We start from the raw sequence: 144,179 nt of genomic DNA, 5'->3' as shown, positions 1-144,179 counted from the left end.
ATTCATTCATCAATTCCCCAAATATGTGTCACCAGGCACTGTTCTAGGTGAGACAGCAAAGCCTCTACCTCACAGAGCTGACACTCTAGAAGCAGAGATGGAGCCTAAACAAGGAAACAAAAATATTTCAGAGCACGAGGAGAACTATGAAGAAATGAAGCAGAGTCGGAGGGCGAGGAGGGGTGGAGAGAGAAGCAGCTGTTTTAGGAGTGGTGGTCGAAGATCTCATTGAGGAGATAACTCTTGAGCAGACACAGGGATGATGGGACCAGGCCAGCCGTGAGTAAATCTGGGTTCATGTATGTTTCTTCTATCACATGGAGCACCCCAAGGGGGTGGGGGTAGGGCCTGTGTTCTCAGTTGCTAGAACAGTGTCTGACATAGAGCAGGTGACCAGTAAGCATTTGTTGACTAAATCAATGAATAAAGGGATCAAAATTGGTGCGAGATCATTTATTCAGCTTGCATTATAAGAGCCACCACTTTTGCAGCAGGACCCTGTGTATATAATGATCAATAGTGAGAGTCTTGCCTTCAAACAGCTTCCGTTCTAGCCGAGGGAGTGACTGCAAAAGCATTTTCTAAACTAAAAAGGGGAGACCGATAGGTGCCCGCCAGGCCCTCCATATTCATACCCTTATGTTGTGTCTAGAAGCAAGAGGCACCATTATTGCTGTTTTCTGATCAGCCCTTTGTGCTGTTCTGTTCTGTCCTGTCCCTTCCAGATAAAACAAATGCATTTTCTAATAGGAACCTCCAATGTTTTAAAAAGGGAACTAGCATTTATTGAGTGCGTACTATATGCCAGGTGCTGTGCTAGTGCTTTACATAAATCGTCATCTCTTCAATTCTTTCTGAGAGTTCTCTGAGACATTCATGCAGGAGGGAGAAACAGGCTCAGCGCGGTTGGGTACTTGGCCCAGTGAGTAAGTGGCTGCACTAGGATATGAGAGCAGTTTTGTGCCCTTAAAAGCTCCCATCCCGGGCTTCCCTGGTGGCGCAGTGGTTGAGAGTCCGCCTGCCGATGCAGGGGACGTGGGTTCGTGCCCCGGTCCGGGAAGATCCCACGTGCCACGGAGCGTCTGGGCCCGTGAGCCATGGCCGCTGAGCCTGCGTGTCCGGAGCCTGTGCTCTGTAACGGGAGAGGCCACAACAGTGAGAGGCCCCTGTACTGCAAAAAAAAAACAAACAAAAAAAAAACAAACAAAAAACTCCCATCCATGGTGGTGGAGAAGGGCTTTCCTGAGGTTTGGGTTTTCTTTTTCTCGCCACTCTTCTGTCTCTTGCCTCTGCTCTCTGATTTACTCAAACCCTTCTTATCCTGGATATCAGTGGCAGCTCCAGAATTTCCCCATGGGAAGGGCATAGTGAGAGCAATCTGGTGGAAAGGGGGAGCCCGGGCTTGTCTTGAAGCTGTGTTTGCATAGCAGATGTCCTGCTTTCACTGGGGTTGTATGTTTATTTGGGGAAGGCGCTCTGGAGATTGTGAGGGGGCTGAGCCTGCTCCTTAAGCCGTCTCCTGGCAGAACTGCTGAGCATCCAGACAGGACAGAACTGGGAGAAGGGGAAGGGATGAGAGAACAGCACCGATTTCTCGAAGGCTTTCTATGTGTGTGGCATCTCATGTATTTTGATATTCTAGACTGTGAGGCGGAAGGTTGTTGCCAGCATCTGTAGTATGCTCTGAGAACTTGGCCAAATTCAGGGTGACCATATAATTTACCATCCAAATTGGGGCACTTTTTGGGAGAGAAGGGGTCAGTATCAATAATTATGCCAGACAAAAGGTGTAAATGGGGACTGTTCCTCGCAAACTGGGAGGTATGGTCACCCTAGGCAGAAAGGAAATAAAATTGGCCTCTGTTCTGGTCATCTGTTGCTGTGTAACATCTCTCCAGAACTTGGTGGTTTACAACAATCTGTTTATTCTCTCTCTTGGTTTCTGTGGGTCAGGAATTTGGGAAGGGCTTGGCTGGGTGGTTCTGGCCTGGGGTCTCTCAGCCAATGGTAGTTAGATGTGGGGAGAGCTGGAGTAGCTGGGGGCTGGCCAGACCATTCTCTCTTTCTCTCTCTCCATTTCGTCTCAGGGTCTCTCTGTGTGGCGAGTCCACATGGAGAGTTTGGGCTTCCTCACCACGTGGTGGTCTCAGGACAGTCAGACTACTTATATGGGGGCTGAAGGCTTCCAGAGGAAGTGTTCTGACCAGTAATCTGGGAGCTACATGGCCTTCTACGGTCTGGCCTCAGAGGTAACACAGCATCAATTCCGCCCCTTCCCTGGGTTACCAGCGAGTCACAAGCCTGCCCATAGTCAAGGCACAAGGTTCTAGAAGAGAACGTGGAGTGGGAGATGCTATCGTGGCCTTGGTGGGAGCAGAAAATCTGCCGCGGATGTAAACTGGCCTTTCGTAAGAGTCACCAGTTGGTGGCTGCAGAGTTGGGGGCACACCAAATGCCAGCGTTTCTGAGCGAGTCTGGCTGGAAGGCGTCCTGGAATGGTTTATCAAGGGAACCCGATCACAGGGATGGAGGAGCGACTGGAGATGCAGAAGGGGGAGGGTCCTGGAGCCAGAGCTGGCCCTGTCGAGGGGGCTGGAGTGTCACCCCCATTTCCTGGGCAAGAAGGTCCCCTCAAGCTCCCTCTGCTGATGAATGCTTCTTCAGAATAACACTGCCACTTGTTCTGACTCCCTCCTATCACGACCGTGAATCCTCACAGAGCTTTTACTGAAGGGGGGTATGTGCTGGGCAGGCCAACAAAAGCGTCGGGTCCTGCTGGCGGCTGTATTTCTTGTGCTCTCTATTAATAGATGGAGCATCTGTTTATGCGTCAGCCTTGCAAGCCCCTGCCTTGTGTGCAGACTTACCCCAAACTGCAATGGACTCACCAAGGCCTCCTCTGGGGACCTGTCAGTGTGGCCACCCCCTTCCAGTGCAGCAACCTTGTGTGCCTTCTAGGAACCAACACAGGGATTACCACCCCATTTCATAGATTTGAAAACAGAGGGGCAGTCAAGAGGAAGGTCTTGCTCAAGGTCAGCCAGCTGCTAAAGGTGCAATTGGAATGGAAAGCCAGGTGTGCCTGAAACCAAGGCTGGCGCTCGTATGCAGTTCCGAGGTCCGAGAGAGCTCTGAGAACCGAAAGCTTTCTCATGAGGTTGGGGCAAGCATTTGATAACAAACCCGATGTGAATTGGACGTGAGGTTATTTATAGTCTTTCTTTTATCCCACTTAGCATGAATATGTGTACATTTTGCTGTATAGGAATATTGAAGAGTTTACACTGTGTATGCAAGGGTTTATGGAGCACTGCCCCAGAGATTGCTGGGCATGTTGTGTAATATACAGTAGGCCCACCATAAAACCTTTCTGAAATCCAAAGAATTCCGTTAGCAAACACACTGAGCCCCAAGTGTTTCAGATAAGGAATCGTGGACTTGTACCAAACTTTTCTGTCTCAGCGATGCAAAGGGCACTACCTCCGTTTTACAGACGAGAAAGACTGATTATGGGGGAAGTGGTGCCCAGGCCAACTCTGTGGAACCGCAGCATTTTATCATCCTGTAGGAGGGTGCGCCGGGAGGAAGGGAAGCCTTTGAATCACCAGCCCACTCCAGCCTCCTAAGAGCCTTGTTGCCCCAGCAAAATTTTAAAAATAGAAAACCTGGAAGGATTAAAGCATCCCAAAGGATGCTTTAAGTCCCATGGAAGAAAGGGAGGCTTGCTGTAGGTTCCGATGTTTGGCATTCAAATTTATTTTTTATCTCAGCTGGATGTACACTCACCCATCACAGGATCAGTTCTCAGAATAGAGAGGTACCTGTTGAATCATCCACCCCACTTCCTGTCTGGTGCGGGCATCTCTCCAAATGCTGAGCCATCCACTTCTCTGCTGTGGCCTGAGATATATCAGGATTTGCAGCCCTGGTGACAGGAGACAAAATAGACTCCCATTTCCTTCGGAACCATTTAGCTAGTTTAGAGAGTGCTTGACTGTTTCAATGGGATGAGCGAGAACCAGGCTTCTCCTGGCCCCTCCTCTCTGCCCTATACATTTTCCTTTGTTAGAAGCTGGGGTTTGTTGCTCTGGGGTAAACGGTAAACACTGACTTTGGCTTGATCTAGCTGTATAGTCTTGGACTAGTACATACCCCTCTCTGAATCTCAGGTCCACTTTCTGCAGTGCGTGCGTTGTTCTCTGTTTCTGCCACATGCCCTGGCTCCCACTGTCCTTAAGACTGGAAACCGTACCTGGCAGCTTCCCAGAGAGCTTTATCGGGGCTAAGTGACGGCAGGTGATATTTAAGGGGGGGGGGGCGTCTCATGGGGCAGTATGGTATCACAGCAATGCAAGCAGAAATTTGTGGAGACAGACTGCCTGAATTTGCGTCCTAGGTTATCACTAGCCACGTGACCTTGGGCAAGTTGTGCAACTGAGCCTCGGCATCCTCATCTGTAAAATGGACAGAATCATAGTAGGTAGGTAATGGGAATTAAGTCAGATAATATGTAAAGTGCTTAAACAGTGTTTGGTGTGCAGTAAACCCTTAATCCGTGCCAGCTGGATTGGCATGGTCACCAGAAACCTGTAGGGTTTTGACTGGGGCAAGATTCTGCAGCATTTCAAAAGCAATCTCTTGTCGCTTGTAGGGAGCCAGTTCCTGGGCTGCTCACTCAGAGTTCAGAGAGAGAGACCCAGTTGTGCTCTCAGGTAGCCCAAAGTCTAGTGGGAAAGTAGGTGTGACTAATCCAGGGGCTGCAATACCTATGAAGTACCTAATGAAATAGATTTTGAACTACCTTTAAAAAGCAGATTTCACATAAAAATCCAGAATTTTGGCTTCTCTTAAGATTGAACAACACTGGGTTGGCTTTTCTGCCTGAGGATAAGAAGCTGGCACTGCATACGGGCTGCCCACAGACCAGGGGCTCTCTACCACAGTCCCCACTATTCCTTATTGCATCGTATTTGACCCACTTCATGTTCATGAATGTGTGCTGCCTGGCCCCCTGGGAATTTGCAGATAAATTACAATGCAATGCTGTGAGTGCTGTGGGAACAGGATGAGGGATAATAATTCAGCCTTGGGCAGTCAGGAAGAGCTCCTCAAGGGAGGCGAAGTCACAGCTGCTTCTCTCTAAAACCTGCAGAAGCCGCTGAACACCCTCATCTTTATGGCTCAAGGACACTAATAGAGGACACAAAGGCTGAGCTGGCAGGGATCTCTGACATAACCAAAGCTAAGTGGCCTGGCTGAGGACGGCACGGCCAGGGCTAGAACCAGGACTGTCAACCAGAAATAGCTGGGGGCCTTGGGTGTCAGGAGAATTTGTACTCTGGAATCTTTTTTTTTTTTTTTTTTACATTTGTTTATAGTAGGCCCTGAACTGATACAGTAGTTAATAGAAAAATTTAAACAATTGTGTGTTTTCAGGTTGTTTCTGTTCTTTGGTTCTTATGAAAAATGCTACTATGAACATTCACGTACAGGCTTTTGTGTGGACATACGGTTTCTTAGTTATATGCCTAGGAATGGAATTGCTGGGTCGTATGGTAACTCTATGTTTAAGTTTTTGAGAAACTGCCGACGTTTTCCAAAGTGGCTGCATTATTTAAAAAATCTCCCTACCAGTGTAGAAGTTTCACCCTTCTCTCATGCCTTGCCAGCGTTTTGATATTGTCCATTATGTACTCTGGAGTCTTGAATTTGAGGCCTGTCTCTGCCACTTACTTGCAGCATGACCTTGGATAAGTTGTTTTACCTCCTGAAACCTCGTTTTCTTCATCTGTAAAAAGCTCTAAGGAGGGCTTCCCTGGTGGCCCAGCGGTTGGGAGTCTGCCTGCTGATGCAGGGGACACGGGTTCGTGCCCCGGTCTGGGAAGATCCCACGTACCGCGGAGCGGCTGGGCCCGTGAACCATGGCCGCTGAGCCTGCGCGTCCGGAGCCTGTGCTCCGCAATGGGAGAGGCCCCAACAGTGAGAGGCCCGCATACCGCAAAAAAAAAAAAAAAAAAAGCTCTAAGGATTCTGACCTCAAAGGAGCATCCTGAGGGCCAAATAATGAGAAAATGGATAGGGGGACACTCATAAACTCAAGAGGGCTCTCGACACGTGAGGGTCATTATAATTGTTGCAAATTAGCCACCTTCCCCTGACAGATTTGTCACCATCTCTTCGACAGAGACCTTGAAGGGGACCTGCCCCCCATCTGCCTTTGCCAGTGCCTTGTGGCAGCAGGCATGGCCTTTTTCCCGGTGTGGACCCAGGAAGGGGATGTTTTGGGATTCTCTTACCTTGGCTGTGAGCAGGACTCTGGGTGCAGAGCCCAAGGGCTCCCCTCTTCCAAGGTCAAAAGAGGTGCTGAGCTAGAGATGGGAAGGAAGCAGAATTTCCTGGGAAAAAGAGGAGAAATATAAATAATTCCTTAATTTTCTTCAAGACCCCTACCCCTGCATCTCAGGGGCTACCTTGAAACCCCTTGTCAGTGGCTGAATCTATTGAGGTAGTATAGCGTTGTGGTTGACTATCTCGATTTGGGGGTCACCTTGTCCTGAGGTCAAATCTTGGCTTTCCTCCTTACTAGTTGAGTGTGTGTTTTGGCAAAATTGTAAACATGTCTAAACCTCAGTGTTCTCACCTGCAAAATGGGATTCTTTTTATTTTTATTGAAGTATAGTTGATTTATAATGTGTTAATTTCTAGTGTACAGCAAAGTGATTCAGTTATACATATATATACATTCTTTTTAAAATATCCTTTTCCATTATGGTTTATCATAGGATATTGAATATAGTTCCCTGTGCTATACAGTAGGACCTTGTTTATCCATTCTCTGTATAAAAGCTTACATCTGCTAACCCCAGCCTCCCACTCCAGCCCTCCCCCAACCCCCTCCACCTTAGCAACCACCAGTCTGTTCTCTCTGTCTGTAAGTCTGTTTCTGTTTCGTGGATAGATTCATGTGTGTCATATTTTAGATTCCACATATAAGTGATATCATATGGTATTTGTCTTTCTCTTCCTGACTTACTTCACTTAGTATGATAATCTCTCGTTGCATCCCAAAATGGGATTTGTAAAAGTACCTATCTTATAGAGTTTTGTGGAATTAAATGAGATTATACCATAAAGGGTTAAGCACAATGAGAAGTTCAATAAGTGCCAATATTATTGGAAATAATAATAACTATCATGTTTGTACATGATTTTACCATTTATGAACTAGTTATGCCTTTCTTATCCCATTTGATCTTCACAAGAACTCTTTGAGGTGGCCAGTGTAGGGATTATGACCTCACTGCACAGATGAGAAAACTGGAGCTCAGAGAGGGCAGCAGTCTGCTCAAGGTCACACAGCTTATGAGTGACAGAGCCAAGTTCAAGTCTTCTCAGATGAAGGAATGACAGTGTTGTTCACAGCGCCAAGCCAGTCCACCTGCAAAGGTGGCCGGGCTGCTCCTTGGGCACACCAATTTTCCCAATGACCTCTTCATAGAGAAATAATCCAGTGTTGCTTCAGACCCTCGTTGCCCCTGTTTATACTCTGAGCCTGTACCACTTCTGAGGGTGAAGAAATTTCTCCTTGTTCTGTGTTGTCAGACTGATTTTTCCTTGCATTTGTCCTAAAACGACCTCCATGGGTTCCCAGCCATCCCTACCCAGCCTGATCCCTGTTGACCACCGGGAGGTCCATGTGTTCTGAGTTCTGGCCACACGATGGCGCTGCTCCCCAAGGCATGAAGAGTCCTAACCAGCGCTTGGACTGCATTTCAATGCCTTGACTATCAATTAAACACCTACTACGTGCAAATCACTGTGGCTGCTGAGGAGAGGGCTTCAGTTATTTATTAATGTCATCATAAGCTATATAAATAACAACGACAGTAATAATAACATTGGTACAGATTTTCATTGTTCATTGAGCAATTCTCATACGTTCCTTTTGCCAAATAATCCTGATATTTTAGGTGAGGTAGGTCTCCTCACCCCCACTTGGGGAAGAGACTGAGGCACAGAGAGGTGACAGGCCTTGCATAAAGGCACAGAGTGACACTGGCAGGCACTCGATGAATCATAGGTGGTGGATTGAATGGGGTGGACCCGGCAACCATCTTTTCCATGCCATTATTTGTCTGGGCGGGCAGGGACTGTCTTATCTGCCTTTTGGCCCCAATCCTAGGACGGTGCCTGGTCGAGGGCTTCAGAAGAACTCTGCAGCAGGGAGAGGGGAAGCAGGGGGCTCCCTGCAGGTTGCTCAGTCTCCCTGAAGCCGCAGTGCTGAACAGTCAGCCAACTGCAGCTCCCAGGCCAGGCCTGGAAGGCTCTCTGGGTGCACTCAGGCTGAGAGATGCAGCCTCTGGCTTGGAGCTGGTGGAAGACACTGCAAAGAGAGGTCACTGCTTTCACCACAAGGCATGGGCAGGGCATGAGTGACTCACCATAATTTGACCCCTGACGGCTGCCAGGTGGCCGAGGGGACAGGAATTGCTCATTCGTTCATTCACTCATTTATTCATTCAACAAACATTTCCTAAGACCCTGCTAAACACGAGGGATACAGAAAATGTATCCATACATTTGAAGTGAAAAACACAGCCCCTGTCCTCTTGGAGCTTTCAGAGCAGCAGGGGAGACAGAGGGTAAATAGTGAACAATACAGATTGATAGGTGTTGCTCAGAGGTCTGTTCTAAGTGCCATGGGGGTGACTGAGTCCACCAGGGGCAGGAGGACAGGCTACACAGAGGAGGGAACTTTTGCAAGATCCTGAAGGATGAGATGAGTTTGCAGATTACCAGGCAAAGGGAGTGCAAAGGTGGAGGGAAGGAAAGAGTCAGGGGTGATGGCAAGTGCACGGAAACAAGCGTTGTCAAAGGCCATTGGGCATTTGAGGATGGGTAAGAGGTGCAGCCGAAAGACGGGGGGGCAGCCAGAGAGGGGCCATGAAAGCCATCCTCAGGACAGTGAAATGTGTCTCGTCAACGTCAGGGAATGTTTCAAGAGTTTTAATTATCATGCCAGGAGCTGTGCTAAACGCTGGGATCCAAAGTGGAACATTGTGGTTCTCACCGTCTCCCTGGTCGGGGAACTAAGATCCCACAAGCTGCGCTGTGCAGCCAGAAAAAAAAGGAGCTCAGCGTTTCATGGAGAAGGTGGACAAAGAGAAAACCATCACTCATGTTTCCCGAGCCCTGACTGTTTGCCATGCATGGCGCTAAGTGCTTCCTGAGCACTGGTTTATCACCTACCTTGCAAGGTAGATACTGTGATCACCCCCGTTTTACAGATGAGTAAACTGAGGCTTGGAGTACTTAAGTACAGTTGTCCAAGGTCAGAGAACTAGTCATGGTGGAGTCAAGGCTTGTCATTTTGGCCTTTGAATGGTCACCTTTACTAAAGTTAATTCATTCATGTTATATAGATTTTTTTTATGTATATGGTTCCAAATTCAAAAGATGCCCAGTGAAGTTGCTTTCGCTTACATCCCTGCTTCCGGCTCTCCCTCCCCAGAGGTGACCACTCTTACTAGATTCTGGTGTTTCCTTCTAGAGATGTTCTATCCAGACTCAAGCACAAAAGGTAAGAAAAGACAAGTGCATGTGAGTCACAAGCGTGGGCTTTGGGAACAGCCTGCAGGGGGCTGAATCCTGACTTTCTTGTCTGAGCTTTAAGAGTGTTATCATTATTTGAGCAGGGGGACAGGAGGGCTTGGAGGGTGGGCAGGGGGTGCCAGGTTGTTTGTGTGTGTGACGGTGCCGGGCTGGACTTGGGGGGACGGTGTGGTGATGGGATGGAGATGAGGGAGGGAGGACCGTGGGACCTGGAGAGAGACGGAATGGGGGCCGAGCAGGGAACAGAGGCTGCAGAGGGGTTGTCATGCCAGGCAGGTGTCTGGCAGGGCTGGAGGTACGCTAAGAGGGACAGAGATGGCCCCTGGGGCCGGGACAGTCCATGTCTGAGGCCTCATGTGAACTCCTGGAACAGTTCGAGCTCATCAGGCCACGCACCAGAGCTGAGATGCTGGCAGTGGACTGACAGGGAGGCCGTGGGCTCTGGAGCCTGGAGGTCTGGCCCAAGTGGCCCACGGGGGAATCTGGACAAATCCTTTCCCTCCCCAGGAGTCAGTGCCAGTGAGCGCCTCACAGAAGTTTATCTCCCCTACTGTTTTTCACTATGGAGGGAAAGGTGGGCTCGGGGATGGGGAGTAGAAGAGTTTGGGAGAGGCTCAGCCTGGGATAGGCTGTGGGCTCAGGATCCTGTTCTGGAAGTTTCCAGGCTGCATCTGAATGAGTGTCCACAGTGCCTAGAGCTCTCCTAGGCAGGGTAGGAAGCCTACCTATAGCTAGAATATTACACGTTATGCTACTGTGTATGTAATATGTTAATAACGTGTAATGCACGTGGATTTTGTTTTGTTTGATCATCACCTCTCCTCTTCTGGAGCCCCGTCTAGTTGGATACTGAGCCTTGTGACCCAGCCCTCAGGAGTCTCTGGTAACTCGCTGGCTTTCTGGAAGAACAAGATGTTCCCGACTCATCTTGTGCTTTCCCTTCCCCAGTCCTGGAATCAGCCTTTTCTCCAAGGAGCCCTGGTTCCCTCCCGTGAGGAGTACTCTTTGGGGGCAACGGCCCCGGGGGGAGAGACGGAGGGAAGTGGCAAGTTCTGGGGGGAAGAGCCTCAGATCTGGGCAGCCCCTTAGCTCTGAACAAGTCCCTCCCGCTCCCCCTGGGGTGGGGGATTAGAAGACCAGTTAAGTCCTTTCCCAGACTCGACTGAGGCCGAGAACAAGACGTGGGAAATATTCACACTGCGTGCCTTTGGGCGGCAGTGGCACTGTGGAAGCCCACGGACCTAGATTCAAGCCCTAGCTCTGCTGCCATGTGTCTGAGTGACTCTGCATGCATTACTTAACCTCTCTGAACCTCGGGGTCCTCGTCTGTGACATGGGGATAATAGCACCTACCTCGCAGGACGTCCAGGGGGATTACATGGGACGACACGTGTAGATTTCTGACTTATCTCGCCTAGAGCACGTGCTCAGTGAATGCAGATTCCCTTCCTTAATCACGTGACTTCAGCAGCCCAGGAAATGAGGACTGGATTACTGGACGGTCTGGGAGAGGGGAAGAGGGGAGGCTAGGGAAGAGGAGGAGATGGGAAATAGAAGTCCATGGACAAATAAAGAGGAGGGAAGGTTAGCTCAGAATAGGGAAGATGATTCATTGTCAAATCTGTCCAACAAAGAAGGCTCTCATTGCTTGGGGGAGGTGGAGAGCCTCCTGTCACCAGAGGTGTGCAAATAGAGGCTGAGCGACCGTGCGCCATAGAGATATTTCTGTGAGGACTCCTGCATTGGCCAGGAGGTTGATTCATCCACTCAGCAAACTTCTGGAGAGGGCTGTCCTTGTCCGGCCCTATAATGGGACAGGGGATGCCAAGGTGAATGGGACATCAGCCCTGGCCCAAGGAGTGCCCAGTCCAGGGAATGAGCTGGACTTGAGGGTCCCTCCTACTCTGCAGTTCAGTCCTTTAAAGCATCCATGCCTTGGAGGGAGCTGGCTGAGGATTTTCAATACGTGCCTTTTGGTATTGATCCACTGGGGCTGAAGCTGGCCGGGGAGCGGCAGGAGAACGCCGCAGTGTTATTAGTGCGGAGGACACGCTGTAATCTGTCAGTGTCACCCTGGTCGCAGCTGGCTGGGGAGCCATCCTGCTGTTAACTCCTCCTTTCCCAGCAGCCACCAAGCACGCAACCTGCACAGCACCCTCGTCAGTGCCTCCATCTGTCCCTGTAGGAGGCGGAATGTGGGTGTTTACTCTTTTTCTATTTTCTCTGGCATGAGCCCTCTGCCCCAGTCACAATGATTTATTCAGTGTTTTCCAAACATACCTGGGACATTCCTACCTCTGTACCTTCAGTTACCAGCTTTCCCTACCAGCTATGGTCACTGAGTTTACTTTCCATCCATCCATCCATCCATCATTTTAATATCTAAAAAAATCTATCCATTTTTCCACTTCTCAAACCAGCTCTCCATCATCCAACAATCCATTCAATCATCCATCTTTCCACCTATCCACGAATCTATCCATCCAGCCAGCCAGCTATCCACCCACCACCCACCCTCCATCCATTCAGCCTTGCAATTTAGTTCAGTCCAGTTCAGTTCAACTCAGCTCAGTTCAATTCGGCTCACCTTTATTCAGTTCATAAGATTCCTAGGTCTTGCCATGTGCCAAGCAAGTGAAAAGTGAGTCATGTCTCTGCTGTCAAGGAGCCCAGGGCAGAGGCCTCCTCATCCGTCATGGCCAGCTTTGTGTCTCACTTCTGTTAACACTTTGCCAGTCCCCTAAGCGGAAGCAATTGACTCTAAAGGGCTGTTCTGTGGAAGAAAGTTTAGTCTGGTTTTCACAAACTCCACAGGACAGAGCTAAGGCAAGGAGAGAGGCAAAGTGTGGGAAGGAGGTAAGAGTGTGGTGAGCCAGTGGGGCAGGGATTTTGGCTCCGTGGAGGGAGGAGCTTCCATTCAGTAGTGAACAATCTAGCAGACAGAGTGGTTGTGTACTGGGGGATGGAGGTAAAGAGAAGGGGGCGAGGAGATCACTATTGGAGAAGTAAGTTCATGTAGGGGTGAAGACATGAGCTCTGGAGTCGACGGACTGCTGGGCTTGCTGTCTAGACTCTACCGTATTGTTGCTGTGTGTCCTAGGGCACATATCTTAATCTCTCTGAGCTTCAATGTCCTCATTTATAAAATGGAGATAATAATAGGATCTAGCTTATCATGTGGCTGTTATGGTTATCATGGAAAATGCTTAAATTAAAGCCTGGCACAAAGGGAAAGCTTAACAGATTCTAGCTATGACTATTATCACTCTTTGTTGAGTACCAGCTACATCAGGGCACTGTACTAGGAGCTTTCACATTCAGTGCCTCATCCGAGCATCCCAGCCACTAATCCTACATGGAAATCATTGAACCCATTTTTCAGATGAGGAAATGAAGGTTCAGGGAGGCTGTTTATTTTTAACTTTTTTAATTTTAATTTTTTTATTTTCTGGTTGTGCTGCTCGGCATGGGGGGTCTTAGTTCCCCGACCAGGGATTGAACGTGCATCCCCCGCGTTGGAAGCGCGGAGTCTTAACCACTGGACAGCCAGGGAAGTCCAAGGCTGTTTCTTGTTCACGTCACACAGCTGGTTAAGGATGGAGCTGGGCTTCAAATATAGGCTTTTGTAGCTCTACTAATGCTCTCCTGCCGGCCCTTTTCTGCTGCCTTTCAAGGGGTGCGTGCTCTCAGATGCCAGGATTCAAAGACTTTCATCTCAGTTTCTGTTTGGGACACTCTTTTGGCCTTCCGTACTTTTAGCCTTGATTGTTAATTATTGTTTCATGTGTGTTTTCTCTCTTTTCCAGAGAGTGTGAGATCAAGAAAAAATTTTTCTTTTCTACAGCAACTGAAGTGTTGACTTCGACCATGAAAGCTGCGGAATTTATGATGTTTCTCTTTTTGCCTTGCTTGCCAGGAAGCTTGTACTTTTGTCACATTGCTTCCTTCTCCTTTCCATGGTTGGGGTTTCTACTTTTAACATCCTTTTTCTTTACGTGTCTTTTGCTGTAAGCTCTTTCACCCTTGGGAGGAGCTTTTCTTAAATAGACGTTAATTGAATGGAAGAGGGCAGATTACAAATCACAAGTAAATAACTCAAACAAAACGATGAACTTCAGGAAAGGGATGTGTTTTACTTATATCTGTCCCTCCCACTGTGTCTAGCCATGGCTCTGGCTTGGTGAATTTTGCATGGAAACCTCAGTGGTGATTTTTCATGTCATTTCTGGGTCAGGGGCTGTCTTTGTACTTGGAATAAAATTCAAAGGCCTGCCCCATGAGAACCAACCCCTGCCCGCTTCTTGCACCTCCTCCTGTGTCACTTGTCCCTTGCTCACCTAGGATAAAGATTGGATCATCTTTTAGATCTACTCACAGGCCAAGTTCTTTCCTGCCTTAAGAAACGAGTATTTGCACATGCTGTTCCCTCTGCCTGGAACCTCCCGCTCTCTTCCATCCCGTTTTCCTGGTCCTCCCTCTTTACCCTTCAAATTTCAGCTGAAAGCCAGTGTCTCAGAGAGATTTGTGATTATATAATTATTTGATTCTTAACTTGCTAATTTTTCCTCTTCCCTGCTTGAACATGAGTTGCAGGAGGCTGGGACCGTGTCTTTCTTTTTTTTTTGGCGGTACGCGGGCCTCTCACCGCCGCGGCCTCTCCCATTGCGGAGCACAGGCTCCGGACGCGCAGGCTCAGCGGCCATGGCTCACGGGCCCAGCCACTCCGCGGCATGTGGGATCCTCCCGGACCGGGCGGACTCCCAACCACTGTGCCACCAGGGAAGCCGTGTTCTAATGCTTTTTATTCATTAACTTCCTAACATAACTTAACCTTAACATAATTTAACCTTATGTGTTAGGTGCTATTATTGTTTCCCTTTTGCAGATGAGGAAACTGAGGCATAGATACCTTGCCCAAGGTTGTGCTGCTAGTAAGTGGCTAGAGCCTGGTTTGAACCTGGGCAATGTGACTCCAGAGCCCACCCGCTTAACCCCCAGAACTTTCCGCCTCTCTGAGCCTCAGTTTCCACATCTGTGAAGGGGGTGACAATACTTGCTTGCTAACCTATAATAGTATGTGGTTTGGTAGTGCCTGGCACATTGTAGGCTCCCCCAAATTCCAGTTTGCTGTGGCAAGACAGATAACCAGGGGTCTGGCCAGGGAGGGCATTAAAGCCTTTACTGTGAGGGCACTGGGGAGCCACTGAAGGTTTTCGAGTGAGGGAGTGACATAAAGAAGCAGTGGTTTAGCTCAAGTCCTACCCTTTCCCTCCCCTGGCTTCCTCCCTCCTCTCCCCCAGGAATCACCCTCTGACAGCTAACTACATCCTGCCTGGCGTTGCTGTCTGAATTTCACATCCTTATGTCTTATCACCCCCATGAGATCTTGAACTGTTTAAGGGCCATGACAGGTCATCCCAGACTTCCTGACTTGAATTGGATGGGAAGGGCTACTCCCCTCCCTCTCATGACAGACATTCTTGCTCCTGTTGGGCTCATCTCAGAGGGCTGCCTCAGAGAGCACATCTGTGGGCCTCTTTCCTTCTCCTCTTTGAGTAGTAGAGGCGGAGAGAGGTGCCTGGGGGTGATCTTACCATTTGCTTCTTATTCCCTTGGGATCCTTTGCATAACAGTGTGGGTGAGGTGAGACAGACGGGTAACTCAGTGGGAGAGGAAGGAGGGAGAGAAAGCAAGGGAGACTTGGGGAAGGAGAGCCAGAGCAAGAGAGAGAGGGAGGCTGAAAGAGAGAGGAGGAGGAAGGCTGGGCTTATTGCTTCAGGGCTGGGTACTCCTGGTGACAAAAATGGGCCATCTCACCTAGTGTGGCGTTCCTTTGTTCTGACCGATGTTTTGAGCACGTATAGACACACGGACATACACACATGCTACATGTGTCCATATAGATGCGAGTGCTTACCTGTACCTGTAAATGCACAGACGGGTCTACAGGCGCATGTAGATTAAGTACGTAGAGAACTACGTGCGGCGGGCAGCACGCCATGCCGAGGCACAGCCTGCTCTGTGCCCACCCATGGCAGTTCACCCTTCTCGCCACGCCTTTGTGCAGCTTGTCACATTTCTCAGCAAGCCTCTGTTTCCCTGTCCATGGTCCCGTCTCTACTGAGTGCTTCCTGCAGGAAAGTCTGTGTCCTTGTCACGTCTGCACACTTGGGACCAAGATCAAGACCTGGTGGAGGGGACGTGGTCAAGAAAATGTGACAGACTGAATGGATGTGTTTGTGTGAGTGGATCTAATTCCATAAGTGCGTGTTCGTGCACACACAGGCATGCAGGCATGTAAGAATATGTACATGCACACATGCTCACAGGCACACCCACTTTAGGGGCTATGAATGTGCCTCAGAGGCGTGCATGAGCGAACATATATGCACACACCGTAGCTACAGCCTTATGCAGTGATATGTTGGTGTTTGACAATCAGCTCTCTATTAAAAAAGAATCGCCTGATTTGTAGCATTCGCCCATTTCTGTGGTGTAAACACTCCCATCACAGCCACTTTCAGGGCGCCAGTGTGTTGTCACTGAACTCAGAGTGGAGAAGAGATGCACGTGGTGGGTTCGTGTGAGCCTGTAAGAGGCAGCCCTTGCACACGCTGGATTTCTGTCTGTGACAGAGTGGCGGAGAGGGCAGGCAGGACCAAGTTCCTCTGGCCTGGCCTGGGGGAAGCTGCAAGCTGGCCCACAGACAGTTCTTTCCAGAGCCTGTGCACCAGGGGAGCGGGGCAGTCGTTGGCTACCAGCCAGCTTTCTCAGCATCGGCTTGGAAGCCGGTCCAAACTGATGCTCCTTGTTAGGCAGGTCTAGACACTCAACAAAACATCAGGCTTCTCTCACCCCCGGCAGACACGCTCAGAGGTTTTGGAGTTTGGTGAGGTCAGCACTCCTGCGAGGAGCTTGGAGCATGAACGGAGGAGGGGGAAGGAAAGCTTCAAACCTTCATCAGACGGGGTGGCTGGGGATGCTGGAGGCCAGGTTCTGGGACCAGCAGCCTGCTTGAAGCCAATTCATTTTGCAAGTCTGGTTTGCAAGTTGCTTGACTTTTCTGGGCTCTAAATAGTACCTTTTTCCCATGAAGGGATAGGTCTTCCGAGCTCTATATCCCCTTATCTGACCCTCCGGGAGTAGAAGCCCTTGGATTGTCTATTGAGATCTATATTCAAAAGCGAGAGAGAGGATAAGCTGCCCCCAGACATGGACGAGAGGGGCCCTGGGCTTTAGGGGACCTTGCTCTGGCCCTCCTCCCACCATGCCCCTCCCTGTGGGGGGAAGAGTCCACAGGCCAACGCGACGTGCTCACCCTGAGCCCACACCTCTCTTGTAGCCCTTTCTCTCTGGCGCCTGCTTTTCAGAATTTCTGCCCAAAGTCTCCTGAGCCAGCTTCCAGGGCTGGCCACCATCTGTCTTGAGGTTGGACTGGCCTGAACAGTGGCTGAGGAGTCGCTGTTTCAGGCGGCTGTAGCTGGAACTTGGATGTGCAGGCTGGGATGGGCATCCCCTTTGCAGGAGAGGCCCCGCATGTGCTGGGTGGAGCTGGAGATGGGAAGGGAAGGGGGCTGGGCGGTGGGCTCCAAGCCAGGGTGGGCTTGCCCTGTGCCACTTTTGGGAGCAGAATTCAGAGGGGGGTGAGAATTCTAAATTCAAACCTTGTATTTTAGGTCATAAGGAGATAGATTTGTCAGGATAGAACATATTTTAAAGTCAGTTAGTTTGATTTGTAGCTGTTAAATATTTAGATTGATGGTATGGGGGGCCCCATTTGACTCTTGCTCTTGGACCAGCAAATTAAAAAAAAAAAAAATTATTTATTTATTTATGGCCTCTCCATGTGGCATGCGGGATCCTAGTTCCGTGACCAGGGATCGAACCCACACCTCCTGCATTGGAAGCATAGAGTCTTAATCACTGGACTGCCAGGGAAGTCCTGGGACCAGCACATGTTAGGGGTGAGCTTGGAGGAAGAGATGCTTGAGATTGATGGGAAGCTTGGCAGTGCGGCCCAAAGGCTGAATTGAGCAGGGAGTTGTGAATGTTGGCCAATTCTAGAGGGGAGTCTTCTGGGGGCTCCGGGGTGTAGGGCTGGCCTTCTCTTGGGTCTGTGTCACTCAGGTCCGCTCTGTGTGCCATCTCTTCTACAGCCTTCCTTCAAATAACTGACCCTGGCAGTTTGCCCAGAACAGGGCCGGATATTGGTGGGTTAGTCCTTTAGCTGCCGTCAAATGGGGACTTTCTCTCATGTCAAGGGTCAGATCCTCCTGAGAGGTTAGCCGCCTTTAAAGGCTGAATGTTTGTGTCCCCCCAAAATACATATATTGAAACCCTAGCCCACAATGTGATGGTATCTGGAGGCAGGGCTTTGGGGAGGTAATTAGGTTTCAGATGAGGTCATGAGGGTGGGGCTTCCACGGTGGGATTAGTGTCTTTATAATAAAAGAAGAAAGACCAGAGCTCGCTCTCTGCTGTGTGAGGAGAACACAGTGAGAAAGTGGCCGTCTGCAAGCAGGAAGATTGTTTTCACCAGGAATGGAATCTGCCGACACCTTGATCTTAGACTTTCCAGTCTAAGAAAGTCTAAGAAATAAATGAGAAGTAAGTGTCTGTTGTTTAAACCACCCCATCTGTGGTACTTTGTTACAGCAGCTTGAGCAGACTAAGACACGTTTCATCTTGCCTTTCACATTAGGAGAGTCCCAAGGCCCCCTGCTAGACCCTCCCCATTTGTCTCCCAATGCACAGTCCCCTCCAAGGAGCACCTCTGTACGGGGGCCCTCTAAGTACAGCGGCAGGGTCATGTCCATTACAGGCTGCACACTTTCACGGGGAAAACTGAAACCCTGGAGTGTCACCGGAATGTTGATGGGGGCTGATTTATTCTAAAACTGAAAACTCAAGGATGTCATGCTCATGGCTTTCAAATATCGGAGGGACTGCTGTGCTAAAAAGGGAAGGGATTCATTCATTGTTGCTGGAGTCAAAGGAAGAGGTGGATTGAAATTCATTGAGGGGAGGAGACTTTTACCAATGAGCACTACCCTGCACGGGCTGGGGCTGCCTAAGGAGGGAGTGAGCCCCCTGTCACTGGAGGTGTGCAAATATCAGTAAGGGATATTTAAGAGGAAACTCATGACCTGGGGACTAGGGTTATTCTACTGCCTGGCTTCTAAGCCTCCCATCCCTCAACTGAAATCTGAGAATGTGAGTTCTCAGATTTCGGCTTTAGGATGGTTCTAAATGAGATGTCAGAAGTTGGGAAAGCAATGAAAGCAATCCACCAAAGTGAGGACCAAGCTATAAAAAAAATCTTTATTTCATGTACCAGGATTTTTTTCTTTTTTTTTTCTTTTTTTAGTTTTCAGCTTTTTAAAATTTTTTTCTGTTAACAGTTTGAAAAAAAAAGGACCCACCAACAAAATAAAATGGAGGTTGGTTTCTTGGACTGGTTTGAGCTGGACATGAGCAATCGTCCACCCTGGAGAACGGCGCCTTTGCAGTCCTGAACACAGCTCCTTCCCTCCAGGCCCCCTAGCCCTTTCACCCCACACCTGGTTGGCCTTCTTCAAGGGTACCCAGGCCCCGGGTCTCATGGCCTGGGAAGAAGCGCTGATTGCCATCCCAGACACTCTGCCGGAACTCAGAGAACTGGGACCAATTTTCCTCTTTGGACCATGCCCGTGCGTTTGCTGTTTTCCTTCGTTCTCCCTTCTCTCTAGTCCTTGATCCTTTCAGGTTTGGGATCTGATGGGGGCAGTGGGCAAGGTTGAAGTGGGGAGGGAGAGATTGTGATTTCTGCCCAGACTGAGAAATACTGGGTGGCCACCACACCTGGCATTGGCCGCCATGGCTCTGTCCTGGGGCTCCCGGGGCCCCCGTGCACTTCTGGGCTGGCAGACAGATGTTCTGTCTTGTGGCTCAGGCTGGATTTAGGGTCCCAGCTGCTACTGACCTGAGAAAAGAGCTTTCCTTTCCCAGACAAGAGATGGAAAGGGCAGCTGAGAGTGGGCAAGCCCCCCAAACTTTTCCAGCCACTCCCCCCGACTCCCCAGACCTCAACCTAAGAAGCTTCAGGACAGGCCAGTGTTAAGAAAGAGACCAACCAAGCCGTGCTGTTGGGGACAGCAGGGGCCCCACCTTCGGCAGAGTGACCGGCAGGCTGGGCTGAACCCTGAGCTTGGGAAAGTGATTGGCTTTCTTTCATTCTGAAGTGGCCTTGCTGCTCTGGGAAGAAAGAGGAGCAACATGGGATGCCCCCAAACTTGAGTCCGTGGTCTAAGTTTAACTTTGGGGGTTGGTCCTCATGCTGGGACCAAACTTTGTGAATCTCTGCTCTCCATCCCTCAGCCTTCACCCCTCCCAGCAAACCTTGGAGGACCCTCCTTTTCCCTGACCTCTAAAGACAGTGGGGGAAGCCTGGTGGCTCATCTTCTCCCAAGGAAGTCCCCTCTGCTCCCTGTGACCGGGTTATGGCATTCAAGGAAGGGGACACAAAGTCAAGAGTGGCTTTGGGGACTTCTGGTACCTTTCCCTCTCTGAATGGCAGAAGACGTTTGCTCACATGTGTGTATTTTTGCTTTGACACTGGATGCGGGGGTAGAGGGTTGGGAGCACAGTGAGGAGGCATATGGTGTGTGTATGTGTGTGTGTGGTGTGTGTGGTGTGTGTGTGTGTGTGTGGTGTGTTTGTGTGGTGTGTGTGTGTGGTGTGTGTGGTGTGTGTGTGTGGTGTGTGTGGTATGTGTGTGTGGTGTGTGTGTGTGGTGTGTTTGTGGTGTGTGTGGTGTGTGTGTGTGGTGTGCGTGGTGTGTGTGTGTGTGTGGTGTGTGTGGTGTGTGTGTGTGTGGTGTGCGTGGTGTGTGTGTGTTGTGTGTGTGGTGTGTTTGTAGTGTGTGTGGTGTGTGTGGTATGTGTGTGTGGTGTGCGTGGTGTGTGTGTGTTGTGTGTGTTGTGTGTGTTGTGTTTGTAGTGTGTGTGTTGTGTGTGTTGTGTGTGTGGTGTGTTTGTAGTGTGTGTGTGTGTTTGTAGTGTGTGGTGTGTGCGTGGTGTGTGTGTGTGGTGTGTGTGGTGTGTGTGTTGTGTGTGTGTGTTGTGTGTGGTGTGTTTGTAGTGTGTGTGGTGTGTGTGGTGTGTTTGTAGTGTGTGTGGTGTGTGTGGTGTGTGTGTGGTGTGTGTGTGTGGTGTGTTTGTAGTGTGTGTGTGCGTGGTGTGTGTGTGTGTGGTGTGTGTGTTTGTAGTGTGTGTGGTGTGTGTGGTATGTGTGTGTGGTGTGCGTGGTGTGTGTGTGTGGTGTGTGTGTTGTGTGTGTGGTGTGTTTGTAGTGTGTGTGTTATGTGTTGTGTGTGTGGTGTGTTTGTAGTGTGTGTGTGTGTGTGTGTGTGTGTGTGTGTGTGTCTGAGTGGCTGACTGATGTTTTGGGAATGTTCTCAATGTCTGGGGGCTGGATGGCAGCCATTTTGGTCATCCCTTGGCATCTTCCTCTGGGCAGGTGGCAGATCTTAAGAGTCATCGACACCAAGAAGAAGAATGGGCCTTTGGAGTTTCATCTGGGTCAATCCACATGCTTACACGGGGGGAAACTGAGGCCCAGGGAAGCCACACAGCCAGGGATTCCAGAATCCAGAGCTGGATTCTAGACTGGTGCCCTTTCCTTGCATGCGAGCGGTGTGTGTGTGTTTGTGTGCGCGCGCGTGCGCACGTGTGCATGTGTGACCGTGGTGTGGTGGGAGTGCGCACGTAAGCATAAAGGCCAATATAGAGCTTTGTTGTCAATGGCTTTGGTGGGCATGAGTCAGTCTTCTCTGAATCCTGCCTCTGGTTGGGGAAGGGGATGGAAGGATATGGACTGAGTGTGTGTCCCATGAGTGATTCCAGCGCTGGGCTTCGAGGACTGTGCATGCGTGTGTGTGTGTGCGTGTGTGTGTGTGTGTGTGTGTGTGAGAGAGTGGGGTGTGCGATCTCACTTGTGTAGACCGATTCTCTCTCTTTCACTTTAGTAGCACTTTCCTGGAGTAAGGAGGAGATCTTTTCTATCAGCCCCATGCAGCTCCCTGGGGCCTTTCTCCTCTCCCTCCTGCTTGAAGCCCAGCTCTCATCTCTCACAGCAGCTTGTTTGTTTCTTAAAATGGATTTGTATATTTGTTTTCTGTTTTCTCTTTACAAGTTCCCTGCTAAATTTTAAGTCCCCCACCCCACCCCATTTTTTTGTTTGTTTTCACAGTTTAAAGCTGGAAAAGAATTAAAAGAAAAATACTATCTGATTTTCTTGCAAGTAAATCCACTTATTATATATTTACATTTATTTATAGTCTGTGGTTTTTTTATTAAAAAAAATCACCACTTGTTTTTCCTTTTTCTTTTGTAAAAAGAAACCTTTTTGCAGTGTCATTGTTGGACCCGCTGGGCCCTGAGGGGGCTTCAGTGAGTCCAAGGACCCCCAAAGGGTCTGTGAACCCCCCTCCCAAGGGGCTGGGGGCTTATGAGTCTGGGGGTCCACCATCGCCCCAGGGTCATCGCATGGCCCTGAGGTGAGGGGTGAGGAGGGAGAGATGCTTTATATCCCCCGGGGGGTGGGCATCTCCTGCCCCCAAGACAGGAGCTTGGGGCAATGACCCCAAGAGGCTCACCCTGAGGATTCCGGGGTTTTCCAGGCATCTCTGCAAGCCACCAGCAGCCATCTCCTCTCCTTCCCTTCCCTCAAGGCCTAGGAAGTCATCACAGTGGGTTAAGGACCATTAAGGACTGGGAACCCTGGGGCCGGAGAAGCCCCAGGTGCACCCCCCTCCAGGCACCTTTCGGACAGGAGGGACCAGGGACTCTTGGGTCACCTGGAGGCTTACAATTGCCCCATCAATGCTGGGTGGAGCCGGCTTGCAAGCCACCTAGCGTTCCTAGGGCACCCATGCAGAAGCTCCAGGGACCTGGCAGTGACCGGGAGGCTCACCTGGCCCCGGGGCCCCTGAGTCTCCACCCCCCCACTCACCCAGGGAGGCAGAGCCAGCTTGGGGTTAAAGGGAACAGAAAAGTAACTCTTCCGCATGAAAAAAAAGTAACATAAACCCCTGATAAATGCAAAGAACATTTCCCTTCCTTTCTGTTCCTTCTCCTTTTTTTTGCTTTAATATTATCTTGGTTCCCTTGTATGTTTTCATTTAAATTGGTTTTTATTAAACGTTAAAATAATGGTACATGGGAAATCATGCATTTTCTTTTAGATTTATTTTCTATTTTTAATTTTTATCCTCTCTTGCTTTTTTAAAGTTTGTTTTTCCTTCCCTCGTTTATAGCTTTGCACATTTTCTATTGTTTTGCTTCTTTGTTCCTCTTATATGTTGTTCTTTTTTTTTTTAAATTTACTTATGTTTTTCTCTTTTTTTGTTGTTTTTGCTTTTGGAAGGTTTGTCCCCCGTGGATGGTTTCGCTTCCTCCCCCTCACCCCCCCACCCCATGGCCCACCCCGCAGGCCGCGCCCCGCCTCCCGGCTCTGTCCGGGACCCTGGCGGCGGCGGCGGCGACGGCGACGGCGACGGCGGCGGCGGCGGCGGCGGCGGCGCAGGCGAGGCCCGCGGGAGCTTCATACGGGGGTGGTCCGGCGGTTGGCTGCGTTGGAGTGGAGAGAGTCTTTGTTCTCCTTCTGGATACAGTTGTGAACTTGGAGGAAGCTGTTATCCCTGTCGGAATTGTAGGTGGCGGTGGGCGTGGTGGCGGCCTTCAGGGGGTCCCTGCTGAGGGTGTACATGGAGATCTCCGTGGACGGCAGGGTGTTGAAGCCCTTGATGCCCGCGGGGGAGGCGTCCCTGGAGTGAGAGGGCTCGCTGGAGCGGGAGCTGGAGCGGCTGCGGCGCTGGTAGCGGTAGCGGTAACTGGGGATGCGGGTGATGGCGGAGGCCTGGAGGTAGTCCGTGGCGCGGGCCGTGGCCCGCAGCTGTTTGTGCCGGTCGATAAACATGTGCACGGCCAGCACCCCGACCATCTCGGCGATGATGAAGGACAGGGCTCCGAAATAGAAGGACCAGCCGTACGAGTAGCTATTCTTTTTGGAGTCGCTCTTGGAAGGGTCTCCGGCATTGGCAGATATGTACACTATGATGCCAATGATGTTACTCAGACCTGCGGGCAGAGGGTGGGCGCGGGCGGAGAGGGAAGCAGAGGGAAGGATCGTTAGTTTCCAAGGAGGATGCCAGGCCCCCGGGCAGGATGAGGGGACGGGGAATTGCTGGAGGGTCTTTTCCTGGTCCAGCGTTTTCATGGAGAACGGATGCGCCGGTCTAGAAGGGTGTTGCAAGCAAGCACCACCTTACTATCCTATTATTCCATTTGGAGAGAGCTGCAAAGGGAAGAGCTAATGGAAACAGAGCTATGGGAAGAAGGGAAAGAAGCAAGGGGCATCCTACAATGTATTGAGTAGTAATAATAATAATATAGTTTATTGAGCACTTACTACCTGCCTTCACTGCTGAGTGCTTTTCAAGGGGTTTGCAGATGAGGAAACAGATTGCAGAGAGGTTAAGTAACTTGCTCAAGGCTGCACAGGGATTTGAAGCTGGTGTAGCAGGGGGTTAAGACTGGCTCCTAGAGCCAGACTGCCTGGATGCAAAGCCTCTGGCAAAGGAACCTGGGTCTGAGTTTCCATATCTGTACTGACGAACCTAGTTGCAGGGCAGGAATAAAGAGGTAGACATAGAGAATGGACTTGAGGACACGGGTTGGGAGGGCGAAGCTGGGGCGAGGTGAGAGTAGCATCGACATATATACACTACCGAATGTAGAATAGTTGGCTGGTGGGAAGCAGCAGCATAGCACAGGGAAATCGGCTCGGTGCTTTGCGATGACCTAGAGGGGTGGGAGAGGGAGGATGGCAGGGAGGCTCAAGAGGGAGGGGATATGGGAACATGTGTGTGCATATGACTGATTTGCTTTGTTGTGCAATAGAAATTAATGCAGTACTGTGAAGCAATTATACTCCAATAAAGATCTATTAAAAAAATAATAGGACTTACTCCTGTCGGGTCACGGGGAGGATTAATACATGTGAATACATGTAAGTTGATGCATGTGAGTTAATAGACATGAAAGCTGTTAAGTCTGCACGTGGTAGGTGCTGCTTAAACGTTAGTCGTTCTTATTAAATGGCTCATACTACAGCCCATGTTCTTTTTCTGGCATCTGAAGCCAATGTGACTTGTCACATAACTAGGTTGAGAAATGTGGTTTTGGGTGCCTGCCTGCTCCCACCTGGGTAGGACAGTGAGGGGAGAGGGCAAGTGAGGATAGGCCTAGTGTCCTGAGAGGATCCTGGGATTGGGGCCTTTTTCCAGGAGGTGGGAGAAAGATGCATCGTTGGGCTAAAGGACAGGGTCTGGGGATGGTCCTAGAGGACTCAGTGGGGGGGCTCGGCATTGCATTGGGGCGGGAGCCCCAGCACAACCTGTCTTCCTTGCGACTCAGCCTGTTGCAAGGCCCGGAAATTCCTCTCTGCTCTCCCCTCCTCTCTCTGCCAGGTCCTCCCAGCCACTGGGCACCCAACCTCAACCTTCTCCCCACCGGTGGGCCTGGACTCTGGCCCACCTGGCTCAGCAGCTGTTACCTGCAGACACAAAGAAGATGCCGGCACTCAGGATGATGTTGTGTCGAGTCTTGTAGAACTCGCTGGCTGCGATGCAGAGTCCACCCATGAAGAGCAGAATCACACTCAGGATGGGGAAGATGCTCGAGGCCCTCACAGCCCCTGGAGAACACGGAGGGTTGGGGAGAGAGAACGGCAAGGCTATGACACAGGGGTTGGGGGGAGGACACAGGAGGGAGGAGAGAGAGCAGTCCACAGGAGTCGGCTGGGGGGTGGGTTATGGACACAGGACCAGAGTGGAGGTTGTTTCGCAGTCCTAGAGAAGGAGGGAGAGGGAGCAATACACTGTCTAGCTCACAGCCCTTCAGGGATGCTCCACTTCCTCAAGGATCAAACCCCAGCGCTTCATGAGCCCCACAGGGCCCCATGGGACTTGGTCTCTGCCCATCCCCACATTCCCTCTCATCCAGCCATGGCAAACTTCCCATGACTCATTAATGCACGTTTCTTACTTTTGACATACTGAGCTTTCTTCCTAGAATGTCTTTCCTGCTCTTTTTCACTCAGCAAACTTCTATTCATCCATCAAAACCCAGCTCAAAAGTACCCCCCCCCCACACACAAAGCATTTCCTGACTTCCTTAGGCAAAGTTATTAGCTCTCTCCGCTGCACGTTGGGGCACTTGGGGCACATGGAAAGGCAGTGTGTTTTAGTGGTTGGATGCTGGCTTTAGCGTTTATTAGCTGGATAAGTTTGGGTAAGTCATCTCACCTTTGTGCCTTAATTTCCTCACCTGTAAAATAGGGATGGTGATAGTGCCTGCCTCCTAAGATTGCTGTGAGGATTAACTGAGTTAATTCTGATAAGGTACTTAGATAAGTCTCTGAAGGCACATAGTAAACATTTGATATATGATAGTTATTATAGTAAATATTTGCTTATATATATATGTGTCCACCATAGATCGTGGGTTCCCATGAGAGCCAGGTTGTAGCTGTTTTTTCAGTTCTCTCTCTTCATTCGTTCTGTCCCCACCACCTAGTTCAAAGCCAAAGACACAGTAAGCCTCTGATACAAGCTCGCCTTGTGAATAAACATGGAGAGGTGGTCCAGGAAGAGGAAGAAGCTGACACATTGCAAAGAAAAAAGAAAAGCAAAAGCAAATTAAAAAACCCTTCCGGATAAGTTAAGAAGGAAGGGCTAACAGGCAGGAGAAGAAAATATTTTAATGAATATTTTACTCCTGCGTGTGGGAGGATGAGAGTGCAGAGGGGCACAGATGGCTGAGGGCAAAGGGAAGGCGGCAGGGGGTGTATAGTGGGGGGACAGTGTCTGAAAGATGACCCAGAGGGGTGGAGTCCTCTACAAAGTGTGTCTGGAAAGTAAAATATTTTTTTCTATCCAGATTCAAATAGGCAGAGAGTGATCTCAGGGCTCCTGACTCCCTGTCCTAGGAGCTATGGACAGGCAGGAGACAGAGGTGTCTGGAGGCTAGTGTAAGGAAAGGGATGCTTTCTTGACATGTTTGGGTGGCTTGAATGGTAACCTAGGAAGTTGAGTCCTTTTAGACAGGGCCCTTTGGCTCGGCCCAGAGGTTGGCTGAGGGTCTGTGTTTTGGAGGGGAAGTGCCCCCCCAGTGCCCCACCCCTGTTCCTTTTGGTGGCAGTGTGGCCACGAAGGATATGTGAAGAAGAGAATTTTTCTATATAGCACTTGAAGAATTTTTCTAAGAGTTTCAGGCAGTTTGCTGTGACGTGTGATGTAAAACCCTTCTCTCCCCCCTGGATCTTCTTCAGTAAGGCTACCCTGCAAGTGATGCTCCTGGATGAGTGGATTGCTTTGGGGGGCCTTGCAGAAGGGTGGAGTTCTGTATCCGGCGGGGGGGACCTGAGCTGCCCATATAGAAGCAGTGGCGAGAGGGTGGAGGACAGCTGTGTTACTTGGCAATCTAGTACCCCTCTCCCACTGCAGGCGAGGACGGTGCTGCCTCCTTCCCAGACCCGAGTGGATGTTCTCTTCCTGCAAGTCATTTCTGAGATGACAAGCTGTATCCCCAACCTGATCCCCCAGCCCACACACCCCCGCACAGACACGCATGCCCAGACGTGCACACTCATAGCTACCTGGATGTCATAAGCACGCGGAGACGGTAAGAACGTATTGAAGACCCAGAGGACAAGAGATAGTATTGGTGAAGCACCCACACCATGTTGGGTCTGATGTGCACGTTATAATTTAATCCTTGTAACACCCCTGCAGGGTATACTTTTTGCCACAATTTACAGATGAGAAAACCGAGTTTCAGAGAGGTGAAGTAACTTGCTCAAAGCCACCCAGCTAGTAAGTCAGGATTCAAGCCCAGATCAGCCCAACTCTTGGACTACCCTGGACTCTCCCTCTGGGACTTTCAAAGAGCCTGGGAAGCATGCAGGGTCCAGAAATTGGGGTTCTGGTCTCAGCTCTGCCACTCACTTGCTGTGTGGCTGAGATAAGTACCTTGCCCTCTCTGGTTTCCCCATGTGTAAAATGGGTGTGGACTGTTAGCCCATTTCTAATGCTTTTGCCCTCTCCACGTGGATATGATTTCTGACTGAACCAGAAAGGGGGACGACAGCATAAAGAAAGAAAGAGAGACTGGTGTGACTTCCAAGGGGCAGTGGTGGCCGCTCAGATGAGCGAGGCAGATGAAGTTCTCTGACCTTCTGCCTCCAAGAAAGCAGGTTCTTCCTGCCCACAGTATGCTGCATTTGGCAGACTGGGACTGCATCCTCAGAACTCATGCCTCACAGCAGCCCTGGGCCTGACGTTTCCAGTTCAGTCTGGTCTGCTGTGGGAGCCTGGATGTCCCAACTCAGCCTTCCTGCTGGCAGAGAAAGGGAGCACCAGCTGTGGAGGGAGATGAGAAACTGTGTGTGTGTGTGTGTGTGTGTGTGTGTGTGTGTGTGTGTGTGTGTGTGTGTGTGTGTGTGTGTGTGTGTGTGTGTGTGTGTGTGTGTGTGTGTGAGATAAAGAGCGGGGAGGCTGGAGGGAGAGGTCTGTTGTATTTCAGCCAGCAGAGAGCAATGTGGAGAAAACAGGACCACTTCACAAGGTAGCAAAGCAGCTTATGATATGACGACAAGCAGGCAACACAAACAGAAGCCTCTTCACTCCGGCACAGCCAACCCAGACACTAGCCTCCCTTGGAAGAGGCCTCTTTGCCCAGAAAAAAGGTGACAGGGGAAGCCGGTAAACAGTGCCAAGCCTAGGAAGGCCGAAGTCCGCAGGACCCAGATTCAGCCTGGCAGGAAGCTGGTTTGGAGCAGGCAGGGACCCCTCCACTGAAACAATCTCTCGAAAGAGGTCTTTCTGGCTGGGCAATGTCACAGACAGAATGGGGATTTTGGAGTTAAGTCACACCTAACATGAGATCCTGGCTTTGTCACTTACTAACTGTGTGACCTTGGTCAAGAAATTAACACAACGTTGTAAATCAACTATACTTCAATAAAATTGAAAAAAGAAGAATCTGCATTTTAACAAGATCCTGGTAACAAGACTTGTATGTGTCTGAAAGTTTGAGATGCACTATTGTAAGGATTAAATTGGATAATTTCTGTATTGTTTCTGATGCTAGGCGGGCAGTAAAAGGTAGCAAGTTTTGTTATTTCTAATGTCCTTTCCCCTTCATGCCAGACACAACTTCGCCATGAATTGTCCTGACTTCCCGCTAAGGCTGGGGTGGTCTTACCGCTAAAAATCTATCGTGAGGGGCAGAAAATATCTCATTTATTCAATGCACAAATATTTATCGATCCCCTATGAGCAAGCGTATGGAACCACGTAACACCTACTGACATTTCTGGGGCTTCCTATGTGCCAGGCCCTGTGCTAAGTGCCTTCCGTGGATGAACCCACTTAAACCTCCTACCAACCCCATGAGCCATGGGCCTTGGCTCAAAGGAGGTTACAAACACCTAAAGCAGGCACTTTTTCCGTAAAGGGACACATCGTCAATGTTTCTGGCTTTGCTGGCCGTATGGTCTCTGTTGCAATTCCTCAACTCTGCCCTTGTAGCCTGAGAATAGCCATGGGCAATATGTGAACAAATGAGTGTGGATGTGTTCCAATAAAGCTTTATTTATAGAAGCAGTTGGTAGGCCAGAGTTGGCCTAACCATTGCAATTTGGCCACCCCGGGCCGAAAGCATAATACACTGTCCTGGGGAAAAGCTGTGCGGTTCAGAGTGGGGAGAAGCTTTGCTCTTGACTGAGTGGCCGTCACCATGCCTTGTTCCAGGCTGGGCACAGGAGGCATAGGGGTGCAAAACCAGGCCTGGCCCATATGCCTTTATAGGGCTTACATTCTCATGAAGGAGTTACAGCACAGATGAACACGTAATTACCAGCCAGGATGAAGTGCTGAGGAAGAAAGGGACCCATTTGGCACTGTGCAGGCAAGTGACAGGCTAATGTCACCTGTCGATGGCCGATGTTGCCTGAGGCATCAGGGTGTGGCGGGACTGTGTACATATAGGAACCCATTGCTTTCATTTACAACTCCACGCAGTAAGTGCTGTAATTACCCCCATCACACACAGGCTAAAGCTGAGGCCCAGAGAGGTTAAGCCTTCGCTCAAGGCCACACAGCAAGGAAATGGAGGAGCTGGGTTTGTGAACCCAGGGATTCTGACTCTAGGCTCTGTGTGCCTAACCACTGCACCCCCGGCTCTCAGAGCATCCTCTGAACTCACGTGGGCAACAGGGAGGGTTTCCCCGAGAGGGTGATGTTGGTGCTGAGATGGATGGATAAGAGCAGCTAACTGGGCAGAATAGAGGCAGGGTGTTCTAGGGAGGATGTGCCATGAGCAAGGGCTGGGGGAAGCATGGCTCGTCTGGGGACTTGAAAGGGCTGATCACAAAGAGTTACTGCGGGGCCTTGGGGAGCTCTAAGGAAGATGAGGCAGGCTGGGGCCAGGCCACACAGGAACTCACGGGTTGTCTTTAAAGGATCCGCCTGCCAATGCAGGAGACACGGGTTTGAGCCCTGGTCCGGGAAGCAACTAAGCCTGCGCCCCACAACTACTGACCCTGCGCTCTAGAGCCCATGAGCCACAACTACTGAGCCCACGTGCCACAACTACTGAAGCCCGCATGCCTAGAGCCCGTGCTCCGCAACAAGAGAAGCCACTGCAGTGAGAAGCCCGCGCACTGCAACGAAGAGTAGCCCCCGCTCGCTGCAACTAGAGAAAAGCCCGCACACAGCAACAAAGACCCAGTGCAGCTATAAATGAATAAATAAATAAATACATACATACATTTATAAAGGCCTTAAAGCCGACAGGGCTGTCATGACCTGATGTGCATTTTAATAAGCAAATGAATATGTCAATCCCAATCTCTCAATTTATCCACCTTCCTTACCCCCTGGAAACCATAAGTTTGTTCTCTACATCTGTAACTCTATTTCTGTTTTGTAGATAAGTTCATCTGTACCCTTTTTTTAGATTCCACATATAAGCGATATCATATGAGGTTTGTCTTTCTCTGACTTACTTCACTCAGTATTAGAATAGATAACTAATAAGGACCTACTGTATAGAACAGGGAACTCTACTCAATACTCTGTAATGGCCTATCTGGGAAAAGGATCTGAAAAAGAGTGGACATATGTATATATATAACAGGTTCACTTTGCTGTACATCTGACACTAACACAACATTGTAAATCAACTCTACTCCAATAAAAACTAAAAAAAACAAAGCAAATGAATTAAGAAGTGGTCCAGGCTAGCCACAGGGCACCAGGAGGAGGTTATTGCTGCTGACCAGGCAATGGTGGTACTTGGACCAGGTGGGTACAAAGAGTGTGGGCAGAGGTGGCTGGACTTGAGCGATGTTTAGGAGTGATGAGTGGATATGGGTGGAGAAGAGGGTGGCGTTGAGGATAACTTCTGGGTCTCAGGTCTGCTGGCTGGCTGGATACAAACTTATGCAACTGGGAGAGGATCAAGCCTAAGGGGTGAGGGGAGGGAAATCAAGGTGTGGTTTGGGGCACGCGGAGTCTGAGGTGTTTGGGGGACGCACACGTGGAGTGTGGAGGGACAGTCGAATGTGTAAGATTGGGAAGTGGAGGTGCACTCTGGGCTGAAGCTGTAATCAGGGGCGTCACAGACACAGACGTGAGCTTGAGCTTGGAAGGGTACAAGGGTTCACCGTGAGGCTTGGGGAGCCCCAGTGTTTAGTGGTGACACAAGTCATCCCACCCACTGCTCACACACTACAGCCAAATTCTGTAGACAAATAATTTCGTGATCCAGTGCCCTGTGGGCCTGGCCCCTATGGTGCCCTGCTGTGGTGGGCACAGCTGGAGGACAGGCAGACAGCTGCACACGGGGGCCCCGCTTCCTCACTCAGTCTGGCGGGGGTGGAGAGAGGTGGGCAGACCACTTCCTGGGGCCCACTCTTTGCCTGGCCCGTCCTGGGGCCTGAGTGTGGGCTTTCCCTTCTCTGGATCTCAGGTCTGGCTCAGATGAGGTTGGACCAGATGACGCCTAAGGTTGCATCCATCCCTCGTGGTCCTGTGCCCCCCAGACCTCTGCTTAAGAACCACTCAGCCAGGCTGGCCAGGTGCTGGTCATGCCTTTGATCAAAATAGTTGCCATGATCAGGTATACAGAAGGCAGGCTCCTTATTTTCTGGGCACATTTAACTTTATGCCTGTTATTCCATTTGGAATTTGATCCATTCTAATGGGGTAGAATCGCAGATGTGCTGGGGTTGGGAGGAGCTTCTGGGCTCCGGGGCATCTCTCGCCCTCTCCTCCTGAATGCTGTGAAAAGGGATAGACTGCCGTAAATGCATGCGAGAGAGAGTGTGAGAAAGTGTGAGTGTGAGAGAGAGTGATGGGAGAGAGAGGAGGAGAGGAGGGGAAAGGCAGGGGGAGGGAGAGAGGGAGGGAGGCAGAGCTGTCCAGAGTGGTGGTTAGGAGCGTGGGCTCCTGATGTGGACCGCTTACGGTCCCATGCTGGTCCCCGCACCGGCTGTGTGGCCTCTGTGCCTCTCCTTTCTCATCTGTATAATGGGGACACCAACAATAGCCACCTCCTAGGGCTGTTGTGAGATGAATGAAGGTGACGTAACAAGTGTCAGGCCAGGTGCACACATAGTCAAGTGTCCCATGAACGTTTGTGATATCTATTGACACAGGAAAGGGATTTTGGAGTCCAGCAAGCTTCCTCTGGGAGCACCGCCTGTGCAGGTGCCGGATGCTTTCCCACTTCCTGTGGTCTCTGGGGTGGGTGATCCGCTGCATGAGCTCGGGAGACACGGCCTGAGCGCATCTCACTTGCTGCATTGCCCGCCACGCCCCTGAGCCTCAGTGCTCTCCTCTGCTGCAGGGCAGCTCCCAGGGCAGCAATGAGGGGTGTTGAGTCAATGCATTTGAGGCTATTAGAACAGTGCCTGGTACCCACTAGCAACAGGAGAAGTTAGTTCTCACACAGCAGAGCATATTATTGCTGCTTCTCATGGGCCTGGGGTTACCTCCACTGAGGTTTACTAAAGTGCAGCTTGCGGAGCCAGCGTGGCGGCAGCTGCATCCAGCGCTTAGATAAATGGACCAGGACAGAAGAGAGACTGTCTCTGCGGGCGGAGGGCGCGAAGGGGAGGCGCCGTCCAGAAGCGTTCGCTCTGGCTGCATGGATGTGAGTTAATACGATTTATAGCTTAGATGTTCCCTGACTGCAGGATGTGGTCGCACCCACTGTGGTGATCTCTGGAAGGAATGTCCCTCACGACAGTTTTGCTGGAAGGGGCTTCAGGTCCGGGGCACAGGACAGGAGCACGCAGCCTGGAAAACCATCACGGAGGCAGATGGCATCCCAGAAAGTGTGCTGGGCTGGGGTAAGTCACTTTCCCTCTCTGGATCTCGGTTTTTTCCTCATCTGTAAAATGGGAGGATGGGGCTGGGTGACCCTCGGGGCGTGTCTATCTCCAGTATTTCCGGAGCTGCAAGGATGTCTCCCTGAACTTCTAAACTCTAGTGGGAAGGAGGGGGTGGTGGACTTCCTTCAGTGCTCCCCTGGGGCAGCTGGGGGGCCCTAACAAAGCACCTCCCTAACCCTTGTCTCAGTGTGTCCTCAGAGCCCCCTGGGGGACTGGTATTCATCGAGGCTCAGAGAAGTTGAGTAACTGATCCAAGACCACAGAACAGAGCTCACCTTGGATTCAGGACCTTTCACTCCAAGTCCCAAGCTCAGACCTTGACTCCTGGTATCCCTCTCACCTCCCACCTAGGAACCCGCTGTGTGCCTGGTGGTACTGGCAGAGGGGAGTGGAGAAGGGGGAACAGGGAGGAGGGGGTTCTCTGAGGCTGGGAAGGGTGGCTTTGGCTCAGCTTGAGACCCTCCCTCCGCCTCAGTCCTCATTCTGGGGAGAGGGTGAACATTCCAGGTGGCTCTAGCGAGGGTGGTCCCTCACTCATTCACTCAGCAAACATCTTCCGGGCCGACTAGGGGCAGGCCCTGTGCTGGCTGGGGTGGGAGCAGACTCCCTATCTGCAGCTACTCCCTGCAGTGTCCTCAAGCTGTTCACCACCCAGTGGGAAAGAAGAGTCTGTAACAGAAGTCGTAACACGCAGGCTGGAAAACAGAGCGGTCACCTCCCTGCGACCCAGCCTTCTTGACATTCCCAGCCTCAGAGAAGGGTAGCACTGCCCACTGTCTCCCAGGCAGGATGCCTAGATGTCATCTTTTTTTTTTTTTTTTTTTTGGTACACGGGCCTCTCACTGTTATGGCCTCTCCCGTTGCAGAGCACAGGCTCCGGACACGCAGGCTCAGCGGCCATGGCTCACGGGCCCAGCCGCTCCGCGGCACGTGGGATCCTCCCAGACTGGGGCACGAATCCGTGTCCCCTGCATCGGTAGGCGGACTCTCAACCACTGCGCCACCAGGGAAGCCCCCCTAGATGTCATCTTGCGTCCTCTTTCTCTCACCTCCCCCCACGCAGGCTGTCAGTAACACCTGCTGGCCTCACAACCCGCCCCCTTCTCATCTACCTCCCCGACTTCCACCCTGGTCTGAGCACCTGTGTTTCGAGCCTGGATTCTGGCCGTCACCTCCTACTGGTCTCTCTGTTTCTGCTGGGACCCCATAGTCAGTTCTACGGCAGAAGCAGAGCGGTGCTGTTAGCATGGATGTCAGTCCTCGCCTCTCTGCTCAGAACCTTTTCGTGCTCCAGTCTCAGAGTAAAGCCGACACCCACAAGTCCTGGCCTGGCTTCCCACCCACTGCTCACACCCTCTGCCTCGCCGCATGCCAGCCTCAGACACTTTGTACTGGCTGTTCCCTCTGCCTGGAACCCTCTTCTCAGGGCATCTGCAGGACCAGACATGCTCCCTCACTGCCTTCAGGTCTCTGTTCAAACGTTACCTCCCCAGTGGACCTCTCTGACCATTGTACTGAAAACTCTCGCACTCCCTCTCTCCTTAATCTTTATCCTTCCTACTTTTCACTGTGTAACATACCGACAATAATGGCTAATGCCTCCTGAATGCTTACTGTGCTCTGGGCTGGAGGGAAGAGCTGTCTTACACTGACTCACTCAAGCCTCATTACAACCCTGCGGATGAACATACGTATGATGAACGTATGATGTTCATCATACGGATGAACATCCCATCGGGAGGAGTCTGGGTACCGGGGGAGTTAATTGAGAAGTGGCAGAGCTGGATTTGAACCCAGGCAGTGTGTGCTAAAGCCCGCCGTCACATTCTCCTGTCTCCTCCTGGTGGTAAAGTTCTGTAAATTTACCCCCAAATAATCCTTAGGGTCCTACCTGCCTGGGCTGCTTTCCACCTCCCTTACAGATGGCCCCTCTGTCTCCCGTACAGGTGTCCGTTCCTGACCCATGGCTGCCCCCAGGGAACTCTCCTCCTGCCTGTTCTTGATCTCAGGGGGTCAGTGACTCTGGGAAGATGTCAGCTCCCAGTTCAAGCATAATCAGGTGAGATGTCTCCTGAGGGGGAGGAATAGGCCCTGTCCAGAGCCCTCCCTCCCTTCCCCCTTCTGTCCACTTCTGGCTTTGGAAAAAGAGTAGTTGGCATGGCAAGGCCCTGATACTACAGCTCTGGTGTGTGTGTGTGTGTGTGTGTACATGAACGTGCGACCTATGGGGGCCAACCCCTCCCCTCCCCCTGGGCAGAGTGTGTCAGGGACAGTAGCCGTTGCTGGGAGAGCTTCACCCCACCCTGCAGTTAGGGGCCACACTACAGTGGTTTGAGGTCTTGCACACAGTAGGTGCTTAAGACATGATTGTGGAAGGAAACTAAATTCTTCTGAACCTTCTTCCCCACTCTAAGCCACATTGGGACAGCTGGGAAATACCACACACACACACACACACACACACACACACACACACACACACACACACACACACACACACACACACACACACACACACACACACACACACACACACACACACCACGAAGAGACCCATGCGCACACAAGTAGGCACAGGCAACCACACAGGTGCTTACATTTAGATTGATAGCCACTCACACGCATGGACATGCAGGCATCAAAAAACACGGAACACAGTACAGACTCATGCCCTTGTGCACAAGACACAGACACACCAACACACCCTGAGCGTCATAGGAAGTCACACCCTGGTCACCACTGCCTCTGCGCTTCACCAGCTTGAGGTAAGGAGCTTTGGTAAGGAGGGAGGGGGCTAGGGAGGAACCACACACCGCAGACCCAGCCGCTGGCCCCGCAGAGCTGCCTGGGAAAAACAGGCTGGTCACCTTTCCTTTGTGGGTAAGGTAGCAATAGGTGGGCAAGGCTTGTATCGGCCACATCTTCTTGGGGCCAGAGGTCCAGTGGCCCAGAGTGATGATTGGAACCGGCTACAGCTGTTCCTCCCTGGACACTGCAGCTCAGGAGAAGCTGTGGACCTCCTCAGATACTCATGGAGACTGGGGAGTAAGAGCACGCATGCGTTCATTCAGTCTTTCATTTGTCCCATCAGATGTTAATTCGGCGCCTTCCTTCTGCCCCATCCTCCAAGAGGCACTGGACTTGCCTGAAGCTTGGCCTGCTGGCTTGAGAGCAAGTGAGCCCCACTTTCTCTGCCAGCCCAGGAGATAAGCTCTGCGCTCCTGGCCAGCCACGCCCTCCTAGCATTCTCCCTCCTCCCTCTCTGCTCCAGATCCCGCATCCAGCTGGTGGATCATGGAGGGCAGGGGTTAACCAGGCCCCCTCGCTGGCCACCCCTCCTCATCTTCCTCCCTGGGGCCTCCTCCTCTGCCTCTAAGCCTTGGAGTCTGAGGCTCAGTTCCTGCACCTCTTCTCTCTCTGCACCACTCCCTTGGGGCCTTCATCGAGTCTCACGGCTCGAAATATCATCCCCATGCTGACAGCTCTTAGACTCCTGTCTCGGGCCAGGACACCTCCCCGTGGGCCTCTGTAACTTAATGTGGCCGGTCCTGAGCTTCCATCCTTCCCCATCCCAACCTGCCCCCTCCACGGACACACACCTTGGAGTCATCCTTGATTCCTTCCTGTCCCTGGAAATCCACATGCCGCCTTTCAGAAAATCCTGTATGCATACCCTTGGGAATACTTTCAGGCTCTGACCCCTTCCCACCTCCTTCACTGCCACCACCTTGGTTCAACCTGCTGTCGTCTCTTGTCTGGATGATTGTAACAGGTTCCTTGCTTTTTGCTTCTTTCCTTCACCAGAATGTAACCCTCACAAAGGCTCTGACTTTCTTTGTTTTGTTCACCTTTGGGTCCCCATACCATCAACAGTGTCCTGTACATGGTGAGTGGTAGTGAATGTCTCCTGAGTGAACGAATGAAAGAAGGAATGCTTCTAGAATCCAAGTCTCTGCATTGGTGCCACCTTCCTTAGGGAACCCTTCTGGAATGATCGCCTCCAGTCTGGGTTGGGGCCAGGCTCCCTCAGCACCCCACACTGCCTTCTATCCCTGCCTGAGGCGTCTCTGTTAGGTTCATGGGTCTGTCCAGCCTTCGTAGCAGGTGTGCTGTAGGTTTAACAGACCAGAACCGGAAGCTGACTCAGGCCCCGCCCACCCGGGTGCAGCTCCACCCACCTCCCTGGGCCAAAGGCACGCCCATCTCCAGGAGAAGCTCCGCCCACCTCATTGGGCCAGGGATCCTCCTAGAAGAACGACCTCTGTCTTCTAGCTTCTCTAGCCAATCAGGTTAGAGCTTAATGGAGGATGATGGGAACTCACATCTTCCGGCTTTAAAAAGTCACTTTTGTTGTCTAGCCCCAGACTGGCATATTACAGATCAAGTCAGCAAACTCTGCCAGGTGAGGCCTGCTGCCTGTTTTTGTAAATGAAGTTAAGTTTCAATGGAGCAAGCACAGCCGCGCTCGTGTGCTCCTGTATTTGCTTTTGTGCTGCAAGGTCAGCTATGAGTAGTTGGGACAGAGACTGTATGGCCCACAAAGCCTGGCATATTTACTATCTGTCCCTTTACAGAAAAAGTGTGCCAATCTCTGTTACAGATGCTCAAAAAATATGGTTGGATTAAGTCAATTCAAGTCAGACCCTCGGAAACCTGTGCTGCTAATGTACGTTCAAGTCTTCTGTCCAGAGACACCAAAATGAACCAAACACCCTAAGCAATTCTCTCTTTAAAATTAGGGAAATGGAGGTATAGGATAGGTAGGAATAGCCACTGAAGAATCCTATATCTTTCTTTTGTTTAACAAATAGCATTTATTGAGAACCTACTATATTCCAAGAGCTGTTCTAGACAGAGCAAAGAATGAGACAAGGGTCCTGTCCCAACAAGCGCTTGGCATCTGGATGGTAAAGCATCACACCCTCACTGTGTTCAGCCAGTGCAGCTTGGGTGCTGGCTCTGCTGTGCCCCTCCTTCCACCTCTGCCCTCGGGTGTGTCTCTGCCGGCCCCCGCATCCCAAGTCCAGCTGTTCTCAGAGGGTCCTCCCGCCAGGCTGTGCTCTACCTGCAGCCACGGACTGTGTCTTACTCATTCCTCTGGACCGCCACAGCGCTGAGTACGGCCTCTGGCATACAGAAGGTGCTCAGTCTGCCTTAATGCCACCACCAGGCTCCTTTGAGAGCCCCAGACCTGGTAATGGGGATGACGCCCAAATGACCCTTTAGGAATTCCATCTAAGAGCAGCATCTATGCAGGAATTCATAAAGGGAAAGGATGAGCTTTGTAAGATATTTCCCCCCTTTAAAAAGAAAGCTATAAATGACGTGATGTTTCTTTCCCTTCTCTTCCCAGCCGCCTGGCTGGCTTCGTGCTCCATGGGCTTGCAGTGAAACCCAGATTTCAGGCTGATCTGAGAGTTGGGTTTTGTGTGAGGGGTAATTATTGAAAGCGACAGGGGTGATCCATATAATAAAATTCCCTCTACATTTTTCATAAAAGTGATCCAGGGGTAATACTAACCGATGCTGTGGGGGGATGGGAGGGAGGCTTTGGCCCGGGAAGGGCACCTGGGAGCAGAAGGGGACGGGCAATGCTCCTGGGAGGAGAGTAAACTCCCTCAGGAAGTGCTGCCTGAGAGCCTGGAGCAGAGCTTTCAACCATTTCTGCTCGGGGCGGCTTTGCTGTACCAGGTATCAAGGACCCTTAGCCCATCTCCTGGAAATCCTTTTCTCCCAGAACATTTTGCCTTGTTAGTTTTTGCTGATTCTTGAGAGATTTCCTTTGGGTCTCAAAATACTTTCTCTTGATAATATGTCTCAGGTGGATTTAAGATCACAGCTATTACATCAGGATTTAACTTTGACTTGACTTGTGGGGAAGGAAAAAAATCTCATTGTTTCAGTAGAAGTTCCAGTCTGGCACCGCCTGATAAGTTTCTTCATTGGGTTATTCAAGAAATAGCTACTGAGTGCTTTTTACATGCTGGGCCCTGGGCTGGGAATACAATCATGAACGAGATAGGTAGAGTCTATCAGAGTCCTAGTGGAGTTGGCAGCACTGCGAGGGAGCTGGTTGCTCAAATAGACAAGGATCCCACAGCGTGATAAAGGTGCTAGGCTCTGGGAACCCCTTCAAGGGCATGGAGGACTTCTTGGAGGAGGTGATGTTTCAGCTGAAACCTGGAAGATGAGTAGGAACTTTCCGACAAAGAGGGGAGAGAAGGGCGTTGCAGGCAGAGGGAAACGGCATGCATGAAGGTTTGGCCACTGGGCAGGAGGGGAGGAGGGAGGCTTAGCTTTTTCCTGCCCTCTGTGGTGACAGGGACCTCTAGATAGTCCTGGCCTTTGACTCTCGAAGGATGGAAGGGCAGGACCCACCACGAGGAAGGAGATAAAAAAAAATTGCATGCACTCACGGAGGAAATATTCTGCTGTGTCAGCTTCGTAATCTGCATCCTCTGGGAAGTGATCAATTTGCTTGCAGAGACCTTTGAAGTTCCCTGGAAAACAAGGGAAGAAAGAGCTCGTAAGACATCCTAGGCTCCGGGGATTCAGAGCCCACCGGCCTCTTCCAGACTTCTCGCTCTTCTGAAACTGGCTCAGCCCTCTCCCTCATCCCCGGAGGAAGGTATCGCTTTGTCTGTTTGGACATCTGTCTGGTGAATCAAAACACACACACCCGCGGTGCTGTGGAGAGGATCTAAGGCTTAAGACTTCAAAACCCAGCCTTCCATCTCTGCATCGAGGCTTCTGAGGATTAGCTGAGGCGTGGCGGGCAGTGGAGGTTTGAATCTGTGCTGGGGACTGCCACGGAGGAAGCTGGTGAATGTCAATACACCTGCCTCTGCGCCCCAGCCCGGCTGGGAGTCACCTCGCATCTTACAGGCGAGAAAGCAGATCGCTTTCCAAAGAAGGCCGACCCCAGACGGGGCTGGAGAACATTCCCACAGACCTTTAGATGAGATTGCAAAGCATTTTCTCACTGGCAGTTACATAGAATTCACTATATGGAGCCCCTGAAAGTTCTGAAATACCCTTAGGGTTGAGCCCCCCCAAGGGGGCTGGGCCCTCTACCAGGCTGTTGGACTAGGACCCAACCTGTGAGAGGGGTATTAGCATCCCCATTTCACAGATGAAGAAACTGAATCTCAGGGAGGCTAAACGACTGAATAAGTACTCATGGCCAGGAAATGATGGAATAAGGGCTCAAACAAAGACCTTTCGGTTCTAAACATCTCCTTGGTGATTGCTGAGAAAGTGAGAGCTGGCTCAGGTGAAAACCCCTAGCCCAGTGTCCAGCGGGCCCCCAGCAGTGATCCCTAAACGAATGAGTGAACTATTGAATGCGATCTTCATAAAAACTCATGTGGAGACTAGAATTACAAGCACGGCTGCTTCATGACACCAGAGACTTTGTCTGTTTTATTTGCGTTGTATCCCCAATACCAGCATAGACACTTAAATTTCTCTGAATGACTGAGCCCTCGAACCTGTGCAGGGAGATATGGCAACCGCGGGTGAGAGGCAGGCTTTGCGGCTGGACTGCCCTGGCCTTGGGTCTGACTCAGCTTCACGGAGACGCCACACCTCAGTTTTCTCAGAGGAAAGTGGAGATCAGAGCAATTCTTCCTTCACAATTGTCATGGGGATTACACGAGTTGACATGTCGAAAGCGCTCAGGGCGGTACCTGGCACGTTAGTAAATGTGCTGGGGGTATTGACGTGAGAGAGATATGAACCTTGACTACATTTAGCCCCTGACATTCAGGATTTTCCTGTGATGGTAGCTAATGTAACCTAATTAATACAGTCCCCAATACGTGTTAGCAATTTCTTTTCTTATTACAGGATATTGAATATAGTTCCATGTGCTATACAGACCTTGTTGTCCATCCATTCTATATATAATTGTTTGCATCTGCTAATTCCATCCCTCCCCCATACACCCTCCCCCTTGGCAACCACAAATCTGTTCTCTATGTCTGTGAGTCTGTTTCTACTTTGTGGATAAGTTCATTTATGTGATATTTTAGATTCCACATATAAGTGATATCATATGGTATTTGGCTTTCTTTTTGACTTCCTTCACTTAGTATGATAATCTCTCGGTCCATCCATGTTGCTGCAAATGGCATTATTTCATTCTTTTTTATGGCTGAGTAGTATTCCATTGTATAAAGAAGTTTTATTATTATTATTTTCAATTTTATTTATTTATTTATTTTTGGCTGCGTTGGGTCTTCGTTGCTGCGTGCAGGCTTTCTCTAGTTGCGGCGAGCGGGGGCTACTCTTCGTTGCAGTGCGTGGGCTTCTCCTTGTGGTGGCTTCTCTTGTTGCGGAGCATGGGCTCTAGGCGCGCGGGCTTCAGTAGCTGTGGCTCGCGGGCTCAGTAGTTGTGGCTCACGGGCTTAGTTGCTCCGCGGCATGTGGGATCTTCCTGGACCAGGGCTCGAACCCATGTTCCCTGCATTGGCAGGCAGGATGCTTAACCACTGCGCCTCCAGGGAAGTTCCTCTCCGGAGTGCCCGAAAGCCACAGACCTCTCATTTTCAGGAACGACTTCCAGCCCGCTCGCACGGATCTTAACGCTCCCGCCCTCACCCGAAGGAGCAATTTCTTTTCTTATAGGATCCTGAGCCTTTGTAGCCCATGGAGTAGGTTTTATCATGTACTATAGAAATTATTTAGGAATTTTAAGGCATTAGTACACAGACCTGTGCATACCACGTATAGCTGTATACATAGGATACAGGTGTGCTTATATAACTAAGTACTTCAGGTATTTCTTGCTGTTATCATGTTATGTAGGTAATTCTATACTACATATTACAGAGAAGATGGTTGATCCTTACTCTCCAACCCCACCCCCCCTTAACTGTCTCTGTACCAAATTCGCTTCCTTTCCCAACTTTTGCAAGAAAAACAATTCCCCAGAGCATAACGGAACTTCGGGTAGCTTCACTGCAGCTTTTTAGGATCCGAAGAGCACAGCGTTTCACTCCAGATGCTCCCATCAGGGCAGCCGTCTTCTCAGTGTGGTGGGCAGTCTCTTCTCTTGCTCAGCACCCTCCCCACCCCATACCTTGCTGTCTCCCCCTCCTCTGTTGTCCTGACCACGTCCCACGCTGCTCTCGGCATCTTGAGGCATTAACCGGAGGCCTCCCGCGCCCCCTACTAGCTCATCCTCCATCCAGCCACACACTCTTCTCTCCTGAGAAGAGTCTTTGTACCCGCTGCTAAGAGGATAACATAGCCTCCCCATTGTTAAAAGTACAAATCGGTGTATTTACAAAGCGCTTTGCAGAGCACTTTCATTTTCTCTCAATTCAGTCTGGCAAATATTTCGTCAGTGCCAACTTGGTGCCAGGCGTCTTTACGAGGAATCCGTACGGGAGGGGAGGTGCGGAGAACGGTACTGACGTGACCCGAGGCTCCTAAAAAGTTGGGGGCAGTGTTCAACCCCCAACCAAGGGATCACAGGTGGAGCCCCCACGTCTGTCTTCTAAGGGCCCCACCCTTCAGGCTGGGGGACCGCACCTGCACCTTCTCCCCACTGTCCTGGCTGTCCCGCCGCCCCAGCCCGTGCCTCCATCAGCCTTGGACCGTTGGGTCCCAGCATGATGCCTAGCGCAGGAGACGCACTCCAGAGATGCTTGTCGAGAGGCTGTGTCACATAATCAGCAGCCAGACCTCTCCGGACCTGGGAATCCAGCTGCTTGTTTGATGTCTCCTGGTGGATGTTTTAAAAGCACCGTACACTCAGCAGGTCCAGACTGGAGCTCATGATCTGTCCCTCAAGCCTGGTCCTCTGGAGGCACCAGCTAGGTCAGCCAATGCCTCTTCATCGCTCCCTTGTGAAAACTGAGCCTAGCCATCATCGCCGACATCTCCTCCTATTCCCTGCAGGCTCCATTCATCACGACGTCCTGTCTGTATTTGCTCTCAGTATCTCTCAAACCCATCGATTCCTTTCCAACAATAGTGACACCCACTGCCAGGTGGGTGCTTGCTTCCCTGGATGACTGCGGTAGCCTCCCCACTGGTCATTTTGTACCCACTGTTATCTGTCTCTACAGAGTAATCATAGTGAACCTTTGAAAATGCAAATCTGTTCAAGCCACATCCAGTTTGAAACACTCAACAGCTTCTCGATGCTCTTAGGGAAAAGCTCAACATCTTTAACAGGGTCTGACCCGGACTTCTGTCTGGTCTCACCTCCCTCTTGGTGCATGTGTCATCTCTGCTGTTCTTCCTGCCATGCTTGCTCCTACCACAGGGCCTTTGCACACGCTGGTCTACCTTCCTGTGCCCCCATCATATCCTTTGCTGTCCCTCTCTCAACCTTCTTTGGCCCTCCTGCACTGTGCTAGTGGGGTGTCTGCCACTATGCTGGCTGCTCTGTGTTGGGGGGAGGTGTTAAGGCATGAATGATGCTGGTGGGAATGTTCTGGTAGAGAGGGAAGAATTGATAACCAAGGGAGGGGATGGGACAACGCAGGAGCAATGTGAGAGAGGATGAGGTCTGGGACACAAGTGCAAGGTTGGCCTTATATGGACGATGGTGTGTCCACCGCACCGGGAGGGAAGGGGCATCTGTGGGTACAGATGCAGGGGATGAGTAGGCATGGTGGGAGCTTGTGACACTTCTCTTCTGGTTGCTTTTCTTGATGAAATGGGAAGCATGCTCATCAACTGAGGATGATGAAGGGGAGGAAGGGTTGGAGATTTGAGGGAAGTGGAAAGTGAAATTTTTCTCCATGAGAGTGGGAGAGGGAATGGGCCAGGCTTGAGACATGAAGTGTGGGTGTTGGTGGCTTGAAGGTCCCTCTTGAGATTCTGTGGTTTTCTCTGAACACATTTAGTATGCGGCTGCAGTCTAGCTGGAGAGTTGCCTTTAACCAGGATGAGAGTCAGTGAGATGAACACAAGAAGGTGAGGGGAGAAAGGCAGTGATTCTGAAGATGGATCAGGCCCTAAGCTGGTAAAGGGGACAGTGAAAAGGTGGTGGTTTCAATGTACTGGAAACGTAAGGTGAGGGTCAAGGGATGGTGGCGGGAGTGAGCTGGAAGGGTGGGGCCTGGGAGTCAGAGAGCAGATGCAAAAGACTGAGATTGTGGAAGGGGCGTGGTTATTGGTAACGTCAGGGTCAATGATAAGACCATGAACCGGGTGGCTCAAGTCGGGTGGAGGTAGGGATGCCATTCAAAGTATTTAGCAAAGCTCATACAAATTAATATAGAAGACAAAACGAAATAACTTTTGTACATAAAACAAAACTAAATGTTTGCTTTTCTTTCCTACATACATCAATTACATATTATAAAACTGCTTACCAAGTTAAATGTTGACATGCAAATGATTCATCAAATTATTCTAATGAACCCCAAATCAGTGGTTGGTTTTTAGAAATTATTGGTGTGATCTTTTGATGATGAGGCTCTTACAAGCTAAATGATGGCCTTGTCTGGACCGAGATTTGACACAGGGAACCATACCAGATGCTTCTGGCCCTTCTCTGTTAGAGGAAGAGTCATCCTGTCTCTGTGATATAGAATTTTCTCCTAACCTGCCTGATGCAGTTCAGTTGGGGACTTCTCTGAGAAAATAGCCCTCTGTCCTGGAAAGTGGCAGAGCTGGGAGTGGTAGAGTGGGCGTGGTGGTGGAGGTGAGAAGGACGGAAACCTCAAGAGGCAGTGCTCTTGTGGGCAGTGGGGTGAGCACAGCCCGGTCCTGCCACTCAGGATCCTTCGAAGGTTCTGTGGTTCTTGAGTCCTTGCATACCCCCTGCAGAGCCAGATGTACCGGGGCCTGTAGAGGCACAGAGCTCACCCTCCATCCATCCTTGGGGAGTGGGGAGAGGCCATGGGCCTCAGTCCCAGCCCCTTCCTTCTCTGCCTGTCACAACCTGCTCAGCCCTCTTCCCCATACTTGGTGGGGCTGATTGACGCTATGGGGTTTCAGTATTAAACAAGCAATGATGCAGGACTTGTAAGGGCTGGCTGAGCGAGGGGGAGAGGCCAGGTACTGCGAGGACTCTCTGCCTGCTTGTGAAATCTCCCAGAGGACCACAGAAGTAGCACTAGGGAATGAGGTAGCAAGTGGTAAACGTCTCAAAGAATGGGTGGGGGAAATGCCCGGGAGGCAAAGAATAGAGGCGAGGGGGAGTCAGGATAGAGAAGGCTGGGATGAATTTCAGGGAGAAAGGATTTTAGGAGAGAGGCCGGGAGATGGAAACAGCAGGGAGGGTCCCACCACCCTCAGGCCCAGGGCTGTGGGTGATAAAACACCCCCGTGTGGGGGATGGCAGGGGGTGGTGTCCTCAGGGGAGGACAGGTTTCCATCAGAGCAAGAAGAGAAGAGATTGAGAACATGGGGGATTTTTGCTGACATCAGGACAAAATTCCAGAAATCCCAGAGCAAGGATTTGTGGGGCTGGGGGAGTTGGAGATTGGGTTAGAACTCTGAGGGATGAATGGTTGGTAGTGAGGAAAGACCCAGATAACCTGGAACTCAGGCTGTGGCAGGATTGGTCCCAATGGTCTCTAGGTTGACGGTGATGATGAGGCTGTGAGTGTCAGCTGGACGCATAAGGGGTCTCCAGGAGCACTCGGGGCTCTGTGGCCCAGGACTCAGTCTGACTAAGGTGGTGCTACCAGTAGCACCCCATCACTTTTGGTGGAATTTAAGTTCGGTAGAACATCTGTGTCGGCAGACATTACTACCGACAGCGAAGAGGGGTGTCATCCTGTTTTCCTGATGCCAGCCTAGAGTTCTGTTGTATTTCTTTCTGGTTGGTGGTCATCAAGCCCAGGAGTTGACACATCTTCAGGCATAGATGGATCCAGGTGCTCAAAAATCTGGTGTCTCTCACCATCTCTGATCATCCTTCCTCTCTCCCCAGGGTAGAGACTAAGGGCTGACTAAGTGCTTGGGCCTGGTGTGGTGGAGGGAAATCTGACCTGATTCTTGCTCTTCAGGGGCATGGAGTCTTGGGGGAAAGACAGAAAGCACAGAATTTATTAGAATGTAATGTCTCATGTCATTAGAGGGATGTATAAGGCCTTATGGGAGCATAGTTTTTCAGCTGACATTTGTGTAGCACCAACTTTATGCCATGCTTGTGCGATCTGCTGAGGACACAAAGGAAAAAAATATACTTTCTCCCACAGAGCATGCCATCTATGGGAGACAGAGAACAGAGGCTGTGGGGTAGCAGGATGTGTGTTGTGACAAAGCAGGGCGTGTCTGGGAGCACACAGAGGGCTGCAGATCCAGGTGTGTGAGTGTGCAGGTGTTGACACAGGCCTCCTGACTTGGAAGGTGGAGGAGTTAGCCAGGTGAAGCAGGTAGGTAGGGATGTGTGTGTGTGTGTGTGTGTGTGTGTGTGTGTGTGTGTGTGTGGGTGTGTTGGGGCATGTGAGGAAGTGGTGGAGGATGAGAAGGGATTCTAGGAAGAAGGGCCGGCAAGAGCAAAGTCAGGGACCTGCTGGGCACACAGGAGGGAGCAGAGTGTCTCAGGGGTCAGGCAGGTCCTCCAGGGCAGAGCCGTGGGTAACAGGGAAGCCTGGAAGCAGTGGTGTGCTGGGGCCGGCTTACATCAGGGGAGCTGATTGTTAGTGTCTCTTCCTAACTCACATGAGTAGCTTGAAATCAGCCATGGTGGTAGTGTTTGCACCACGGGAATCGGCAAGCACTACAAATCAAGGTCCCCTTTCCCTGCCCAGAGAGCCAGCTGTTAAACATTTACCAGGACACGCTTGCATGAAGGGCAATCCCGTATGAGGGCTTGGCTGGTGCAAAGACGTGACATCTTTGTGGGACTGGAGATTTACAGAAAGATTGGTCCCATTGGGAGGGCTGGATGGGTCAGTGTGAGGGCAGGAGATAGCTGGGGAGGGGCAGGGGCCAGGTCCCGCAGGGGCTTGTGGTCCAGGCTGAACTGAAGAGGGGGCATCTCAGCGTCCACTCCCCCTACAAGCATTGGCTTCGAGCTTTTGGAGGATGAAGAGGTGGGGGGACTCTCCCACCATGAACTATATAAAGGATTATTCTAATCACCGCGAAATCTCTACTGAACCTCCACCCCAGAAGGGCCAGCGATGCCACGTCAACCCCAGAGCCCAGGGACTTCAGGCCAAGCTGAGGTGGGAAGGCCACGGGCTGTGCCTGAGGCAGCTACAACTCTGCCTCCAGGAATTTCCCACTTCAGATTGAAAATTTCAGCTTGCAGGTATTAAGTAGTTTAAAAGGAGGTTTCATCCGCTTTGTAAAAAGCACATTAATATCTCACGGCACCCACTGCTGTCTCATTTATTTGAGATGCAATAAGCTCTCATAAACCTGGTCATTAAGGGTTGAACAGACACTGTTTTATTTTCCACGTATTCACGAGAGTCTGAAAGAGCAGGTCGGAGCCGGGAGGGTGCGCGGAGGGGGCCGGCTGATGCACGGGGAGGAGATCGGCTAGGCGATATTTTAAGTGAAGCAAAGGAAGGGCTTGGTGGGAGCTGCTCGTGCTGCGTTTTAGACCTTTTCTGCTCCTGGCTGTTTGCTTTGCTGGCGGGGCCCTCCCTGACCGTAGGGATTAAGGACACCTTGGGGCAGGTGGGCGAGGCCTGGCTCGTCCCTCTCGGGAGCCCCAGGCCCCAAACAGCGCTGGCATGGGCTGCTGCTGGAAGGTGTGAAACGACAGCCTTTGTGGCTGTCCATAAGTTCACTCGTTCCCCGTTCATTCATTCACTTAACTGTTTTGAATGCCTGCTGTGTGCTAGGTCCCGTGGGCCAGGTTACGTGGGGTAAGAAGGATGTTCTGCCTGCCTGCCTTCCTCGATTCTGCCCTATCTTGTGTCCTGAGCTCTCACCTTCCAGAAGCCCTGGGCACAGCACTGAGCACTTGCCCACACAACCTCTGGGAGTATATCCTGTCCTGATTCTTGTCAGCTCCTTCTTTAGTCCTTTCAGTGTGATGTGGGGGAGAGATTGGACCCCAGACTCAGAGAGTTCCAGCTTCTAAGCCTGGCTCTGCTCGCTATTAGCTGTGTGGCCCTGAGCAAGCCATGTGACCTCCCTGTGCCTGTTTCCTTAGCTGTCAAAGGGGGATATTAATCTCTGCCCCGGGGGGAGATGCTGAGGACTCAAGGAGATAACAGAAGTGAAGGCCCCTTGTGCAGTTCCTAACCCAGAGCAGGCACTCAACAAATGTAATCCTTCTTTCTCTTTCTTCTTCAAATGATGCCTCTTTCAGGAAGCCTTTCTTGATTGCCCTTAGTTGGAAAAACTCTTTCCCTCCTCTATGCCTCTGTGAAGTGCTTCTAGATTTTAATGGGCATAGGAGTCACTGGGGGATCATGTTAAACCAGATTCTGACTCAATGGGTCTGGCATGGGGACTGAGACTTTGCATTTCTCACAAGTTTCCAGGTGAGACTGATGCTGCACGGTCCCTGGTGGACCACACTTCCGGTTGGTTTTCCAGTACTTTGTATCTGCTTTGATCATATTTTGTGTTCTGGTATCATTGTTTAGGAACAAATGGCTGCAAATCTGTAAGTTTCTCAAGGACAGAATTTCTTCTAGAGAGTTTCCTGAACATACCACATTTCCCTTGATTCCAAGATGCTCACATGCACATTTCAGTGAAATTGGGTTATGTCTTATAATTGATGGGTTCATTTACTGCTGTGTGTCTCTTTTCTCCTGAAAAATCATTATTACTTTGATGGTGTGTCTCATAATTAATGATAATGGCTACACAACAAGTGTTTATTGAACAAATGGACAAATAAACAAACGAATCTGTGTGTGTGTGTGTCTGTGCGGGCAGAGAGTGTTCTATACATTTCCATTCTCCTGAACAGATGAACATTATGACACTATTAGAATTCCTGGGGCACCAGGATCTTTTGTACCTCTCTTATTAAAAACTTATTTGACAATATCAAAATATGTGTATAACCCAAACCCCAGCAATTTCTCTTAGAAATTTGCCTTGGGAAACCCTTGCATGTATGCATGAGAAGATGTGTACGAGAATGTTCCTAGCAGCATTACTTGAAACAACAAAACACTGGGAACAATTCACATTTCTATTGTCAGAGGAATGATAATATCTTGGAGTACATTAATATAATGGGATATTACACGGCAATGAAAGAGAGTAGATTACAGCTACACATGTCAACACGGTTGAGTTCTACACACATAATACTGAACAGAACAGAACAGAAATAGACTCACAGGCATAAAACATGAACTTATGGTTACCAAAGGGGAAAGGGGGGAGGGATAAGTTAGGAATTTGGGATTAAAATATACATGTTACTATACATAAAATAGATTACCAGGGACTTCCCTGGTGGCACAGTGGTTAAGAATCCACCTGCCAATGCAGGGGACGTGGGTTTGAGCCCTGGTCCGGGAAGATCCCACTTGTCGTGGAGCAACTAAGCCCGTGCGCCACAACAACTGAGCCTGCGTGCCACAACTACTGAAGCCCGTGAACCTAGAGCCTGTGCTCCGCAACAAGAGAATCCACTGCAATGAGAAGCCCGTGCACCACAACGAAGAGTAGCCCCCGCTCGCTGCAACTAGAGAAAGCCCGTGCGCAGCAACGAAGACCCAACACAGCCAAAAATAAATAAATTTATAAAAATTTTTTTTTAAAATGGATTACCAACAAGGATCTACTGTATAGCACTGGGAATTATATGCAATGTCTTGTAATAACCTATAATAGAAAAGAATGTAAAAAAAGAACATATATATATATATATATATATATAAAACTGAATCACTTTGCTGTACACCTGAAATGAACACAACATTGTAAGTCAACTGTATTTCAGTAAAAATAAAAACAAAATACTGAACGTAAAAATCAAGCCACGGAAAAATACATATGATATGATTCCATTTTCACATAGTTAAACGTGGACAACTGGACGATAGATTGTTTAGAAATACATGTTTGTGGTGAAACTGTAAAGTCAAGCAAGCAGTGTTAAACACGGAATTCAAGAGGGCATTGCTCCGAGATGGGGGAGAGTGGTTGTGGTGGCAGAGGGAGGACAGGTCAGCTTCAGCGTACCGGGAGGCGCCATTTCTTAGCCTGGTGGTCAGTGCACAGGCCCTCATTTTATTGTTATTCTCTATGCTTCGCTATGGCAGAGGCTGCTGGCTGTTTCCTAATGTCTCGTTCTTGCCGTCTTCCCACATTTTGCCGGGACAGACGGCTTCCCAGAATATAGACTTTAGTTCCCAGCCTCTCTTGCAGCTGGCGGTGGCCATGTGACGAAGCTCTGATCAATGGGGTGTAAGTGGAAGTGGAGGGAGAAACTTCTGAGAAATGTCCTTCGGGGGATGGCATGTGCCCTTCTCGATGACCCTTTCCTCTAGGCACGTGGAGTAGGGAGCTCCAGTTGCCATCTTGGACCATGACACAACCTTGAGGATGGAGAGCTGCATGATGGAAGAATCAAATACAGACATCTGGGCCATGCCGCCATGGAGTGTCTTATCTCCTGAACATTGTATCTCCAGAGTCAGGTGATGGGAGAGAAATAAACTATCTTTTTAATTTTAGTTAAAAGAAACAACCCTTGTTGCCAAACCTAATCATAATCAATGTAATCATACGTATTAAAACAGTCTTCTGTATGTATTTAATATTAGATACATTTTAAAGAACCCTCAGTGCCTGCATAGAGCAGGTGCTCACTACATATCTACAGGACAATTGAGCAAAAGAATGAATTAAAAATTATCTCAATGTTCCTCACAACCCCTTTGTTCAGGATAAACTTTGCCCTGGTTCAGTGCTGGCTGTGCCTGTAAATAAGGGAAGAGGTGGGCAGGGGCATTGCTGAGAATGAGTGTGCAAGGGAGAAAGTCAGCTTAGACAAGGGAGCCAGGAAGGAGGTGCAAGACAGTGGGTTTGACTTCAGACAGGAAGAGGGAGTGGATTCCGGTGAAGATAAGTGAACGAGGATCGTCGGTGCTTAGAGGTTGTGGACGAGGCCCCAGAGATGTTGGTCAGGGCCTTACACTGTGGGATCTGGGTGTCACAGGCAGGGGTGCCCTCATTGGCTGGTGGATCAATATAAGCCTGAAGAAGACTGAGAACTTGTTCTGGGTTCTGAACTTCAAGGCCCCTTCATCACAGCCTTGCAGCTCTGTCCCCCCTACCCCATAGTGCTGACACTGGAGCAGGCTCCCGGGGACAGGAAAACCTCAGACCCACAATCACCACAATGTGATTGAAAGCCTGTTCCCGATGAGGTTAAGAACACTCCACAGAGGTAACAAGTCAACCTAAAATGTACTCTATAAAATAGGCCTGTAGGTTTGGGTGGTGTCATAAGCCGTGAGGAAACCTCTCCCAAATACAATTCTATTAGTTCAACTCCTGCTGCTAGAGAGATAGCGAAGGTCAGTGGTTAACCTCAGAGTCTGGAGGCGGGCAACCTGGGTTCATATCCCAGTTATGCCCCTGAACCTCTCTGAACCTCAGTCTTTTCATCTGTAAAATGGGGAGACAGTAGACCTATCTCATAGGGCTGTGAGCATTGCATGACACACTGCATTGAGAGGGCTTAGCGCAGTACCTGGCATCCAGGAGGTGCTCAATGTAGTAGCACCAGTCAGGTGCTACTGCCTGGGCCCCGTGCTGGGGGTACAGATGGGTCACACACAGTCTCTGCTCTCAGGAAGCTCACAGACTAGTGATTACATTCCCATGTCAAGATTGCTCCCAGGTGGAGGCAGGCCCAGGGAGTACGGGAGCCCGACAGGCATAGATCCTCTGGAACAGGACTGGTCAAAGGACACTGTCAACCCCAGAGCCCCAGGAGTAGGCGGATAATGAACAAATACTGCCATGTGCCAACTGCTCTCAATTCATCTTGAGAGGCTGGTGGCCTAGTGGAAAGGTGGCTGGGCCACATAGTGAGAGAGCTGGTGCTTGAGCCGTCTTTCTGCCACGTCTTAGCCGTGTGATCTTGGGCAAGTCATTCACTTTGGGATTTATTCAGTATTTCAGCTGGTCCTCAAACTTCTCCTGAGTGCCCACAAGCTATGGTGGTTGAGCTGGGCGCCGTGGTAGAGAGGGGAACGGTACAGCAGGAGTCGCCATCCCCAAGAATGGTGTCTAGGAGACACTGAGACAAAAAATCAACTTATCTGACCCAGAGTGAAAACAACAGCAAGGGCGGGGATGGTCACGGTTTTGGTCCCTTGGAGAAGCTGCCACGAGCTAGGTGCTGGGCTAAGCACTTTACACTTAATCCTAAAAAACCCCTTTTATTATTGTCTCCACTTTAAAGGTGTGGAAATGGAGGCACAGAGAGGTGAAGACACGCACTGAAGGATTCACAGTGTGAGCGAAGGAGCTGGGATTTGACCCCAGGCAGTGGGGTTCTAGTGACCACTAGGTGATATTGTTACAGCAGAGCACGGGAAGGTGGAGGGTGGGCGGGAGGGTGCCTGGCTCCGTCTGGGTGGTGGTGGGCTGTCAGGAAGGCTTCCTGGAAGAAGCTCCATCTCAGATGAGCCACGAAGGATAAGTAGAAATTGGCAGAGGAGTGGGAGGGTGGGGAGGTGCTGGGAGGAAGAGCAAGGGTTAACCAAAAAGGGAAGATGGGATCCTGCAGTCGAGAGCTTTGGTCTGTCTGAAGGACAGATGGTTGGGCTGGATATAAGCTTGTGTGTGTGTGTGTGTGTGTGTGTGTGTGTGTGTGTGTGTGTAACCAGTCCAGAGAGATAGTAGCTGTGGTCAGATTATTTGGGACCTAATAAGCCACGCAGAGTATGGACTTAGCAGCAATGGGGAGCCGCCTGCTTTTAAGCAGGTGGTTAATGTGACCAGACTTGTGCTTTAGGATGATGGGCCTGGTGGCCGCATGGGGAGTGGACTGGAGGGACAAGCCTGGAAACCATGAGCCCAGTCCAAGCCACCAGCATCTCTTGCCTGGACCAGTGCGATGGAAGTGGTCCAGGTGAGAGATGGAGGTGGCTCAGGCAGGGTCAGGACAGTGGCGATAGAGAGATGTGGGTGGATACGAAGTCAGTTGAGATTTATTTATCTGTAAAATGGGGAAATGGGCCAGTCCTGCTTTCCTGAGGGTGTAATTGAAGAGATGAAATGAGGTGAAATTGAGAGCTAATAAACCCACTTGGTAAATTGCAAAACTCTCTGCAGAGGTGCAGGCTGATTAGCACAGTTACCCTTCAGTGAATGTGATGGGGCCAAACAACTCTCCCTCCATATATATACCTCCTATTCCCTGGACAAACTGCTGCTCTAAAACTCACTAGTTGTGCCACCTTGGGTAAGTCACTTCCCCTCCTCTCAACTTCTATCTTCTCCTTTGTAAAAGTGTTTATGTTGTAAAAATGAGTAAGATAAGGTGCAGAGTACTTGACACTATGCCTGCCACATAGAAAGCGTTAGGAAATAAAAATCTTTCCAGAGCTAGTGTCTCTTCCACTACTCTGTGTACGAAGATCACAGGGCCTGGCTGCCAGGATGCGTCCCACAGGCACTGTCATCTGAGGGACCCTCCTTCCTGCCAGCATCTTGTGAAGGTCTTCAACATGTTGCCCCGATGTCTCCATGGAATGAGAAAATGCCAATGGCCTTTCCCGCTTTGCATATTCTGCCTTGATTTTTTGACCACCAATTTCCCCAACCCTCTTTGATTCATTTTCATCTGCTCAGGTGTCTTCAATTTCATGGCAGCGATCCAGGCCAAAGTGGTCAAATGCCATGGAAACCACTGGCCCACGCGGATGGAAATGTTTCATGAGATGAGGATCCACAGGCCTGGGGATGCCCATCTAACCACACTCTTGTTTCCAAACCAAACATGCTCAGAAATCTTCAAGTCTCCCATTACCTGAAGCACAAAGGGCAGACATCACGGCAGAGCCAGATTCTCAGCCGTGTCCAGTTGGACCCAAAACTTGCCACCTTATCTGCTCTGACTCTTGTCTCCCAGCTATGCTGGACTCAGGAGAGCGTTTGCCTTTCCCCTTTCCTCACCATTGCATACACTTTCCTTCCCTGCTGAATCAAGCTCTCTCCTCTTCTCCATCTGAAACAATGCCCGTTTCACTCCAGAGGGTAGGAATGTACATGCAGGACCGGGACTAGGGTCAGGTGCCTGGGGTCCAATTTAAGGAGGCACTCATCCTCAGGGTCGTGCAGGTGCAGTGAGCACCTCCTTCAATTCTGCAGCTTGTCCTAGCCTGGCCCAATGAAGGGAAGAAGTCAGATTAGTACCTGGGTGGGTGTTGTGGTTTTCAGAACTCCCACGGTAGTGAGCTCCCTGTCACTGGAGGGGTTCAAGCAGAAGGTGGTCAGCTGCCTCTTAGGGATGCTGAAGAGGTCATTTCTGTACTAGCTGGGAGGTGGAGTAGGTGCTTCTGAGGTCTTCCATCCTCTGGAAGCTAGGAGTTACGGAGCCCTCCCTAATCCCACAGCTCAGAGCTGCCTCTCCTTTCTTTCAACTGTGCCTTTACCTCCAGGATCACTCATCTGGCAATTAACCACAGGCTGCCTCATGACGGGTCTTGTATTGCCGTCTTATCATTTCAAATTTCACAAGTGTACGTGTCATTTTCCTAATAGCGTTCCACATGCATTGAGGAAAAGGATTGAACTGTACACTTTCTGTTCTCTCTCTCAGTGGGTGAGGGAGCCTCTCTAATGTTTATTAAAAATCTTCTCTGTGCCGATACTTTACACCTCACTTGATTCAATTATCACATCAACCCCTTGGGTAGGTTCTGTTAATGCCCATTCTACAGATGAGAAACTGGAGGCTCATAGAGCTTGATTAATATCAGCTACTCTTTTTAATAGAAACTCGGGACTGATGCTATCCGGCTGCCTGGGTATGCAGCCTCCAGCAAATTGCTTAAGTGATTTTGGCCTCGGTTTCCTCACTATAAAATGGGATAATACGGACTTCCCTGGTGGTTTGGTGGTTAAGACTCTGTGCTTCCAATGCAGGGGACACGGGTTCGGAGAACTAAGTTATCCCTGGTCGGAGAACAGAGATCCCACATGCCGCAGGAATAAAAAAAAAAAAAAAAACAAAACCGATAATAACATCACCAATTTCACAGGTTCTTGTGAGGGTTGAATAAGTTAACATGCATGTCAAACTCTTAGAACAGTGCATGTCATGAGCCTTCAGTACATATTACCTGTTATTAGTTTCTATTGTCATTGTTATCAAAAGAGTCGTGAGCCTTGTCATATCTAGAAAAAACAATGATCAGAATGCGAGTCTTAGTATTTCCCGGAGTTTAAATAAATCTGGACCAGTCATCCAGGTGGGAAGACAGGGCCATTCACTGTCAGAGCTTGTGATTTTCTCAGAATTGTCCCTCTCTCCGGGAGAGAGAATCCTGCCCAGAAGCCATTTGTAGAAATGGAAACGTGAGTATCTCATGAGTCTAATTGGCAGGAATCCATCCCCCGGAACTTGATTACCGCTGGGGAAATTGCCAAAAGAGTTTTCCAGCCTACAAAGCTGGGACTTCCCTGGTGGTCCGGTGGCTAAGACTCCGAGCTCCCAATGCGGGGCGGTGGGGGGGCCTGGGTTCAATCCCTGGTCAAGGGAGCTAAACTCCACACGCCACAACTAAAGATCCCACGTGCCGCAATTAAGACCTGGCACAGCCAAATAAATAAATACTTTAAAAAAAACCTGAACAACTATTTCTAGAATTAAAAAACTAAAACAAAACAAAAACTACAAAGCTGCGGGCAAGACTCGGTCTTCAGTTATTGATTCATTGATTGATCAAAAACATGTTGGCAGACTTCCCTGTGCTAGGCGCTCTGCTAGCGGAGCACATAGGGATGAAAAAATCAGAATCTTCTCTCTGAAGCCTTCGTAGTCTGGGGGAGGGGTGGACCCAGTGAGCCTCAGCCCCACAAAGCCAGCCTGTACTCAGAGAGGTGCAAACAGGACAGCCAGGCTGCCCGCCTTCTGCCGTTTCACCACAGTCTGCAAGAGGAAAGGAGTTCTTGAGGGATGAGGAAAATTACTGAGAGAAGTTGCAGCTGACCCAGACAGCTCAGCTGGGACGAGGATCAGGCGGCAGGCGGGGCTGGGTGAACCAGTTGCCAGGTGTGTGTGGAAGGGATGGAGGGAGGCTCTTGAAGGGGGTGGACCGCCAGAGCCTCTGCCACCCCGCTGAAGAAGGGTGGGCTCTGGGAAGATCTGCCCCGCCAATGCCTCCGACTGCAGTCGGCTGCTAAGAGCAGCACTTTGGTTGCTATTGGAAAGGGAAATGCCATTTGCATTTCTGTCACTTAAAACAATGTGGTGTTGTGACACTCTGGAATTTGAAGATAAATGTTTAATAAAAGGATTCAGTTTGATAGAATGTCAGAACTTAATTAGATCAACAAAGCACGGAGGGTTTTTCAGGCCCTTCAATTAGGACCTATTTCGGGGTCTGGTCTGATGAATCTCCAGCGCCACTGAGGTACTGCACGGGCTGGCGTGGCGCTTCCGAGTCTGAGGTCTGCCATTCGCAGATTCTAGTTCAAGGGCACTGCTTTCTGCAGCTGTAGTAGAGGGAATGCAGGGTTCCAGCCCACTCTGTGTGGAAACCTACATTTGCTAGGGTTGGGGCTGCAGCAGTCACCGTAGAATGACGCAAATGAACCCTAACCTATGTGAGGTTCAGGACCATGACCCCAGGTCAGGTGAGGACTCCTTGGACTGAGGAACTGTCTTCAAGCCCACTTGGCCCTGACCCCAGGGGCAGAGAAGGTCCAGGCTGCTGGACACTGGTAAACAATCCTGTTTTCGATCCTAGCCAGGGCTGACGTTTTGCAGATATGTACTGATACAACTATACTGGTTGTCATATGTGGCTTAGTGACGAGAATGCTGTCCAAACACCCCCAAATCCCCCTTCTCTCCACTTGCCTGGCCACACTGGCCCCCCTTTAGGATCTCCTGGACTGTTCCCCCAACCAGCTACTAAAGCGTTGGAGCCCAAGGCAGGTGCCTCCAAGATGCTTCTCCAGCACCATGGCCAGCCTCCGTTCTGCCTGTTCAGGGTCTAGGTCTCAGCAGTCATGAAAAATGCTAGCGCCCCAGTTCCAGCCTTAAAAGTGACAGCAGTCTGGGTGGCAAGAGGTTATAGACCTAGTAGTGGGAGCTTCGGGGTCAGACCCCACTGAATTCAAGAGCTACAGCACCGCTGCCTATGAGCTGTGTTAGTTCTCTGAGCCTTCTCTGTGAAGGGGGTTAATAACACCTACGTCAAAACATTGCTGCAAAAATCAAAGAACATAAATAATGTAGGTGGTTCCTGGGTGTAATTGTTAGCACTTCAGATTCATACTCCAGAAATCTAAGTTCAAGTATCAGTGGGATGTTTTTAAAGGGTGTAGAATGTATAGTTTAAGAGTATAATGTCTGGAGCAGACTGTCTAGGTTCAAATCTCAGCTCTGCCATTTACTAGCCACAGTCTTGGGCAAGAAATGTCACCTCTCAGTGAGTTTCCTTATCTGGCAAATGAGATCGTAAATATCTATTGTTGGAAGGGTAAATGAGCTAATGGGCTTAGGAGAGCATTTGGTGCAGAGTAGGAATTCAGTACATGTTACTATATTTATATTATGTAAATGTCTGGCATAGAATAAATGCTTAATACATGGTAACAACTACAACCACTTTTGAGGATGGTCCTTACCAGTATTCTTCACCGCCTGCATCAATGTTTTGCACTGCTTTTGGTCCCCCAAACCTCATAACTTCTTAGAAGAGAGAAGACCATCTCATGGTGATGTTTCTTCCCTCATCCCTCCCAACTGGCCAGCATCTGCCAGGTTATTTGGCTCGTCACATAATGAACACAAGCATACAGGTCCAAAGAATGCCCTCCCCCGGGTCTCCTCAATCCTGTTCCCCTAAAAGTAGCACGTCCATCACCCTCCAGGCTACGATGCTACTTAGCAGGCAACCAATACATTTAAAATCAATGAATAACGAGGGAATTCGGATCAAGGAAGTCTTTCATCCTAAACTTGGGAGAGGATGTTTTTAACCAGTGGTTTACCAGCTGCAGACATTTCATCAGTGAGACATGCCCTTTCCCATGAATATTGTGATTTCCAAAGCGTGTTTTGCTGTTGCCAGCCCAAGAGATGCTAGTAAGAGATACATCATGATGGGGTTCCTTTAAGTTGGAGCAATGTTGGGTTAAATGAGGTTAAATACATTTCCTTACTGTAGGGCTTTTCTGAGGCTTTACTCTGCTAATTGCATTCTCAAAATCACCTTTGGGAACATAGTGCACAACCCTTCCAAAAATTCATTTCAGTAGAGGTGTGTGTGTGTGTGTATGTGTGTGTGTGTGTGTGTGTGTGTGTTTCATATCATGGGGCAGATTCTTTAGATTGTCCTTTGGGAGACATTGCACTAAATGAATCTTGGATTTTACACCTGTGCCTTCATGCAGAGCAGAGGGTAATGAAAAAGTATAGAGTACAGAGGTTTCCAACACCTTTTTTTCCTTGAGTGCTAGCACGGGAGGTGTTTTTACACATGTCCCTACAACATCTGCCCGCTTCCGCTCTGCCCTGTTGGCACCATTTGACCCAGCCAAGCACTCCTCCCTCCTGAGGCACCCTCTTCCCGTCATGCCTGGGACCACACGGTTGCCTAGTTTTCTCCCTGCTCATTTCAGACTCCTGTGCAGCTCCTCTTCCTCTGATTATCTTGTTCATTTGGTGTCCTTGGGGCTCTCCCCTTGACCTTCTTCTCTTTTCATTTTATGTAAGTTCCTCCCAGAATCTCATCTCATGGCTTCAATTTTCATCTACATACTGATCACCCACGAGTCTCTATGTCCAACCCAAACCTGTCTTTTTGCCTTTGACTTTATGGTGTGCTGGCTTCCCCTCACACACATCTCACAGATATCTGCACCTCAGCCTGAACTTACTGCCCACTGTTTACATAGACCCTCTTCCCAGAGGCTCTTTCTGAATAAACCATACCTTCATCCAGCCGGTTTCCCAAGCTGCAAATCTCGGAGTCATCCTTGATTTCTACCTCTCCATCCTCACTCTTGTCTAATTGCCAATTCTTTAACATGTCTTGAATCATTCATGCCTCAGTGCAGACTACTATCCACTTTCTGTGCATTATTACAATACCCTCCACCACCCAACTGGCTTCCTTTCTCTCCTCTTACCCACTTCCAATCTACCCTCCACCCTGCAGCCGCTGTGATTTGCAAAAGGTGAAATCTGGGCTGCCTCTTCTCTGCTTAAAGACCTTCAGTGGCTCCCCATTCCTACAGGACAGGGCTCTTTGGCAAGGCCTCCAGGACTCAGCACAATTTGACTGCCTCTCCAATCTCTAGCCTCATCCTTCTCCAGAAGCCACGCCCCAGCCACCCTGAGCTGCCTCGACTCCCATGAGCCACTCCACGTGCCTGCTCCTACCTCGAACTTTCCCACATCCTTTCTGCATGTATTTCCTTTCCCTCTTCCCTACAACTCCCTCCTCTCTGCCCCCCCTGCCCCCATGCCTCCTACTGGTGCTTCAGTTCTCAGTTTACTCATCAGTTCCTCTAGGAAGGCTACCTTGAAGTCTGCTCCTGCCTCCACATCACCCCAAAGAATGGGCGGACCCCTCTTCTTCTTCCCACAGCCCTCCATGCTCTCCCATTTGGTAACACTTCCCACACCACCTTGAGATGGCCTGTTTCCTTGCCACTTAGAGAGCTGCTGGGTGTACCATCATGTCTTTAGGCAAAAGGCAGCCTGCCCACCTCCTCGTGTCCCCAGATGTGCCCACGCAACATCTCAGCCCTTGCCAGGGAGCAGCAGGTAGTGGGGACTAGCTAGCGCGGATGCCGCAATCACTTTTCCTGTGTTAGTGTAGCTAGCGAAAGGCTTGTGGAGGGAAGAGATTGCAACTTTTGACTTAAATGAGGTTTGGGGATTTTCTGCGGTTTGCAACAATCCATCTGCCCGTTACCAGCTGTGATGTGGAACTGACAGCACTGCGACTTGCTGCACAGGGGGGGAGGGGCTCTGGAGCCTGGAGGCAGAACTGACTTCTCCTCTCCCAGCTTCTCTTGTGCCTTCCCTCACCCCCTGAGCAATGCCAGACTGGCAGCAAGGGTCTTTGCCACCAGGCACCATGACTTGGTTTACTTCCTGGTTCCCTCACAAGAGGATGCCCACCGTTAGAGCCGGGACTGTAGAGGTTTTATTCGCAATGTATTCCCAATGCCCAGCGAGGGCCTTGGCTCATAGCAGGTGCTCTGCAGAATGAATGAATTTAAGGAATGTGTTCGCAGCCATGTGACCGCTACAGCATATAAGGCTCCATCGGGTTGCGTAGGAGGAAAAGTGCACGCGCGAGGTTTGTAGTGATTGGCTGGAGTCTCGTACACAGAAGACCCGTGAGCAAACTGCATGAGCTGCTGCCCAGTGGACACATTTTGTATATCTCATAGGTACCAGGCTTGGTTTAGTCTGCGATGACTGCTACGCTTAGCTGCCACCCTCCCCCATTCACTCTGCTCTAGCCACATAAGATTCCTAGTTTGTCTTGAAACACACCAGGCAGGCTTCCCCCTCGAGACCTTTGCGCTTGGGACTCCCACCCACCCTCTTGTCCAGCATCTACCTGGCTGCCTCTCTCCCTTCATTCAGGTCTCTGAACAAAAATCGTCCGACGACCATCCTATGTCCCCTTAGCAGGATTTCTTTTTGCTTCTTATTTAACCACTAGCTGATGTCTCATCCCATTTTAATTTGTCTCTCTTGTTAGAATAGAAGATTCACAAGGGCAAGGCTTTGCTTTGTTCGCTGCTGCAGCCCCAGTGTTTAAATCAGTGCCTGCCACATAGACGGTGCTTGACAAATACTGACGGGTTACTTGAATAAATCTCTGGCCTGCTTTGATCTAGCCTTCTTCTTTCTAAAGAAATAATGTCACAGGGGGTATCAGGTAAAAAAAAAAACAAGACCTTAACTGGCAAACTGCACTGGAAGGTAAGAAAGTGCGTTTATGTTCATCCCCCCATTTATTCCTCACAACTACTTAGGAGGTAGGGGGAATTTTCAGTTCCTATTTTTCTAACCCAGGGCTCAGAAAAATAAAGTCATTTGCCCCGAAGATTCCAAACCTGATATCCCTTGAATGACAATGTCCTCGAATTACTTAACCTCTCGTTGTCTTGGTTTCCTTATCTGTGATACAGGGATAAGGAAAGTAAATGCCTCATTGAGCTGCTGTGAAGGAGTTAATTTGGTTCAGTGCTTAGGGAAGTGTCTAGCACATTCCAAGAACTCTTTAAGTGCTAGTTATTATTATTGAGCCATTTTAACACTGAATTTTAATTGAAATTCCCCCTTATTAAAATTCTATCCTTGAGTTTCGGATGTATTTTTCACGCGGTTGTATTGCAGGTAAGCGTTCTATTCAACAGTTGTCTTCTGCTTTTGAGCTCTGTCCTCGTGAGGCTGCACCCTATTGAGCAGGGCTTTAAGGTGCATTGGGTTTTATTGTTTCCAGGTGTTCTTGTTGCTCTGTCTTCCCAATGAGAATGTAAGTCCCTGAAGAATATAGAGTATTGCTAATAGAGACCTGGATGAAGTTTACAGTTTTCCCTTTCTCATTTAGATATGCAGTTTGCTAGGAATTTATTTTTTTTCTATATGGCGCGAGGTAGGGGTTGAGATACGTTTGGTCCCCCATTTGAGTATCCAGTTGGCACAGTCCTGCTTATTTGGCTCATAAGGTACTCCCTGCCTGGATTGGCATCTCCTTTCTCATGATCTAGTTGAGTCCTCCACGTTCTTCAAGGCACAACTGAAATCCCTCCTCCTTCATGAAGTCTTTCCTGATCAATCCATTATTCACTTATTCGATCATGGTTTATTTTCTACTCTGTGTTGGGCATTGTGCCAGGCATTGGGGACGCAAGGCACTGGGGCAGAGAGAATGAATCAGGGACCATCCCTGTGCTCACGACATACACAGGGGAGGGGCACAGAGATATCCACTGAGTGATGGTACATGTGGGGGGTATAGGGAAAGAGAAGTTCTGAGAATCCTAGAGATGTGTAACTAGGACATGACCCAGTGTGGGTGTTCAATGAAGTCCTCCTTGAGGAATCTGTGTTGACGTGGAGACCTGAAGGATGACCAGGAACTAGCTGGGCAGAGAGCAGGGAAAGGGGACACTGATATTTCCCCATTATCAAGTCTGTTAGAGCACTGGTGTATTTATCACTCTTCAGGCTTCATGTCTTATCTACCTACCAGGATGGATGTTCCTTGGGGACTAGGAGCAGAAACTATTTTTTAAAAAATTATTACGGGGCTTCCCTGGTGGCGCAGTGGCTGAGAGCCCGCCTGCCGATGCAGGGGACACGGGTTCGTGCCCCGGTCCAGGAAGATCCCACATGCCGCGGAGCAGCTGGACCCGTAAGCCATGGCCGCTGAGCCTGCGCGTCCGGAGCCTGTGCTCCGCAACGGGAGAGGCCACAACAGTGAGAGGCCCGCGTACCACAAAAAAAAAAAAAAAAAAAAAAATTATGGAGCCTAGCATAGCGCTGAAAGCAAAGTAGGTAAGTTAGCTGCTGATGGGTAGGATTATTATATCAATCTAGTCATGTTGAAAAGGTTGTAATCTGGAAGTTGCTCAGAGATTGGACCCGAGGGAGGGGAAGTTCACGGGCTTTTGGAAGTGGACACACCTGGTGTGAACCTTGGCTTTGTCACTTACTTAACCCATCTGAGTCTCAATTTCCTCATCTCCGCCCTCCCTCCCAGCAAAAAAAAGATGTATAATCATATCTACCTCATAGGCTTATTATGAAGATAAAAGGAGGAAATCTATATAAAATCCCCATCCCTGGCACCTAGAAGGTGTTCAATAAAAAATCAGTCTCTTGTCCCTCTTCAGTTCAAAAGGCAACATGGTGTGGTGGGATGGAGATGGGCTTGGGAATCAGACAAGGATTGAACTCTGTGTTCATCGCCTCTCTGAGCCTGTTTGTTCACCTATAGAATGGATTAATAGCTTCTGCTTTTGAGGATTTGAGAAGATTCATCAGGATAACCTACGTTGAACACCTATCCCATTCTAGGGTCTGGTAACTCTGTTAGTCATCAGTCTAAAACTTAGAAGCCTGACATGTTTTAGCTGTTTGCCAAGAGTATAAACATGAAGACCTTGTAGTGTCTATCTGGCCATATTAGCTGATGAATTAACATGTGTTGAACGACTGTCTCTGACTTTACGTGGCTACACTCCATCCTAGGCAGAGGCAGAGGGCAGAAGTGGGGGGGTGGGTGGTGAATTCTGAGTTGTGTGCTGGTGACACCTGGTGATTTCTGGATGGGTCCCAGGACTCGGGTCTGGGACTCTGCCAATCTCTCCTTTGTGACTTTGCTCCCTTGGGTCTTGGAAGCACTGACCTCCTCTTTCTTCCTCCTCTTTCTTCCCGAAGAGGAGCCCGCTGCCATATGGCCATGACTTCATTTGGGCTGGAACCTGGGTGGAGCCCAGAGGAAAGCAGCCAAGTATGCCTGCAGGGGCCCCTCTGAGGCAGCTGCTCCTCTGTCACATCCCAGGCTGCAGAGGCTGCCCCGATTTGCTGCCAGGTCTGCTCTCTGGCCTCACACGAGTGACTGGCTTTCCCCTTCCTGGGGAGGCAGGTGGCAGCTATGTGCTCTTGGTCCCCCTCCACCTCTCTGTCATCCTGATGGCCACGGAGGCTTGCCTGCTCCTTCCTGCTCCTGGCAAACCAGAAGGAATGAAATGGGCGTGATTAAGCAAGAGGTGTCGCTGTCAGTGTATGCGGCTGCTCTCCTAGGACTCTCCTCCAGTTTTGAAAGGAGTCAAACAACAGAATGGCATGCAGATGGAGATAAAACTTAGAGAAAAGGGCAGGAAATTCACTTTTAGTGAGTGCCTACGACATGCCTGGTACTTTCCATAAAAGATCTTTTAAAATTCTCACAGCCAACCACTCAGATGAGGAAACTGAGAACCAGAAAGGTTGATGAGGGATTGCCCAAGCTCACACAGCAGCCGTGGGCCAGAGCCAGGATTTAAACTCAGTTCTGTCCACCTCCCAATTCTACGCTCATCCCACTGCATCAGGATTTCTCAAACTTGAGTATCGTAGGGGCGTATTAAGTGAATATCATTCTTATGGCTCTGTAAGATGACAGATTAAAACAAATTCTGATGTTTATAATGTAAAAACAAATTTCTTATGCTCACAGCATACAAGCTTAGAGCTCTTATACAATTTTAAACCATAAACAAAATTACCAAGGAAATACAGAGGTGCTGTACTAATTGAATTCAAATGAACAACACTGATTTAATGTGATGAATGATGTCACTTTGCTGGAGTCTCTTTTGAGTTCATTATGCCTTGGCCAGTACGCGCCAAGTGATTACTCTGTTTATCTACCAGTGTTTTCACTGTGAATTAACTCAAGACCCTAACATGTAAATATCACCACCAACTAAAAAAGAATATATATATATATATATATATCTGAATCACTTTGCTGTACATCTGAAACTAAGACAACATTGTAAATCAACTATACTTTAAAAAGAAAGACCACCATCATGTCACCTCAGTCCATAGGAGCCTGTCATCCACGTTGCTTCTGTTCTTTTCTCCTTAGTCTGTGACAATGAAGGCAGTAAATTTCCTGCCCAGTGATACTATTTTTGTGATGTAAAATTAAATTTATCAAATAATTTAAGAGGTGAAAGCGATACTCTACGAGTCTGACTTGCCATCGCCACAGACCACAGCAAGAGAGAAGTTCAGTCTTTGTAACGTAAAAGATTTCAACCTGACAGCCGATTGTTGTCGCTTGAAAGTTGGACATACCTGCCACTCTAGTGGCAGCTGGACATGTTTATCAACCTGTTAAAAGTTAAATGCTGTCACTTGGGGTGGTTGCTTTGTGTGAACACAAAGGCAAGCTCCAGCGCTGACATGGTGTTCAAAGGGGCCTCTTAAGAAGCGTACAAGCCAGTTATGCATAAGTGGATTTTAAAAGATTATCATCAGCTAGAAAATGCATACGAGTGTGGGCGTACACACACACAGAGCCTGGACCGTGAGTCTAGGAAGGACTTCACTCTGGGAAATCCTCCCCTGCCCCCTGTGACTGCGCTCAGATTAGACTAGCAAAGACAAGTGATGGGACATTCACCTTTCAGCAGAAATCTTCCCAGTCTGTTTGCAGACAGCAAGTGGCTCAGAGAAGCATTCCCTTACTGGCAGGAGAACTTAAGGCAGGTGGTCCTCTTGGAGGCAACTGAATTCTTCTCAGCCAAGTGATAGCACAATTCTCACTGCAGAGTGAGGCTTATAGTATGGAAAGGAATGTGTTCACAAGGATGCACTTGGAGGAAAAGGATTCTAAACTTTTTTCTCTTTTCCTTCAACTAAACAATTGCTACCTACAAAATCTCCTCAGGTTCCTTCTGCCAGTTCATTTGTTCTATGATGTCGTGGAGTGTTTGAGAGTATAGACTTATGAGTGAGGTGTCCCGGATTTGAATGCCAACAACGCTGTTTACTGGCTGTGTTACCTTGGGCAAGTTACTTAACCTCTCTGTGCCTAGTTTTGCTCATCTGTAAAATGCTGCTGATAGTAATGTGTGGCCACCTACCAGGTTGGTTATGGAGCTCACATGAGGCATGCATATTAAATACTCAGTGTGTGGTTTTGTATCACTGAGTCCATGAGCCAGTGCAAGATCACATCTGCATTATTCACCACCTTGTATCTGGCCAGAGACCAGTAAGAGCTCCAAAAAGAAGGAATACAGTATTCACTATTCAAGTCCTTATCCTTCAAGATGGCTAAGTTGTGTTGCACCTCCTCTGGGAAGCCTTCCCCACTTCCGGAAGCTCGGAGCGAGAGCTGTCTTCACCAAGCCCACTCCTGGCTGCTGGATTTGCCACCCAGTCCAAGTTTGTTTATTCTGGTCACATATTTTATCTTTAAGAATCTTTCACCTTATGAGATGGGAGCATTTTGAGGGCAAGGATGATTTTGTTTTTGGCTTCAGCCTAATGACTAATAATGATATGGCATAGGTATTGAAATCATTCTTGAAATTGAAAAAGAAGTCATAAGAGCAGAATGAATTCCATCCCTAGTGCCCATATGTGCTTTTTACTAAAAAAATCAAAGGTTGAGTAGAGTTTGTGCACGTGCGTGCATGTGTGCGCACCACCCCGCCCCCCCAGGAGCTTTCCCTTTTTGCTCCACACACCCACAAGTGCTGGGACACATGCCTGTCCCCCTCCTTTCCCCACAGTACAGCTGCATTTGTCTCCTGGGACAGTGTCTTATTCACCCTGGCATCACAGAATCGAAAAGGTACTGGCAAATAATAGATGCTCAGTAAATATTTCTTTTTTAAAAAATAATTAAATTAATTAAATTAATTTTTTTGGCTACGTTGGCTCTTCGTTGCTGTGCGCGGGCTTTTCTCTAGTTTCGGCGAGCAGGGGCTACGCTTCGTTGCGGCGTGCAGGCTTCTCATTGCGGTGGCTTCTCTTGTTGTGGAGCATGGGCTCTAGGCGCAGGCTCAGTAGCTGTGGCACACGGGCTCTAGAGCGCAGGCTCAGTATTTGTGGCGCACAGGCTTAGTTGCTCCGCGGCATGTGGGATCTTCCCGGCCCAGGGATCGAACCCGTGTCCCCTGAATTGGCAGGTGGATTCTTAACCACTGTACCATCAGGGGAGTCCCAGTAAATATTTCTTGAATGGAGCTGAATTAAAAAGACAACTGGTGCTCCAGCCATTTAAACAAACTTGCAGGTTTGCAAGACAAGCCTCAGTGTTTTCCATCTTGTTAAATATGCATGTTGGTTCATGTATTTGCCAACGACAACAGCACTTAAACAGCGGGTGACATTTACTGAGGACTTGATATCTGCGGCTCTCTCTACTCAATGCTTTATACCTATGATCTCATTTAACCCTCCAAACATGATTATAAAGCAGGCGCCACTATCACCCGCTGTTTAGAAACCGGGAAACAGACATAGGTGAAGTGACTTGCCCAAGGTTGCCTGGCTAGTCAGTGGAGGTGAGGGATTCAGACCTGGCCAGCTGGCTCAGACTCTGTTTCCCAAGTCCTCACTATGCACTGGGCACAGTCTAGGTGTGGTACAAATCACTTCATCAGTAGCTCTCAATTGTCAGTGTGCCCCAGAATGTCCTGGAGGGCTTGTCAAAATACGGGCTGTTGGACCCCAGTCCAAGAGTTTCTGATTGAGTGAGTTTGGGGTGAAGCCAGAAAATCTGCCTTTCTAACAAGCTCCCAGGTGCTGGCAGTCTGGGGATGCACTCTGAGAGCCATTGGTCTAAATCTTTCTCCCTCACTCTTAGAATAGGAAAAGCGATACTAGCAATGTATGTAGACACAAGCTATCTATGGGCTGGACCGGGGCCAAAAATTGTCCAGTGAGAACAGAAATTCAGCTCTGGAACTCAAGTGGGAAGAACGAACAATTTTTAGCCCCTTCTTATATGCCAGCCCCGCTCTGACACTAAACTACTTCAAAGGCAAGACATCTTCCTTATTCAGTCTTCAGAATTCGGAGAAGTAACAGAGGCATAACTTTGGAGAAGATTTTGAAGTGTTAACAGTATAGAATATTTGACATTCATATGCTGGGGCCAGACCAGCTCAGTAAAAGTCACAGCTGTGCCCCTTCCTGGTCATGACATCTTGGGCACCGGATGTAATTGCCTTGTGCCCAGTTTCCTTGTCTGAGAAATGGGGTAACAGGAGGACCTACCTTATAAATGTTCACTGTGAGGGTCGAGTGAGTTAGAACAGCAGTGCCTAGCCCGAAGTTTGTCAATGACTTTGTTAATGGTTAGTTAGCACAGAAAGACTGAAAGAGTGAAGTTCAAGCCACAGAAAGGGAACTGGACTGAGAGTCTGGGGAACTACTTAAAAACACATGGTAATAATACTGATGATAATGATGATTGATAATAATAATAATAATAGATACTTGTATTGCTCATTGAGACATTTGTGGGCCAGTCATGTGCAAAATGCTTTACTGCAAAATTTCACTGTGTCCTCTCAGTAATCCCAGTTATTACCTCTGCTCTCAGGAGGGAGAGTCTGAGTCCCTACCTGGCCTCATTAATACTCTGTGTGACCTTGGGTGAGTCGCCTGACCTCTCTGGGCCTCCAAGGTGTGGTTGGCCTCAATGTTCTCTAAGGGCTGTGCTGCTCCTACCTGGTGACTCCTCATATCCCGTATCATTAAGACACATCCGTTCTTAAAGCCTTGGGATCCCCAGAGCCGAGAGCTCCTCTCCCTCGAGCTTCAGGTGTCAAAGGACCAAGCGCCCTGGAACTCGTGATTTGGAATTCTAGACACCTCACGAATCATTCCCAAACCATGCAGGACTTTTTTTTTTTTTTTTTTTCTGTACGTGGGCCTCTCACTGCTGTGGCCTCTCCCATTGCGGAGCACAGGCTCCGGACGCGCAGGCTCAGCGGCCATGGCTCACGGGCCCAGCCGCTCCGCGGCATGTGGGATCTTCCCGGACCGGGGCACGAACCCGTGTCCCCTGCATCGGCAGGCGGACTCTCAACCACTGCGCCACCAGGGAAGCCCCCATGCAGGACTTTTGACTTCTGGGCCTCTGTGTGGGAGGTGGCAGGATGGCCTGAGGTGAAGCTGTGAACCAGACAGCGGTTTCAGGCACCTTCTCTCGCCCACCCGGTGGTGGAAGTCATGGCCCTTCTTTATGTGGCGCTGACTGCCTGCCAGATGCCACACGACATCCCCCTGGGCTCCCTGAGCCTGTGTAGCGAGCCTATGATGGAGGGACATAGAAAGTGTCCCTTTTACAGATGAGAAAACAGGTCTGGAGAGGTCAGGCTGCTCACCCAAAGCCACCTGGCTCGAGGGTCAGAGCCAGGATTTGAACCCCGGCTTGTCTGTGTCCCAAGCCCATATTAGTGACCACCACCCTAAACTGTCTCTCCGTGTTTATTTCTTCCACTTTCCCCGGATTCCTAGTTGTCCCTTCACTCGGCTGGCCTCTCTCCAAACCTGCTCTTAGTGTCCCAGGGAAGATCTGATAAGCACCTTCAAGGCACTAAGAAGCAGTGAAGACATCCAACCGCCAGACTCTGGTTTGGTAGCTCTGGGGTGATGTGTCCTCTTGATTATGAACCACAAGGTCAGATGATCCTTGGGGTCCCTTCTGGATCTAACATTCTTTGAGGCTAGGGTCCTAAAATGTGTTAACAGGGGAATCTCGGCAGCTCCCTTAGGCTTTGCCCAATCCCAGGTGTGGGACTGTAGCCCATTTCAAAAATTAAACTCAACTCTATTCTTTATACAGAGGAAGAGCACCGGATATGGAGTCTGAAAACTCCCTCTTGCTCCCCCAGTAACTCTCTGTGTATGACCTTGGGCAAGTCCCTTCCCCTCTCTGGGACTCATTTTAAACGAGGGTTGGATGAGATGATCCTTCTTGGTTCTACAATTTGGAGATCACATTCTGCCTTCCAAATGCTTGTGTACCTGCCCACCCCCTTGCTGGAAGGCAGGGTCCTTCCAGAAGGGCACCAGTACCCCTCCTTTGCCTTGGTCAGTGTTTCCAGGGTCCAGACAGCACTTCTCATAAATTCTGTGTTCAGTCAGTACCGTAGAATGAATGAATGATGCCTCAAATGTATCTAGTAGGCTGTACCATTCTGCACATGGTAACATATTACATCCAGATAATCACCCACGATAGCAGCTAACCTGGGTTCTTAAAAAGGAACTGTATTCTGTTTTGTCTGACTTGATAAAACAGCTCAGCTTTGGAGACATTGTGTTTATCTTTAACTACAGTTTAAAAAAATAATTTCTAGTAAAACCTTCTGAAAGTAATTTGACAATCTGGGGTTTTCTACCTCTAGTCATTTTTCTTGGAGGAAAACAAACAATGAAAACAAGTGCTACGCAGTTACAGGCAATGCTGCTTGGGAATTTAAAGGTACAGAGAGGAAAAATTGAGCAGAGTGAGCTGGCCGTCTTAAAACCTGGTTATACATTTTCATGGACAACTTTAAAATTAGTGTCACTTGCAGACCAAGTAAGAGCTCCAAATTCTAATGCTATTTCTCATCCTGACTTGTTTTAGCCTCTGAATGAGTCATTTAAATGCTCAGCCCCAGTTTGCTCTTCTGGCAAAAGCTGACGGCACCGACCTACTTTCTTCTTATGCGCTGTTTCTTTCTCTCCCCATCCCCACTTTTTTGTCTTTTAAAGGTTCATCGAATCCATATCACTCTTCCCCATTTTCCCCTCTTCTTCCTTCCTCTTTCTCCTCCTTTACCCTGCCTCTTCTTTCTTATTTTTCGATTGGATGAAATGTGGGATTAGAAAAGAGAAACTGTCAGGGTTTTGTCGGTCTGTTCCCTTTCTTTATCAATGAAGGCAGTATTTAAGGAAGAGCTTTGTGGATTTCCCTGCAAAGGCAAGCTGAGAACCTCAGGCAACCGGGAGAGAGCATTCTTCAGAGTCGAGTGATAGTTTGGTTCTCATCTACTCAATGTTTGGCTTTTAAAACCAGATTCCCAGCCCTTTGTGAGAGTTCCAGCTCCAATGTTAAAATGTATCCCTTTATCCAAGCAGAAAAGTCCTGGCTGATTAAGGAGATCTTGGGCTTGGCCTTGGCCTGAGGAAGGATGGACAAGTTCAGAGTAAAACTAAGGCCCCAGAGATGGTCAGCGAGCCTATGAGGAAAGCATTTATTTGGTGCAAGCTTTTTCAGAGATTTTTTGAAATTGAAGTATAGTTGATTTACAGTGTTGTGTTAATTTCTGCCGTACAGCAGAGTGATTCAGTTATACATATTCATACATTCTTTTTTATATTCTTTTCCATTATGGTTTTTCCCAGGTTATCGAATAGAGTTCCCTGTGTTATACAGTAGGACCTTATTTATCCATCCTATATATACTAGTTTGCCTCTGCTAACCCCAAACTCCCACTCCATCCCTCCCTACAACTCCTCCCTCTTGACAACTGCAAGTCTGTTCTCTATGTCTGTGAGTCTGTTTCTGTTTCATAGGTAAGCTCATTTGTGTCATATTTTAGATTTCACATATAAGTGACAACATATGCCATTTGTCTTTCTCTGTCTGACTTACTTCACTTAGTATGATAAAGAGATTATATTGTTTAATTGTGGTATAATCCTGCAAACTAGATATCATCCTCACTTTACAGATGAGGAAACTGATGTTCAGAGAGGTTAAGTGACTTGGTCAGGGTCATACAGACAGAAAGTGGCACAGCCCTTCTGACATGAAAAGCTTATTTCCATCAAAGTTTGTCTCCTTTCTGCTGAGCAATGCTGGCTCCTGGCAACAGGCTCCAGATGAGTGGATTGGAGCCAGACAGGACAAGACTGAGGGATCAGGTGAAAGCCCCCTACTCCCATTCCTGCCCGCCCAGGATCCTGGATGGGCAGGGGAGAGGGAGGAGGGAAGAGGGATAAGTAGGGCTTGAGGTTGTGCACCTGGAAAATGGGAGATGGGAATGGGGCTCCTGGCTGTGATTGTGTGTGTGTGTGTGTGTGTGTGTGTGTGTGTGTTTGTGTAGAGAGAGAGAATGAGGATGAGAGAACCAGGGTAAATATATAATTAGGTGTTGTCTATTTCCAAAATGAAAATAGCATTATGGTTTATTTCTGATTTTAAAAGCAAGGCATGCTTGTGGTAACAAATTTAGTCTGTACAGAAAGGAATAAAAAAGAAAGTGAAAACAGCCTATTATCCCCAAATCTGGAGGTAACTGTGGCCCATGGCTGGACTTTGAGTTCTACATTCCCAGGTTCAGCTACCTTAAACTCACCTTGGTCTTGCCTATTGGTGAGTTGCCAGGGAGGCCTCCAGAAAACAGTTAACATGAATAACTCTGATTTTCAACTTTTAAACTCACTTGTCACTTGGGGATAGCCAGGTTGTTGTCACCTGATCACTTCTTTGGGTTTATTTTATCTAAGAAGAATTGTAAAGCTAACAAAAGAAAATTATCCCATTAAAAGTCATGTTTTCAAAGATTAAGGAGATGGGAAAAGTTTTGATATGATATTAAAAAAAGAGAGAACATAGGATTATGTATCCGTTGTGATCTGAGTCTTGCTTAAGATACGTATCTACAGTAGAGAACAAACTAGTGGTTACCAGTGGGGAGAGGGAAGTGGGGAGGGGCAAGATAGGGGTAGGAATTAAGAGGTACAAACTACTATGTATAAAATAAATAAGCTACAAGGGTGTATTGTACAACACAGGGAATACAGCCAACATGTGATAATAACTATAATGGAATATAACCTTCAAAAATTGTGAAGTACTATGTGTACACCTGAAACTTATATAATATTGTACATCCATTATACCTTAATAAAAGGAGATATCTCATTCACAGAAAAAAAGACATAGAAATTCAGTATTTTTCCTGAAATGTTATCAATGTTTATTTCTGGGTGAATTATTTTAATTGTCTTCTTTATATTTTTCTGTATTTACTAAAGTTTTGTAATGAACGTGTTTTGCTTCGACAAAGAATAATACATGTTATTTTAAAAAAAGATAGACGTTTGGGACCGAGATATTTTCGAAATACACAGTGACTTGTATGTGCGGAGACAAAATGAAGCTGAGTATTAAGCAATTTCCCATTGACCTTAATCAGCGTTCTAGTCTGGATGGATATTGGGGGCTGGGGTGGAGGAACTGGCAGAGAGAATATTTGAGTTTGCGAAATATTTCTTTCCTGCAAAGGCCTCAACTCTGCACCACCTCTTATGAGTGGAAACACCAGTTAAAATGAGCAAGAAAAAGTTTCTCTCGTGATTTCCCTGGCGGTCCAGTGATTAAAACTCTGCACTTCCACTGCAGGGGGCACAGGTTCGATCCCTGGTCCGGGAACTTAGATCCCGCATGCCAGGCAGAGCAGCCAAAAAATTTTAAAAGTAAAGAAAAAAAATTTTTTTTAAGTTTCTCTCTGTAGATACCCCAGTTTCCCATTGGAAACGGATGGTTTTGCCCATGGACATCTGCCAGAAATCAAACAGAAGAGACAGGTAGGAGAAAATGGCCTGTAATTTTGGCCATTTTCTGGATGTGTGTCATATAGTACATTCCCTCAGCTTGGTATATGTTTCTGGTAAGAAACTGTCAAGAACTCCCTTGAAAGCTCCCTCTGTTTGGGTCCGCTGGCAGGGAGATTGGGAGCCCCAGTCCCTCCCGGGTGGAGCTAATATTCCTCTCCATCCTCCCACTGCTCTGTCCTTTCCAAATGAGTGGTAAAGACGACAATAAAAACCAAGGATCCTTAAGTCTCAGGAGAGAGTGGAGAGGTGAAAGAAGGTCTGTTTTATGGTACATGTTCAATAAAAAACGATCTACAGTTAAGTCATTTTCTCTTCTTTCTAGGTGTTAAATTGAGAGGATCCAGTAAACTAAACCCCAGAGAGAGCTTGGTCTAAATAAAAAATTCCGACAGCTGTCAAAACAAATAGCAGCCAATCAGAAATACAATGTCGAGGGAGGCTTCAGTTCCCAAATAGTTCAGAGAAGTGTTAGCCTGTTACAGCAAGAGTATAGACTTAAAGGGACATCGGGAGGAAATTTAGGATGCCTCCCAAATCTCAAACTTGGAGGCTGATTGAGAGAAATGAGTAATACGGGTCTAATTTTATCTCTTAAGGAATAATCAAAGTCCTAACTACCAGTGAAGAATACATTCTTTCACTCATTTACTAGATAGTCACTGAGTGCCGTCCCTGTGACGGCTGTGAACTGGGTGATGGAGATGCAGAGTGGAAGGACCCATCCCCAAGGAGCCTGGAGCGCTGGGGGAGGAGCCGTAGCTATAATTCAGGGTGTTACATACAGTGATAGGGGCAAATGCTGCCTATTATTGTGGGAGATGGAAGAGAGGCAACTCTGTGTGTGTATGTGTGTGTGTGCACACGCGCGTGTGTGTGCGCATGCGCCTGCATGCAAGCTGATGATTGGCAGCGCTGAGTCTGAAGGATGTGGCAGGTAAAGGGGGCCAGGTGATAAGCATATAAGCCAGACAGGTAGAATAACCGTGTGTTCATTCATTCATTCAACACGTATATTGAGCTCTTACTGTGTTCCAGGCACTGTCCCAAGAACTAAGTGAACAAGAGAGATGATGTCTCTGCCTTCAGAGAGCTTATATTCTAGGGGAACAGGCAATGAACAAGTAAGCGAACAAATCAACCAAGAAGAGGCTTTCAAATAGTGATGGGTTGTGACGAATATAAGAAAGTATAAGGTGACCTTAGGGCACAGTGGGCATGTAGGGGGCCAGAGAAGTCATCTCAGAGAGATGACCTTCCATGCCATGGAAGGTCACCTTCCAAGGATCCTGTTGGCCCCGTGAGAGGGTCAGATGCAACACTGAGTCAGCAATGCAAAGACCTGGGGAAGAACACTCCAGGTGGAGAACACAGCAAGGGTAAGGGCTTTTGGGTAGGAATAAGCTTGGTGTCGTCAAGGATCAGAAGATAGGGCTGTGAGTGAGGGGGACGGTGGAAGGAGGTGATGTGGTCAAAGAGGTGAGCAGGGGTCAGATCATGGAATGCCTGTGGGCCCTGATGAGGAAGTTGAGAATTGTTTGTAAGGGGTGGGAGTGGGTAGGTAGAACAGTTGCTCAGCTACTGTGATAGAACCAGTGAGAAGTCATGGCGGCCTGGGCCAGGATGGTAGCTGTGGACATGGACAGAAGATGACAGTTTGCGATTCTGTTCAGGAGGTAGAATCAACATTATCCATGGAAGGATCGGATGGGATGGGAGAGGGAAACTGAGGAATCGAGGATAACGCCTAGGGTTTTTGCCTGAGCAGCAGGTAGATGGTGGCCATTTACAGGGGTGGGCAAGAGAAACTTTGTTTTGTCTTGTTTGGATTTTGATGGGGGTGGATAACAAACATTTTAGGATCTACAGATGGTTCAGTATGGCATAAGTTTACAGAAAGGAGCACGTGATAGCTGGAGGGGCAGGGCATGGTCAAGAAGGATCCTGTTGGCCCCGTGAGAGGCTCAGATGCAACACTGAAGCCTCAGGTGTCAATGAAGGCCTTTACAAAGTAGGGCAACATTGTCTTTTGAAAGATGAGCTTCCAGTGTAGATGTTTGTTTGGAAGGATGTGGCAGAAGCAGAGAGACCAGTTAAGATGCTGTTGTAACAGCCCAGGCAGAGTTGATAGCCTGAAGTAAGATGGACTGGATAGAAATGGGCAGATTCTTGAGCTATGTAGTGGGTGGAAGATGCAGGACATAGTGACTCATTACATGTGTGAGATGAGGGAGAGGGTGAAGTCTTATTTTCTAGGTTTCTAAGTTCACAGATGGTGTCTCCATTCACTGCAATGCAGAGTAGAGCATGGGGAAGGTTGAGGAGGAGGAGAGTGCAGTTATGGACTCCAGTGTAATCGAAACAGTGATCTGCTCCCCTAGTATCGGCCCTTCCTCCTTCCTCACTGAATGCTGACTTTGTTCACAACTGCCTCCCTCCCCTTCCTCGGTACAGTCATATCCTTCAGGGGAAGCTGACCACACCCTCAGCTCCAGGGATGGTTCTTGTGTTTAGGTAGGTAACCCACCACTGGCCAATGATTAACATGAGAGCAGTCATGTGACTGACTTGGACCACTGAGATAGGAGGAGAGGTTTTCTGGGTGCTTCTGGGAAAGCAACTTCCTTGCTTTTACCCTGAAAGCACCTGAAAGTGACTCTCTTTGGTCCTCTGGGTGTTGTCCTTTGAGGATGTGTAGCCCTAAATCACTGTAGCTGTCTCACTATCACCCTGAGGATATTGAAAGAAACAGGCAAATGGGTTGGAGCAACCCAGTTATGTGAGCAGCCCATTTCCATATTGTGAAGCCAGTTTGAGTTGTGTTTTCTCTTACTTGCGGCTCAGAGCATCTAAACTGATACAAGGGGCAGTGGGACATCCAAGTGGAGATTTCCAGCAGGCACATGGGCTTTCTGTCTAGACCTGGAGATCAGGCTGTGGTCTGAGATAGACAAAGAACTCTAATGCTCACACTGTTCTGAGAGTTGGTATTAATAGGATGGTTTTCCTACCCAAATAAGACTGTTTTATTCTTTTTTTAAAAAACAAGGAAGGAGGTGGAGTAATGAAAGGAAGAATGTACTTGAAGAACACATTCCATGGTGTGGTAGTGTACAGAGGTGCATTATGGAACCTCTTTTATTAAAAATCCAAAAGAGAGATGCTAATCATTAAAATGATTCAGACACTGTTCAGAGAGAAGCTGAATGACCTATTTTCTGAGATTTTTAAAAAGTGGGCATTCATGTTGCGGTGGTTGTCCCAGACGACCTCTAAGGGATTTGGCTAAGCCCAGAGGACAAAGACGGGGTCTGGCTTTCACACTTTGGAGCTGCATTGTCTCCCCGAGTCTCATTAGTAAAATGGAGGAAAAAAAAAAGTGGTCCTGTGAATGAAATTGGGAAACTCATAAAAATCCTGTACTGTGCCCAGAAACTGGTACGGGTAAGAAAGGAAGGGAAGAAGGGAGGGAAAGAGAGAGAGAGAGAGAGCTTCTTTCTTCTCCTTTTCTCTCTTCATCTCTCCCCCATCAGGCCTTCATCTCCAGCAACCTCTGCTTGTCGGATCTGATGGTTATTCTCTGTCCTACCTTATTTGACCAATCAGTGGCGTTTGATCTGGTTGACCACTCTCTCCTTGAATTTCTTCACTGCCTTCGGGCACTCCCTTGCTTGGCTGTCTTCCTACCTCACTGGCTACTCCTTCTCAGGATCTTTGCTGCTTCTTCCCCTCTTCCCTGAACCATGGAGTGCCTCAGGTGTCCTTATCCCAGTTCAAGTAGAAAGCCCAACATCGTTATCATGGGCTATAAGCCTTTACCCAATCTTTCCCCCTCCCCAATCTTATCTGGCACCTCTCCTACCACTCTCCCAGGTCACCTGGTCTCCTTACTGTTCCTGGAAAATGCCAAGTACACTCTCCCTTCAAGCCTCTTCGCTTACTATCCCCTCTACCTAGAGTCTCACAACCCTACTTCTTTCAGGTCTTTGTTCAAATGTCATTGTTTCAGAGAAACTGTCCCTAGCCACCCCGTATAACCCCAGAACACCCACACCTTATCAGTTTTCATCCTCTCTCCTTAATCTATCTCCATAGCACTCAGCACCATTCAGTGCATTATATATTTATTTGTGCACTAACACCATTAGAACAGGGATTTTGTTTTATCCACAGTTCTATCTCCAGTTTCTACAACTGTGTTTAGCACAAAGTGAGCTCTCAATAGATATTTATTGAATGAATGCATTCATTGAGGGTTACAGCTACTGTTATTACTAATGTCATTATTTTTCCCAACTTTAAGATTCTACGGTTTAAAGCAAGAGGGAGAGCCGGTGACTTCCCAAGATCCCTTTCGGTTTCCCTAGCCCAGGATCTGAAGCCCAGTGGATGCTCTGTAATTTGCTTACTGGGAAAAGATCCACACAGAATTACTGATGCTACGGAGCCTCAGATCACCACGCTCCTGGATGTCCTAGACTTCCCGAAAAGCCATCCTGAGCGATATGGTTAGACAGCCATTTAGGCACGTCTGTTTTGGAGACATTTTGACCTATGGTGAATGTCAAATGAAACAAAAACATTCTGACACTTTAAGAGCTTTAATTTACTCACGATAAGAGCCGTAGCGTCTGAATATGTCAAGTTTATAAGGCAAAGGCTTCGGAACGGGAATATATTCCTATCTAATGTGAGGGCATGTCAGCGAGTTGACTGACTGCTGAAGGAGGACACCAGTAACACATTTGGAAGTAACAGAAGTTGAATCTGCAAAATACCCCTGAAGATTGGGTTTAGGGTGAATCTGTCACTCTCACTGCCATTTGAAGTTGGGTTTTATGTGAAATCAAACAATTGCCAAGGTGAGTCAAATAGACGCATCTTAGAGGCCCTGGAAGGACAGCACCCCAATTGTTGCTGTCAATCAGTAGGACATGGTAGAGAAAGCATGAACTTTGGAGTTATACAGACTGGGGTTTGAAACCTAGCTGTCTTGTGTATAGACTGAGTATCATCAGGTAAGTTACTTTAGCATCTCTGGACTTTGGTTTCTATCCTCACATGGCAGAGACTGCTATGATCACCCAAATCTGTTTTGCCTGTCGTCTAGCACTCAGCCTGACTGCGATTCTCAGCCCTCCTTGTAGTTAGGCACGATCCCATGGCTGAGCTCTGGCTAGTAGGATGTGACGAATGTGATGTGTGTCACTTCCAAGCCTAGACCATAAGAACCTCTCCTGGGCCATCTGCCATGCTCCTTCCCCTTCTGGTTTGAGGCAGAGGAGCCTGGTGCCTTCAGAAGCCGTGTGCTGAAAATGGTGGAACCACAGGTGGAAAGGCATATGTCTCTGAATCAGTGCTTGGAGGAGAGCTGTCTGTTTTGGACTTTCAGAGTGAAAAACAAATGCAAGTGAGAAATAGACTTCCATGTATTAAGCCACTGGGATTTGAGTGTTAAGTTGTTATATCAGATACCATTACCCTAATACCTTTGTAAAATGGGGATAAAGATTTTTTGGGGGGGGTTGATATATATTTTGTTTAAAGCTCCCAGAATGTCTTGGTATGTAGCAGGGGTTTAATAGCTATTGGTTCTTACCATCCTCTTGCATAGTTAATCTACAATAGTCATCACACATCGACCCCGTGAGGGTTTTGCTAGACCCCAAGGAGATATAAGGAGTGTAAATTATAGTCCCAGATCTCTAGTTCCAGATCCCTACGATGGGGAAGACAATTACCCTTCATGTGTATCTGTATCCTAAAATATGGAGCCTCTGAAGGACAAGAATGGAGGGAGTGTCTCTAGTATTAATCATTAGAATTCAGAGAAAGAAGGTCCCTTTGGTTGGGCTAGTTAGGGAAGACAATAAATCATCAATATCAGAAGAGAGCAGTTACATAGGTTGCCACAAATAGTGAGCAATCAGAAAGGAATTTCTGTTTCATTTTGAACACATGATATATTCATTCTTTTAGCAGTTATCCATCGTTAACCATGTTAGCAAGGAAGGCTATTTAGAAAATTGACCTAGAATATGGAGAAAGCTATAAATTAGGACAAGGACGCTCATTACTAAGACACTTATAATGTCAAATGATCAGAAACAACCCAAATGTTCGATACGGGGAGAATGCTTAAGTAAATCAGGGCACACTCTTTAGATGTAACCTGTCCCTAGGACATCTCATCAGAGTCCACAGTTTAAATTACCACCTGCACAGAATGACTGCTGCATTATGACTTTGGCCCTGATTTCTCCAAACTCCAGTCCGATGTCTCTAGCTGCCTACAGGCTGTATTTATTTGGATGTCTCAAAGACATCTCATACTCAGTGTTCCCAGACCTGAGCTTATGATTCACACCCCTTCCCCACCCCTCCAACTTGCCCCTCTTCCAGCATCTCCTGCCTCACCATCTCTGGTAGTGAGAGTCAGGATTCTGGGAATCATCCTTGATCTTTCTCTCTCTCATCTCCTATCTAATCTATTAGGTCCTAAATATCCTTTAAATCCATATTCTTCTCTTCATCTCTGCTGTTACCTCCTTGGTCAAAGCTGCCATCTCCTTTCACCTGGACTGTGGCTTAGCTTCCCATCTGCAAACTAGGTTCCTTTTCAGTCTGTTCAAGGTCACATCTGATCATGTCACTTCTGCTGCTCCTCACCCCCACCTCCCCAAACTCCACAATGACTTCCCACTGCTTTTAGAATAAAGACCAAGGTTCTTCATACGGCCCACTGATAACCTCATTGTCTGAGCCTTGCCTGTCTCTCCACCCTTTCTACTCTTCTCTACCTCCTTCTCCACAATCTAGCCACAGGATATGGGACAGCGGTTCTCTCTGCTCAGAATTCACTTTCCAAACCCACTCCTCTGCCTCCAAATGCACCCTTGCCGGGTTCATATCTACATATCTTCCAGATCTCATAGACTCAATGACTTCAAAAATGCTGTCCGTGGTCCTGCATCTAGGTCAGGTTCCTTTGGGACCAGCTTCGTAGCTTATACGGGCAAAAGAAAAGGTGGCTCAGGGAGTTCTGGGTGGTAAGGAGCCAGAAATTAAAAAAAAACACTCATCATTGATAATACAGAGTGGATATTCAACCTTTATACAACTCAGTGTCAAGCCGTAGAGCATAATTCTGATATTGAATTTGAATCAGGGCTGGTCATTTATGCCAAAAATATTTATGACATGCCAGACCCTCTGCTATTTCCCCCACTCTGTGGAACTTACCACTTACTGAACACATTTCAAACACCCGGTATCGGGAAAGCAAAGTTGTATTCAGGGAACTCCTGCGAATGTGTTTTATTTCCTTGAGTAAGATATTTAATTTTCTGGGTCTCCGTTGCAATAACGATCCTTGCTGACTGCCCTGTGGTGGCTGGGGCTGGCATTCATGCTGCTGAAATCCTTGGACATTGACTCAGGCCTTGAATATGATGCAGACGAGAAATGGGGCTTTGAATCTGAGCCGTTGAAAGCATGGCTTTCCCAAGACCCTTCCTTGATCCCCACAAAGGACTTGTGTTATTAAACCGGAGAGCCGAGCAGGTCCTGGCTGGCAAGGACCCAGGGATTAATGTCCAGGGCGCTAACATCATAACTGGGTCACCACTGAAGGTGTCAACATCTGCTGTGTGAGGCTCTGATGCCAGAGCCCCTGTTGCACACCCCCTGGCTGGCCAGGACCTCCATCTTGCGAGGCAGCCTGGGTGGCCTTAAGGCTGCACTTAGCACATGCTCAATAGCTACTGTCAGGTGTTGAAAAGCTCTCATTAGGGCCAAGAAATTGACTTGTGTCCTGGGCTTCTCAGGAAAACAATGAGGACCCACGGGAGAGGCTTTGTGCCTGAAGGTGCCCAGGAACTGGTAATTGAGTTACCGCGAAGGCAATGAGAGGCTGTGGTCAGGGACAAGTATTAGTGGCATGAGGTTGGCAGGCTGATGCAAGGCCACCCTGCATTTTCTCTTTGGCATGGAGTATACAGGGATTAATTCTTTCTTTAAAAAGATTCACTGGGGCAGTAGAGCCCAATAATCAAGGAGGGCAGTTGGGAAGTCAGACTACCAGTATCTGGAGGTGGCAAAGGGATGCTTGTTTGTTGGGGGAGGGTCACCACATTCTGCACTGTCACATGTCTCATTTAATGACAGCATTCTCCGGATGCTCGTTCTCTTATCCTCATTTTCTTTCTTTCTATTTTTAATTGACGTGTAGTTGATTTACAATGTTGTGTTAGTGTCTGGTGTACAACAAAGTGATTCAGTTATATATATATATATATATATATATATATATATATATATATATATAAAAATCTAGGGACTTCCTTGGTGGTCTAGTGGTAAAGAATCCGCCTTACAATGCAGGGGACATGGGTACGATCCCTGGTCAGGGACCTAAGATCCCACATGCCGCGGGGCAACTAAGCCTGCGCGCCACAAATACTGAGCTCGCGCTCCTCAAATAGAGAGCCCACGTGCCACAAACTACATGAGCCCACGCGCCCTGGAGCCTGTGCGCCAAAACTAGAGAAGAGAAAACCCGCACGCCACAACTAGAGAGAAGCCCGCGCGCCTCAACGAAAGATCCCACATGCCTCAACAAAGATCCCATGTGCCACAACTAAGACCCAAGGCAGCCAAAAATAAAAAAATAGTAAATAAATCTTTAAAAAATCAAAAAGAGTTAAGAAATCTATTCTTTTTCATTATTTGTTATTACAAGATACTGAGTATAGTTCTCTGTGCTATGCAGTAGGTCTTGTTGGTTATCTATTTTATATATAGTAGTGTGTATATGTTAATCCCAAACTCCTAATTTATCCCTTCCCCCTTCCCCTTTGGTAACCATAAGCTTATTTTCTATGTCTGTGAATCTGTTTCTGTTTTGCAAATAAATTCATTTGTATCTTTTTTTTAACATTCCACATATAAGTGATATCATATGATATGTGTCTTTCTCTGTCTGACTTACTTCACTTAGTATGATAATCTCTAGGTCCATCCATGTTGCTGCAAATGGCATTATTTCATTCCTTTTTATGGCTGAGTAGTATTCCAGTATATATATACACATCTTCTTTATCCATTCATCTGTCGATGGACATTTAGGTTGTTTCCATTCTTGGCTATTGTCACTAGTGCTTCTATGAACATTGGGGTGCATGTAACTTTTTGAATTAGAGTTTTCTCCGGAATATCCTCATTTTCCAGTTGGGGAAACTGAGGGTCCAAGAGGTTCAATGCCCTGCCTACAACCACATAACCATAAAAGATAGATGGTGGATTAGAATCTCGTCTGTTTCCTAAGTCCACACTGCCTTTAGTACACCATGGGTCCTTTACTACGTCGTGGAAGTGACCAAGTTGTGTAAATATTGTCTCGTGTGCTCAATATCCTGCTTCCAAAGGAGATCTCCAATCCATCCATTTCTCTTCACTATGCCTGGCCCCAGTGGTTCCTATCTGCATGACTAAAATAGCCTTTTTTTTTTTTCTCTGCGGTACGCGGGCCTCTCACCGCTGCGGCCTCTCCCGTCGTGGAGCACAGGCTCCGGACGCGCAGGCTCAGCGGCCATGGCTCACGAGCGCAGCCGCTCCGCGGCATGTGGGATCTTCCCGGACCGGGGCACGAACACGCGTCCCTTGCATTGGCAGGCGGACTCTCAACCACTGCGCCACCAGGGAAGCCCCTAAAATAGCCTTTTAACCAGTCTCTCTTCTTTCTTCTCTGGTTTCCACGCCCACATAGCAGGATCAGATTTGAAAATGTCACGTCTTTGCTTCACACCCCTGAAAGGGTTCCCATCGCTTTTGCTGGAATCCAAGATATTTAATGAGGCCGACAAGGCCCTGCCTGTGTCTCTTTCTCTGTCTCCTTCCATCTCCTCTACTCTTGGCTCTATCCACACTGGTCTTCCTGTACTTTCTGGAAGGCTTTAATCTCTTAGTCCTGCCTTAGGACCTTCAAATATGTCCTGGATGACTTTTACTCAGCCTCAAGTATTTCTTACTCAGAGAACGTCCCTATCTAACCATAGCCCTGTCCTTAGTATCCTGTACTCTCCCTTTATCAATTTGCAAGTAGTTTTTCCTTTGTGACATCATTGGCTGTTAGCTTGTCTTTGGTCTTTCTCCCCCTTTACTTTATGAGCAGCTCAACATTAGGGACCTGGATGGTTCTGTTCCCCCCAATCTCATCAGCCCAGTATGCAGTAGATTTCCAATAAGCACTTTTCAAATTTGTTGAATGAATAAATGGTTCTCAAAAACTGTTGTCATTGTCTCTGACAATGTAAGTACATATGAGCATATTTTAGAAGCCAGTTCACTGGAACTCCGTTTTCATCCATTTATTCATCTGTGTGTCATCTCCATCAGTATTTACTTAGTACCAACTGGGCGCTGAGGATACAAAAGGGAATGAGAAAAAGTGTTATCCCTCCAGTAACTCAGTTGGGGGTGGACTAGGGTAGATGTGGAAACATGGGAGGGCAAAGGCCTGAGTCAAATTGCTCCAGGTTTGCATCACTGGTACTTCAGCTCGTTGACTGTGTGACCTTGGGCAAGTGACGGCACATCTCTGAGCTCTGAGTGTCTCGTTGTACAATGGAGATAACCACATGCATCTCGCAGGGCTGTTTTGACGCTAAATTGAATGAGACAAAGCATGTAAAAGCAAAGCTCAATAAAGAGAAAGTGTTGTTGTTATTATTGTTTGTTTTTATTACTTGGATGTGGCATAAAGAGGAGTTTGGTCAGTTCTACCTAAGGAGGGTGATTAAGGAGGCTCTTACGAATGAGTCAATGCTCTTGAGGGAAGGTAAAGAAGGAAATGTTTTTGGAGTGAGAGCAAAAGAGGTAATTCTGGGGGAGTCTGGGATTGTGGTATTTTGAGAATCAGCATTCCCCCGTTTCTCCCTCTCCCTCTCTCCTTCCCAGAATAGTTCAGTTTGTCTTTTGGGAATCCCTCCCCCCCATCCATTCCTCCTCCCTGACTCTCAACCCTGTTCCCATCTTTGTCCTCCCTGTATTAGCCTGTACCTCTAGTTACCCCTTTCCTCTTAAAACTGGGAAGAAAGAAGGGTTGGAAACATGTCTGTCATCCATCAAATAAAATTCGGAGTTGGCGGCTGTGGTCTTTTTTTTTTTAAGCTGTGGTTTTATTAATGACTACTCAATCCTTCTCTCCCAACATCTGGAAGATTTGTGCCCCGGGATGGACAAGGCAGTGATCCATGAGGAGAGATTTGTCAACAACTGGGAGATGGACGGGGGCCTCGAGGCCGCCTCATCCAGCTTTCACCCTGGACAGGAAGCCCCTGGCAGCACTCTTGAGGAGGGGCATTCAACCCCTGCCTGGACACTTTCCAATGACCCCCGAGCTCATGTCAATGGACGTCAGCTCAAATGTGTATCAGTAGCGTGAATTTTAGTCTCCGAGTCCCAAATTCAGTACAAAAGTATTGAAAAGTAAACACCTCTTCAAGGAAGAAATAGTATGATGTTCAAGAGCGGGGGCCCCGGGAACCAGACTGCCAGGGTCCACATCCGCTCTCTATCACCTTGGGTCAGTTAACATAGCTGTGTCTCCATTTCCTCATCTGTAAAATGGGAATGAAGAGAGTTCCTCTACAGCAGCTGCTGTGAGAAATAGGTGCAGTAACAAGCGAGAAGCGCATAGAACACTGCTGAGTCCATAGTAATAGCCTGGTAAGTGTTGAGTATTATTATTGACTCTTGGAGGAGCTCTTTTAAAGCAAGGGCTAGAGTGAGATTACAAGGGCCCAGAAAAATCCTCAGCTTCCCCAAATCCTGCTACTTCCTGCTCTATATTAAATAAAGTTTATTCACCAAAGGAGAATTGCCTTTCATCGCCTGGTAACAGAGAAGCTTGTGGCAGACTAAAGGGAGTCAGGCCTCTGCAGCTGGGCAGCCTGTAGGACTTGGTCTGGCTAGTAACCAACTGGCCATGAGTAATTGCCTGCTCTTTCTGTACCTCAGTCTCCTTACCTGCAGGATGGGGACCATCCTCCCCACATCAGAGGGTAAGGTCCAACTGATAAGCATCACCTCCCTGCTTCACTCCTGTCCAGGCTGCCTTCATTTCTTGCTTTAGTTACTGCAACTTTATCTGAATTGGCCTCTGTTTCCACACTTGTTCCCACACAAGCTATGTTTCACCCAGCAACCAGAGTGAGCTTCTGAAAACCCGAGACAAGGAATGTCGCTCCTTTCCTTAGACCCTGCAGTGGCCTCCAATGTCCTTCAGTGTGAAATCCTCATCCTAGCCTACAAGCACCTCCATGTCCGGCCTCCACTTCTTTTCTGTCCCACTTCCCTCCATTTTTCCCTTATTTACTCTGCTCTCTTCCATTTGCCTCCATTTGGAAATGCTGAGCATCTCAGGGTCTTTGGACTTGCCATTCCCTCAACCTGGAAGGTGCTTGGCCCCGATATCAACATGGCTCATTCACTCATCTCCTTTGAGGGCTCTGCTCAAGTGTCACCTCCTCTGAGAGGCCTTCCAGAGCCACCCTGTCTCGTATAGCATTCCCTTTCTGTCAAAATCCTCTACGCTTCTTTATTTTTCTGCATAACACTTATCATCCCCTGACAAATGTTTATGTATTTGTTATTTTATTACTTCTTTCTTCCCATTAGGGTGTAGAGCCCATGAGGGGAGGGTCTGACTTTTCTACCTCTGCTGGATCTCCAGTACCCAACCGCATGTCTGGCTCGGTGTAAATAGTAAGTATTTTCTGAATGAACAATTGCATAATATGCAACCAGAGTTAACATTGTTTGTGAAAATGTGCCTGGTCCATGGTAGGTGTTTGATAAACAAGAGTTTTTAATCCCCTCGTTATCAAACTAGAAAGAACATTAAAAAAACAAATACCTGTGGGCGGAGCAGCACATTGATTTAAATTCACCTGGGATTCCTGTAAAAGGGAGGCCTGAGTTGGGAGGGCAAAGGAAGGCAAGCCAGGGGCTCCACGAACTTCACTCGCTAAGCAGTTTTGCCTCTGGCCAGCTCTGTTTATGTCTGTGTGTACAATGATTCTCCAGGCAATTGAATTGCATTACCCTTTTCATTCTAATAATATGAACAGAATTCAGATGTGGTATTTGATGATGTCTTTTCTATTGAACGACTTCAGGACTGCCTAGGACATTGCAGCAAATTACTGTCAACTTGAGGGCCGCCGTGCCTCTACCAAAGTGCCAATATTTCTGTGAAAAATCCTGGTCATTTACAGTTTATGTTTCAAAAATGAATTTTTATTTCATTGGCTTAATCTTTAGCGTTATCAGAAATGTGTGTTTATTCCCAGGGCGACTTCAAATGCAAGATTCTTGTAATAAGACCAGAACTGGAAGATTTCCTGAAGGGGGAGAAAGAAAAGCATTCCCTGCCTGGTTGGAATTGCTGTGTGTATAATACCTGCTGAGAGAGAGAAGAGGGTAGACTGGATTCCTTCCAAAACTCAGAAGGGAAGCTGATTCCAACTTGGAAGTGTGTTAATATCTTAAGACCAAGGCTGACAGACAAAGGGGAGGAAGTGGAGGAGAGAGGGAAATGTGTGAGCATCTTTTCCAATTCTTACTGTTCAAACCAAATGCCTGGAAATTTGCTGCATCCAGCAGTTCCCTGGCCTGGCACATAGTAAGCACTCAGGAAACATCAATTGAATTGGAATTGAATTTAGCTTGTGAGGGTTTGGAGGCTGTGTTAGCTGCTGTGATGTGGATGGGAATTTGACCATGTCTCTCCCCTCTCAGGCCCCCTGTGCATTCACGTTGCCTAATAATCTGTCCCAAATAGCAACAGTGTTGAAGACTTTGGCTGTGTCACAAGGAAGGATCCAGCGCTTCCCGGGGGAATCTCCCCATCACAGATAAGGCACATCTTGGCCCACACACTGGGTCTCTTGAGCCAGAAGGGCAAGTTTTTGCTGTGACTGATTTTACTACTGTTGTTTCTATTGCATTGGTTAAATCCTGTTAGATTTTTAGGGAAGGGGCCTGCATCAGCTGAGATCTCAGTATTAGTTACCTTGATAAAGAGGAATTTCCATAACAAGCCTCCTACTCTGCTTCCTCATTTTATGTCCTTAAACAACAGGGGAAAGATAGACCGTACTGTGGATAGCATCTTCACCGAAATGTCCCCTGCAGCTTGTGTGCTAGGCAAGGGCTCTTGGAGTCATGGATAATTAGTGAAGTTGTATCAGCCAGCTAACCCAGCACCACTGCAAAGCTATTGGGTTAGTGATTGTAGAAATCCAAGTAAAAAGATTACTCTAAGCATCAGTTATAGGCAGATGTGATTGCCTTGTACTGTCTTAGTCTTTTGCAAGTATAGCAACAAACAAAGCAGGCAAAACTCGTTGCTCACTTGGGGCTTATAGTCTAATGATCTACAGCTATCTATCCATCTTATGCAGTGACCTGAAATGACACCGACAATAAAATCACAACAAGAATCAGGATCAAAGAATAGGTCAGTCAGAGGGGAAGGCCAGCAAAAGAGGAGAAGAAAAGAAATGCCAATGGGCAGTCCATAGGGTCCTAAAATGTTGCCAGTGCCAAGTGGGGACTTTGGCCCAAAGCTCCCTGATAGCCAGAGCAGAGTGGGAAAGTATGTCAGTGACATGAATCTCATTGTTCAGAAAGAGACATCACTACTTTCCCTATTTCTTCACATAATAAAATCTGTTATCTAATCATGTTACTTTCTGTAAGCCTTAGAACAAGCTTGTGGCTCAATGACCATTATTAGCCCCATTTTACAGATGTAAAAACCGGGACTTGAAAAAGTTAAGGATGTTGCCCAAAGTCACAACGGGAAAGCGGCAGGGCTGAAGTAAATTTCTGGGCAGTTTAAATTCAGAGCCTGTGCTCTTAACCATATACTTCACTGCCTTTCCTGCAGGGTGATCTGAAAAAGTACATCAATGGTCCTTGAGCAAAAGCCTATTTGCCAGGGGAGATAGTCTCCTGCCAGGGATCTGGGAGGAAAAAAGGAAAAAAAAAAAAAAGAGAGAGAGAGAAGCAAATCCATATGCAGTGGGAAAATTGGATGTTACGTATGCAATTCATCAGCTTTTAGGCCCAAGACACCCCAATAGTCCATGAATGGGAAAACCAGAGCTGTCAGGTCCCAGGCTCGAAATGACCGGGGCTAAACTGGCCTGACAATCCTGTACCTATTTTCTGTTGTCTTAAAGGGATGATCTTAGCAAGAAAAAGGAGTAAAAAAAATCCCCGTTAGCTTGGCTCCTGCCTATACTCAGGCTCACCCTGTTATCATGGAACCTCATTAGGCCTCCAAGAGCTGCTGTATTGGAGGGGAAACGCTCGGAAGGCGCTCTCCAGGGTGCTGAAGCAAGCTGAGCTTATTTTCTCAGATTGGGTTCTTGCCTCTGAATCACTACTACTGGTAACCATATGACTGGGGGAAAAAACCAACCAACCAAACAAAAAAACTCCTTGAAAAAAGATACAACCTGCATGACCAGGTTGAGAAAATGTGTCAGTTTTCAAGAGTTCAAGTTTATTTCAAGTGATGTCAACCCTGAGAGGTAGCGTAAAGGATTCTGGAACCAGACTATGTTGGCTCTGTTATTCACTGACTGAGTGACTTTGGGTCATATGCCTCAGTTTCCTCATCTGTAAAATGGTAACAACAATAACTATCCCCCAAAGAGCTGCTGTGAGGATCAAATGAGTTATAAGTTACTAAGCACTTAGAAGAGTGCCTGGCCAAAAAAAAAAAAAAAAAGTTCTGTATATGTGTTTGTTAAGAAAGTCTGTTACATTCCTTAAGGCAAAATTGCTTGGTAATGGGGTCATCTCTGCGATGATAAACCTGGCAGAGCTACTTCATGCCAAGAGGTAAATCTAGCCTTAGGGGATGCAATGACGGCAGATGACATAGAAAACAATATCTTGCTCTCACGCCTCTTATCACATTTACACAAGACAAAAATCATGCTCCAATTTTATGTTGCATCTTGGAATTCTGACTCCAATAATTTTCTAAAATGTTGAATTCTGTTTGCTATACAGTTTTTAAACAACAGCTGTTCACCCACCCCAGAGATGACAGCGAGTCCGTGTTGGGCGTTGTTTAATGCGTACCCACATCTCTTGGCTCCCTCATGGGGATGTTAGGGGGTCTAATTAATTTCTGTTTGCAAAACACTGAGAAATCCTCTAGTGAAAGTTGCTATAGAAATGCAAGTTGCTGTGTTATCATTACAGGTACTTGTAATTGTTTTCAACATTTACTTACTGGGTAGGGAGAGAGGGAGAATGTATTTTTTCCTTGATAGCAGTGGATAATGTTCTGTCGACTGGCATTTATGGATGTTAACTCACTTTATGGAAACATTGTATCTCTAGAGTTACAGGAATCTCATAATGGGAAATATACATAAAGCATTTCTTCTTTCCCTTTTGCACCCTCCCCCTCATTCAACTCCTATTTCCACAGTAAAACAAATGTGAAAAGAAACATTATAAGAAGCAACCACGTGTAACCAAACCTAAGAAGCCCAAATACATGTTTGGACATAAAATTTCCTGTATAGAGTCAGTGTTTTCTGAATAGAACACCCTTCCCATTAATTTATGCTAAAGTTGGAGCAACGTTAAGTTGAAATAGAAATATAAAGCAGAAACAAAGGAATTAAGGATAGACATAAACACCGATTAAAATTATGTGTTGGGCTTCTTATCCTAAAAATAATAAAAAATCTTGGCTTGGGCTTGATTTTATTAAAAAAAAGTGTGAAATGACTAATAGCAAGCTCACATCTCAGAAAGATCTTTCCATGGTGATACGTGCATTTCTTTTTTCTTTATTATCTATTTCCCTCTGTTTTATAGGGAAATACTTATTTTATGAGTATGGTTGGCCACTGTTAGATGAAACGTATCCATGTACTTTAAGGTATCTGTTTCCTAACTCAAGTTTGAGATAATGACAGCAATCCTGGCGTACTGCAAAAAGAAAATTCACTGGAAGTAAAATTTAGCACTACACAGGGGAAGAACATAAGACTTTGTCTGGGAGCTGTTCAAGTGGTGATGAAATCCGAATCAGATAGGAATGCTATCATTGCTGCTATTAGCAGCTCCTCGGCCAAGTTTATACACAGCCTCACAAAAATTGATTTGCAATCAGCTATATTTGCTTTGTAAACTCCCATAAAATCTAAGAAGCCTATTTTAGTCCGTAAAATGGAGCAAATAATTACCTCTTTTCTATGAATAAAATGTAAAACCCATATCTAGAGTAATGGCCGTTTTCTTATTCCTCAACAGTTTGAGCTCCAGTCACACCCCACACCTCCTAGATTTCCCAGTGTTATGACTTTTTATTCCGCTTGGGATTCTCATCAGCTTTCCCTACTTTTTCCTTCCCCCTGCCGCACCCTTCCCAGCTCCAGACCTTGGTGTTCTTTCCTCTGGGCTTCCATAATCTTTTATATCTTATGAGATTTCTCACAATCATCGGAAACAAAAGAAAAAATGAATAGATGAGCTGGGTGTTACTTCATGAGGTAGGGGGGGTCTTCATTTTATATTTTCTTATAGCCTTTGGTATGGTGGTCTGATTGCGGGGGGCAGGCAATGATGCTGTTTATTCAAACCATCCAGTCACTATCGGCTCACAATAGCTCCAGAAAGCTTTTGTTCCTAGTGGATTAGCCTTATTGCAAATGATCAATAAGTCAAATGATTCTGGCATTTTTTTTTTTTTTTTTTTTTTTGCGGTACGCGGGCCTCTCACTGTTGTGGCCTCTTCCGGACGCGCAGGCTCAGCGGCCATGGCTCACGGGCCCAGCCGCTCCGCGGCACGTGGGATCTTCCCGGCCCGGGAAACGAACCCGGACACGAACCCGTGTCCCCTGCATCGGCAGGCAGACTCTCAACCACTGCGCCACCAGGGAAGCCCCGATTCTGGCATATCTTCATTTTAAATTCCCATGGATGCTGTCACTTACCTAACTGCATTCAGTCTTATTGATTTACCTCTCAAATCGTTCCACTTTTCTCCCTCTCTACTCACCATCCTAGTCCAGGCCACCATCATCCCTCACCTGCACAGCTGCAGTGGCCTCATCACAGGTCTGCCCTCATTCATTCTTGCTCCTTCTTATCTCTTCATCTGCACTGTACCCAGAGGGATCATTTAAAATGCAAAGCTTATCACATCAATCCTCAGTTTCTTAAGACCTTTCAGTGGTTCCCATTGCTCTAAGGATAAAAATAAACATCTGCCTTGGTTTTGCCTTCTACAAGTCTTGCTTTACTTTTTGCGTTAGCCCCACTGCCTTCCTTTTTGGTCTTTGTCTCAGTTTGCTCTCCTGCCTCAGGACCTTTGCAGATGCTGTTACTTCTGCCTAAAACTTTCTTTTCTTCCTCACCTTTCACCTAATTACCATGTCATCCCTTAAAGCTAGCTAAATCTCTGGTTACACACTCTCCTATCTCCCAGTACATTTCCTTCATAACACTTAGCACAGTTTGTAGGTGTGTGTGTGTGTGTGTGTGTGTGTGTGTGTGTGTGTGTGTGTGTGTATGTCTAAGCTTCATGAGATTAAGAACCAGCTCAGTTGTTCACTCCTCACTCTATCCCCAGAGCTCAGGCTCCCCTGGAACAAAGTTGGGTTTTACAAAATTTTGTTGAATGAATAACTCTGGGTTAAATTTAAGATCTTTATCTAATAAAGCAAAATCCAGAGGAGAAATCTATATGCTCTAAAAGTCTATTTTCCAATTGCCGGGAAGGTGTACATCACCCAGGTAACACCATCACCCAGCTCTACTATCAGCAAGTCCTTGGTATCAACCTGAGAAATGATGCAATTCTTTTCCCAGCCCTTTATAAAACGATTCCAAGTCGTGGCAAGTGTCCAAGAGGCCCATAATGAAATGAAAATAAAAAATTTGAAAAGACCATATGATTTCCAAATCAAGCAACAGAAAAATATAGTACCATATATTAGAACAATGATGATTTTTTTTTATTGGTGAAATAGGTAACAAAGGATCCATTGATATAGAGTGTCCTCGTGACCCATAGCTCTGGGTAACATGAAATAAACGACTCTCCTTCACTAGGCTCCTGCTGGCATTTCTAGTTTGTCTTGCCATTCACTGTTCATATCTTATATTCAAGCACAGCCTTGTTCAGAGTGCCCCAAACAAGTCCACACTGGAAACACGTGGTTCCCTCGGCCTCAAACCGTCTGGCCTTTTCCCTCCTCCCTCTTCATGCTTCCATCTCCAGGATCCCCTGGGTGAACATCCTTTTATCATTTCCTTGCCCAAGTAACACCTTATCCAACATTTCCGCATCCAACTGAAGTTTTAATTTCCCCTTTTCCATCTCAGTAAATGGCCCCACCTACCCCGACATTTGCTCAAGACGGACCTCTGGGATTCACCTTTACTTCCTTCTCCTCTCTCCAAGAGCAGTCATACCCCATTCATCAGTGAACCTTGTCCCAAATCTGTTCCTTTTCTCCAATTCTATTGTCCTAATAGTAATCACCATCCTCTCTGCAGAGATTTCCCAATGAGCCTTCTTGCCTCCACCTCACCTCAGTGGTCAGCATAACCTTCTGAAAGTAAATTAGATGGTACTTAAAACTCTTCTATGGTTTCCGATTTCACCAAGAAAAATATTCAGGCTCCCCTCTGTGACCTCCCAAGCCCTGTGTGAGTTGGTTCTTGTCATATTTTACTGCTGTCCCCACCTCAGGGCCTTCCCAACTCAACATCCTCACTTCAGGGTTCTCAAACTTGACATGTCTTCAACTGAGCTTCCGATCCCCTCCAGCCCCACATCTGTTCCTCTCCCAGCTTTCTGCCTCTCAGGAAACGGCAGCTCCATCCCTCCGGTTGCTCAGGCCAGAAAACTTGGAGTCACCTCTACTCCTCTCTCTAATTCACACCCTGTTTCCAATGAACCAGTAAGTCTTGTCAACTTCACTTTCAGAATGTGCCCCAAATCTGGCCACTTCTCACAGCTTCTCCTGTGACCACCCTGGTGCAAGCCACCTCCAACTCTTGCCTGGATGATGGGGATAGCCTCCCAGCTTGTCTTTCTGTTTCTCTACTTGTCCTCTGTCCCACTGGCATCATCTCCCTTCCTTAAATTCTCAACTCAGAGTCTGGAGTCATGATGTTAAAACACAGGTCAGCTTAGGCCATGCTTCCACTCCAAACCCTCCAATGGCTCTTGGGCAAGCGACGTGTGGCAGGATGCCCTGCTGAGCAATTAATTTAGGTTGAATCTTCATTGCGTAGTTGGTTTTCACACTCCATCCCAAGGAGGCAGAAACACCTCAGGGGTACGGCAATGGCATTAGGCTGTAGGGCCAAGATGCAATGTTGCCCCCATGCTGGAGGGCTTGGGCTGAGATGCAGAGATGCCTTGTTTGGCAAGCACAGAGTTGGCCCACATGGTCTTTCCTTCCTTCCAAAAAATTTGGACGGGTTGCTAGCGTTGAGAAGCTGAGAGGTTTAGCATAAAAATTTGAATATTTGGCTTCTTCTGAAAAATCCAGCAACTTTGGGCCTGCAGTATGTCAGCTGACTGGAGCTGACTTGGGGCTGCTTTGGCTGGGGCCTGTGTGTCGCAGCTGCCTGCAGTCCCCACCTGGAATGCTTCCTCCATTAGGCTCCCCACCTGGCCTTTCTGAGTCCTGGAGGTGATAGCATCCAGCCTTGGCTTATGGAGACCACAGAGATGCATTATCTAAAATGAGAAGGGCTCCAAGGGCTGTGTGAGGTCATGGAGACACAACCTGGAGAGGCCAGACGTATTCGTAGACTCTAAAGGCTCTGGGCTTTGTGGGGGACCCTGGCACTGAACTTCCAGCTTGGGCCAGTCCCTGGTATCCAAGCTTGTGGAAGCAATGGAGCTGCCCACCTTCAGGACCAGGAGGACCCAGACAAGGAGATGACCTGAAGACTACAGGCCATTTCTTAGAGGTTCTTGATGGTATAAAACCTCAAGGATTCTTACCTGATGACAGGGAAAGAAAAGAGTCTTCTCAAAAATGTGACAGATGTCAGAATTTTTTTTTTTTGGTTGCTCCAAGAAAAGTGTGTTTGCATGTGTTGAGAGTTGCATTTAATTGTTTTAGAACAAATATAGTAATGCAGCTTTTTTACATGCAAAAGCTGTGGGCCAAACTCATACCTGCCTCATATGAGTGATGGTTCCTGTATTCTCAGAAGAGAGTTAACCTTTCTCTTTCAGGAGCGTTTTTCATTTCTTCTTCCATCTATTCGTACTAAGAAGTGAATTTGCATTTGCATTACTCTGCATGTTCCCATTTCTTCTTGTGATTTTTAAAAAATATTATTTTATTTTTTTAATTTTCTTTTTGGCTGCGTTGGGTCTTCATTGTTGCGTGTGGGCTTTCTCTAGTTGTGGCGAGCGGGAGCTACTCTTTGCTGCGGTGCGCAGGCTTCTCATCGCAGTGGCCTCTCTTGTTGCGGACCACGGGCTCTAGGCGCGAGGGCTTCAGTAGTTGTGGCACTTGGGCTCAGTAGTTGTGGCTCACGGGCTCTAGAGAGCAGCACAGGCTTAGTTGCTCTGCGGCATATGGGATCTTCCCAGACCAGGGCTTGAACCCGTGTGCCCTGCATTGGCAGGCGGATTCTTAACCACTGAGTCACTGGGGAAGTCCCTCTTCTTGTGATTTTAAAACCATACTTAGAAGAAGTCTGCGTTAGGACACTGCTCATTGTTACATGTATTTGGAGAGACTGGAAAAAGCCAAGCCCTTCAAAAATCAAAAGTCAAAAACCAGATGTAACAGTCCATTAAGAAGTGCTGTCTTAACTTTAGCATTATAAAAATGTTCTAGTTTAATTCAGACCTGTTATAGTGTCAGAGTGATCTTCATTTAGAAGAATTTCAGAAGGACCTCTTAGAACTTCAGATGCTTGAGTTTCTTCTCCATGTTGGGCAGTCTGGTTATCAAGGGAGGATCTCAACCTCCTTACAAAAATGTGATGGGACATATTCCTCCTCTTCCCCATCCCAACTTAGTTTTTGCTAAACTGGGGTCTGAGTCTTTGTGATGCAGAATGAGAAAAAGTGTTGAGAGAATCAGAGAGGCAGACAGAAAGGGGACAGGATTAGCGAGGAAGCCCAAGGTCATCCCAACTAAAGGTGATTGGGAGAGCAGAGAATAGAAGTCTTGGTCTGGGGCTGGAAGATTTTGGCATTTGGTGTAGGAGGCTCTAGAAGTGAGAAATGCTTCTGTGGGTCATGAACTGGATCCTCTTTTAAAAAAATATTTATTTATTTTGGCTGCGCTGGGTCCTAGCTGCAGCATGTGGGTTTCTTAGTTGCAGCATGCGAACTCTTTAGTTGCAGCATGCATGCGGGATTTAGTTCCCTGACCAGGGATCGAACACGGGCCCCCTGCATTGGGAGCACAGAGTCTTAGCCACTGCTCCACCAGGGAAGTCCCTGAATTGGATCCTCTTTAATGTTCTTTAGGGATTATGAGTAGAGGTTGGATTGACATTCTTTTTCAATTACTCTTTGGCTGGTTTCTTGATAGCAACTCTTTGCAGAGCTGAGCCACTTGGAGCTTTATTATTTGTTAGGGTTACACAAGTTTAGGTTAGTGGGTTTATGGCAATATAGTGTCTGTAAGGAGAATATCAACTCTTCTACCTGAGGTCTTAGTTAAGTGACAAAAGTCTGGATCAAGTGAAGCGTTCCTCTCTTCCTCTGCAGTCAGCTAGTTTCTTGACACCCCCACACCAGTTTGTTTTTGGTTCTATTCTAGTGTTCAATTCCTCTTCCCCTGTATGGCAACTTACCAATTTACATGTTTGTTTCCCTTCCTTGGCCATAAGCCTCTGGAAAACAGACACTGACTATGTTTTATTGCTCTTTATGGATTCAGCCCATAGCTAAGACCACAGTTGCTGACACATACTAGGCACTCAGTAAATGTTTGTTGAACAAATGAATGAGGCTCCCAATGGATGTGATTAACTTACGCCTCTCAAATCTTAAGCCTCTCAAATCTCTTTAATTAGGTTCATATCAAGGGCTACTGAAAATATTCAGGCAGCAAAGGATGGAGTGGTCTGATGAATAGACCCTAACCGATTACTTCTGGGAGCTGATTTAAATTAGGAAATGTGTTCCCAGGAAACAGTGTCGGGCCCTTTAATTTTGTTTCTTATAAATGATTCAGGGGAGGGAGAGACCTTCAAGAGGGCAGAGGAGTAATATGTGGAGATCATCTTCCTCCCCACAAATACATCTACATGTGGAACAACTCCTACAGAACACCTACTGAACGCTGGCAGAAGACCTCAGACTTCCCAAAAGGCAAGAAAGTCCCCACGTACCTGGCCGTGGGCTGACAGGGGCTTGGTGCTCTGGCCGGGTGTCAGGCTTGTGCCTCTGAGGTGGGAGAGCCGAGCTCAGGACACTGGTGCACCAGAGACCTCCAGGCTCCACGTAATATCAAATGGCAAAAGATCTCCCAGAGATCTCCACCTCAATGCTAAGACCCAGCTCCACTCAACGACCAGCAAGCTCCAGTGCTGGACACCCTATGCCAAACAACTAGCAAGACAGGGACACAACGCCACCTATTAGCAGGGAGGCTGCCTAAAATCATAAAAAGTTCACAGACACCCCAAAACACACCACTGGATGTGGTCCTGCCCACCAGAAAGACAAGATCCGGCCTCATCCACAAGAACACAGGCACCAGACCCCTCCACCAGGAAGCCCACACAACCCACTGAACCAACCTTAGCCACTGGGGACAGACACTGAAAACAATGGGAACTACAAACCTGCAACCTGCAAAAAGTAGACCCCAAACACAGTAAGATAAGCAAAATGAGAAGACAGAAAAACACACAGCAGATGAAGGAGCAAGATAAAAACCCACCAGACCTAACAAATGAAGAGGAAATAGGCAGTCTACCTGAAAAAGAATTCAGAATAATGATAGTAAAGATGATCCAAAATCTTGGAAATAGAAATGTGAGAGTTAACAAATTGTTGAACCTGCAGCCTGAGAAAAGGAGAACCCAAATGCAGTAAGTTAAGCAAAATGAGAAGACAGAAAAACACACAGAAGATGAAGGAGCAAGGTAAAAACCCACCAGATGAAACAAATGAAGAGGAAATAGGCAGTCTACCTGAAAAAGAATTCAGAGTAATGATAGTAAAGGTGATCCAAAATCTTGGAAAGAGAATGGAGAAAATACAACAAATGTTTAACAAGGACCTAGAAGAACTAAAGAGCAAACAAACCATGATGAACAACACAATAAATGAAATTAAAATTCTCTAGAAGGAATCAATAGCAGAATAACTTAGGCAGAAGAACAGATAAGTGACCTGGAAGATAAAATAATGGAAATAACTACCACAGGACAGAATAAAGAAAGAAGAATGAAAAGAATTGAGGACAATCTTAGGACAACATTAAATGCACCAACATTCGAATTATAGGGGTCCCAGAAGAAGAAGAGAAAAAGAAAGGGACTGAGAAAATATTTGAAGAGATTACAGTTGAAAACTTCCCTAATATGGGAAAGGAAATAGTCAATCAAGTCCAGGAAGTGCAGAGAGTCCCATACAGGATAAATCCAAGGAGAAACATGCCAAGGCACATATTAATCAAACTATCAAAAATTAAATACAAAGAAAAACTATTAAAAGCAGCAAGGGAAAAGCAACAAATAACATACAAGGAAATCCCCATAAGGTTAACAGCTGATCTTTCAGAAGAATCTCTGCAAGCCAGAAGGGAGTGGCAGGACATATTTAAAGTGAAGAAATGGAAAAACCTACAACCAAGATTACTCTACCCAACAAGGATCTCATTCAGATTCAATGGAGAAATTACAACCTTTACAGACAAGCAAAAGCTAAGAGAATTCAGCACCACAAAACCAGCTTTACAACAAATGCTAAATGAAGTTCTCTAGGCAGGAAACACAAGAGAAGGAAAAGACCTACAATAACAAACCCAAAACAATTAAGAAAATGATAATAGGAACATACATATCGATAACTACCTTAAATGTAAATGGATTAAATGTTCCAACCAAAAGACATAGACTGGCTGAATGGATACAAAAACAGGACTCGTATATATGCTGTCTACAAGAGACCCACTTCAGACCTAGGGACACATACAGACTGAAAGTGAAGGGATAGAAAAAGATATTCCATGCAAATGGAAATCAAAAGAAAGCTGGAGTAACAATTCTCATATCAGACAAAATAGACTTTAAAATAAAGACTATTACAAGAGACAAAGAGGACACTACATAATGATCAAGGGATCAATCCAAGAAGAAGATATAACAATTGTAAATATTTATGCAGCCAACCTAGGAGCACTTCGATACATAAGGCAAATGCTAACAGACATAAAGGGGAAATCGACATTAACACAATCATACCAGGGGACTTTAACACCCCGTTTCCACCAATGGACAGATCATCCAAAATGAAAATAAATAAGGAAACACAAGCTTTAAATGACACATTAAACAAGATGGACTGAATTGATATTACAGGACATTCCATCCAAAAACAACAGAATACACTTTCTTCTCAAGTGCTCATGGAGCATTCTCCAGGATAGATCATATCTTGGGCCACAAATCAAGCCTTGGTAAATTTAAGAAAACTGAAATCATATCAAGTATCTTTTCCAACAACAAAGCTATGAGACTAGACATCAATTACAGGAAAAAATCTATAAAAAATACAAACACATGGAGGCTAAACAATACACTACTTAATAACCAAGAGATCACTGAAGAAATCAAATAGGAAATAAAAAAATACCTAGAAACAAATGATAATGAAAAAACCATGACCCAAAACCTATGGGATGCAACAAAAGCAGTTCTAAGAGGAAAGTTTATAGCAATACAATCCTACCTCAAGAAACATCTCAAATAAACAGCCTAACCTTACACCCAAAGCAATTAGAGAAAGAAGAACAAAAACCCCTCAAAGTTAGCAGAAAGAAAGAAATCATAAAGATCAGATCAGAAATAAATGAAAAAGAAATGAAGGAAACGATAGCAAAGATCAATAAAACTAAAAGCTGGTTCTTTAAGAAGATAAACAAACTTGATAAACCATTAGCCAGACTCATCCATAAAAAAAAGGAGAAGACTCAAATCAATAGAATTAGAAAGGAAAAAGGAGAAGTAACGAGTGACGCTGCAGAAATACAAAGGATCACGAGAGATTACTACAAGCAACTATATGCCAATAAAATGGACAACTGGAAGAAATGGACAAATTCTTAGAAAAGCACAACTTTCTGAGACTGAACTAGGAAGACATAGAAAATATAAACAGACCAATCATAAACACTGAAGTTGAAACTGTGATTAAAAATCTTCCAACGGGGCTTCCCTGGTGGCGCAGTGGTTGAGAGTCTGCCTGCCGATGCAGGGGACACGGGTTCGTGCCCCGGTCCGGGAAGATCCCACATGCTGTGGAGTAGCTGGGCCCGTGACCATGGCCACTGAGCCTGCGCGTCCGGAGCCTGTGCTCTGCAACGGGAGAGGCCACAACAAGAGAGGCCCGCGTACTGCAAAAAAAAAAAAAAAAAAATCTTCCAACAAACAAAAGCCCAGGACCAGATGGCTTCACAGGCAAATTCTATCAAACACTTAGAGAAGAGCTAATAGCTATCCTTGTCCAACGCTTCCAAAATACAGCAGAGGGAGGAACACTCCCAAACTCATTCTATGAGGCCATCATCACCCTGATACCAAAACCAGACAAAGATGTCACAAAGAAAGAAAACTACAGGCCAATATCACTGATGAACATAGATGCAAAACGCCTCAACAAAATACTAGCAAGCAGAATCCAACAACACATTAAAAGGATCATACACCATGATCAAGTGTGGTTTATCCCAGGAATGCAAGGATTCTTCAATCAATCAACGTGATACACCATATTAACAAATTGAAGGAGTAAAACAATATGATCATCTCCATAGACGCAGAAAAGTCTTTCAACAAAATTCAACACACATTTATGATAAAAACCCTCAACAAAGTAGGCAAAGAGGGAACTTACCTCAACATAATAAAGGCCATATATGACAAACCCACAGCCAACATCGTTCTCAATGGTGAAAAACTGAAAGCATTTCCACTAAGATCAGGAACAAGACAAGGTTGTCCACTCTCACCACTATTATCCAACATAGTTTTGGAAGTTTTAGCCACAGCAATCAGAGAAGAAAAAGAAATAAATGGAATCCAAATTGGAAAAGAAGAAGTAAAGCTGTCACTTTTTGCTGATGACATGATACTATACATAGAGAATCCTAAAGATGCTACCAGAAAACTACTAGAGCTAATCAATGAATTTGGTAAAGTAGCAGGATACAAAATTAATGTGCAGAAATCTCTTGCATTTCTATACGCTAATGATGAAAAATCTGAAAGAGAAACACTCCCATTTACCATTGTAACAAAAAGAATAAAATACCTAGGAATAAACCTACCAAAGGAGACGAAAGACCTGTATGCAGAAAGCTGTAAGACATTGATGAAAGAAATTAAAGAAGATACAAACAGGTGGAGAGATATACCATGTTCTTGGATTGGAAGAATCAACATTGTGAAAATGACTATACTACCCAAAGCAATCTACAGATTCAATGCAATCCCTATCAAACTACCACTGGCATTTTTCACAGAACTAGAACAAAAAATTTCACAATTTGTATGGAAGCACAAAAGACCCCGAATAGCCAAAGCAATCTTGAGAAAGAAAAACAGAGCAGGAGGAATCAGGCTCCCTGACTTCAGACTATAGTACAAAGCTACAGTAATCAAGACAGTATGGTACTGGCACAAAAACAGAAATATTGATCAATGGAACAGGATAGAAAGCCCAGAGATAAGCCCACGCGCATATGGTCACCTTATTTTGATAAAGGAGGCAAGAATATACAGTGGAGAAAAGACAGCCTCTTCAGTAAGTGGTGCTGGGAAAACTGGACAGCTACATGTAAAAGAATGAAATTAGAACACTCCCTAAGATGATACACAAAAATAAACTCAAAATGGATTAAAGAGCTAAATGTAAGGCCAGACACTGTAAAACTCTTAGAGGAAAACATAGGCAGAACACTCTATGACATAAATCACAGCAAGATCCTTTTTGACCCACCTCCTAGAGAAATGGAAATAAAAACAAAAATAAACAATTGGGACCTAATGAAACTTAAAAGCTTTTGCACAGCAAAGGAAACCATAAACAAGACCAAAAGACAACCCTCAGAATGGGAGAAAATGTTTGCAAATGAAGTAACTGACAAAGGATTAATCTCCAAAATTTACAAGCAGCTCATGCAGCTCAATATCAAAAAAACAAACAACCCAATCCAAAAATGGGCAGAAGACCTAAATAGACATTTCTTCAAAGAAGATATACAGATCGCCAACAAACACATGAAAGGATGCTCAACATCACTAATAATTAGAGAAATGCAAATCAAAACTACAATGAGGTATCACCTCACACCAGTGAGAATAGCCATCATCAAAATCTACAAACAATAAATGCTGGAGAGGGTGTGGAGAAAAGGGAACACTTTTGCACTGTTGGTGGGAATGTAAATTGATACAGCCACTATGGATAACAGTATGCAGGTTCCTTAAAGAACTACAAATAGAACTACCATATGACCCAGCAATCCCACTACCGGGCATATACCCTGAGAAAACCATAATTCAAAAAGAGTCATGTAACACAATGTTCATTGCAGCTCTGTTTACAATAGCTAGGACATGGAAGCAACCTAAATGTCCATCGACAGATGAATGGGTAAAGAAGATGTGGCACATATATACAATGGAATATTACTCTGTCATAAAAAGAAACAAAATTGAGTTATTTGTAGTGAGGTGGATGGACTTAGAGTCTGTCATACAGAGTGAAGTAAGTCAGAAAGAGAAAAACAAATACCATATGCTAACACATATATATGGAATCTAAAAAAAAAGGTTCAGAAGAACTTAGGGGCAGGACAGGAATAAAGACGCAGACATAGAGAATGGACTTGAGGGCACGGGCAGGGGGAAGGGTAAGCTGGGACGAAGTGAGAGAGTGGCATGGACTTACATATACTACCAAATGTAAAATAGATAGGTAGTGGGAAGCAGCCACATAGCACAGGGAGATCAGCTCGGTGCTTTGTGACCACCTGGAGGGGTGGGAGAGGGAGGGTGGGGGGAAGACGCAAGAGGGAGGAGATATGGGAACATATGTATATGTATACGTATAGCTGATTCACTTTGTTCTAAAGCAGAAACTAACACACCATTGTAAAGCAATTGTATTCCAATAAAGATGTTTAAAAAAAAATGATTCAGGGAAAGTAGAGACTATGCATTCGTGAGTTTGCCAGTGATACTAAGTTGGTCCCAAACTCAGACTCATCCTTGACTCCTGTCTTCCTCTCCTAACCCACATTCAGTCCCTAACAAATCCTGTGGGCCTTACCTTCAACACGTAGCCAGAATCCAACCACTTCTCATCACCTCCTCCCAACCCTCCTAACCGAGGCCACATCCTTGCTCAGCCGGACTATTGTGACGGTCTCCTAAGTGGCCTCCCGATCTGCACTCTGGCCCCTGGGGTCTGTTCCCCACCCACCAACCAGATCATGACCCTCCTCCACTCAAAGCCCTCCAATGGCTTCCAACATGCTCAGAAGAAAAGCCAAAGAAAGTCTTTTCAGTCTCGCCCCTGCTGCCTCCCTGACCTCCCCAGCTCCAGGGACACTGGCCTCCTTGCACTTTTCAGATATGCTGAGCACATTCTTTATTCTCCTGCTACTCGAGGCCCAGACATCACTGTGGCTCCTTCCCTCCCTTCCTTCCCTGGCCTACAAAGTGCAGGTCGTTCGCTCACCCTCCCTGGCCCCCTTCCCTGTAGAATTCTTCCCCATAGCACTTACTTCCATCTGACCTACATTTGGCTTTTTGATTTGTTTATTGACTGTCTATCTTCAGTAGAACGAGGGCCCTTCATGAGGGTAAGGACTTTCGTTTGCTCTGTCCACTCTTGCGTCCCAGCACCTGGCATGGCGCCTGGCACATAAGAGTGCCCGACTGTGTCTGTGAAAGAAACGCCAAGAGCTCTCACCGGCAACGGGTGGTCGCTTCCGTGTGGCATGTGCCTTGGCTTCTGAGGTTTGCCACGATCATGCAGAGATGATTGTGTATATGTGTGAAATGCCTGTGGCTTAATTATTGTGGATGAATGTTTAATTCTTGCCTTTGTGCTTTCTTCAGGAGAGATCAAGTGGCTCTGGGCATGCAAGGAGAGCTGAGCAAAAGGGAACTCAGGTGTCCACATCTTTAGTTCAATAGGAGATGGAAACCAGTGAAGGTTATGCATTGTGGTTAGACTTGGGGGTATACAGAACCCAGCCTCAGAGGAAAAGAGCCACCATCCCTGGAAGACACATGTGGCTCACATGTCAAGGACAGAGAAGCCTGGCCTGGGCTCAGGAAGCCTCTGCCTGGGAGGAGAAGGGGGGTGAAAGCTGCTCTAGAAGTCAGGCTGTGGGACCCTTCGGCTGGAATTGCCTTTACTTGGACGAGTGTTCCCTGGATTGAGTAGTTTATCTTTAGAAGATTCTGTTCCCTAAATCAGATGGGGCTGGACCCTGGATTTACACTCTGCCTATAATTTTTTTTTACCTGTACAAAGTTTTCATTTTTATAAATCTTCAAACATTCATTTTGCTGGACATAGTAAGATTGGCCTGTGAATGGGCAGTGCTATCGTGAGGAAGGATGTCCTGAGGTTTGTGCGTTTCCTCTCCCATGACCCGGGGACTGGAAGCTTCTGATTGCAGAATGCCAAGCAGCACAGAGGGGCCCTAGTGAACCAAGCAGGCGGTAAAATCCTGGTGTGGTTCTGGCGCCTGGGGGCTCAAAGCAGTTCTCGAATCCTTGTTCACTTCCAACTGCTGTGAGTGCAGAGGCCCGAGAGAGCTTTACTAAGACAGTGGGCCAGCAGGGACTTTGTGTTTCGGGAGATGAGCCTATAGACTTGGTATTTCTAGAGGGCCGTCCAGCACATTCCTCTGGATTGTCAGATATAAGTGTATTACCCTGGAGAATTACAGCATGTACTGGTTTGCAGTAGGGCTGCCAGCGTGGTCCATGGGAATCCTTAAGTTGTTTGAACAAATACAGGGGCAACATTTATGGACAAAGATCTCACATTGCCACAGGAGTAAGGAAAAACTGGCCAGTGAACCCAAGTGCAAGCAGGGATAAAGGGAGAACAGTCTAACCTTGATTGGGAGAAAGATGGGCTGTGAATTTCAAACCAGGACAAGAATCAAGATCAGGGCAGATGCTTCCCTTGACGTTAAGGGAACGTGGTGCTGCCTCACCAAAAAGGGCAAGGGAGTGACAGGTACCAGTGGACAGACTGATGGAGGCTGTTAAGGGATCTGGGGGAGGGAAGACGAGCAGATAGTAGCACTCACTACAGACTAAGCATTTCACAAATGAGAGCACCTTAAAAATCCTGAAATGCTTATTATTATTCCCATTTCACAGATGAGGACAATGAAGCTCAGAAACTAGTTTACTGACGGTCTCATGGCTTCTAAATGTTAATCTGGGATTCGCACCTAAGCCTGTCTTTCTCTTCCATCTCTTCTTTAATTCCTTCCTTCCTCTGATACATTCATATCCAATGCCCTCTGGGTGTCAGGCCCTGCTCAGATACTGGGTAGCTTGCAGTGGCCCAGGCAGGAATGTTTCTGCCCTCATGGAGCTTCCAATCCATGGAGGAGATGTCGATAGTGAACAAAGTAACAACCCAGTGAGACAATCACAGATTGTGACAGTGCTGTGAAGGGATAACAGGGTACAGTGATGGGAGGGAAGGGCATTTATGTCATAGGAGCCAAGAGAACACCTGGGAGGCGGCAGAGGAGCGAGCAGAGGGGAGAGAGGTTCTGAAGGTGTTTCTCCATAGCGCGTGCACTCCTCATGCTAGCAGGTGGCTTCACAAGAGGGAGTCCAGTCAGAAGAGGAAATACCACTTTATACAGTGGGTAGGAAACCTGTGGCCTCTGGAAATGTAAGGGACGGTGCGGGGGGAAAACACCGGCTGTTTTCCTGGAAGTGTAGACATAGCGCCGCTGAGAGCTTCCTAGCGCATTATTAAGGCCACAGAAACAGGGGCTCCACCCTTTGGAGGGAGAGGTCCTGGATGGTAACCTGTCTTCCCACAGCACAAGCTCTGACCCCAAATCAGAGACGAGGCTGGGGTGGAACCACGAGGGGGTGGGTAGAGGCTGGGGGGCCACGTGTGGCTGGGAGGCCACCTACCATGGAGATCCTGATGGCATTTCTCAGGGACAAGAAAAGGAGAGGGGGAGGGAGGTTACGCCGGCCAAAGCTTCTCTGCCCTGAACATTGTGTTACTTGTTTCACGTGCCTCACTTCCTAGAGGGTTCTCTGTCTCTCTCTTACACATGGGGAATCTGAGGCTCAGAGAGGTTAAAGTAACTTGCCCGAGCTCACTCAGCTACTAAGGGTGTGCATGTCTTCCTGACTCCAAACCCATGTTCTTCCCTGTGAACCAGGCTGGGGGGCAGCGGATCAGCTGGGCTGGGGAGGGACAGGACCAGAGGAGTAGGACCTGGGGGTCATTCTGGGGGGGGGCAGGAGGTGGTGGTGAGGGGACAACTCTGGTGTGCTGGGGTGGGCTTTGTTTTTGGGGATCAGAGAGACCTGTGTTCAAATTGCCCCTATGCCATTTGCTAGAATCTAGCAGCTAAAGGGAGCACCTTGAAGAGCCCAACTCCCCCGCTGCCCCTCCCCCAGCCTGCCACCCCCCCCCCCCCACCTCCCCTGGAGGCCCTTACAGCTTCTCTTGCCTCTGGCGGCCTGAGTAAGCTGTCCCCCAGCAGAGCCTGACTCATTCACCTTGGCTCCCTGCCACTGGAGTTGCAGGGAGGACAGTGGCCCGGTGGCCCCGTGCCTCCCCAGCCTGGTCTTACTGCCCAGCCTCCTCTGGGGGACAGACCAGGACAATCCCATCACGACTCTGATCCTGGTCTCTGCAGAAGCCTCAGCCTCCCAGGTCGCCTTTCATCGCCAGCACACACCTGTACCGCTTTATTCTATGTGGTTGTATGTGAACGTGTCACCCTCATTAGGCTGTGAGCTCTTGCAGGGCAGAGATGCGCCTGAGTCATCTCCTGTCCCCAGTGCCCACAACAGGACCTGGCACAATGTAGGGGCTGCTCAGCAAATATTTGTTGAATTCCCTTCTGAATCGAACAGGAAATCGCCCCCACCCTTGCCTGGGGATGATCCCGGTGGAGACAGAGTCCCGTGATCGCCGAGTCTGTGAGCTGCGCTCACTACAATGGATGCAGCAGCCCTGCATGCAAAGCGCGCATAGGCATCTGCTACATTTCAGCATTGTTTTCCTTCTGATGCTTTCGATTGCTGGTTTTATTCCAGCCCATTCTCACTTTCTGTCTTGGAAAATCACAAGGAAACTCCACACTGCTCCTGGAATTCTTGCCAACGTGATTCAAGCAGAATCGAGCACATGACCCCTAGTTCCTGCACAAACAAAGACTTTGCCACTTCCAGCTCGGTGGCCTCTTTCCCTCTGCCAGCCTGGGCCTCCGGCCTTGCCCAGAAGAGAGGGGGCAGCGTGTGTGCCTGGATGGCCCAGTTCTCACCCACATGGTGCCCCATGGTGGGTGCACCCAGGGTCGGGAGCTGTGGGCTGTGAAATAAACATGGATGTGAGTTGCCCAGTGGGAATAATCCTGTCAGTCACCACATCCCAATCCCTACTCATGCCCCCTCGCCCGTGGTTTTCTAAATCAGGCCTCCTTCTAGTTTCTGATTTGCTGTGTGACTTGGGGTAAATAACCTACTCTCTCTGTGCCTCTGTTTCTCCATCTGGAAAATGGAGGTGTCATAACACGGGATGGTTATGAGGATTAAATGAGATACGGTTAACGTGATGGTAGGATGGTGCCAAAAAGTTACTTTACTTGACCAAAAGGAAAGAATGGAAATGGATTGTAATGTACATTTATAATGTAATGTGATTGCAAATGACTGTAAATATAAAATAAAATGTCAATTCAAAAAATGTATAACATTAATTTTTTTCTGAATATACCATTAATGTATGTTTATTGAGAAAATTGGGAAATACAGGAAGTATAAAGAAATAAAATATGTCAACCTTTAACCCAGGGATAACCACTCTTAATACTTGTTTTATATCTGATAGTCTTAAAATGTATGCATATATATAGCTTATGTACTTTGCAACAATACTATAGATGCTGTATTGTAAACTTTTTTCCCACTTATATAGATCCCGTTTTCCATATCTTTAAATGTTAACAACATGATTTTGAAAGAATACTATTCCATTTTTTTCATTTTTAAATAAAGCCATAATGAATGTCCTCATACTCCCCCCGCACCCCCCGCAAAAAAAAGAGATCAAGTGACATCTCTGCACAGGGCTTGGTAGACAGTGCATGTTCAGGAGCTGTTGGCTGTGATGCTGAGGTCCTGGACCAGCCTTAACAAGTGCTCTCTGAGCTCAGGGCTTCGCAGGGCACTATGTTCCTCGGCCAGAAGCCCCATGGCCGTGAAATCAATCATCCTCGTGCTCAGACCCGCCCAGGTACACAGTTTGAGAGCAAATTGGATGAAGTCTCCAGTGTCGAGGAATGGCATGAGGGGCTGGGCTGACATGTGGACTGGCCTAGGTGTGGTTCTCTCCTGTCCTTCCATGTAGGTAGCGAGGAAACTTTAAATGCTGGGTTCCTGAGAACATATTTCATTTGGGAACATATTGCCTACTCAACTGGATATTATACAATGAAGAGGAAAAATGTTGCCTTGGCACTGCACCTCTGCCACCTCTGAGCTGAGTTAGTTGGGACAGGGGACTCAACGTCTCTTGTGCCTACGTCCTCGTCTGTGAATCTAGTTGATAATTGCACCTACACTCAGGGAGTCGGGAGGGTTTGGTGTGGTCTTGTGTGTCAGAAGCTTAGCATGGAGCCTGGGGTGTGGAATTTAAAACCGAGTTCTGTTCCTAAGAGCAGCCCCTTAACCAGTGATGCTGTCAGCCCGAGGCCCCGGAGTTCTCCCGCGTGAAGGGCTGTGGCATCCCCGGGGGAAGGCAGAGCTGTTTTGGAACTAGCTCCACTTTATGCCATCAAATGAAAGGGACACCAAAATTGATGGTCCCCTAGGTTGGGAGGACCTGGTCCAGAACTTATTGGAGGATGAAACTTCTGGGACTGGATTCAAAGTGGCCTGATGGGCTTGGGGCTTGGACTGACTGTATTTGAACAGTGTTTCTGCCCTCACTCCCTGTGGGGCCTCAGACAAGACCCTTAACTTTTCCGAGCCTCAGTTTCTTTGTCTGGAAAATGGGCATAACAATATCCCTCTTGCAGATGTCTTTGTGAGATGCCACGTAGAGACGAGACGTAGGGATTCAAACAATAGTTACTGAATGAATGCTGAACACTCACGATGTGTTTCTGGAATAATCATAGTTATTTTAAAAAGCAGATCTCAATTAAGTAGCCCCTGTTCCTAGCCTCCTCGCTGCTTTAAGACAAGTTATTAGGAGGGTAAGCCCTGGAAGGGCAGATGCTTGGGAGGAAGTGCTCGGGAAATACGGAGTTGAGAATTAGGTGCATTTCTCCCTCATGGGTGAAATCTTAGACGGTGCTGCTGTCTGTGGAACCAGTCTACTGTGAGGCCCCCGAGTCCAACAATCTTTGGCTTATGCCAAGGGATACGTAGAGGAAAGAGTGATCCCTACTCTCCCCAAAGTCAGAGAAATCAGAGTTATGATGACGGCTGCATTTCATAAGCAAGAAATGAAATGACAAAGCGGTATGAAAGTTACAGCGCTCAGAATGCCCATCTTCTCCAGACATCCTGAGTTTTTCCTTTTTAGAGCAAAACCCTGCAATATTAATAAATGACAGAGAGAAGCCTAGAAAAATGACTCTTTCGCTTTGACATGGTGAAGATCACAGGGACAAGAGGGACCTTTAATCTTTATTAATGTATCGCGAGGGGGCCTCTCCCGCAAGCCGTGGGAAGCAGACATCCAAAGAGTTTGCATCGCTTGCAGTCCTCCGCATCCCTGGGTGCCTTAGATGACTGTCTGATACTGTTCAGAGTCTAGCAGGGCCACGTCACGGGGACCCGCTGTGTCCTGGCCAAGAACAAGGCAGCTCTAACCCAGCTCCCATCTGTGGGGGGGCTGGAAGACAAGAGAAATTCAGGACACGGGCTTCAGTCACATGGGCCCGCTTCTAACCAAGGGCACAGATGTCCCGAAGAGGCTTAGAAGGAACCAGGCTGTTCATTGCAGGGACAAGCACAAATCATGCCTAGGAGGGGTCACACCTGAGTTCAGCAAGGAGCGCACCCAGTCACCAGCACCCTCATCTCCACCCACAGCTCTGCTCTGCACTGCCTGGCTAAATGCTTCTGCCCACGCCTCCTTCCCTGTGGCTGGCCATGGCAGGTGGGTGGCCAAAAAAATCTGTAACTTGACATCATGCAGACCTCATTCCACTGACTTAGTGAGTCAGGAATTGCAAGATAGTTTCAAGAAAGCACAACAGAACTGAAAAGTTTTACAGTAATGACTCAGGAGCCAAGAAGGTTGCAGGGTCAGGCGCGCACACACACACACACACACACACACACTGAGAAATGGAGAGGCATATTTTGACATTCATTTGTTCAAAAATACTTATTGATCATCCACTCGGTGATAAGCACTGTTTTGGACACTGGGGATCCAGCAGTGCACAGGACCGCTAAGGTTCTTGTTGCCCTAGAACTTAAACTCATGTCAGTGTTCTCGTGGGAGAGTTTCTCCGGGAGCCAGGATGTCACAGAGTTAATCTCACTAAAGCCACATTATCACTCAACGGGTGTGGACACCACCTGAATCCCCACTTTCTGGACAAGGGATCTAAGCTCAGGGAGGTCAGCTTGTCCGAGTTTGTGGACCTGGAATCTGATTCTAGAGTCTGCACCCCTTCTCTTTCTACTCATTGCTCAAAGCCGACTAAGAAAACTGAGCTGAGAGGGACTGTGCCATCTGGGAGGAAGAATGCGGCTGAAGTGTGCTCAAATAAGGCATCTCCTAATTCGATTATGTTTGCTAGACTGCAATGTAATAAAACGGAGTTCTCTCATAAGCTTCATCTCCTAATGTGTACAGAACAAGAAAGCAAAATTAAGATTGGAATTTCCAGGGAGAAAGCATGTGTTTTAGGCCGAAATGTAAAGAGAATAGACCCAGAAGAAATCGATGCCTGATTATACAACTCAGCACCGATGAGGGGGTGCCAGGTGCCCTGAGAGGCTGGCAGGCCACGGAAGACCAGGCTGGTGCCTGGAGGGAGATGCCAAGGATGGGAGGTCCCACTGGAAGGATATCAGGATGGAGCAGAGAGGCTGATGGGAAGAGAATCGCTAAAAGGCAGGAGAGTTTGTGGAGGCACGCGATAGTGAAGATCTGGGTGACCCGTTGGATTTATTTCAAACACCTCCTCGACCCTCTCTAAGTCTCCTGCTTGTTCTCCCAGTGTCCACCTTCACAGGCAGGCAGAGTGATTTTTCTGTCAACAGTAGACCCTGGTGCTGAGCATGTGGACCCTGGAGCCAAGCTGCTTAGTTCTGAAGCCCACTGTGTCCCTTCTGATGCTGTGTGACCCTGGGCAGATTACTTGCCCATTCTGGGCACCCATTTCTTCATCTCTAAGTGAGGGTTGAAGTAGTGCCAGACTCATGGTTGTCATGAAAATGGAATGAAACAAGGTGCACGAAGTACTTAGAATAGTGTCCGGCATGTAGTAGGTGCTCAATTAAAGTGAGATGCGGTCTTTGTTTTAAATCTACATATAGTACAACCTTTCTAAAAACCATGGGTTGCCCTCAGAGTAAACCCTGGCATTTGAGGCTTTTTGAGATCTGGCCTCTGCTGGCCCGTCTAGTTTTCTGTATCACAGCTCCCTCTGTCCATCCCTGCCTTCCCACAGGACTCAGTGACCAGCAGCTCCTGCCAGCACCTTGCTCTTTCCCCCTCTGGGCCTTGCTGGTACTTCTTCCTCTGCAGGGACCACACCCCCGCTCCGCCCCCCGCCACCCCCCCACTGCCCATATGCAACACAAGTCAGCTTTAAGACTCAGCTCCCACCTTGGAGAGAACTTTCTGACCCTTTCGTCCACCCTGGAGTTCACTGCTCCCTCCCTTGTGCCTGTACTGAGCCCTTCCAAGGTTCTGGCCCAGTCCCCTCATGATTTCATTGTTCTGAGCTGTTCACATGACTGCCTCCACCACTCCACAGTTAGGGCCCAGGCTCGGCCGAATCTGAACTCCCTGTTCTGCTCAGTTCTTAGCACTGTGCCTTAGTCAGCAGCTGCAGAATATGAATTTGGCTGTTAAAAAAGGAGAAAGTGCAGGCCAGAAGGGCCTCCGTGACCTGTTATTATTATAAAGTAAGTACATGCCTAGTGATGGGGAAATGTTAAGTCCACGCAGAACCTTGAAAGCTGCTCAGATTATTTCCCTGGTTAAAACCCCTTGAGACGAAGAGCCGGGGGAGGGAGGGCTGCCTTTGTGGGCACATCGCCTCCGGAACTGGGAGGAATAAAGCGAAGGTTGGTGTTTCTCCTTCGAGAAATTAGGTCACTGGGTGTTGTTAAGTGTGCCTTACAGAGCTATGCTAATCAGTTCTCTCCTGGCCTAAATATCTGGTAATTATCTTGGTTTTTTGCTTTGCCGGACTTGGCTTCCTAAAACAGTTCATCCACACCGTTACTTCTCAAGACCTTCAAGGATGATGGTAACCACGCCACCAGACAGCAAGCGCACCAGCTCCAGCCTGGTGCTGGGCGCCATTCTAAGTGGCCCACGGACTCCTCAGATCCCTGCACAGTCTAGGAGGCAGGTGATACTATTATCACCAGGTTACAGGCAGGGGACGGAGGGTCACTGGTCCGGGGCATTTGGCACCTCTGCGTGGCTCTCAGACCCCCTCTCCCTCCCCATTTTTGTTTCCCAGGCCCTCCCCTCGCTCCTCATGCTGGTCATGCAGGGCATGTGGCTTCCCAGGTACGAGCCCAAGCTCCAGGGTGATGGTGATCTGGGGTCCCTGCCTCCCTATGCTCTCGCCCGCCTGCCCCAGGAAGCCCGACTGTCTCCAGTCTGTACCTCGCCACGCATCCTCCAAGGCATGGCTTTTGTCTAGACTCCGCCAGAAAGTACTTTCTGTACTCCTGTTGCACTTGGGTTCCAAACCACCCGCTTTAACGTTTGGTGGTGCAGGGGTGGTGTGCATGCTTGTGCGTGCCTGAGTGGGCATGTATGTGCAAGTGTGTGCATGCCTGTGGGATCGCTTTCTCTCCATGTTGAGATTATAAACTGTATGGATGTAGGGATCGAGTCTCTCTCTGCCTCTCAGCTTCAATTGAACACTGATCTAACTGTAAGATTCTCCTTATAGATTTCATTCATTAAAAAAATCAACAGCAAACATTTATTAAACACCTGCTGTATACTAGACACCACAACCTGCACTGGGGTGCTGGACTAGACTGTGATTGACTGTTGATGAGTGATGTGAAAAGGGAATTAAGGAAAATCCAATAGATTAGTGCCTGTGCAATTTTTGAAACCCAAAGGTCCACAATCTCAAATTTGACCTAACACACCAAATGATGCTGTCAGTTACAAATAAAATTAAATATGAAATAGACATATAGATTATATAGCTTAGCATCTTCTGACTAGCTGGCTTGTCTGGAGGGATCTATTTTTAAGTTTGTATCTTTATAACAGGACAATCTTGCTGGGCTGTGATGAAAGAATAATTATCATAATAGCTATATAATTGAGCTTTTAAAATAGGCTTTACTTACACTGTGTTTAATGTCCAGAACACGCTCCCAGGGCAGGCCTCCTCATACCCATTACTCTGAAGGAAAAACAGAGGCTCAGCAAGTTTACATCATTTGCCCAAGGGGCAGGGTAGCCGGATTTGCAGGCCAGGTCCAAAATCTATATTCTCTCTATTTCTGAGTTCTAAAATTATAGACATAGAGAGATAGTTTGACCTTGCAGTAATACATTTTCTGTAAGGCCAGAAATAAATAAGTGAAAATTAATCCGACAATCTCCAAGCAGGCTGCAAAATACCACTCTGTTCCCCTTGGATTCGACCCCCATAATTGTTCCACTCATTGACGGCTGATTGGTTTAAATAATTCGTAGCCTTTCGTGAGACCTGTTGTTTGGAGTTGGCATTTGCTTGATGAGGGCTCTGACTGATGGGAGATTACAGGCTGACATGTTCCAGAAAGAGGCGCAAACTGTCACCTCCCCCAGCATCTTAAGGCAAATCTCTGTTAGGATCTCACCCTTCTGTAAAGCAATTTTTGGATATTCTGAACATATGTGTATCCTCAGCCTTCCTGTGACCCAAGGGAGAGGGTTGACCATGTTTCCTGGGACCCCTGGAGACATCTGTGCTCTAAGTTACAGATCTGGCTGGAGCTGCTTGTTCCAAGGGTCTACATGGAACCCCTGCCTTCTCGTCCTTTAGTTCAGAACTTCTGTCACCTTTCGAGGCTCACTACGACTCAGACCTTCTGCAGTTAAGGAGGGGGACTCCAGTTTCTCCCAGCCACTTGTCAGGGATAGAAATTTCCCCTATGGGCAAAGTGGCCAGGCTTTTTGAAGGAAGAGAAAAGAGGTATTTTCCTGGAGATAAGAGGTTAGGGATGGGGGGAGGGGCTAGGAGGGGTAAGACAGTGGTAACTTCAACTTTTAGAAAAGAATGAGGAGGGGCACTAAGCAATGTTGGGGAGAAAGAAACAGACCTAGTTCTCAGAAAGGGAAAAGGCATTTCCTCGGACCTAAGGTAAGAGAGAGAAAGTGAACACAGGTCTCGAAGCTACACCTGTTGGGAAAGCGTGGAAGGGAAGCCAGCAAGGGGCATGAGGTGCGGCTACCTTCTGAATAGGGTGGGAGGAGGCTGAGAAACCGCAAGTAATGAGGGTTCTTCCACAGGCTGGCTTCAGCCAGGCTTGGTGGGGATAGCAGCCACTCGAATTACCTGGGTCTCAAGATGTCCGATTCCCCAGCTTGTTCGGGTGACCTTGAACCTGGGAGCAATTTCAGTTCCCTTTCAGTTCTCAGTTCACACGATCAGTCCTCCTTCCCCAGCCTCCCAGCAAACCCTCTGCTTCCCGCATCATCACTGCCAACGTACATCATTGGGTTCCCTACAGCAGGGCTCCGCCCCAGACCCACTGAACCTGAATCTGCGTTTGAACTGGACCCCAGGTGATTCGCGCACATTGAAGTCTGAGAGGCAAACTTGAGGACCCTAAGCTTGGGCTCAGCAGCGTCTACCTTGCTGACTGTTCTGATTCTGAAGCGCAAGGCTGGACACTTAATGGGACCTTAATAGGTACACACTGAAGGAGTGACCTCATGAATCTCTGTAGAAGCAAAGGCGATGGGGGCGGGGAAGGTGGTCCAGGGGAAGGAAAGAAGGCGATCAATCAATTTGAGTACGCTGCAGGGATTAGGAGAAGAGAGAGAAGGCTGGTGGCCGGATTCTCTGAACTCTAATAATGTCAGAACCAGTGGTAAAACTTTTATGTGGATGGTAGCCTGCCTATGAGAAAGACATCTTGCAGGACGCACATACTGATCTCCTTTACAAATTCCTAAATGCTGTGAAAACGCATCTCCATGGAGAGGTCATTCCAGTGGAAAGAACAATCTAGAGCAGGATAGGCAGATGGAGAGGCAGGAGCGGGGAGAGAAGTTTGGGCCCCAAGTCCAGGAAGAGGGAAGATTAGAGCTGGTCACCTTTCTGCTGCACTGTTGCTGAAAGACTGGAGAAAGGTGAGTGCAGGTAGGGGAAGAAGTGCATGGACTCCATCCAGGGCTGCCAGCCTCCCTACCGAGACCATGCATGAGCAGTGCACCTTACAATTTATGGAGCTGTCACTTATATCCTCTCTGCTTTTCATTTCCAGGAGGTGAAAACACTCAGGCAAGTGGGACAAGTGGCAGCATCTGGAGACACATCCAGAGGGTGGACACGCTTGTGAGTAAGGGGGACAGGGTGATCTGGTAATGGGGTCCCATGTGAATCTTTGCAGATTGCATTTGATGGCTGGTGGGTCATGGGGCTTGGGGCAGCTGGTGGCTGCCCCTCCTTCATGATCAAGGAGGAAACAGGCCTGGTGGTACCCATGGCTTGGCTGACTCTGCCCTGGTGATAGAAGAGATAGAAGAGATTGGTCCCCACACTGTGGCTGATGGCTGCGGGCTAATGCTGGTCCTGGCTGACGGTGCCACGTGGTAGGCTCAGGCCAGGCTGTGTTCCTGGCTCTGCCATCTCTGAGCAGGGGGAAGGGTGACTGTGGGAAAGCTACTTCACCTCCTCCAGCACCTGCTTCCTCAGGAGAAATCTGCAATACACTCACTCATTCTCATTTAATTCTTAAATCACGCCTGTGATGGGGACACTAGCGCAGGCCACCTAAAGAGCTGGTTTGAACGCAGGAGGTTTGAGTCCTTAGACCATGCTCTGACCCACTGTGCAGTGCTGCAGGGGAGGGGGGTCATAGAGGCTCCGAGTGGGCGCGCTGGATCCAGACTTGAATCCCAGCTCTCTGCTAATTGGCTGTGTGGCCTTGAACAAGTTACTTCATCTTCCTGAGCCTCAGTTTCCTTATCTGTAGAACAAGTTTAATTATAATAACTGTCTTAAAAAGTCATTCTGAGAAATAAAATGAGGTCCCACAAATAAGTCCTTTAGAACTGTATCTGGGATATAGTATGTGCTCAATAAATTCTCACTCTTATTATTCATAGGCTTGGTGGGAGGATGGAATAAATTTATGAGGTGGGTGATCAAAAATTAATAGTCCTTTCCCCTGTCCTTCTTCTCTGAGCCAACAGGTAAGCTCTGATCCGATGCTAAATCCAGGCAGGAGTGAATTTCATCCTATGACACACACTCCACTTTTTTATGTTGACTTTTTTCAAAGAGCTGGGAGTACTTCCAAGATGGTGAGTCTCATTGTGTGGATAATGGTTGTAGGAATTACGTCTCATCAAACAACCATGGGACTTTTGGGCTACCTTAAAGTTCTGACGTCACCCTGCCAGTGGAAGGCATGGCTGTCACAGCAGTGCCAGGGTTCTGAGGTGCCCAGCTTATGGCTCCTGTACCGCTGTGCCTCTCTCTTGCCTTCCACCTATTTCCTTGTTATTATAGTAGCCTCTTCCTCCTTTTCTCTCTCCGTAGGGAGATATTTGAGAAAGACAGAGAAGGAAGAAAAGAAAAACTGGTTGTAACAGTCTGTTCCTACCACTAACAACAGTGACTGTCAACAATTATAACAGGGCGATAGGAGCAGCCACTATTTTTACGGAAGTGGCCACTGGCAAGATCAAGCTGAATCTTTGCAACCACCCTAGGAGGTTGGCGTGGCCACACCCCTAATTTTAGAAGGCACAGAGAGGTGAAGTAGATTTGTGTCCACAGGGCTGGGCAGTGGTGGATGCTTGCGAGTCATACCTGGCCTGTGGGACATCAAGGCCACTGGGTGTTTCCAACCTTCTATCCCACGTTACCTCTTGGGAAGGCTAGACAGAATATGTGCTGCCCCATGTGCATTTTCACAGACACAGTTGTTCTTGCCTTCCCTGGAGCTGCACTTTGACCTTTAATTATGACTGTCTTGGAAGTCCCTCCAAACCCAAATCTTGTTTGGCAGCAGCAGATCCTTCTCTGGTTGGGACCATGACCCTCTCTGCAGAAGGGTATTTGCCATCTGTAACTAATGCACACGGCTGCCATTTATGTGTCCCTACTGTGTGCCACAGGGTCTCATGAAACTGCAACGGCGCTCATTTTGCAAACGAGGAATGTGAGGCTCAGAGGGGCTAAACCACTGGCCTAAGGTCATCATCTGGCTCCTATTTTAAGTCATTCGATTCTCAGACCCACCCAGGTCTTAGAGTATTGTGTCGACACCCGCTTCGTCATGGGGCTCCGGTGGGGCTTGACGTGAGGGGCTCCCTGGAAAGGGGCTTTGGAAGCCGTGACTTACTCCTGAAACGTTAGGTGTTATCCACTCCCTCTGTTATGCAGAGGAAGAAATGGGTGATTGGAGAAGTGAAGAGACTTAATCAAGGTCATTGTGCTCAGAAGTGGAAGACGTACCCGCCTCTAGCCCAGATTCTCTGCCTTCACATCCAGTGCCACTTCTTCTACCCCATTGCTGGGAACATCTGCTGGGCCAGCCTTGGTGAGTACCCTGGAAAAATGGCAGGAACCTCATTTCCCTCAGCTGCCTGTTGCAAGACTTGTTTCTCTTTCTGCTTCTTTTAATATGAAGTGTGTGCGTGTGTGCACAAACGCTTGCATATGTGTATTTAAAAAATCTTTTGTCAGCACCAAATTCATTTGAAATTGCGGCAGGAATAATACTTCAGTGTCCTCTTTACCCTCTCTGGTAAATCTAACAATATCAGACAGCCTCCGCTTCAGAGCAAAAATAATAATGAATGACTTAAAATAACTCTGCTGAAGAAACTGAAGGTCTGATTTGAATTGCAGAGGGAATGACTCCCTTTTAGTTCTTCTTTCTCTTCGTTTCCTGGCAAAGGCTTTCAGAATCTGCAAGATCCTTCTACATCCAAAGATTCCAAGAGTCAAGAAAAACCAGAGTCAAATCATTTGATCTAAAAATGTATTTGTTAGGTATCTATACTGGTAATTCCAAAACACCACCAATGTCGCCTTAAGAATAGGAAGCACTGATGTCGTAGTCTCTCCTTGAAGCTTTCTCTGGTCCATGGGGAACGATATGGTCTCCTCACCACTGTACTGCCTACACGTGCATCTCCCTCTGGGATGGGTCAGTGTGGTCCAGAAGCCTATTACAAGCTTATCCCATTAATCACCGTGATCCGTATCAATAGAAGGGAATTCTCAGAAGAAGCCGAGATGCAGGTTTAACCAATGTGGTCCTGAGTAGATTCATTATAACTCCTTACGTACGTCTCCAGAGGACATGGCAAGTCATGGGTGTACTGTGTGCTTCAGCAGAACCTCTTCTTAACCCACATGGGCATAAATGAAGCTGAAACTACCCGAGAAATATACACTGGTGTGTGCTGGCCCTGTGGCTCTGTTCAATCGTCATAAACTTCTGTGGATTTAATCAATTTTCTCTGTAGAGTGTCACAGCAGACAGAGCTGTGAATTGCACATTCTGTTTTGGCTTTGAGTATGGTTCTGTTCAACCAAGTAGCCAATGGGAGCACAGTTAATTAATAAAAGTACATTCCTTTTAAGTACAATTTTGAGTATTGCTGTGGTTTGATGGCCTCATAATACCAGAGATTTGAACAAAGCCAGTGTGAAGGCCGCTCAAATGAACGTATTACTCAGCTTTTATTTACAAAATATATTTTGAGGCTCCACGTCATGTGGTGATCATGAAATGATGCCAGTGGTTGGGAAAAAGAGAGAATTGGTGTTGAGTTTGTTGATGAGCAGAAACCCAAAGGGAGGGCAGTTGCTCACTGGGCTTACGTCCCGGGTAAAATGAGGCCACATCAAGTTATGGAACTGTTACTTCCCCAAATGCCAATCTGGGCTGGCTAGCAAAGTGCTGAAGAATGAGTTACACCCTGTCTTGGAGGAGACTTAGGACACCCAATTTGGGATAGGAGTAGGAAAGCCTTACTTTGTCTAACGTTACATGAAGGAAGACTGCAGGTCAATGGAATTGAGAGGCAATGACCATAACGCAGAGAAGTTCAAGTTTTAACCCCTATGTGGGTCCAAGCTGCTTCCTCATTTCCCTCCCCCTCCGATCTCAGAGAATCAGCCCACTCTCTATATCACCTTCTACTACCTCCTCTCCACACACATTCACACTTGACCCAGTTCCCCCTTCTATCCAAAGACTCGACCCAATTCTCGAGCCTTCTCCCCCACAGTTCTGACCCAATTCTCTCATCATTTCCACAAAGACGTGACCCAATTTGCCTCTATCCTTCCCCATGCACATGCGATAACATTCCCCCTACACCTCCCCACACTACAGATCTGACCTAATTTCCACCTCCATGCTAGTCATTCACACCTGTTCCCCACCCTCCACCCCAAACGGACCGGAGCCAGAACCGTTACATTCTCCTCCTGCACATGGGTCACCAGCTCCTTCTCTAAAAATACTGAAGACACAGCTTCAACTTCTGCACAGCAACATTTTCTCCCCTCAGGTATACGTGCAGGGATGTGATGTGACCTGATTCTCCCACTCCTCACACCCTACGCAGGTCACCCATCTCCTCGCACCCCCTCTTCCCAAGGACACTGTGTCTGTGTCATTGCCAGAATGTTCAGCCCTCTGACAGAGTCAACATTCCCCGTGAAAGTCTGCGGCACAGCCCAGAGCAGGCAATCACTGTGGCACCTGGCATGGCCAGAGGAAACTGCACAGCTGCCTGTGCCTTTATCTGATATTCAGTTATTAGGTTATTTTTAAAGAAATTATTTTGTTGACAGCATATCTGTCAGCATTTTCAATTTTCTTTTTTAAAAATCTATGATGTGCGACCAGTTCCGCTGAAGTGGAGTGGACCGACAGTCAAGGGCTAAAGGCCTTTTTAGGAAAATGTGGAAAAGAACAAATAAATGCATCAACTACGGAGCACCCCTCTCGCTATGTGATTAGGGCTCCTTAAGAGGTTATAGGAGTTGGCTCTCCACGGACTCCTCATTCTCTGCTGCTACCTAATTAAAAAGTAAATATGTTTCAATTATCACAAATGATTTTTATTTATCCACTGGAACCAGACCACAATCATTTATGCATTTTATAAAAGCTACAAAACAGCTCTCAGGTGACAAGGGCATTACGTACTGTTAATTTCGGGCACTAATTTGGATGAATAACCTTGGGGCAGGAGCAATTGGTTGAGGGAAGACTGGAGAGGGCTTTTGTGGCATTGCCCTAGTTTCCATAACTGTCCGTTCATCCTTGTCTAACTGTCCACTTATGTTTGACGGGGAAAGAGCCCACTGCACTCCTTTTTCTCTGAACTCGGTTGAGTTGGGATGACACTTGGGGTGGAACTAGGATTAGAGATAGTTGTTGTTTTGAAAAATCTAGCATCTTGTTGTGAACAGAGTTTTTCTTCTAAAATGAAGTAATGCAAGTGGAAAGGCTTCGGATACTGTGAAGAATGTTTCAAATTAGTCATTGTTATGATGTCAATCCCCATCCCCAGCACAGTTATCACCACCTTCATTACCGCCATCTTTATCATTACCTCTTCATCACTGTCACCATCATCACCACCAACTTCATCACCACCAGCTTCATCACAATTATAATCACCTTTGTCATCACCACCAATACCACCACCACCGCCACCATCACCACCACCATCTTCACCACAGCCTTCATTGTCACCACCATGATCACCACCACTGTAACTGAACAACTCCGATCCTGGTCTTTACCTCTTAAATTCTTTTCTCCTGTCAGACTCGTTATTGATAAGTTTATCCTTTATAAAGAATAAGAATGAAAAATCATTTCCTATTTTCTATTATTTTATTTTAAGAATTTTTATCTGTTTTATTCATGAGTAAGTTAGAAGCTCAAGACCTGCCTCTATCTCTCTATGTATCTATCTATCATCTATCTAATCATTTTCTTTCTATATTTGGTTGTATTTCTGTGATTATTCCTTTTTTCTTTTTCTTCATTCCTCCACCATCACTTGCAGTTGGTTTAGATCTCAGAGCCTAAAGTAATTGACACAGTACCTGAAAATATAGAAAATGCTTCCCAGCGCCCTAGTAGAGATACCAGACTGTTCATGTTTAGAAACAGCATGGTGAAGAGCAACTAAATTACGTTACCTTTTTGTGGGAAAAAGAGTACAACTCTTTATTCAGAGAAGAGATTCCTAAAATGGAAGAAGGCAGTAAATCCAAATCTTTGATCAGCCCCTGGTACTTTAGCACCATGGTGTGCACATTGGTGACATCCCGTGAATGCTTGTTGAATTGAATTTGAGTGTCAGCTTTTGGACAGGAAGGGAATTAAATCTATGGTCCCTTGGGCCACTTTATTCTCAGTCATAATCCTTTATTTTCAGGTCATATCCCTAATCTCTCCCACTTCTTCCTTTTGTCTTTTACCAAAATTCATGACCCAGATGCTAAAGTAAAATTAACCATTAATGTTTGGAATCCATTGGGTGGACTAGGGTTTAAATTCCAAGTCCACAAATGATTAGCCTGAAAAAAATCATTTAACTTCAAAAGAAGTTCTTAGTTTTCTCATCTGTGCAATGGTAGTCCCTGCCACACAGGAAATGTTGTGGAAGTGGAATGCAATAAGGTCTATACGGTAGCTCCCAGTGTGTTCAGTGCATGGTAGGTGTGTGCTCGGTACCTGTACATCTCATGTGGAATATTGCTTCCTCTTCTCTCTGTGGTGTCCATTTCTGGTACAGCCAAAGGGTGACTGGGTTGCATGCTCTTGGGGATCAGCTCTCCCTCTACCATCAGCTTATCTTTACAATGCTCAGCCGTTAGGCAAATCTGATAATTGGATGAGGGAAGTGTGACATAGGCAGACCAGGAGGCAGAATTCCCATGTGAATTTGGTGTCCCTTTACTCACTGCAGGAGCCATAGGAGGCAGCCCAACTCCACAGGTTTGCACAGCCTGCTGATACTTAAAGATGGAAGCCCCATGCCGGAGTGGAGGGCAAAGAGGGAGTCCTGAACCTGACTCTTACCTCTGCACCTGTTAGCTTTGTGACTTTGGGCAAGGTATTCATCTCTCAGCTCCTTAGTTTCCTCAGCAGCTACATGGGGATCCTAGAGCAGATTCTGCATGTTGCTCTGAGGATAAAATAAAAACATTTGGCACCCACGGTGGTGCTCAATAGATGCTGTTTTTTCTCCTTTTCCTTCCCTCTCTATCCCCTTTCTTTTTGAAGATTTCCTTTTCTATGTATTTCCCTTTCCTCCCAGGTTTCATGATACAGATTTTGAGAAATGCTGGGTGCTCGTGAGTGGCTTGCGTGGAACCTGCAGTCGTTAGGAGAATGGCCACTAAAAAAATCCATTAAGCGATACACGTTTGATTGCGTAAATAAGCACGACACAATTATTGGGGTTCATTATTAATCTGTGATATCAAATGAAACCAAAGTAATAATAATTGCATTGAAAGTCGGTGGACAGATACACCCTCTAATTTGTTTGAAAATACTACCCAACTTATTATTGACGCTCAATCATTCAATTATTAAAAAGAAGACCTCCAAACTGACAATGCTACTAATGGCGATACATCTTCCCAACACGAAGGGCTCTCACTTTGTTTTAATTGAAGAGAAGCAATGGAAGTGTTTTCCCTCATTTGAAAAAAAATCTTCCTTTTTTCTCAGACCATCTGTCTGGCTGTTAAAATCCCATCAGCATCATTGCGAGAACGCTTACTTCCCCCATGCCTGCCATCCCAAAGGGGGTTCTCAGAGCCAACGAGTTCATGATACCTCAGGGTCCTCCAAAGGAAGGTGTGCTGCTCCCGACTCTTCCTTTGAGGCATCCTGCCTTTCTTTCCTGGCCTCTCCATTCACAGCTGCACAGACCCTGTGATTCATTTCCAACCCCTCACGTTAATACACAGAAATTAGTTTATATCTCAATAATGTGTTGATTCATTCAACTGTTTAAGGAATAACTGTCTCTTCTCAGCGGTTTAGGCTCTAACGAGACGGTGCTGGGTCTTCACGATGAACAGCCTTGAGGTGAAGATCAACACTGCAAGTTCAGAGCATGCTTTATAGCTGAGGGGACCGAAGCCCACGAAACGAGGTGACTAAGTCAGGAACAAAGGTAGGGAAAGTAATACCTGTGTTCCTCTGCTCGGACCCAACACCGGGATTCCTAACCCTTGAGACTCTTGGGCTTGTGTGTCATCTTATTTCAAACCGTTCTTATATTTCCCCCAATCCTTTCTGCCATTACTGTCCTGGGAGATAGTCATTACTATTATTAAAAGGCTGACTTTTCACCTCCTCTCTGCCCCCCCCCCACGCCCGCCGGGGCACATTCATTGCTGAGAAATCTCATAGTACCTCTTCACACTACAGGCAAATCCTTCTATGTCTGAAAGACTCTAGCACAGAGAAAGAAATCCCTTCCCCTTTTGTAGATGCAGTGGAAAGAGCTAATTGCTCTCACTCTGGTGGTCTTGGGAAGGGGCATCTCCTGAAGACCCTGCAGGAAGACAAAGGGAAAACCCTCCAACTCAAGCCAGCATGTCAACAAGGGAGTCGCTTTCACTACCTCTTTCCTTGGGCTGTAGTCCACACCATTGTCCTTTCTAGATGGAAGAATCTGTCAAATTATAACCAAGAGCTGAGAGTTCCTGATGCCGCAGAACGGCTCTTGGAGTCCAAGCAATTTCTGTGGATTGGCCTCTGACCTTCTCTTCACTTTCCATCCCACTGCCCCTTTATCATCTAAAGAAAAAAGCTGATGAGTGATGGGGATGGAGGGACACCAGTCTCTGCATCTCTTTCAAACCCAGTGGTTGGTTTATTAGTCACGATGGTGCTTTTGCAAAGTAAACGATGGGTTTTTGTAGTATCTGAGAAGAATTTAGTTGGTAGAGGGATGAATGTTTAAAGAAATTTAAGCTGAGTATTATTAATGAGTGTCAAAAATTTAACCAGTGTGTTAAACCAGTGATTCCTTAGATATTATTGCCTAGCATGAGGCTAAAATGGGATCAATTTAAAGATACGTGTTTGATTAATAACAATGTAGGTGGTCCCTGGATATGGCAAAAATAATGCAGGTGGTACCCCAAATACTGGAGGATGGGAAACCTTGATTAAAACAACACCCGCCAGCTTTTGAGTCCCTATTCTGTGTTCAAATCCTTTTTACAGATTTTTTTTGGCGGTACGTGGGCCTCTCACTGTTGTGGCCTCTCCCGTTGCGGAGCACAGGCTCCGGACGTGCAGGCTCAGCTGCCATGGCTCACGGGCCCAGCCGCTCCGCGGCATGTGGGATCTTCCCGGACCGGGACACGAACCCGTGTCCCCTGCAACGGCAGGCGGACTCTCAACCACTGCGCCACCAGGGAAGCCCCTATACAGATTATTTTAATTTTTATAACACATTGCTTGATAAGCAATATTATTCCTGTTGCAGGCAAGAAACGGCGGTTCAGTGAGATTAACCACCCTGCCTGAGGTTGTAGAGCTAGTCGGTCTTCAAACCCAAGCCCGTCTGATGTCCAAAAGGGGCTCCTTCTCCTGGATCCTGCTGCCCAATCAATCCAGAAGAAACTAGGGCAGGCAGTGGTTGGGTTCTAGGGAAAATCTATGGTCCTAGGCTGCCCCTGTGTGTGGTCCTGTCATCTGGCCTGTAATTTTAGCCTGAGTCCTGGCCACAGGCTCTGCGGTTTCCTCGCTCAGGCCACAAGCATTTACTCCCCTGCCGGGTAGTTCTCTTTGATCTCCAGGTCCTCATTGAGTTCTCCTTCAGCAGTGTTTCTGGGGCTGGAAGGCGTGTCTGTTCCTGCCTGGGGGGCGGGGCAGGAGGCAGGCCCCTCCCTGATTTCTGCTGCCGGTCCTCTTCCCTCCCACCAACTGTCATGGACCCTCTGGCCCTCGAGTTCCATCTGCTCCGAGAGGGGGCAGCCCCCGTGCTCAGGCAGCCTCTGTCCATCCCTTCTATGCTCTCGCGCACCGCGCTAACCTCATTATGCTGAGCATCTGCCTCCCGTCTTCCTTCCCATCCCTGTCTCCTTCTCTCTTCGATGTGGGATGGGGGTGAGTTCCTTTCCCTCTGCACCCCGCTTTCCCTCACACCAGCCACCCCACCAATTCTGCTTCTGGCCACATCCCTGTAACCCTGGCGCCAGGTACCGTGGCCACGGAGGCCCATTGGGAAGCCTGAAAGGCACAGTGCTCTCAAGCTGGAGGGGAAGCCCTTTGAAACAGAACTTCCGGGCCAGGGTCTCCGGTTCGCCTGTGAACTCGGCGGGGAGGGATTCGCTCGCTATTCCAGAACTGAGGCCGGGAGAGCCGGGGAGCTGCTGCTTCCACGGCCAGCCAAGACTCAAACCAATTTCTTTCTCCCTCCCTTCCTCCATCTGTCCTTCTTTCCTTTTTCTTTTTTCCTTCTTTCCTTGAAAAATTTTGCTGAGAGCCCACCACATGCCAGACACTGCCTTAGCTGCTTCATTTTGACGCATCGACCAATCCCCCGTTTCTTAACCAAGTGCCTGCCACGTGCCGGACACCATGCCGGGCAAGGGGCACAGAGGCAAACCCGACACCTCCTGTCTCAAGACCCTTACTGTCCCGTTGGAAGGACAAAGATTTGAGAACAAAGTACAAGCGAGTGCCCAGATCTTGTACGTCTGAACTGGCCGGAGTGAAAAACGCCCGACAGTGGAGCTCCTCTGGCGTTTGCAGCCCGTGGGAAAAAGTTGAGAGTTGCCACGTGGCTTCTGGCTTTGATCAGTCCCCATATCCCTCCTGTCGCTGTGTCAAAACGAAAACTGTGAAACGCCAAGACAGTAGAAATGGTTTCTTGTCACAATTCACCCCAGATGTAAAGCCCCGTCTCTAAGCAGACGTCTCCCTGTCATAGAGAAAACCCCAAAGAGGGGAAAACCGTCCACTTCTCAGTGCTACCTGAGGCCTCTCTTCTGCCAAATCCTACTGCCCTTTCATGTGACTTTGTGGGACAGATAGAGAAGCCCAGAGCTTATCCGAGGGTACAAGCAGGGATGTAAGCTGGGAGGAAGGAGGATAAAGAGACCCAGGCGTGCAGCCGGCCGGGCCTCCTAAAGGTGGGATCTCATCTGCCCTAAAGCATCACCAGCCAAGTGTGTGGTCCAGAGGGGACCGTCTGGTGCAGTGGAATGGCAAACTCTCTTCAGTTCCACCAGCATCCTACTATGTGCCAGGCACTGTGCTAGGCACTTGAGGCTAAATGTTGGACTGGGACCAGGGTGCGTGGGTCCTAGTCCCAGCATTGTTGCTAGCTGGCTCCATGCCACCAGGTCCCTTCCTTCTCTGGACCTCAAGCTCTTGGGTCATAAGGTGAGGGTCTGGACTAGGTGAGCTCCCTGGATACACTGCTACTTGCCTTCCTTCTTTCCTTTCTTTGTAGCAACAGAACCCCTAATTTTTCACCATGCATGTGGCCACTTGGGAATAAGATTATATTTTCCAGACTTCTTTATAGTTAATGTGTGGTCACATGACAAACTTCTGGCCAATGAGACCAAAGCAAAAATGCTGTGAGGTGTCTTCCAGGAAACCTCCTTAAGAGCCATGTAACAGGTGCCTTTTGCCTTTGTTTCTTTGTGCCATCCTCCTCCTTGATGCCTGGAATGTGAAGGCAGTGGCGGGAGCTCTGGCAGTCACACTGGAGATGTGAGGTTAAAGGCCATACTCTACGGACGGTGGGGCAGGGAGCTGGTAGGAGCCTGTGTTTGCTAACCAGTTTGTGGAGCCTCAAGACCAGCCTTGTATTTCATGTCTCCAGATTGGTTTCCTTGAGAAAGGATAAACTTTTTGGCTTATTAAGCCACTGTTAATTTTCTTTTTCTGTTGCTTGTTGTCAAATCTAATCCTTCCTGCTACAAGCTCTAAAATCCCTTCCAGGGGAACCATTCTGAGCTTGTGATATTAGGGGAATTCTTTAAACACTCACTCCCTGTGCTAGGCAGAATAATAACCTGCCAAAGACGTCTACAGCCCCATTCCTGTAACCTGCGAATATGTTTCACATGTTATGGCAAGGGCCAATTAAAGTTGCAGATGGAATTAAGGTTGCTAATCAGCTGACCTTAAGATAGAGAGATTATCCTTGATTATCCAGGCACGGGCAATGTCGTCACAAACATCGTTAGAAATGGAGGAGGGAGGCAGAAGAATTAGCATTACAGAGTTGCGTCATGAGAAGGACTCTGTCTGATGCTGCTGGCTTTGAAGATGCAGGAAGGGGCCACTGGCCAAGGAATGTGGACAGTCTCTAGAAGCTGGAAAAGGCATGGAAACAGATTTTCCCTTAGAGTCTCCAGAAGGAACACAGTCCTGCTGACACCTTGATTTTAGCCCACTGAGACCAACTTCAGACTTCAGACCTACAAAAGGGTAAGACAATAAGTCTGTGTCGTTTTAAGCCATTAAATTGATGGTCATTTGTTACGGCAGCAATGGGAAATGAACACATTGCCTCTGGTTTCTTACTGGCAAAGTGAGCATCATATAACACCTATGTTATAGAGTGCTGTGTGGTTTAAGGAAGGTGACATCTGAGTGGTCCATAGGACAGGGCTCAACACACAGGAGACCCTCAAACAACGTTAGCTCTCAGGGAAAGTCATCCCTTTCTCTCACACCTCTATACAATCGCCTTTAGCCGTTAATGACAATAGTAGCTGAAACATATTGATATGAAGTGCTCAGGACTGAACCGATGGCTTTACCAAATTCAGGCACTCTGAATTTATTCGGTGCCTGGGAGGAAAGTTGTCATCACTATTTTAGAGGTGAGAAAGCAGGCCCAGTCTGCCAGTGGCAGAGGTAGGATTTAGACCCATGTTCACCAGAGCCCACTGGCCATGCTGCAAAAGCTTGCTTCTCAAAGTGTGGTATCAGCCTCACCTGGGAGCTAGAAACACAGGCTCAGCCCCCACCTGGACCCCACATCAGCATCTGCAGTTCAACAAGATCCCCAGTTTGTTAGGGTACACATCCAAGTTTGAGAAGTTCTGCTCTAGACCCAGTAGTGCTCTGTCCTCTCCTTGACCTTATTCTTTGGGAGGCAGCCTCCAGTGGTATCATTTCCTTCATCTGTGTTTCGCCTTTCCCCTCTGTTCTACTTGGCAAACTCCTCTTCATCCTCCAAAACCCACTGCAGAGGGCACTTCCATAGGACCTCTTCCGGACCTCCCCACGTAGAGTTGTTCTTTTGTCTGGCCCTTACACAGGCCTTCACAGTGCCCGAGCTCACTGGTAATAGTCTCGGTACATGCCTATCTCTTCTTCTAGGCCTTGATCTCCTTTGGAGCAATGGTATGTCTTCTGTCATCCAAATAACATTGAAACTGACTAAGCACCCTACTAGGTGCCAGGTCTGATCTCAGTCCTGGGGCTATCGTAGTAAATAGGACAGAAAAGATCCTGGTTTCTCAGAGCTTATATTCTGGTTGGGAAAGAAAGAATAAACACTGTAGACAAATTAGGAGAACACGAAATGAAGAAAAGAGAGACTGGGAAGAGGATGGTTGCTGTCAGCTGGGGGGATCAGAGCAGACCAGCCCCCGTAGGAGCTGACTTGTTTCTGTGCCCCCACAAATTAGCATAGAGCCTGACATAGCAAACATTTAAAAACTGTCAGATTGGATCAGATCTGACCATACTCCCAGATCAAACTGCATGTCTTTAAGTTCATGTCCTTTCCGAGCAATTGCTAGGCAATTTTTTTCCTACCAAGAAACTCCTGAAATTCCCTTCTTCTCTATGAAGTCCTCCGAGGTAAAAATCTAAAGCAGAGAATCCCCCATTCTCCAGCGCATCCCCTGCCTCTCTCTCTTCATCCAGCACCGACGACGTGGACCATCTCCCTGGCATCTGCCATTTAGTTATTGAATAAAGCACACCACGTGGTCAGCACGACAGGGTGCATTTCCCCGAGCTGGGGTCAAGGTCAGAAAATGTCAGCTTCTAAAAGAGAAGCTCTGAAGGTAGCATAAAATGGGTGAGAGTCTCTCTTTTTAAAAGCAACAACTTACCCTAGAGCTGCTGAGTAAAAAGGAGTAGATTAGCTTGCCTTCCACCTGAGTCTTATCAGCAAGCACTGCTTGGGAATGTTGGATGTTTATGCGTTTATTTCCAGATGCATGGCTTTATTCACTCTGTTAGCTGCTACACTCTGCCTGGGCTGGTGGTGTTTTGCTTACGTTTTCAGCCCTTGGAAGACAAAGACTCCACCTGTAATTTGTCATTGGCAGAGAGGAGCGTTTGCAAACTCGGATGCCTACGGAGGCCAGAGGAAGGCCAAAGCAGCCCGGCAGCCTCGGGAGCGGTGGGGACTTTGGGGAACTGCAGGGAACCTGCCATACGTGCCATACAGGATGTCCCTGTCCCATACCTGAAGGGACATCGGCTGCCCTGCTCCGATGTTGCCAAGCAGGAGGGGGGCTCAGGGTTACAAAAATCTGATGTTTTCCCCCAAAGGAAGCCAAACACAGGGCTTTTTTTAATAGGAAAGTTCTCGATTTGTAGAATATTTTGAGTTGCCAAACAGTGACAGCTCACAGGTCACTGTTTGCAACTGTTGGTATAATCAATAATAAACAGGCCAGTGATAAGAGCATCTGGCATTTAGAGAGTGTTTACTACGTACCAGCATCTTGTTAAGCACTTTGCATGGGGCATCTTACTAAACTTTCACAATCAACCCATGAGTGAGATACAATTTTCCCCACTTAGACACGAGAAAACCAGCTTAGAGAGGTGACATTCCTTGTCCAAGGTCACAAAACTGGTAAGTGATAAGGTTGGGATTTGAACCCAGGCTGTCAGATGCCAGAGCTGACACGAACTACAGGCCTGGCTAGAGCATAACGCATTCTTTCGTTATGATGATGCCGGGGAAAATCTGAGATTCCATACGCATCATAATCTCAAATGTAAAGCTTTTTTTCTTTATTCATTCATTCAACACTGACTGAGCAGCTGCTACTTGCCAGGCCCTGGAAACACAGGTGTGGAATCACTCTACCCGAGGTTAAAGGTACCATCTTCTTCCTGCAAATTTCTCCTGTTTCCCCTGTCTCAGTGAAGGTCACTCACTGTCACGCCTTGCTCAACACAAGTGACAGTCCTGGATCCTCTGATTCTGTTCCCTTGCTCGACAGCCCCCCTGTCCTGTGCCCTGGGTCAGCTGCTTCCTCAGTTGCTGGGCTGGGCAACCATCTCCTCCCTGGACTCCCTTCTCTGTCCTCCCCTTCTTCCCATTTCTGCTTCACACGGCTTCCTGAGCCATCCTCCTAAAATGCAAATCTGATCATATCATTTCCTTCTCAAAATTCTCCTCTTTAGACTCTTTACACGTGAACCATCCCTTCATGATGTGGTCTTTGTCTAACCTCATCCTTCAGGACGAACACCTTCCCCAGCCTCCCTTCCTGCACCTGATCCTCCAGCAATACTAGAAACTTGTGTGATCCCCCAAACATCCCATGCCCTCTCACACGTCTTGCTGGAAGAATCTCTCCACCCCTAGGTGTGCTTGCATGGGTCCTCCAATCCCCCACTGGGGCATAAGTTCCTTGAGGGCAGGGGCTGTGTCTTTTCGCCTTTGTAAACCCAGAGCCTAGGATGGTAACTAGCACATGGCAGTGACTGAGTACATTTTGTTGAAGAAATGGACAGGGGGACTCATGGTCTGGAGGTGGAGACAGAAACGGAAGCAGGCAACAAAAAAGATGGAAGATGCTGCGTCGGAGACATGCAGAGATGCTGTGGAAGGAAAGAGGGAGGGAACGTGAGCCAGGTGGGAGCAGGGTAGGAGGGGGCAGAGCTGTTGGGGGAAGTGACAATTCAACTGAGTCCTGAAGACAAGTGGAATGTGGTTGGAAATGGCCCTCTAGGCAGAGGGCTGGGGAGAGGGAATATATGTATGTATTCACCTCCTCCCCCTCCACAAACTACAGAGAGGGATGTCTATGCGTTTTGAGGCATCCTTTTGTATTCAGAGCTGTGGGAAAACCTGGTAGCCCGTCCACTTTTCCCTACTCTTCTCTGGGTAAGGAGCATATCCTAACTGAAGCTTCAGAGTTTTAAAAACTTCATCAAACGTGGAGCACAAACAGCAATTTCTGCTTAGCTTTGCCTTCAAATTCTCAAAGAAATTTATGTATAGATTTTGGGGCCAGGGGAAAATTGTAAATATAATTCATGTAATAGAAGGCTGTGCACAGGTTTTTGGGTTGGACAGGCTTGGGTTAGAACTCCAGCTCTGCTACTTGCTGTGTGACCTTGGGCAAGTCACTTAACTTCTCTGAGCCTCTTATGATGGAGATAGTGGCTATCATAGCATATACCTTTAGAGTTGTAAAGATTAAATAAGAGTTAACCCCTGGAAAGCATCTAAACAGTGTTCAGCACAAAGGAAGCACTCAATGAATGATTAATTATTATTATCGTATTATTAGTGTTAAAATGATGCCAGAATAGTCATTTTTAGGGTCGCTTTCTTTGCAAAATATGTTGGAGGAGAATTGGGGAGGAGAGTTCTCAACCATAGGGAAAATTCAAGAAGGATAAAGAATAAGACTTGTGCAGACAGAGATCCAGGTTGAGGGGAAAAGGTGGCAGAAATGAATGAATGATCCTTTATGCAGAGAAAGTGAGAAAAGACAGCCTGGGGCAGAACTGGGATAAAGAAAGGTCTAGGGATGGATACAAGTATATGTATGGTTGAGTTGCTTTGCTGTACACCTGAAACTATCACAACATTGTTAATCGGCTACACTCCAATATAAAATAAAAAGTTAAAAAAAAAGCAAAGCAAGGTGTAGGGATCAGCAAGCACTGGTCACCAGTGAGTTTAGTCCGATGACAAGGCCAGAGAGAGGCTGGCACTGGGGCATGTAAATTGCACGGTGGATGGTGTAGCAAAGCAAGGTACCAATTCCCCACTCAATGAAGCTACGGCAACCGTGCACCTAGGATCCCATACCTAATCTGTGGCCTGCTTGTTAGCAGCTGGAAGACTACCCAAGGTTGAGGAAGTTCAGGGAAAAATGAATAAATATAGTGTCAACAAGGAGAAAGGGGAGGTGGCTCCTCAGAGGCCGACTCACGGCTGCCAAGTCAGTACCTCTGAGCCAGGCGATCACGTATGAGGGTTTGGATTGAGAGAAAAGGTACCAGCTGCCCAGGAGGGAACAGGCTCGCGGGGGCTAATCAGCATCCCAGGTTGCGGGGTGCAAGGGAAACCCTTGCCTGTTCTCAAGGATCTTTCAGATGCGGTTCCAGCCAAACCTTGGAGGGATGACTGGGCAAGAGGAGGGAGTTTTTAAGAGCCCACCTCCCTCCCCTGATGGGAGCTCCTTGAGGCCAGGCAGCGTTGCCTTACTCATTCGCTCCACATTTAGCTCCTGAGCACGCTGTTTGTGCCAAGGCTGACAGGCCCCTGCCCTCACATGGCTCACAGTCTCCTAGGGGCACACAGACCATAAGCAAATAAATGCTCAAAAGAAAAAAAAGTCAATGTTAAGATGTTAAAAAAGGAAATAAAATCGAGTGACTTGACAGGGAGCTCCTTTAGATGGGGCAGTCAGGAAGGCTCCTCGAGACGGTGGTACTGAGCAGAGACTTGTCTTCATCCTCGTCACCCCAGCGCCCAGCCCACTGTGTGTGGCCAATAAAGGCTTGTTCTGCTGGGGAGGGAGCGCCTTGAAGCACCTCTACTGTATATCGCTTACAGTCTTCTTCCTTCCCCCTCTTATTCTCTGTTCACTACAACTGACTTAGGGCGAGTCACCTGGTCACTGCCACAGTCTCCTGTGCTCACCTCTTCCCAGTTAAATCACACCAGCTCCGGCGACCCCAGCTCCCATCCGTCAGAGTCCGAACAGCCAGTGATCTCACTAACGGACAAAGCCAGGTGCGCCCCTCCCTTGCTTCCCACCTCTCTGGACCCCCCTTTTCTCCCACGCCGAAACACTAACTGCTCTGTGAGAGCCATTTCTGTCCCTTTGGGATCCCATCTCCACTGCCTCCCAAACTCCCCCTCCCTGCCTTCTACCTTCCAGCCTCACTGGACCATCGGCATGACTGCTTGGGCATCTGTGTTTCCGCACATGCCGTTCCTTCTGTCTGAGGTGCGCTTCATCTCCCCAGCTTGCTCACCCCTACGCATCCTCAGAACCCCGTCTTGCCTGGCATCCCCTCCTCCCCAGTCTCTCTGCTCCCAGAATTCCCCAGGCTTATGCTTCCCACTGTGTCATCAGCATCATCTGTTCACTGGTTTGTCTTCTACTAGATTAGAAGTTCCTTGAGGGCAGATGGAGACTTTGCCTCTGTCCTAGACTCTCACACGGCACCTGGCAAGGACTCGGAAAGCTGTGGAACAAAGATCAACTATCACCCTTTTCTTTGTCAAGAAAGGTTCTTGTAAGACCACACACTTCCCCCACATTGTTTCCTGAGTCACGGGACAGGCACTAAGGGCAAGTGGGAGAAATCCCTCGGGCTCTCTCAACACCCTGCCTGCATTTCTCTCTGCCAGCAAGATAGTTTTCCATCTCCCTTTGATTCCAAGACACAAATTTTAAGTTTTAAGGTTTCTGAAATTAGAGTATGTTTTACAACTGATATGTACATGAAATTTGTTTGCCCCTGTCCCGAAAGCTGTTTAAGTAGCTAGTTCATTTTTATTTTTTATTTATTTATTTATTTTTTTTGATAGTTCATTTTTATAATCAATGGCATCAGAACTGAGGGAAGATGGAACTGGGAGATTACAGCCCTTTATGTACCCAGGAGAAAGGACCGGGATGTGAGGCCATAGAGTTCAGCGACGATCCCACAACGCTGACATGCATTTCTTGGCATTGGGGAGCACAGTTCACATCCCTCTACTCTCATTCCTATTTTCAAAAAGTCTGGCGGATTTAACTGAGCCTCATTGCCATTCCAGCTCAAATCCTCAAAGATCGTAACTGATCGTAAGAGATGCCAGGAATCTCTCTGAGTTTGGGGGAGGGTGATAAGGCGAGGTGGCAGCAGGCTATGTCAAATGTCTTGCATGAGACAGAGTCATTCTGTGAGATGCCTGTTCTTTGGGATTCCCTGCTTGGACTCACCTGGAGGGTCCTGAGGGAGGATGGGTCTTGTTCACTTCTGCCTCCCAATGTCTACTGCAGGATTGGAACCTACCATCAACACCTCCACTAAGCATAGTTTGAATTTTGTTGATTGGAGTTGAATCAATCTATTTTTTCCCTTCTCTGTGCTGTCATGAGTTTTGAGGCCAAAGAGACCACCGCACTCAGATGTGGGTGGAATCAGGAAGAGCATGACAAAGAGAAGGGAAGGGTGCTCTAACCCCCACAACAACCTTAGGGGCAGGCATCGTCAGCTCCATTAGATAGATGGTGTGAAGGAGGCACAGAGATAGAATTAACTAGCTCAAGGTCACACAGCTTATAAGCAAGAAGCTAGAAGTCAAAGAGCAAAATTCTTTAACAAGACTAGCAAGGCCCCGCACCCTTGGGTGCTAACTATTTCTGCATCCCCCTCCCCACACCATCCAGCATCCTCCCCTCCCCATCCCCCCTCCCTCTGGGTCCTCCAGCCACCCTGGCCTCCTCCCAGGACTTGCTCCTTCTCTCCCTCACTGATCTTTGCACTTGCTGCCCTCCAACCTGGAAAGTTTCTTCTTCACCCAGTTAACTTCTATGCATCCTTCATATAGCCATTCACATCTCACCTTCTCAGGGAAGGCTCCTCTGATTAGAACGATCTTAATATCATAAACTCACAGTCTCGTGTGACTCTCCTTGAGAGGACTTAGCATAGTTGTAACTTACTTCACAACTATGTTAAGTGAGAGTCTTTAAAGTAAGGTCTGTCTCTTCCAGAAAGCTCTGAGAGCAGTGACCCTGAAGGGAGTTGCTGCCCACCATGACCCCAACACTTGGCCCAGCACCTGGCACGTTGCAGGGGCTCATCAAAGATTTAACAAATAAAATAAACGAGTGAAGGAATTGCTTGATTTGTGGCTGTAAACTAACCTGGAAACTTAAAGTGCATATTTCATCTGAATATGGTTTTTTGGCCAAAATACTTATAGTCAAGGCTAAAAGGAACCATTGCATTTTTGAACCATTTAAAAATCTCCTGCATTATCAGTCTGGGTACATATCTCCTCCTCCCCCACTGACCTGAAAGCAAACACTCATAGGAAACTCTCCCCGAGGATCTTTGTGACAGACGCTGTGGATGATGTAGAGAGAGGAAAGCATGGCCAGTATCTATTTAGAGGATGTTCACCCCCCAGCACTTTCTTCTCAGGCATTTATTTTCTCTCCAAACACTTTCTTTCTTATTATCTTTGTTATTGCCCCTTGTGTGTTGAAACACTCTCTCTCCTTCCCTTCTCTCTTCTCTCTGTGTTGAGTCCATTATTTATTTTTTGGAATGTCAGAAAAAAAAAAAAAAAGAAAGAAAGATGCTTCTGCCACCATTGCTCACGGTTTGTAATTTAAGGAACAATCCTTTGACGATATGAAGGGATCATTATTTCTCAATGCCCACCCTGTAGTGGGCAGTGGTGGTTTTGTTCATTTGCCAACAAAGGTGGGCTGACTCTTGCACCATCATAATTTCTGCGGCCACAGCAATGGGCAGAAAAAAGATCCCTGCCTTCCTGGGGCTGACAGTCTAGTGGTGCAGACACACAACAAATGGCATGAGTAAATTTCATAGTGTGCTGGAAGGTGGGATGTACTCTGTACAAAAAAATAAAAATAAAACAGAGCCAGGAGGATTTATGAGGGGTACAGAGTAGGGGTTGTTGACTGTAATTTCAAACCAGGTGATCAGGAAAGAAGGTGGCACTCATTGGTTTAATCCCAACGAATCACCCTGTGAGAGGGCTGTTAGACCTCCTTTTTGTGGAAAGGGAAACTGAGGCTTGGAGAGGTTAGATGACTTGCCCCAAATCGCACAGCTCGTAAAGCTGCAGCGCTTGAAGGGAACCCAGGTCTGTGGGGCTGCAAAACTCTTTCAAGGGCACCACATACAACAAAGTTGCATCTGAAAACTTCTGCGACTTCAGGAGACATACATTTGTTATTCTTTGAAAACTGCTTGCCAGCGTAAAACTCGCGGAGAGTTTACATCGAGGACACTTCCAAAATGAAAGGGCAAACACGAAGAGGCGTGTGGTGGGTCCAGCCTGAAGTTCAGTATTTGTCCCCTTGGGCTCGTGGGAGTGAGAAGATTCTGACAGAGTCACCCGGCAAGGTGCAGGCAGCTGGAGGGAGTGGCATGTGGGGGAGTCTGGTGGGTCAGAGCTCAGGTGTCCTGACATGCTTGGGTTGGGCGCTCAGAGCGGACACTCGGTGGGATGCAGACAGAATAGAATCCAGTGCTGGCAGTGAATCTGAACACAAGACCACAGAACGCCAAGGTTCATGCATAGAGCCCTCTGGAGGTTTGCAGGGTGGAAACAAGAGGCCTGGATTCAAGTTCTCCCTCTGCCACCCTCTGCCCATGTGGCCTTGGTGTGAGGTGTCATACCTGGCACCTGTAAAGGGAGGGGCAGGAGGGCAATGTGAATGGGCTGCGATTTGCAGAGCTGGTTCCTCAATAAAGGAATCAGGTTTGTCTTACAAGGTGAGAAGGGCTAGGAAAGTGGGGCCTGGCTCCATGGAAAACTGCTGATCAGAACCTACGACCTTAGGCAAAGTTCTCGAGGTCCTGGGAACTGGGTGGGGAAGTCTGGTAAAGAATTCTGGGGCAGGTTTTGGGGAAGCTACGTAGGGATGGTCCATGATGCCTGCTCTCTGCCCAAAGTGTCTGTTCTAGTGAGTATTAGGATCAAACTAGATTTTGGCATCCTTTAAAAGCTGAAGAGGGAAGAAAAGCAGTGGGTTAATGTTTTTCTTCCCCACAGAGACTGAGTGTACTGATAATTTTTCTTTAGCTAATTAGGAGCTGTGCAACCCAATGACTGACTCTTTTTGAATTTTCTCATTTTACAACAATGAAGTCATGACTCATTCTTTTAAAAAAGAAATTCCATAACCTATATGGGAAAAGAATCTGAAAAAGAATGGATCTATGTGTATGTATAACTGAATCAATTTGCTGTACACCTGAAACTAACACAATATTGTAAATCAACTACACTCCGATATAAAATAAAAAATTAAATTAAAAAAATAAAAAAGAAATTCTGGGAAGAACAAACCAATCATCCTGATTTCCTCACCCCCTTCCCCCCCCCTCTCTCTCTCTCCCACCCCCCCCAATTACTTGCTTGCTGCATGACCTTATGATCTTTGAATTAATTTCAATAATTTAAGAATTTCTGAATCAATCCATTGATAGATATTTTTTCTGGACCTACTGTGTGCAAAGGATCTAAAGAGAATCAAATTATCTTGGGAATTATGGAGCGATAGGTACACAGTATGAAGGCCCATTAGTAACTTCTAAACTCAGCTCTTCCACACGTAAAGACAAGAGTGTCCGGGAAAGGCAGTTCGCATTTCTAAAATAAAAGATATATACTTTCCTTCTGCAGAACAAGAGAGTCATGGCTGAACCCAGCCTGGGGCACTGGGCACCTTGCAGGCCAAGCAAAAGCTATGCAATTATGAACTTGGAAAAGATAGTTCAGGAAAACCCAGACACCTCTTACTCAAAGAGAACAGGAATGGAGAATGGACGGCAGAGCCCCTGTGAGTAAGCAAGTTGTGGAGGAGAAGAGAGGAAAAGCCAGGAAGAAGAGGAGCTCAGAAATACAGCAGAGGGATTTGAACAATCTGGACAGAGAGAAAGATTTTTGCTCTCCCTCACAGCAAGGAAAAGGGCGAGAGAGGGAGAGAGAAGGGAGGGTGCATTTCTGCCTTGGACCACGTTGTACTGCTGCTGGCTCCTCCTCTGCAGGGCTGGGAATCCTCTGGGGGAGACATGGAGCCCAGACAGAGGGGAGGAAGGTGCAGGAGAGAATAAACACGAAGAGTGAATTTCTTGCTGCCCCTGGAGACGATGATTCCTTTTGGTGACAACAGAGGTTAATACACGGAACAGCAGGTCACTGCGTGGCCCAGAGACAGCACGCTTGGAACAAGCTGTTTTAATGTCCTGTTGTAGATTTAACTGAATTCTTCTCTGAAAGGGCCAATTCATCTCTCCATTCGGAGGCTCTTAAAGCAGCTTTCCTGAAAAGTTCAAGAACTTTTCCTATCGCTTTCCATCTACATGGGTCCACGTGCAGACCGTCCCCCACGCCCTCAAATCCCACTAAGGACACTAGTCTGCTGGGGGTTTCAAGTTCACACCCAGAGACACCACTACTCTTTACTCTGCAGAGGGAGAAAATAAAGGCTGTGGTTTCTTCTTGATTCCTCTCCCCTTCCCACTGTGTCTACCCCTAACAAGTGGTCCTGTTCTCTTCTCATTCCTCAACAGAGGAATTCATTTCACAAACAGCCATAGAGGCAAAGAAAGGTTTTCTGATTCTTATTTTCATCAAGAAGTGAACAGCAACAAAAAAGTCATCTCAGGAGATAAAAAGCCCTAATGCAAACCGGAGAGCCAAAGAGATCGGAAGCAGACAGGGTTGTTTTTCATGTGGAGTCATTAGCAGCATGTTGGAGAGAAGATTGGAAATCTGTTCGCAACTTTTTGGATACGGGCAGGAAACACAATAAAGGGGTGATGGGAAATCTTTTCTGAAAGTCCAGTTTCTCACAAAAAACACAGGTTGGGGGAACCTGGCAACTTGATTTCCATAAAGGCCAACCCTATTTTGAATGCTCAATAAAGCAAGTACACGAACGCCCCACAAGAACCATCTGTGTCAACCTGCAGAAATAAGTGCATTTATAATCTCTGGAAATCAGTGCAGTCTTTGAAAATATGTGGCTTTAAAACCTTCAAACCACTTCCTAAGTGGCCAAGGCCCAACTTCCTAAGGGGGAGTCTGAGGCCTTCAAAAGTCCATATGGACAGAGGCTTTGGAAATTAAAGGCCGGGTTGAACTGGGGCCCTGAGTACCCACCCTTCCTGCCTGGACCTTGGCTACAAGTGGAAAAGGCACAAGAATCCTAAAGCAGCCCGGCCCAGCCTTCCCCACCATCCCCCCACCCGCGACTGCCGGGAGGCCCCAGTCCTGGGGAGAAGAGCCAAACCCACAATCCTTGGGAAGTGTTGCAATACTAACCCTTTTAGGGATGATTCAGGGAGGGAGGTGTGGGTACGGCTTGGAGAGAAAGCTGAAGGGGGCGGGCAGCACATTTGGGGATGTGGACACCAAACAGATGGAATTTTAATGAAAATACTTAAGCCTTTTAATGCATAAGTGATCCAAAGCCACTGTCTAGTCCTCTTCCCTTCAGGGAATTAGAAAATGTTTAAAAGATCATGGTATTAAGAATTTGCACATAAAACCCTGATAAAGTATATTTATACCAACTCACCAATTGCTGGGACTATTTCTCCTAAAATCATGTCCTGTCTTTCGTCTCATCTCTTGTCTGCATATCTTCATCCACCTAACTAAAGTCCAAGGAAGGTAAATTGCTACTATGACCATTTCCCTAAAGCAACCCTCATTCACTTTGCTTTCCTTCTCTTTTGGAATAAAAGCATGCCATAAATGTTTAATTAACTGGAAGTCTTTCCACTGTTAGCGACTAGCTGCATGAAAGCCTCTTCATTTTTTTAAAGGAGGGGTGTGTTTAAAACAGTGCCTATTAATTTCCCGATATTGATTCTTCGGCTGGGGAAGAGCATATAGCATTCAGCATAGAGCTCCGCTGCAGACCATGTTCAAGGCAGTGGTTTGGATTGAGAAAGGGCACCAAATGCAGTATGCGTCAAATAGACCATCGCTCAGTGAAGTCACTTAGCTATTCAAAACATGTTCAGCCGTCACTCAACCACTTGCACCAAGATTGTTGTGGGGGGGGGCATGGAATTGGTGCTCTTTCCCAGACATAAATATTTCCCAAAGAGCAGCTTTTGCTCAGTTTGGGTTAGACTCTGGGGTCACATTATTTCTCCCTCTCCCTGTCTGTTTCCTTCTCTTCTCCACCATCTCCTGGCTTCAACTCCCTGCATCACCATCCCATGTTGAGCTTAACAAACAATCCTGCGGTCCCCGCTTCCCGACGCTGCCTCAAACGGCCTCCGTATTGGTTCATAGCAGAAGCAAAGCACATAAGCTTTTCTTTCCACCCAGAAACATGTATCTCTCTGTGCATGTCTTCCTATGGGTGGCTGTAGCTTGTACACACAGACATAGGTAGCCGCTCAAATGCAGCCCCTCATATTAAAGTGTGTTGCTAAATGCAGGTTGTATGACCTGCAGGAGTTTTTCCCCCCTGTGTTTATTAATGTGTCTCAAAGCACATGCTTTCACCCGTACCCTGATCTTCCAGCCTTTCCACCGTGGGGACCGCTTTGCCCACAGCACATGCACAGGCACACGTGTCCCAATGACCCTGCAAGATCAAGACAAACAGCTGACACTCCTGACCCACTGCTCCCTACTGTTCCCCCTCAACCTCCCCATGCCCTCCTCTCCCTCCCAGCCTCCCTGCACAATGTCTGATTCCCAAGCTGGCTGCAATGCTGATTCTACACGCTTCTGGATAATAGACATGTCACTCTGTGTGGAAGTGAATTGGTTCTCAGCCTAACCTGCAAGTGAATTGCTGTTTATTAGAACTTGGGTCTGTTTCCTGTGAGAGACGTTACGTGTTTTTAGACTTTGTAAACGTTAAAACACACATACACACACAGCCAGTCGCCTCGAACGATATGTGTGGCTCATAGACATTACGAAATGCTCTTGAACTCAGCTTGCGATCCTGGAATAATTAGGATTTACCAAATAAGGGTTCTTAGAAAAAACAGATTTTTTTAAAAAAAAAGGAGATTTGCAGATGATGAGGTGTCTGGGACTTTTGGGGAGTAAGGGGAGGAGGACGGGAAAGGAAAAGCATTTTGGAATTCTTCATTACGAAAAGAGGAGCGGGGTTGAGAGAGGCAGTTATTCTCTACCCCCTCATAGATGGCCATACTACATCAAAAGGCAAATCCTAATGATTCCAAAGCAGGTGGAGCACATTTGACTTTTAAAGACAATCTCTTGTTGTTTTCATCATATCATAGATTATTTCAATGAAGAGGTTTGAAGGAAGGGGGGTGGTGGAGGCTTGAGGGTTGAGTATGGCTTTTGCTTATTGATTTTCTTTCCTCTGAAACTAACCCAACCAACCTTGATCTGTGGTGGAAGGAGTGAAGTAAGAAAATGGTGGAATGTAAAGGGAACTTATTTGGAGGCGGGTGGGGAGGGGGAGTGAGAAGAGGAGGAGGGGTGGAGAGGGGGAGGAGATGGGAAATCAAATACCTTCTAGGCAGCAGGTTCTCCATAATCCAGAATGGGTCATAACTTCCTCGTTCTTTTTGCTGGTTTCATTCTCACTGACACTTTTGGTCTTGCAAACCCCTCTGGAGTAGAGCCAATAGTCGGTTCCCACAGCTATGGTCATCAGACTGAAGGCAGCGAAAGCACCAACGGTGGTTAAAAGCATTTGAACACCTCGATCAAACAGCCCCATAATTCTTCATTATATAAACACCCAACCGACTTCTGGTTCTCGGGAGAGTGTGTGTGAGGGTGCGAGTACTAAAGCAAAAAAATAAAAATAATTCCACTACGAATATAATGGATATATGTGTTAATAGAGGATATGGAGAGATATAAAAAAAGGGAGGTAAGAAAGCTCACGGAAAAGAGTGTAAATTATAAAGATCACACGGGAAGAGAGGCTTGCCTTTTGAGATCAGAAACTGTTCCAGTTGCAGTGATTAAAAAAAAAAAAGGAAAAAATAAAAAGACACCCCCCACCCCCCCAAGTGAGATGCCTTAATCTCTTTTCCTAAAATTCTGGTCTCCAGTTTCCATATGTGATAGCTAATTTGGAGAGGGCTTCCACAGTGAACCAGGGATCAGCCGCATTCTCAACACAATCTCTCATGGTCGGGACCTAGACAGTTAGAGATTGTAAAAGCCGAGATGCAACCTTCCGTCTTCGCTCTCGGCTCTGCGGCCTGCGCCATGAAAATCCTTTGCTTCGCCAGTTCTCTTCCTTGGGGGGGTCTCGGGCGTTTTCGTTTCAGACCAGACTTCCCAGTATTCTGTAAGCCCTTGATTTCAGCTGAACAGGTGCGGGGGTCTCGCCTTCCATGGTTGTGCCCCGGCAGCGGCAGCTGCAGCAGCAGGGCGGGCAGGCGCGGCGGCGGCGGCGGCGGCAGGACGAGCAGCGGCGGCGGTTATTGTTGTTGGTGGCGGTGGTAGTGTTGGCGAAGTGGGGGAGGGAGGGGGTTTCTCCCAGAGAATCGAGGCGGGTTTCCCTCCCCCTATCTGCAAAGCTCCTGGAAACAAGGGAGCCGGCGTCTTGCTGCAGGATGGGCCGTCCGCCTGCCCCCTCCCACCCCACTCCCTGCCGGCTCGGCCCCCGGCGGAGGCGCTCCCACCTACTGCATTACCGGGTGGTGCTGAACTGGACAGCTCCCTGCGCCGCCCGCTTCGCGCGCTCTCCGGCTCCCCCGGCGGCCCGCCAGGAGGGGGGCGCGGGCCAGAGTCCTCCCTTCCCTCGGGGGCAGCAAGGCCAGGGCAGAGCGGGGCTGCCTTTCCTCTTTTTACCCCTCTCCCAGATCCTGAAATGAGCGCTCTCCTGGGCTCCCGGAGCTTAGAGGAAGGCGTAGCTAGAGATAGCTCCGCTCCCTCTCCCTTTCCCTCTCCCTCTCTCTCTCTCACACTCTCTCCCCTTCCCTTCCCCCTCGCTGTTTCTTCCAGCTCAGCCTCCTTCTCATTCCATCTCTACGTGCCCAGAGCTTCAAATACAACCCTCCCATCACAATCAGACGGGCACAAAACTTGGACCAGCCGTTTCTTTGCCTGGAAGCCCTGAAAATATAACCTGGATGGGTAATTACAAACACGGTCTCTATGTGTTTTTTAAATCTTTTGCACTTTGCTGTTTGGGGGATCTGTTTTATTTTGTTGGCACGTTAGCTGTTCTCCTTTTGGTCGTTTCTGTCTCGTCTCTGTCTCTTTCTAGCTGACAGGGTGTGTATGTGTGTCTCTGTAGTTTTCCGTGAAATCCCAAATCTTGCTCCTACAAGCAGACATTTTGGAAAGATTATTCATGGAAAAGGGTGCAAAAGGGTGACTGGCGACTGGGGCTTGGGCGATGAGTTTCATCTCAAGGATAAACATGTTTGAGGGGAAGTGAGTGAAATGTGAGTCCTTCTAAGTTTCCCATGTCATTTGTGAACTGGATGGGAAGAGATAAAAATCTCCCTGCTGTGAATAAGGAAACACATCATAACTCTCCGCTTTTCCTCAGCAGAATGGTTGTCTTGTGTTAATTACAGTGTCACCTCTTGTTTCTATATGTGCAACTTTTCCTTAATGTGACCCCTGGAGAAAGAACCCCATCAGATTCCTGCTGCTACTGATTATATTTCTCTCTGATCAGTTTCCTAGTTAGGTGAGGGAGAGCACATGAGGCATGGTGTAGGTGCACTGTTTTTAATTTTGGGTGGGGGGAGGAGCCTAGAGAGAGGTGTAAGTCTGATGGGTCAGTTGGGGGTTAGAGATGTTTCAATTTCATAGCTCAGCTATTCTATACTTTCTTCTTTCTTCTTCCATTTTTGTCTGGAGATAATTTGCTTGACAATTTCTTAGTGATCTGGTGATTATCAAAGAGTATACAAAAGGTGACTGAATTCAAAACAGACTTTCTTTGGTATTGCCTAACGTCTTTCCCTTAGCTCAGA

At 47.6% G+C, this 144,179-nt stretch overlaps 1 protein-coding gene across 1 annotated transcript; it reads right to left on the bottom strand.

Annotated features, from left to right (window-relative positions):
• Nucleotides 1-23,193: 23,193 nt before the first annotated feature.
• Nucleotides 23,194-141,952, bottom strand: CACNG2 (calcium voltage-gated channel auxiliary subunit gamma 2). Its single transcript, XM_060165211.1, has 4 exons — nucleotides 141,742-141,952; nucleotides 39,528-39,611; nucleotides 25,207-25,347; nucleotides 23,194-23,729 (listed from the first exon to the last, which is right to left on the bottom strand). The coding sequence occupies exons 1-4, from the start codon at nucleotides 141,950-141,952 to the stop codon at nucleotides 23,194-23,196; spliced, it is 972 nt and encodes a 323-aa protein (XP_060021194.1).
• Between the last annotated feature and the right edge of the window lie 2,227 nt (nucleotides 141,953-144,179).

This window comes from Lagenorhynchus albirostris, chromosome 11, assembly GCF_949774975.1.
Source record: "Lagenorhynchus albirostris chromosome 11, mLagAlb1.1, whole genome shotgun sequence".
NCBI lineage: Eukaryota > Metazoa > Chordata > Mammalia > Artiodactyla > Delphinidae > Lagenorhynchus > Lagenorhynchus albirostris.
Note: the sequence above shows the minus strand (reverse complement) of the source record. Positions and strands in the feature narration are given on the sequence as shown.

Bases quoted from the DNA above. Each gene is read 5' to 3' on its own strand.
- CACNG2 (XM_060165211.1), bottom strand. From the start codon at position 141,952: ATGGGGCTGTTTGATCGAGGTGTTCAAATGCTTTTAACCACCGTTGGT. The intron at 25,348-39,527 runs GTGAGTGCATGC...CGTGTTCTCCAG, and splicing joins CACAGCAGAATATTTCCTCC to GGGCTGTGAGGGCCTCGAGC. The intron at 23,730-25,206 runs GTAACAGCTGCT...CTCTGCCCGCAG, and splicing joins CATCTTCTTTGTGTCTGCAG to GTCTGAGTAACATCATTGGC.